At 50.7% G+C, this 121,896-nt stretch overlaps 2 protein-coding genes and 1 non-coding gene across 6 annotated transcripts; all 3 read right to left on the bottom strand.

The window, feature by feature from the left end:
* Window positions 1–20,886: 20,886 nt before the first annotated feature.
* Window positions 20,887–29,254, bottom strand: LOC110548469 (apolipoprotein L2). 4 transcript variants are annotated; one of them, XM_060389113.1, is made up of 6 exons: window positions 29,080–29,254; window positions 27,527–27,618; window positions 27,382–27,449; window positions 25,546–25,605; window positions 25,115–25,244; window positions 20,887–23,165 (listed from the first exon to the last, which is right to left on the bottom strand). In XM_060389113.1, exons 4-6 carry the CDS (start codon window positions 25,574–25,576, stop codon window positions 22,289–22,291), a joined length of 1,038 nt encoding a protein of 345 aa, XP_060245096.1. In that variant the 5' UTR covers window positions 25,577–25,605; window positions 27,382–27,449; window positions 27,527–27,618; window positions 29,080–29,254; the 3' UTR covers window positions 20,887–22,288. The 4 variants fall into 4 exon arrangements, with proteins under 4 accessions (XP_060245096.1, XP_060245097.1, XP_060245095.1 ...); XM_060389114.1 differs by having other exon boundaries at window positions 25,115–25,241; XM_060389112.1 differs by lacking the exons at window positions 27,382–27,449; window positions 27,527–27,618.
* A 3,121-nt stretch (window positions 29,255–32,375) lies between these two features.
* On the bottom strand, window positions 32,376–113,838 carry Myh9 (myosin heavy chain 9). Its single transcript, XM_060389111.1, has 41 exons — window positions 113,639–113,838; window positions 84,104–84,455; window positions 79,086–79,242; window positions 69,230–69,257; window positions 68,328–68,421; window positions 64,626–64,718; window positions 64,033–64,096; window positions 63,373–63,471; window positions 62,932–63,075; window positions 62,011–62,106; window positions 61,111–61,229; window positions 59,612–59,764; window positions 58,479–58,652; window positions 56,845–57,018; window positions 55,053–55,167; window positions 52,854–53,047; window positions 52,648–52,769; window positions 51,488–51,557; window positions 50,417–50,577; window positions 49,525–49,633; window positions 48,435–48,566; window positions 47,408–47,614; window positions 46,873–47,010; window positions 46,196–46,319; window positions 45,526–45,697; window positions 44,012–44,224; window positions 43,283–43,427; window positions 41,548–41,754; window positions 41,278–41,382; window positions 40,963–41,115; window positions 40,538–40,786; window positions 39,111–39,323; window positions 38,793–39,005; window positions 38,410–38,571; window positions 37,204–37,332; window positions 36,259–36,347; window positions 36,057–36,180; window positions 35,557–35,765; window positions 34,978–35,086; window positions 34,720–34,892; window positions 32,376–33,817 (listed from the first exon to the last, which is right to left on the bottom strand). Exons 2-41 carry the CDS (start codon window positions 84,434–84,436, stop codon window positions 33,700–33,702), a joined length of 5,883 nt encoding a protein of 1,960 aa, XP_060245094.1. The 5' UTR covers window positions 84,437–84,455; window positions 113,639–113,838; the 3' UTR covers window positions 32,376–33,699.
* Window positions 112,329–112,430, bottom strand: LOC132656182 (U6 spliceosomal RNA). The gene has a single exon (XR_009594105.1). It is a non-coding gene; the product is annotated as a U6 spliceosomal RNA (small nuclear RNA).
* Window positions 113,839–121,896: the final 8,058 nt, after the last annotated feature.

Here is a 121,896-nt window from a genome sequence, read left to right as displayed (position 1 = left end):
CATTTCACCTTTCACACAGGAGATGAAGCCCACCAGGGCTTTCTGAGGCATCTTCTGAGAACATCCTTAGATGATCATTTCCAGGGAACAGAGGGATGTCCAACATGAACCTGCCTCAGGGAGGACCTAAGTCTCCCATTCTGGTAATCGGATGAGATGTTCCTATGAAGCTGACTTCCAAACATTTGTGTTCACACCTATAGATCATGTTTTCCAGCCTCGGACAGCCATGAAGGAAAAATCATGACTTGGCAGTACACTTCAGAGACTTTCGATACCCATTCAAGCTCCCTCTGACGAGCGATCTCCGCTGCGGCAGTGTGGGGCAGTGGCCCGTCATAAACAGAAAGAAATGGTCACGCGTTTCTACTCTTTCTATTCCTCCCCTTCAAAGCTCGGGGAACATTGTGGCAGTGTGGAGAGGACAAAGAATGTAGGAGCCAGAAGAAGGGGTTGGGTGCTGTGTAGCAATCATTTCTGAACTGAAGCTTTCCCTTCTGGGTGGGGAAGAGAGGCTCCTAGGTCTCAAGAAAGTAGCAAATTGTACAGAGCTTAAGGAGCCCATAAAATTACAAGATTCACAAGGAACTCCCATCCCAGGTGTATTAAGGCCTTCATTGCTAGAGACCCTTCCAGTTGCCCCTCCCAAAACCTGATCAGGGATCTCCAGAGACACGGATTTTAAGAACTGTTAACCATGCTGGATGGCTGTTCCATGAGAGAGCTGCACTCCTATAAGCAATCCCTTAAAAATACTCTATAAGTAACCCAAATAAACTCACCTGGTTACTAAGCTCAGGCATGGTCATTTCTTTGGTCTGTCATCGTTACATTACCTTACCTGGTTTCATAGACATTTGTTCATCTCCCCCCAGGAAAACTTGCATACCAATTTGGAATTCTTAGAACATGGGTAGCCATGGTCAGGTAAAGCAATTCTTGGATCTTCATGCCAAGGGATGGATGACTGACAAACAATTCAGACAACCTCACCACCTCATTAGACAAGGCAAAGCTCTTCAGAAACATGTGGACAGTTGGCAACTGTGCCAGTCGCTCTAGGGGACCCAGCCAGGCCAACCTCCATAGGCCCACTGTCTTCCAGGCAGGTGGGATCTGGGAAATGATATTGGGCATGTATATGTATATGTACCCGCCAGAAGAGGAAGCTGGATCCTCAGGAATGGGGTTAAGGATGGTTGTAAACTGCCATGTGGGCCCTGGGTCTTGAACCCCGGTTCTTGACAAGAACAGCAATGGTGGATGACTGCTTTGTTAATCTGAGCCAGCTCTCCAGTTCTTTCTGGCTAATTTTTTTTTTTTTACAGGAAAATTTTGGATTTTGAAAAATATTAGACTTGCTCAGCTATGTTCATAGTGGCTTTCTAAATCATAGCCAGAAACTGATAACAACCTAGATGTCCCTCAGCTGCAGGATGGGTATAGGAAATGTGGTGTATTCACACAATGGAGTATTGTTCAGCTGTTTAAAACAATGATATCATGAAATTTGCAGGGAAATGCATGGAACAAGAAAAAAATCTCCTGAGAGGCAATCGAGGAAAGACGAACATAATATGCTCTCCCTCGTAAGTGGCTATCAGCTGTTAAGGACAGGATAATCACACTATAATGCGCAGTCCCAGAGAGGCTGGGAAACAAGGGGGGCTCAAGGGGAACACACAGTTCTCCCTGGGAAAGGGGGATAGAATAGATCTGTGGGGGGAGACTGTTGTGGGTGATTAATAATTATTAGAGATTTAACTTTTAGTTAATCAGTGGTTATTTCTAAACCAGCCATACACCCAAATCACCACACGGAGACTGAGATTTATGTAATCAACCTAGAGTACAATGCTGGGCAATAGTCACTCCATCCTAAGCCTCCAAGCCAGCATAGTTTCCTGCCAATCAGATTTCACCATTATACTTGCTTTTAGTGATATCTTAGGTCTGGTTCATCCCTCTTCATGGTTCCAAGTCCTGTCCTGCCAACCTCTGCTCCCCTCTCCTCCCCTTTGTTTCCTTCTCCTCCCCTCTGGACCAGGATGTCCCACCCTATTCTCTCCATTGCACAGCACTGGCTGGTAGTTTAATTGACAATTAGAGAGAACAAATGGTGGCATGTTTGCACAAACTTGGGACAGGTGATGCTTGGAATAATCACAATGCAATATCCAGATTGAAACCAGATAGTGGGGTGGAGAAATCAGCATTTGAATGAACAAGGGTAAACTGAATACATTCCACAAGAATATTGTACCAACAGAGGACTGAAGGGCAAGTGAGGATGGGAACTTGAGGACCAAGTGGGGGAAGGAGGGCCAGAGGGAGAGAGTACTGGGAGAGACGGAAATGGGTGGGGTCTTGGGCAGTGATGTAGATACCTAGAGCCATAGAAATGTCATGGAATCTATGAGGGTGACCCTAGCAAGGAATCCTAGTAGTGGAGGATACAGAGCCTGAAACTGGTCATCTTCTCTAACTAGGCAAGGCTCCCAGTGGTGGACAGAGACACCAATCCAGCCACAAAATCTTTGACCCACAACTTATCCTGCCAACAAGATGCTCTGGGGCAATGGCCTCCCAGAGCTCGTGGGTGTGGCCAACCAATGGTTGGTCTTACTTGAGACCTAAGTCACTGGAGGGAGCCCATGCACACAGCACTGCCTGGCTGGCCAGGAACTGAAAGCTGCGAGGCTCAGAGACCTAGGGTAGAACCAGACAGGACTGCCCACAAAAGTCAATGAACTAATTCCTAACGATTTTCTTCTACACTCATAGATCAGCACCTGGCCCAGTCATCAGCAGAGAAACTGCCTCCAGCAGCTGATGGAAGCAGATACAGAGACTCACACCCAAACATTAGGCAGAGCTTGAGGAACAACCCCACAGAAGAGGAAGAGGAAGGGTTGGAGGAAACAGGGGTCAAGGACATCAGGAGAACACAGCCCACAGGATCAGCTAAGCAGGGCTCAGGGGGACTGACTCGGCAATCATGGGGCCTACGTGGGTCTCTCCTAGGCCTTCTTTAGCACACTGTGCGGCTCAGCAGCATTCCTGGGGTGTGCTCCACCGCGCAGATCGGAACTCTTTCCATCTTGTTCTGACACTGAACCCTCAGGAAATAATTTCCCTTCTGACCTCTGGAATGACCACCGGCTCCTGCTCTGTGGGACTTTACTTCCCTACTGTTCTCAGGAAGGGGGTGTGTGTAGGATTTCGCCTTCTGGGTCCAGCTTATTTCATTTCCAATGTGGCCGGGATTGGTTGTGTTGTGTGTGGGGTCAGAATTTGCTGTCCATCTAATGCTGAGAGACATGCAGGCTGTTCCTTAATGTTATCCATCAAGTTGCTATGGATGTGGGAGAACAAGCCTCTGTCTGGGTCTCTGTTTTCATTTATTTTATGCATTACTCAGAAGTGCTGGATAACATGACCCTGGAGGATCAGTTAGGTGATCCTCCACACTGGATGTGGAACCAGGTGAGGTAGATTTCAGGACTATGCTATGCCATAACAGTGACACATGCCAGACCTCCTATATCTTCATGCTCAAAGGGTATAGCTGGGTAGACCAGATGTACCTTTAATGCATGATGCAGAACTGCCTGGCGATGCGATTCTCATGACCTGTCCCTGACCACCTGTCACTTCTCCCCTCTCCCACTCAGGAATCTACTGATCATGAAGCCGCATCTCTTTCTGGATGAGCTTTGCTGGCACCTTCTGCAATTATCAGCAGAGAGTCTTCGGTGTGATTTGCAGGTTTTCTGAGTCAACCACTCATCCTGTTTTAAACTGGAATCCCAAAGCTACCAGGTTCATACAGCAAATGTGCCTGATGCGCTTGACCATAATTCACGCAGCTAACGGAGAACAAAGTTATCTTTCAATACCTAAATATCACATTTGTGGGGTAGATTATCTCATCTTTACGTGCATCTCTATAGTTGGTTATAGGCCAAAGGCTGAGAAGTGATATTTACATTTGGCTCTAGGACATGGAACTTTCTTGAAACTGGCACTTGTTACATAGGGCCTGATTTTGTTCACTAATGAGCAGGACGGGTGGCCAGACTGTGATTCTCTCTGGGAGCCTTGGCTGTCCTTCCACTCCCAGGAAGTCACCCAAGCTCTCCGCACAGCACGCTTCCTCTCTGCCCTGTGCTTCATGGTCCTGGGAGGGTTGTCTCTCCTGGCCACATAGAGGATTTCAGAAGCCACCAAGTCACATGCTCATTTGGACAGCGCCAGCCCCTAGAGAAGAAGAGCTGAGGAGAGAGATGGGTGCAGTTCAGGGACCACATCTCTTCTCCAGTATGTGGACTGTGACAGGGTGACTTTGCTGCTGTCCCCTCCATAGGAGATGCTGCTTTGCACACAACTCCTCCTTCAGCCCCTTCAGCTAACTCTTCCCACGGCATCAGGGTCACCATTGGGCTAAAATTACCTCTAGCTCATCCCCAGCTCTTAAGTGACTGCCGTCCTGAGTGACATTTCTTGTGATGTCACTGGTCAAGCTGAGACATGCTAGAGCAGATCTTCGGGATGTCCAGGTGGGATGGGCTCTGTTCATGGACCTCAGGTTAGAGACCACTACTCCACCCACCCCCACGTGAGTCTGCAGCTGCATCCTGCTGCTCAGCCCTTCGTCTGTTCAAGAGTCTTTGAACATTCCAGTCTAGTCTGTATTCTGAGGAGGGTCCACATCACTGCTAGCCTGCAGCTCGTGTGGACCCTTTCTCATCCCTGTATCTCACTGTGAGGTTCTCTGACTGTCTAGGTAAAGTCATGTTAATAAAAGGGGACAGTCAGAGCAAGGGACGTTAACAGAAGAAACACTGTCAACAACCAACGTCAATCCAGAAAACATGACCACAGGTGTTTGTGGGAGAAGCCAAATAGCGTCTAGGAGGACTAAGATTTTTCTCTTTGTATTTAATGTCCTTGCCCCAGAGGTGAGGAGGCATCTTTATCTCTATAAATCATATCATAGACACTCAGGATCATAAAAGCAAAGCAACTGTCTGGGTTTATGGTGATGAACTTTCCTGTCTCCCGTCAGAACCTAGGTCAGATGAATCAGTTCTGCTCTCTGAGATACCTAGCTTAGGCTAAAAGTGTTTCAGTTAAAGTAGCTACTCCAGCCCCCGTGTACCTGGTTTCACCTTTTGTCTCAAGACAGTACTGGATGAGCACCTGTGTGTTGTTATCAGCAGAGAGGAAAGAAGGATTGAAGGTGGTAGGTTTCTGAAACCATGCTTGAAGCTGGCCCAGGAGTAGAGCTTGGCTCTGGGTCACATGGACATTAGACAGCCAGCATTCTTGTATTCCTCAGAGGAGGGCCTCAACAGTGTGGGGCCAGAGTATAAGATCCTGACCCAGAGCTAACTTGACTGTTGTTATTGTTGTTGTTTTATTGTTTGTTAGATTAATGGGAGCCACCACAGATCCTAGACAGGTGGGTCATCCTGTGGCACCATTGTTTGGACAGGTATGTCACAGGGAATATCCATGGCCTCAAATTTTGAGTTAAAACCGCTTTTGTAATCTCTTTTATTTTGTGGACTAATGGATGAAAAGGTTTTGAGACATTTAGAAGTTCTAGGTATGGAACTGAAGTAAGTCAGAGATGTATTTTAAGCCTCAATGCCTTTTGTTTTAAGTGTCAGTCCAGATTAGGGGCTCAGTGGCAACCCCCCAACCTCCCTTGTGCTGAGGTCTTGCTATATTCTGCAAACTGTGGTATCCAGAGGCAGCAATACCTAGCCACCCTACAGACTCTTGAACAAACTTGCCTCTTAGTCTGTGGAGTTGGGAGCTGAAGGATGGTTTCTGAATCAGGCTCCTTTTGCCTTCCCTTAGCTGGTAGCCAAGACAGGAAGCCCCTGGTGTACAAAACTAAGGTTTCTTGGCTGATATTTTACAGCCCAAGTTTTCTGACTCTTGCAGCAATCCCTCAGTGGCCCTCTCAAAATTTTAGAGGCTAGGAGGACATCATTTACATATTGTCAGAGTGTGGTCCCAGAAAGACTCTGACACAAGGGCAGGCAGGAGGTCAGCATTTAGTGTCTCAACCAGGATTGGATGATTTTTAAATCCTTTGGCAACCTGATCTAGGGAAGTTGCCTGCTGAAACCTCCCTCCGGGTCTGTCCATGTAAAAGCAAAGATGGATTTATTCACCTCTGCCCATGGAAAGCTGAGGAATGCATCTTTCAGGTCCAAAACAGTGTGTACCTGTTTCTCTGGAAGAGAATATGAGAAGCATGAGAATCAGAGGTCCCAGGTTTCTTTGCAGGCAAGAGAAGTATATTCCAGGGTGACTGGCAGGGCACCAGGATGCCTGCCTCTCTAGGCTGGGCAATGTGGACTGCAGTTTCCCTTTGAGTTTCCAGGGTCATTGGGTATTGCTTAATCTGGATGGGGGTGGCTGAACTGGTTAGCTGCACAACTATAGGAGCTTGGTGTTGGGCTAGTCCTGGCGAGTTGGTTTCTCCCTATACACCCGGGAATCTTTTTTGTCAATTTGAGTGTTTGTGAGATCTCTAGGGATCTCTGTGGGACTTCCAGAAATGTTGTGGGTTATTCACCAGACGAGACTACTTAGACACAGGTTTAAGGCAATAGAAAGTGTCCATTAGCCCACTAACAACTACACCTGGGTTCAGAATCCCAGTGTAGCCTCGTGCCTTTCTCAGGGGGAGTGAGCTGTTGAGCACAAAATCCGTCATGGGTTGACACACTTCAGTCAACAAGAACAGTTAGCCAGAAACGGAAATATAGAAGACAAGAAGCAAGGTTAGTACTTTTAGATACTTTCCCAGAACTATGGACTTTGAAGACTGGGTCTTTGTTTTTGTTTTGACTGGTGGTGCTGGCTATGTGCTGAGTTTTATGGACTGAAAGACACTTCCATCATGGAGTCAGATGGGATAAGGTCTGGAGGCCTGTGACACAGAGGATGTGAAAACTAGTGGTTCCAGGTTCAGAGCAGGAGCTCCTGGAAGGAGAACCCATAAAAGCAGATGTCCAGATGCTGTGCAGACCATCCTCAGCAGCACCATGGTCAGCATCAACAGGACCCAGGAGGTGGGGGTGGGGCTGAGGCTGGAGGTGAGGGAGGGAAGAACTGAACATAACCCAGGAGGCACAGGAAGTGACCTGTGGACGGTCCCCTAGTCCACAGAGGCTGGGCGTTTCCCTCTAGACCACACAGACCCCCATTTGAAATGTGCTCAGCTAAGAAGAACCTAGAAGGTCACTCCATGAGGATAGTGTTCAGGAAACAGCAAGTTTCCTGTGTGTTTTGGTTGTGAGTTCCTTGGAAGTGGGCTTTCTCTTTCCTTCTCTGGTTTGGGTATATAAAGCAGGATACTACACTGCGTCCACACAGCTGAGGATTTCCGGATCCATCCAAACTCAGCCTGTTGAAGATTCCTGGTAAGTTGGGGAATGTCTAAGCTCTCCCACTTGCACACTCTGGCAGTGGATTGTGGACCCATTTTGCTGGTAAGGTTGACAAGGTCGGGCATCTGACTCTGGTCCCAGGCTCAGCAGCAATAAAGCTGGCCTTGCAGCCAGGCTGGGGTTGGGCTGTTCCTCCCTTCCATCTGCCCTAAGCATAGGACAGGATGGGAGATTCCTTAGATGAGACCACAGAACCTATGGGGGCTCAGCCTGTGTGCCAGGATGCCTGAGACTGGACCAGGAGACCTCAGAGAGAGGTCTGCTGTCAGTGTCCCTCCACGGGGAAATGGAGGAAACAAGAGATGGAGGCAGTTCTTGGGGCCTGGACACCCAAAGCTGGCTCTAGGGTGCTGTGATGTAGGCAGAGTGGGGACAAGAGCTGCTTTTTGAGACACAAGGACCTAAGGGTTGTTTTGGTTTTTGTTGTTGTTGTTTGTTTTTTGTTTTGCCTAACCTGTCTCTGAACCCCTATTGTGGGTCAGGCCTTGTGAGGAAACTGAGGCTTCAGAAGAGTCTGACTTGACCAGGATTCGGGGACGGAGCCTGACAGGTGTGTGGCAGCCCCTACCCTCTGGGCTTCACCTGCCCTGGGCTCAGCTGTTAGGGGAGGTGTGGAAGGGCAGGGCCTTCTTGTGTATCCAAGTGGGGATTGGGACACACACCTGTAAGCCTGTGTTCTCTAGTAAGATATAGCTCCAGAAAGACAAGCGTCCCCCACCCCCAGCTGCGGCACTCTCTCCAGCTTTTCCAGTGCTCTCCAGTGTCATTGGACTCTGCTGGCTCTTCAGCTGCAGCCTGTCTGCAAAGTCAGTTCCTTCTTTGCTTTGGCATTAACGCTCAGCTGCTACCAGCTGCTTCTTGTGCCCTGCACATGGTCCCCTGGGGTGTTTACTCTGATTCTGCCCGCTGGACACCTGGGGTTAGCTGTGCTCCCACCTGGACACATCGACATCAGATGGTCTGAGAAGCGTTTGAGAAAGGAGCCGATAGGAAACCACTCTCTAACATGAGCTTTGCTAGAAGAGAAAGCCACGTGACCAGAGGGGCATAGTTGTGATTCAATGTGGGATAACAATGAGGGGAGAGAGGATCATCGGTGACAATGTGACAGAGCCTAAAAGAAAAGTTACACTCTAAATCCCAGAGAGGTTTTATAGCTAAATATACCTAAATTAAAATATTAAGATAATTGCCATGGGTAGCAAGGTAGAAGGACGTAACACTGGAGAGAGAAGAAATAGAGAACAAAATCTCTCTGTTTTATAACTTTTCCCCAGAGGGTGGGGCTCCTGGCCAGAGCTCAAAACCAGGTTCATAGCAGGCATCTGATTGGCTCTGAATGGCAGAGAAAAGGAAGAACATTTGTTCATGAGTTCCTCCCACATCCATGGCCAATAGACTCCACAGTGAGAGGAGGCACTGGGGAAGGAGTGGAGGGAGGGAGGGAGACAGAGTGGTTTGTGATTTAACAACTGGGTTTTGCTAATTGTCCTCCAAAACTCTAGACCCTTCTCTAACCATCAGCCCCAGCTCACAGCAGGCCAGCAATTGACAGCATCTGGCATCTAATTCTTTGGCCTGTTGTGTTCCCTGACCCTGTGTGCCTTTAAAGGAACTGGCTAGAGTAGGAAGGAAATGACCCCACGTAGCTTTCCTGAAGTCTCAAGTTGCTGCAAATATCCCTGCATGAAACTCTAAGGCTCCAGGGAGCTGGGCCCAAAGGGGGGGGGGAGTGGGAGGGTATAGTTCAGAATGCCTTGCTTATGGCCCACTAACCCTCAGACTGCGGCTGGAAACTGGTTTTGTTTTATGTTTTGTTTCCTCCAAAATTTTGCTTTTCCTTTCTCCTCAGAGAAGAATAGGAAGGCTAGAGCATGATGCATGCTTGCAATCCTAGTGTTTAGAGGGTAGAGGAAGGAGAATCAGGAGTTGAAGGTCAGGTTCAGCCACACATTGGGTTGTCTAAAGAAAATAAACATGTAAAGAAATGCATAGGTATAGGTTAGATGAGAGTCAAGGAAATAAATTGGAAACACTCAGAAATCAACAGCTCGTGAAACCAGGATGGTCTTCTGCATGTGCTGGGTCACAGGCCTGTTGTTTTTGACAATAGGCCACTAATGGAGACAGAAAAGTTTGCTGCATCAGAAGCCTGGATATACAAAACAACAATAATGAAGGAGCCACTGTCTGGCACAAGACACCCCAAGACCAAGTTCTAAGCACAAAGGAGGTTTATTTGCCCCAGAGGATAAGAGACAAAGACAGGAAATAGAGGAGGAGGGAGAAGAGGAAAGGAACAAGGGGGAGGGGGAAGGATATCTGTCCTTGATTGTGGGGACTAAGGACTGCCTCTAGATAGAGAGGAAACAGACATGTGATCCATAGGCAAATGGCAGTTTATAAAGGTAAAAGGGAAACCCTGTCTTAGGATGAGGTATTTGATTGGACTGGTTAATTATTAGCAGCCAAAGTGGGCTTTTGGGAATTCAATATTTTGATAGCTGGATCTCAGTAGTCAACCTCAAGGGGGAGAAAGCTCCCAAAGAAAGAAACAGACCTTGGTGGCTAGCTTTCAGAATATAATCTAATGGTTCTTAGGAAGGCAGAGGGCATGGGGGAGAAGGACAAGGCCTTGCCAGTGCCATGTTTGCCACGCTCAGACCAACTATAGTCCCCTAATTCACACCTTTTTGTTTTATTATTGGTTCCCTGGGTATTGGGTAAGTGGGCATCCTCCTCTCTGGCTGCTTCCTGTTGATATTGGGGCATTGGGAGACCCAAGGGAGCTGGATTGTTGGTCAAGGCCAGGAAAGAGCAGGCTGTTTCACTTGTATCATAGGGAAGTGTAGTTTAGGGGGGAAATTTTTATCTTGGATGAACGTGTGGAACTTTTAGGTTCACGGTCCTGGTAGTTGTGAAGGGGAGTTTTAAGACCAGGGAAAGGGGGAGAGATCCGAGGGAGAGACAGGGAGATCCGACCCTTAGACTATGTAGTTGGCAGGAAAACTGAGGCTGTTGGTTGGCGGGAGTACTTACCTGGAGTCCATTTGAGAGTTCTTGAGAGGATCCAGGAAATTTAGATTGGCTCTATAAGATTAATTCAACACCAACTATGATCTGAAAGCAGGGTCTGGTTGTGTTGGGAGAACATAAGTTGGGAGGCTTTTGCTACATTAGAATAGTCTTTTGGGGTGTTCAGATGGGTTTTGAAATTGAGATATTTTAGAAACATGGATGGTTGGGGAGACTCCTGGCAAATGGTGAGAGGGACAGCCCGTAACAGGCTTTTGGGGTTGATGTGGAGAGAGTTTGGTTTTAGTTCCCAAAGGAGGGCTTAAACGGTTAAGGGAATAAGCCATCAGTGAGGGGGAGGGCATTGAGAACTGGGGTATCAGTGGCAAGAGGGACTACAACTAAGAGAAGCTTTGAAGAGAGGCACAAAGAAAGCAGCAGGAGGCATTGAAGGAGTAAAGCTGAGAAGAGGGAGTTTGTTGGATGTCCTTGACCCAAGTGAGGGTTTGGCCATGAGACAGAGAGGAGAGCAGGTGCATGCAGCAGGCGCCAAGGAGAAGCTGTTGTGTGCAGAACCACCCGCTGCCCCCTGAAACCAAGCAATGCTGCTGGGGAGCCCCATCTCCTTCCTGGATTCACAGATAACACAGTGCTTGAAATTACAGCCGCAGGAAGTAAGGAGAGTTGGGTCTGTTTGTTTTAAATGTATGCATGGCCATTACATGTTTAATTCTGACTGACATTGAAAGGTTAATATGCTCTGTACGTCTTGGTTATAGATTAATGCTATTGGATATGTTTAAAGTTTGAATTCAAACTCTTGTTTAGAACATATATATGTGTGCATATGTGTTTGTAACATTTACAGATGTATTTAAATAGCAACCATGTGGCCTGCTATGTGATGTGACTCCGCCATCTTAAAGTTGCCACATGGCGTGGTGCAGGGAAAGACAAACTACAGACCCTCTCACTCATAATGAATTCTATCCTATCTCCTATTAGACTAAGAAAACAAGTCTCATTTAAATTGCTAATGATTTTAAAGATACTGAATTGTTTACAGTAATAAAATTTGGTTTTGACTACTAAAATTATGGCTACACTCCTAAAAAGGAGTGACTTCACTCCTAAAAAGGGTATGTTATTTCAATATTGCAAAAACAGATTTAAAAAAATGTTTAAGGCTATAACATTTTAAAGTTTATCAGGTATTTTCAAGCACAGTTTAAAACTGTTCTTATACTGTTCTATTATGTAGTTAATAGTTCTAAGTTCTAAAACTTATTTGATTACAATGTTAAAATTTGGTTACAAAATATGTTAATGCTCCATGGCACTGTACCATAAAAGGTAGTAACATCACCAACAACACCTAATGGATATCTTTTTAAAATTGGCTGCCACAGCCTATAACACATGTCTGAGCATCATGTTGATTCAGGGATAAAAAGGGTAGAGCCATAGCTTCACTGCCATCTCCATTAAGGGCAAACACATGGTTTCACTGTCATCTTAACTAATGGCAGTCACATGACTGGCAACCATCTTGGTTGTGGAATAGTCATGGTCCGCCATCTTTGTCGAGGGCTGCCAACTGTGTTCAGTGCCCTGTTTAGTGTTAAGTGCAACTTCTGTCCTTTAAGCTTCTGCTGTTCAGTCTTAATAATGCCATGTGGTAGTATCAGCAAGACTTGCCAGTCTGACTCTGAACTCTATCTATGATTGAAAGTTTTGCTTTGATGTTAGTTCAGAAATATATTTAAAGTTATGCTAATGACTACAGTTGGTTACCAGATTGAGCTTTACCTAGTCTCTTGTTTATGTTTTCAAGATTAAGTTTAACATGGGTAACTACTAAGTTTGCCTACGTAGATCTACTTGAAATAGATATGGTTCTAAAACACTTATTTACAGAATATGCCATAAATAGAGATTATAACATTCTGTTTTACAGAATGCAGTTTAGAGCAGGTAAGTAAAGAAGATTAACTCATATGCTGACCCTCAAGCTTGTGAGAGATCTGTGGAATATGGCATCTTAACATGTGTAAGTTTATTATGACAGACAGAGACCCAAATCCTGGCAGTAGCTCCCCAAAGTCTCTGAGAAGATTTGGGCACAACACAGAGGACTTCAAGTCTGGATTGTGGTATGCTGAAATGCCAACACCCACGCCAGTGTCGCCATAGTAGCATGTGCTACAGGGCGGGAGACACACTTTCTTCGGAAATTCGCTCCCTGGAAGGTCCCTGGCAGACTCATCCCACTTGGAAAAGAGATGTGTTCTGAGATTTCTACGCTTTTTCAGTTGTGGCTCTGGGGCTGGATTAATGAGTTTTTTGATCTTTCTCTGTGACTCCTGAAACAGCACAACTAATTTTATAAAGAAATTTATTATTAGTAGATTATTAAAGGCTTTAATAAAAATAAAATGTAAAAGGAATAAGTTTAAAAAAGGTAATGAATTAGATTTAGTATTAATAGGCATTAAGAATAGTGAAAAAATAATAGGCTCCTTCTTAAGAAATAATAGCATGAGAGGTGCAGCTGGCGGGAGTTTCCCCTCCCTTCAGTGCCTTGTTTCTAAGGAAGATTATAAATCTTGAGCAGGACATATGGGAGGATGGTTATGTGTAATTAGATTTTTATACAGAAAAAGATTTTGGCAGACATCTGACTTAGCTCCTGACTTTCCTCTTCACTGGTTAGCAATAATGAAACTGCATTTGAGGTTTCTTTTTCTTTGTTTGCTCTGATCAAAAAGTTTTTAGGCCAAGATTTCTTGTGGGCACTGTTTTATGTTTGACTGCATTTTGAGTTAAAATGTAAACTTGTATTCTTGGTAAAAGTCTGAATGTTCTGGGAAGTATGCCAAGTTTAAGGTGCCTTTTGTGAAATCATTATAAAAATACTAGCTTGATTTCAGTAAAGTGCAACAGAGCCAAAACCATCAAGGTGTCTCTGTCTGTCAATTCATCACCGAAACCGTGTCTTCCTGTCCGAAGCTTTGTTCTCCCGTGGACGCCGGGAGCCCTACTGGGCCGGTCTGTGGCACTGAAGACTGGGCAAGACTGCCCCAACTGTCCCACTGCTAAGGCCTGATCTGTGGACGAAACAGTGACACCTGGATAGCTATTGTTTCCCGTTGCTGAAAGTGAGGTGAGGCCAGTCTCTTGTGTTCTTTCTTCCACAGAAACAGTCTCTCATATTCTGTGCCTGACAGCTGGACTGCCTCTGCTCGTGATGGCATGAAACCACAGGGGCCAGGGACAATTGCCTAGGTGGTGGGCTGACTAGTCATCTCTGCCATTTTCATTGGCACATGGATTCATTAGGTTACAGTTTATCCTTCTCAGGTCTCTTCACATTGGTGGCTAAGCTAAGCTAATGGTAGCTTTGCAGCTAAAGAGCAGACGGTTAGATCCACTGTTATTTCATCAGTCAATTCACTGGCTAATTAAAACTCTTAGGTACTAGATCTCTTATTTAGAAAGGCAAACAGGTTTGCCTTGCTCACAGGCTTCATGTTAACTGCCTCTGCCTTATGATAAATAACTGGATAGGAAGATGTAACGTTTATATAAGGTGTAACGTTTATATAACGTTTATATGAGGATAATGAAATTTTAAGTTATGATAATCTAAAAATTGTTTGAGGGTCTAGGAAGATGCTTCAAGGTTGGTAAATAAAAGTTATGAAGAAAAGCCTCTAAGAAAGTGTTTGAGGGTCTAAGAAGGTTTTTTTAAGCTTGGTAAATGCAAGGAAGACTGGAGGGTCTAAGAAGGTGTTCTAAGATACATAAATGCAAGTTGTAAAGTATTCGTGGGTCTAAGAAAGTGTTTGAAGGTATGTGAATGCAAGTTGTAGTGATATAAGAAAGTAATTTAAGGCATGTTAAAAATGGAAATGTTTCAGATTTCTCCCCCACCCCCATGCTATTGTTGTACTTATGTTATAAGATTTCAAAAGCTCTAAGTTTTGACACTGATCAATAAAACTCTGATAAGCTGATGGAGCACTGACTGCTTGTCAAGATTTTAATTTACCTTTTGTAGACTTAAAAGTGCTTCTCATGATGCTAAAAACCTCTCTGTCTGATGTGTACTAGGTCTTAATGGCATGAGTCTACTGCTGTCTTACAGACACCAGTTAACTGTTTTTTTCTAAAATATGGATCTCAGTACAATGGTGATACTAATATATTTCCTTTTGTAAACTAAAATTCATGAGTTTATGAGTACACCTGCCTGTTCTTTGCCCTGACCCACGGGACCTAGTTATTCGTGGGGGCAAAGGGGGTCGTAGCCTGTAAAAGATGAGCGGGAGAAAGGAAGGACTCAAGCAAATGTGCACTTGTCAAGAGTTAAATTTTATTGAACCGAAGTAGGCTTTTAAGGCCAACCTTAGATAGAGGCGGGGCGAGGGAGGAGCGCAGTGCAGAATCCTTTTTACTCAGGGAGGGGCAGGTTGGAAAGTCCTACTTTAGAGCCGCTCAACTCAGGAAGGGGCAGGGTGGAAATTAAAGAATCTTCTTGGCCCGGAGCCTGGAACACTTTGCAGTTATTATAGGAAGTCAAGGCACAGTTAGCACATCTCTGTAACTGTCAAGCAACCAGGTGCAGCAGGTTGGGGGGAGTGAGAAAAGGTCGGAAGTTTCTCGGGGCTTGTCTCCAACAGTTCTTGAAATGCGATTTTTTACCCTTGGTCTTGGTATTCCTCACTTCCCCAATTACTAGACAAATTTTAATCTTGTCTCTAGACTATATCTGTCTCAGCTAGAAGAAGTTACAGAAAAAGAGAGCTTCGCCCATTATACTGCCTAACAGGCTGAAATGCTAAGTCAAAAGGGGCTCCCTGGCCTAAGGAATGGGTTCCTATAATGCCATAGATAACGTCATAGATAATTTGTGTGAAAATGCATCTCGACCGTCTAGCTTATGATCTTATGTTCTCAATACGAACAACTCAGCCCTGTCACCCAGGAGACAGACACTCAAATGGGCCTATGATTCGGCCCATGGTAAAACCAAAAGGGGGGACTGAGAATATGACACAAACTCCACTTTGTCTCCAATTTAGGATCAGGTCTAATTTTAAAAGAAAAACTAGGCCATAGGTCACCAATTCCACGAACAAGACTATAAAATTCCCCCACACAAGAAACAGCCTGAGGATAACCACAAGATTAGGAAGGTATCTTATCTCAGGGTGGGGCATCTGTGCTGGGCAGCCCACCAACCTTGTAGAAGAACATTCATGGCCCAGGAATATACCCAACATTCCTGAGGTCTATAGATAGCTCACTCAATGTTACTTATGTTAGTTAGCCAATCACTTTGTAACAAGCTTGCCCTTGCTGAATGTCACCCAATCGTATAACTGCTCAGCTGGAAATTTCCGGTCCTTGCTCAAACCCCAATAAAAACCCTGCCTTGCATTTGCTTGAGGCTCTCCTCTCTGATCCACTGCATTGGTGACCATGGAGAGATCAAGCTTAAGCCTGAATAAAGCTCTTTGCTCTTGCATATATGGTCTGGCTCCTGGTGGTCTGTGGGGACCGTAAGATCTGAGCATAATACAAGAGCTCCCTGCTGTGCGACGACGCACCTTCGCTTTAGCACTCGCTCATTGTTGTCTGTGTTTCACTCATCACACTCTGAAACCCAGATTGCGAGCTGGCTTCTGGGGTTAGCTGCCCTGCTGCTGTTTTTATACATCTCTTTTATTTATTCTTTGGCAATTTTATACATGTAGACTATTATATTGATTATTTCTGTCCTCAGCCCTCTCAACTCTCCCCAGACACCCCAACCACATACCCCTTCTACCTTTGTTTTTTGTTTTTTTTTTTTAACCCACTGAGTCCAATTAGTGCTCCCTGCTGGCACCTTGACTGATCTAGCTGGCTTAACACTATACAGGTAACCATAGCTGCAATGAGTTCATGAGAGCAACAGCCCTGTCATACATCCAGAAGAGAGCATTTCGAAGCTTGCCCACCCCCATCCCTCTTACATTTGTGGACCCAGTTCACCAAAAGTCAACTCAAACTGTGACTCTCAAGTTCATTTTTCTGACATCGATAGCGATTAATGACATGGGCACACACACAGGAGCAAGACCGAGCTGATTTTGCTAAGGAAAAGTTAACATGAGAGAAATTCCTGAGAATAGGAGGGGTCCCAAGAAGAAAAAGCAAAGAGCCGCTTGCCTGGTATGTGGTGGGACGGGGGGAGCTTTTCATGCAACTGATGGCAAGAACTGGACAGGATGGGAGGAACTGAGCTCATTTTTCTTGAGATTGGTTAATTTCCTTGGCATATCAAGGGCCAAGCCAATGGTGTCCCAAATCTTGGCATGCCCCCTTGGCCCAATTGGAGAGATAGATGATCACATGCTATTGCCATATTCTTGCCCAGGTTGGGAGATGGCCATGCACTGAATGAAGTCTATCTATCGTTAACTTCTGCATTATTAGCTGTGGACTTTGGCTTCTCTGCTGATTGCTGTCCCTGGCCAGAGATGCTAGTAGCAAGACCGTGGAGGTCTTGCTGACTTTGGAGGATGTCTTGCAGGCTGACAGTTAAAATACTCTCTACTGTGTGGTCCTGGTATTTTTCACCGAGGGCCAGTTCCCTTATTACCTGTGGAGTAGATAACTCCTGCTTTCCTTTGTAAAACCCAAAAAGGACATCATGCTAGACAGCCTCTTCTCATCACCCATCTCTTAGACTTGTATCATAAGGCAACCCTGGCACCCTTAAAGGAAGGGATGAAGGATCTGAAAACAACCCTGTCATATGCCACACATACAACCTGCTGACTCACCTTACCCGTTCACCATGGACCTGGAGCACCCGTCAGGTAACGGTGAATGAGCCCAAGGAGGCACACATGGTCTTGACTGTTGGGACACTGACCAAATGTACACAAATACCTAAGACTATCTAGACACATATGAAGCCACCTCTATTGAATGTTTCCAGGAAAGCACAAGCCACAAAGGGTACATGACTTCAGCTTACCTTATACTAACTTTCACACCCTCCCTTCCCCTGACTGTCATACTTCAGGTTCTTGAGTGTAACAGCTGACATTGGTGCCCTTGGGAGCTGCAGGTGTGCCAGTAGGCTCATGGTTGGGACAGGGGGCTGTCAATGTTCTGTTGCTGTGGAGAGACGCCTTGTCCATGGCAACTCTTATGTAAAAAAGAAAAGGGCATTTAATTAGGGTTTGCTTACAATTTCAGAGGCTAGTACATTATACATTATCACCATAGCAGGGAACTTGATGGGGACCAGGCAGACACGGTGCCAGAGAAGCAGCTGAGCAGTCTATGCAGTGAAGGTTCTCTAAAAATTCAGGTACATATGTAAATATGCTTGTGTTTTAATCCCAAATGTGGGATGTGGGACTGCCTTAGTTTGTCCACAGCTGATAACAGCCTCATGCAATCTGAAGAGGGGCGTGGTCTTTGGCAGCTGCAGATAGTTTAATTCTGAGGACTCTGAGAGGGTATAATGAGAGGAGAGGAAGAGAGAGAGAGAGAATGATGCTCCCAGAGAGAGACATATGCTTCAAGCATGTTGAGACTTGGAGGAGATGGACAGACAGAAGGCTTTGAGGACATGGATGGAGAAAGAAGAAGGTTGCTGGTTACATGGATATTGTGATGCTTGAGATTGGTATTGCCCCTCTCCAAAGAACCTAAGGACCCTACCCAGCTAGAAATAGTAAAGAGATCTATACTCTCTCTCTCTCTCTCTCTCTCTCTCACCTTCTTTCTTTCCTACCTAGGGTTGGAGGGTTGGTGGAAGGGAGGTGGAAGTATAAGATACAACCAATAAAAAAAAGAGTTTAAGAAGCAGCACCTACAGTTCTACCTCCAGATCTGCAGGTAGCAGGAAGAGAGCCACTGAGCCTGGCCTGGGCATTTGAAACCTCAAAACACACCTTCAGTGACATACTTTCTCCAACAAGGCCACACCTACTTCAATGACACACCTCCTAATCCTTCTGAACTAGTGCCACTCACTCCCTGGTGACTAAGCATTCAAATATATAAGACATTCTTATTCAAATCACCACAGAGGCAATTCCAGTAAGACCATCCAGCGGAGGCCACTGGGTTTTATGTCTCTAACAAAAATGCCTAAAACAAAATTAACAGCAGCTTGATTGACAGGCTCAATGTATCAGTGAGGCTCAAAAGGAAGTAACACCCATGGGGGACACCCATGACACAGGGACTCAACTCTCTGGCTTGACCAGTGCTCAGCAGTGATGTGTCTTGGGAAACAAAGGCACGAGCTCATTAATGCCCTTAGTCTGAAGCAATACTCCAGTTACCATTCCAAAGTTGATCCTGTTAATTAGCACAAATAAGGCAGTCTTGGGCTCTTGGTGGCTACCAATCAGCAATCTTGGCAAGAAGCCAAGTGACAAAATCGATTATTTTATGAGGAAAACAGCAATAAATGTGTTTGGATGGCATCTAAGGTGCCCCAAATCAGCAGGAAGCTTGAGAAAAGGCTTGGGAAAGAAGGATAAGCTAAAAAAAAAAAAAGGCACATGGTATCTAAGGCAGAACACAGACACCCCATCACCACCACCACCCCATAGAGAAGGTCAGGCACTGTCACTGAGGATGTGTTCCAACACCCTTGGGCATTTCCATACTTGCTCCAGATTTGGGAGCCCAAGTTGGAGGGGTTATTTACCACATTTACATGTGGCTTAGGATTCATGGATACCAGGACAGAGATGGCAAGGAGGCATCTCATTTGTTTTCACATAGGAAAAACGGGGCCAGCCTCTCTTAGTGACATCACGTGTCATTAAGAGGAGAGGAGAGCAGTGGTGGAACAGCTCTGTCGTGTGAAACAGACCCATCATACCCCGGGGCCCCAAGCATGAATGACCTTGCTTAGAACAGGCATCTGCAAATCTTCAGTTTGAAAAACATTGAGTGTAGTGGAAATGTTAGATTCTTTATAAACTCAGTTATGGTATATGAACAGGTTTTTATTTTAATCCCAAGTGTGGGGTATGCAGTTGTTTTTAGTTTGTCCACAGCTGAGAACAGCCTCATGTTGGCTTTGAGAGGGGCACGGTCTTTGCCAGTTGTAGTTAGTTTAACTCTGAGGACTCTGAGAGGATATAAATGCCAGTGCCCAGAGAGAGGAAGGTACTTCAAGGAAATGGACAGAGGAAGAAGGCGGCTGCTTATTCGTCCTTCTGTATTTGCTGTTTGCTGTTGCTAGACTGCTAGATACCCTGACATTCATTGGTATTTTCCCAAAGAACCTGACAACCCTTACCAGCCAGAAATAAGTCTAAAAAGGGCTATATCCCCTGTCCCTTCTAACCTTTCTAACCTATGATTGGGAGGTTGGAAGGGAGGTAGAGGCATAAGTAACCCCAAATAAAATATAGGATGCTACACTTGAGAGTTGAATGAGTGGGCACCGAGCGTCCTGAGAGGACCATGAAGGCTGGATTCAAATTCAAACACCTAGCTGCTGGTGTTCAGCCCTGCTCAGACACTCTGGAGTCTTGCCCCAACACAAGATGTAGCTAGCACTGGTGAGCTGGGGGACACCAGCTAGAGGTGATCCTGATAAGCAGAGAGCATCTCCCCATCTTCTCTATCTGGAAGGGTCCTCCGAATTGTGTCCTGGATATCAGCAAAGGGTCTGGCTGGAGTTTAGCCCTCCAATAGGAATAGGTCTAGAGGTTAGCAGAAACTTAGGGGAGATGATGGCACCAAAATGAGGCCAGAGTTAAAACAAAACAAAACAACCCCCCTGTCCCATGTGAATGCTCTCCTGAAAAGCTCTACTACCTAAGGAGCCCTTTTGTTGAGGTGGTGGATGAGACCGGGTCTCACTATGTAGCTCTGTCTGACTTGAAATCCACTCTGTTGGCCAGGCTGGCCTCCAACTCAGAGATCTGCCTGCCTCTGCCTCTCAAGTGCTGGGATTACAGGTGTGTGCTACATGCCCAGCCCTATGAAACTCTTTATACTCAGAGGAAGAACAAGCCTTTGTGGCCACCAGACCTCTGCCCATCCCAGTAACATCTTTGGTGTTTCCAAAGATGTTTTGGAACCACATGGCAGGGAGAGAGGCTGTGCTTATCCACATATCACAGCCCATGCCCCACCAAGGCTGCTGCTTAGTGACTCTCAACCCCAGAAGTGACCACATGGGACACTACTGAAATGGCTAGAAGGGTATTCAGCATGGGTAAGCTGGGAGATGCCAGCTTGAAGACAGAGTGCCACCTTGTGGGATAGGCCTTTGTGGTGATCTCTGCAGCCACACAACCAGTAGAGTAACAATCCACAAGAGGCAAGAAAGGTGATTTGTCTAATCACGACTAAGTAGCCAGAGTTGGTTCAATCTTTAGGAGTCTGACCCAGAAGCAGTTTATTTTAAGCATAGTTACACACAGCGCAAGTTGGTGAACACTTTCTTCGTGGTAATAACTCAGTAAAGCTTAAGACATGACTGCATCAGACTCTTTCTGTAACGTGACATCTTTCATAAAGATGGGTTCGATAGATGGACAAATTCATAGTAAGGGTCTGGGGGTGGTGGAGGATCTGGTAGGTCTTGGGCACAAAGAAAGCACAGGAAGTCACCAAACTGTTATGATTGCCTGCTTCCAACCTCATGGGCAGATAACAGGTTATGTTTCCCCCTTCCTTGTCGTTGAAGGAACAACCCTGATGCTTAACATTCCTGGTCCCCCCACCCCCACCCCCATGCTTATCTGTGAGCGCAAGGACCTCTGTATCTCCCAAAAGGCTGTGCTCCACACCTGAACGAGGCCATTGTCCCCTAGAAGGAGCTGTGGATGCAGCAGTTCAGAGGTTAGGATGAGGGTGAGTGCTCCCTAATCACAGTCCCTGAGCCATGTTCCAAGGTTTTGTTTTCCTTACCTGTGGTTTTGGGATCTCCAGGCTGGGAGGCCCCATTTCCCTAGAATAGCTGGTTAATATCCATTGAACTAAAGTCTATGGAAGAGAAAGATGAGCAGAGAGGTGGGCTTGTCCATCACTCCCCAGCCCAACCCGCACCCAGCTGTGGCTCTGAGAAGGGGTATCTCTTAACCACAGGCTGACTGCCCTCAACACACCACAAAGTTTCTTGAGTTTTCACTCCCCTCGGTGCCACTCCCCAGCCCTAAACCGACCACTGTTCCCAGCACTGTCTCCTGAGTGTCACTGGAATTTCACTGGTTCTCTAGGGTACCCTGGTCCCTTGACGACTGTTGTGCCCGCTCGGTTGTCACCACCACCCCTGTTTCCACCACCCCTGTCATCCTAGGAAGTCTCTGCGGCTCCTCTACATGCAGAACTCTCCCTCTGACTTTCCCCATCCCCCACACTCTCTAGTCCCCTCTGGCCCCTTGTTTAAGCCTCTCATTGTTTTCTCTTTGCTCTAGTAGCTACCTGCATTGATCCTACAGTGGTTGGCCACAGAAAGGCCAAGCCCTGGCTGGAAAGGTGGCTCAGCAGTTAAAAGCACTGTCTGTCCTGACGAGGCAGCTGACAACCTCCTGTAACTCCAGCTCCAGGAGATCTGATGCCCTCTTCTGGCCTCTGAAGGCACCTACACCCAGATGCTCAGATACACACATACACATATAAATAAAACCACAACAAAGTTTTTGGAAAGAAGAAATGCCTAAGTCCTGAACACCATGGACTTAACTCCCTTTCGCAAAATGCCTCTGTCTCTATCCAAACACCTCCCCGGACTTCTACACTACTCCAGGAGAGGAAGGGTGTTACTGAGCTGAGCCTGACTGCAAACTGTCGTGGATCTGGATGAGCACCTGCAACTTCTCCTCCAGCTCCTGAGCCTGCTGCCTCAGCTCCTCTGCAGACTTTGCTTTGGCCTTCTTGTGCAGATGCTTGGACTCGTTCACAAGGTTGATCACATCTGAAATGAGGGACACACCTGCGATGGCTATACCCTTGATCCAGGCTCTTCTGCTCATTGCCAGGGCGGTGCCCCGAAAGGCTTTCTTCACATGCTTGCTGCTTCGGGCAGAGATGCTCCCCATGGTCATGAGGGCCTTGGCACTGGCTGCTAAGGCAGGGTTGTCTTTGGTCAGCTTGATGGCATGGATGTTCTGCTTAATGCATTGCACGACTTGGTAGCAGTTCTCAGACAAGGAATAGATTTGGGATCCTGAGTGAGCCACGGCCTCTGCAACCATCTTCACTTTGGCCATGCTGGTTGACACTAGGTGGCTGGCTTCCGTTTTGGCTGATGACTCACTCACGGAGTCCACAATGCCAGTAGAGACACTAGTCACAGCTGCTGCTGCTCCCAGGCCCATCCCTGTTGCCAAGAGTACCAGGCTGACCCCAGCTGTCATGGGTACCAGGGTGAGGCCAAGGAGGGTCAGGACCCCAGATACAGCACTGGTGGAGCCGGCTACCACCTTGGAGATGGTACAGTCTTTGTGAATCTTGTCAACCTTGTCTGCAAGGGCACGGAGCTTCCTGATGTGGGCCTCCAGCTCCATTTTCACCTGAGGAAATGCATCCATAAACCTCTCCACGTCCCGCGGGTCATGTTGGAGCCTATCCTGGTCTTCCTCAGCCATGTTTTCTGTGAGCAAATTGAGGGCGTCTCGTAATTTACCTGCATCAGCTCTGTAATAGGTATCAAGTGATTAAGAGAGAGATAGTTTAACTAGGAATTTAGACCAATGGTAGAGTTCTTATGTAATATGTATGGGGCCCTCATTTCCATCCCCAGTGCTAGAAAACAAACAAAACAAAACAAAACAAAACAAAAAAAAACAAATAAGCAGTTTGTTATAGGCTCCATAGCTTGTGGCTGCCCAGATGTCAGCGTGCTTCCTTTGGCTCAGGAGGGGTTTCACAGACATACAGAATCTTTCTTTTGATGATGAACACGTGGCAATTATTAAGGGTCCTTTGTCAGTACAGGATAATGAGTAAGAAAATCAGAGGGGCTGAAGAACTGACTCCCTAAGTGAGTGTGCTTGGTGCACTTGAAGAGAACCGGAATCTGGAAAAGTCTCGTTTGTTGGTTTAAGATGCTCTTGCTCTTGCAGCTAGAAAGGTTGACTCAGCAGCTAAGAGCACTGTCTGCTCTTCCAGAGCTCACAGGTAAAATGCCCAGTGCCCACGTGGGAGCTTACAATTGCCTGTAACTCCAGTTCTAGGAGCTCCAGTACCTTCTTCTGGCTTCTGTGGGCACCATGTACACACATACACACGCAGGCATGACTCATACATATAAAATAAAAATAAATAAGTCCTTTAAAAAAAAGACTTTCTGTATGGGCAAGGATTAGCACAGTAGGTAAGGTGCTTGCCTAGCATGCATGAGGCCCTGGAGCCTAACACTGCATAAAAGCATAAAAACATAAAAGCATAAAAGCAATACTGGAATTACACACCCGTAATTCCAGTACTTTGCAAGAGGATCAGAAGTTCAAGGTCAGCTTTGGTTATGTCTGAGTTCAAGGCCAATGTGGAACACATCAGACCTTGTCAAACAAACTCTAGTGTCAGGCATTTTATAAAGATGCCTTCTTACCAAGGGCATCACCGTGGCCATCAGCACATTTGTTGGGGGTGGGGAGGGCGTAGGGAGGGGACGCTGCTGCTAACACAGGCAAGCAGGAATGGAGAGGAAATCACGCTTAATTCGTGGAATGTTGACTAGTGTGTCATGAAGTGCCTTCCTTTTGCCCTCGGCTGCTGAGATACTCTCAGGAGGCCTGCCAGGACTGTCTGCCTGTGGCGGGGGACGTTGGCTGGAGGCTCATTGGAGCTGAAAAGCCCCAAGTGAATATTCTGAATGTGGAAGGCACCGAAAAATGGAGTCTTCCAAGCCGTGTCTCAATGCCACAGTGGAAAGCCCCGCAGCGGACCTCAAGAGACAAGCCACACTGAAACACAAGAGCATTAAACAGAGCAACGAGGACCAGGGTTCGATTCTCAGCACCCACACGGCAACTCACGACTCTCTGTGACACCAGTTCCAGGGGATCTGGCATCCTCACAGTTGTACATGCAGGAAAAACATTGATAATAAAAATAAAGATAATGATAAAAATAAACAAATCCTAAAAAGAATTAAAAAGAGCATGAAAAATTAAGATGTGTGCGAGGTGTGAAAAAAAAATCACAGTGTATTTCATGTTGAGACTTGGATCTCATCCCCACAGTATATCACAGTTGAAAATATTTTAAAATCAGAAAAATCCAGGGTCCAAAACATTCTGTTCCCAGGCATGTCCTGGAGAGGGAACTCAGTCTTTGCCATGCGGCGTGTGGTAGGGGCTTTGGTGTCATTTCTGACCTCCCAGGGACCTGGAGTCTAAAGGTGTTGATCTCCAGGAGAGTGAGAAACCCCGGGTCCACCTGTGGACAGTGTGTGTCCGGCCTTTGGATGGCCCTCAGCTTCCCTGGGTGCCTCTGGGACATTCAAGAAGCACAATTCTGGGTGTGTGTGGAGAGCACTGGTGTGTGAACAAGGAGACACCGGACGGTGAATGAGGCGGCACCCTCCACAGGTAGGAGAAGAGAACCTAGAAACAGGACGGAAGTGCCTAACCACAGCTGACCTGGACAGCTTAGCCTCAGCCACGAAGGCCTCCCAGGCTCCGTCTTCAGTCAGCAGCAGCCTCAGGTCTGCCCTGCCCGATGTGTGCTGCAGATACTCCGTGATTTCCTCGATGAAGTTTCTGCTCGCTACTTGGAAAGGAGAATGGGGTCAGAGGACAGAATGGAAGAGCTTGAGTAACAAACACCAAGCCCAGAGTCAGCCCCCCGCCCCCCCAGGCTGTACTGGTCCCACGTGAGGAGGCAGGATCGGGAGGAGGTGAGTCCTGGCTGTAGTCCCTAGGACGGGGCCAGGAAGAGACCCCTGGAGAGCTGGTGTTGGGAGAATACCGTAGTCCCCCTTGGGGGGGTCCCCCTTTCTGTCCTCAATTTCTCCGCACTCAGTATGGAGGTCTAGGCCACAAGCAAGAAGCAGCCAGAGGCATGTAACTACCTGGGGTGTCCTCGTGGTCTGATGGGTCCATGGTGTCAAACGCAGGGTCTCTGGTCCAAGCTGCAGGGAGGAGGAAACAGAGTGTGCGGTGGGGGAAGTGGGAGAGGTGGGAAACAGCCTCAGGGAAGACAAACAGCTAAGGGCTGCAAGCCACAGCCCCTTCCACAGTGTCTGCCAAGGACCAGACAGTATCCAGAGTTTCTCTCCCCCCTGGCCTCCGCAGAAACCAGCTAGTCATTTGGCTCTAACTGTCCACCCCGAGTCCGCCTCTCCAGCCAAGACAAAGGCCTCCTGTCCCGTTAGGACCGACCCATGATGCACCTGTGGGAAATAATTGAATTTGTATACAGAAGTCAAAAGGAGGAGGGGTGTCCTGGCAGTTGTCTGAGGAAAGGAACACATGGGAGGAAATGATAGGAACAGGTGTTTACCGCCTGGGACTCACGGGGCTCCTTAGATGTACGCCTCATTAGGTGATCACACACACAGACCATGAGATGAGGAGCACAGTGGCCCCATCTTCATGTAGAAGAAGGCTAGCCACCATCGCCAGTTTTCGAAACGGTTAGAGCCAGCACATGAACCCAAACCCTTCTGAGGCATGTCTCAAAGCTCTGGTGACTGAGCGTGGGTCTCTTGAGCATTCAGCAGGATGCCCTCCATATGCAGTGTATTGCAAATGGCTTCCCATACACAGTGAGGCCTGTGTCCTTCAGGGTACAAATTCACCAGCGCCCAGGGCTCTCTCCCAAGGCCCTCGCACTCTTCGCTTCTGCAGGATCCGGCATCTAACTGGGGCCTAGAATCCTGCTGCATCCTGTCTCTTTTACTGCACATGCTCTGTGCTGCTCATCTGCCAACCACTGAAGCTCATGTCATAGCCAATGCTTTGTGTAAATAGTATGGTGCAAAGAACATTCTCCTTGCAGAGAACTTTGCCTGCATTTCAGCTTTTTTTCCCCCTCAAGATCTGTCTAGAGCTCTGGCAAAATGGATAAGGGTGCTTGTGGCTGAGGCTGATGGACCAGAGTTCAATCCCAGTCCCACACAGGGAAGAGAGGGAGCTGACTCCCACAAGTGGTCCTTTGGCTTACACACACACACACACACACACACACACACACACACACACTACATATATGCATATTTGAAAAATAAGTCTAGGCTGCTGTGGTGACACATGCCTTTAATCCCAGCACTCTAGAGGCAGAGGCAAGTGGCTCTCTGTAAGTTTAAGGCCAGCCTGGTCTACATAGCAAGTTCCAAGCCAGCCAAGGCTACACAGTAAGAACCTATTTCCAAAAACAAAACAAAACTAAAACTGAAAAGAAAAGTAATTTAAGAAAAATAAGAAGAAACTGACTTACTTCCTAGGCAGAAAGCTAAAAGTTAAAAGCCATTCCACCAAGGGCGGCATGGCTGAGCACTCAGTTAGAATCACTTTTTAGGGTATTTTCCAGGCACACAAAGGCCTGGCAGAAACAGTGAGCATCCTGCAGGTGTCCAACAGGGCACCGGGTGAGATGAGGTAGCACCCGCCCTTTCGGTGTGTCTGTCCCTTTTCTACCTTCTCCTTCAGACTTGATCCTGCTCTGCTCTGCATGCACACTTGGTACACTGAGGCTCGTTTGGTCCAGCACTCCATCCCAGGGTTAACTACCACAGGGCTAATTTAACTTGCCTAGTTCCCCCACCATCTCTTTGGAGCTGTCACAGGCTCCTACCAGCTGCCACGACAGAGAACCCCTATTCCTGCCAGAAGCAACAAAAAAAGGAGGCCCCAGAGCTCCTAGCGTTTCTCAGTAGGTTCTCAGAAGGTTCATTAATATTCTTCACCTTCATAACCAGATAAAGACTCCTCCCTTCTTGGTTATTCTTGTTTTTTCTGTGATGACTCAGTCCCCCTGAAACAGAGAAATTGATATGCAAGGAAAGGCCCCATTCTCCATTCTTTGGCCCCTCCGTAAAGCCTTGCACTAACCTCGTTGTATGCTCCAGCTGGGTGCTAATGTGGGCACGGTGGACCTCTTGACAGGGGCTGTGCCTCAGTTCATAGGAAGGACAGAGGCCACCCTGGGGGAAGTGGAGATGGAGTTGGCTCTGCCCTTCTCCTGACCAGATGTGCTGCTCTGATAGGAGCCCTCTTCTCCCTAGCTGGAGCCTGAGCAGAGTCTAGCAAAGCCCCGCCTGTCCAGCAACTTCAGCGCATCCTCCTTGGGCAGGGAAGGAAGGAGTGAAGACAACCTGCTCCTTTTAAGGAGTCCTTGATGACTTCTCAAGGTCAAGTTGAAACTCCTTTTAGTCAGCGCTCCAGTTCTCAAGCCTGCTGCAGCCCCTCCCTTCCTCCCAACCATATACCTTCAATGCCAGCCTGCCTCAATGACCATGGCATCGCCATGTCTTTGCCACGGCTGACCCTGTAGTGCCTGCTGTTCCTGCTCCCTCACCTTCCCGCAGTCCCCATGGCACCTGACTCCCAATGTCTCCAGCTCCCACTATAGAGACTCCAAACCTAGCCCACAGGTGGGCAGTGGCCACTGGGAGGTCAACAGCACAGGTGACCAAGCCATCCATTGAAAACACGGGTTCACAGTGGAGGCCAGCACTGGCCCATTCACGCAGAGACTGAAGCACTAGGTGTGACCTTAAAAAGCTACATTAGTGGCACAAACCTAGAATCCCGGCACTCCAGAGGCCAGGTGAAAAGTTTAAAGCCAGACTAGGCTACATGGGAAGTTCCAGGCCAGTCTGGGATTCCTAGGCAGATGCTATCTCAAACAAACAAACAAACAAAAACAAGAAAACAAACAAACAAGCTTTATGTTGGCCCGGAAAGCCTCTCTTCACATTCACAGTCTCTCTCCCCACCCATGGTCTACCCAGTGAGCTTAGATTACAGAGCTGGGATGGCTCTGTGGATAATGTTTGGCAGTGTGCCCCTCCAGTCCTACAACCTTGCCTCCTTGCCTATCCAGATACCCAGAACAGCTTCTGCCTCCGTCCGCCACGTAGTGATATCAGGACTCAGAGGAGATGCTGGCCTGTGGTCAGCTGACCAGTCAAGAACCCTTGGCAACTCACCCTACTACTGGGCCCTCAGTTTCCCCCACAGGACCTGAAACAGAGTAGATGCTCAAGAAGAGGACCGAATGTTAGCTCTCTGAGCCCTTTGTACCTCAGGAGTCAGACTCTGTCTCTGTCAGACAAACTGGGGCAGAGACAAGATTCAAACTGAGATAGACAAACATTCTGACATGTGACACCTGTCATTCCGAATTTCTGCCTATGGTTATTTGGGGGTCATTTTTTTTATCTATAATTTCCCTTCCATCAAGTCTTCCCTCTTTACTAGGATTGACATTAACTTAACAGCTAAATAAAACTACTTCAGGGTACAGAACCAGGTAAATGCATATATAAGCGGTGAGCCAGCAGTGATGGGGACCCTCTGATCAGAGTGTGGAAGAGAGAGAGCTGAACATGGTCCCTCAAACTGTCTTGGGTGAAGCAGCCTGGACCGGACTGCAGACTCACTTGGCAGGTTGGGGCACAGAGATCTTGAACCTCAGAAACTCCCGGACATCTGAAGATCTGCTTACACCACAGCTCAGTTTGACCGGTGGCACCCAAAAGCAAGTCTCCCAGGATGTCCGCAGCCAGCACAAGGACCGGCATCTCAGCCCAAACCTTTGGCAGGGACAGCCCTTGGGATCCTAACTGCAAAGGAAACAACCCTGAACCTGCAGAGCAAGTCAGGCAGAATACAGCGCCACCTAGTGGAGGGTGGAGGGATCAGCAGCCAAAGCACCTGGCTGCCCTGGTCACCCCCACCCCAGCACACACCGGGGAGGACCCTTGGCTCAGGCAAGCTGGATGCTACACAGGATGCCCCTGAGAATGCGGAGAGGGCGGGGCTCGTTCAACTGAGCACGTGACACTGGGTGTCACCCCAGACAAACCTGCCAAGGACTGCAAAACACAGAAAAGGGAACCACATCCCTCACCGACAGCCCTAGATGACAGCCTGGGAGGGCAGCCGTTGCTTCCAGCCTCTGCAGCCTGCCCACTGATCTCACTCAGAGGACGGTCTCGTCTTTGTTCAGATGGGACATCACGTCTCCGAAGGTGTTGGCTTCAAGGTTTATAGCTTGGGACAGGATCTAAGTCACAGTTACCAAGCTTTCGTGGTGCGACACAGGTAAAGCTGCCCTCGGTTTGATGCATGTGATGGTCAGTAGCATCAGACACATCGGCTGAGCGAACACAGCAGCCTTGGGATTCTGATTTCAAACAGGACGAGTGACTGACTCAAGAGGCTGGAGTTCTCAAGACTCTGCTGAGTGCTGAGGGCATGGCTGCTGAGCTCTAACGGGAGAGGATCCAGCTTCAAGTTTAGCAGTTTCCCAGATAGGAGGCGGGAGGGGCCTGGGAGCCACCTGCGAGGCAGCTCTGCAGCAGTAGTGCTTGGAGTGTCCCTACATTCCCCCATCGCCAAGGAGGGCTGGCTGATGTCACTGTCGTGTTACAGCATGGTCTTGAGAGTCCTAGCACCTGGCTGCTATAGGCAGAATGGAGGCTGCAGTGGGATGTAGCTGGTCTTGGCTACTTTTTGTGGGTTCTTTTTCCCACCTTTTATCGTCCCTAGTTTTATCCCGTCACTAGATAGGAAACGAGGATAGAGATCTCTGAATGTAATTCCTTGCCTTTCATTTCTTCTTTGAGCATGACTACTGAAAAGCTGCAACCAAGGCCCCTGAATGACCAACAACCTCCAACCCTACCTCTCAGAGACCTAGCATTTAGGTAGCCTCTGAAAAGTTCCCAGAACTCTACACAATCGCAGAAACTATCTGCAGCTGGCAGAAACATGCCTTTGCCAGGGCACAAGGCAAATCAGTCCACTGCTACAGACAGCACGGAGCAGTCCCATATCCCCATACCTGAGGCTAAAACAAAAACATTCTTATCTGCGTCAGAATTTTCACTCCCATGGGATGATGATAGAGCCTATAAACTAAGAACCTAGTATTCCTTGTGTGAACTTTAAAGTGAATGCCAACTGCCCTTTTAACAGGCACACAAAAGAGGCTGGCAAGATGGCTCAGTGAGAGAAGGCGCTGTTCCAACACACACACACACACACACACACAGATGGAGCAGTGGAGACAGACACACAGAGACAGAGAGTCTAATTTTTTTAAGTTTTCAGGACCTAGAAAGATGGCTCAGTGGCTTAAAGTACTTGTCTTGCAGAGGGCTGGCATGCAATTCCCAGCGCCCACACGGCGGCTGACAACCATGTGACTCCAGATCCAGGGGCAATCTGATGCCTTCTTCTGACCACCGTGGCACCAGACATGCAAGCGAAGCACAAGCATGCATGCAGATAAATCATTCATACATACACGTACAACATTTTTTCTTCGAGATAAGGTTTCTCTGTGTAGCCTTGGCTGTCCTGGACTTTGCAGACCAGGCTGACCTCAAACTCAGAGCAGTGCCTGCCTCTGCCTCTCTGAGTGCTGGGATTAAAGGATATTTTATCTTAAAAAAAAAATTCTTTTTTTGAAGCAGGCTGCGTGAAGACAAAACAGATACTGGAATGACGCTGCTACAAGCCACAGAATATGTGGACCAACCGGACTCTCCCTGGAGCCGACACCTCGGCTTTGAACTTGAGAGCAGCTCTGTGGAAGCTACCCGGCACGAGGTAATGCTACTGTAACCCCAGGAAAGGAAGAACCAACATGGGCTACTCTGGGAAGTACAACTTCCCACTTCGTCCAGACTGGACACCCCTGAAGGTCCCACCTGAACCCTCTGGAGGGCTAGCGGCACCCTCTGACGTGGTTAAGAACGTACACTCTCAGAGGGCAGGAGAGAGTGCTCGGGAGGAGCTGCCATGAACTCCAGGGAATCTGATGACCTCTTCTGACCTCCACGAAGACCAGCTACATACGTGGTAAGCAGATACACATGCAGGCAATAAAATGCATACAATAAAATTAAAAACAAAAACAACAACAAAAAAAGGTTATGTCAGATGTTGTGCGGCCAGGCTGGGGCTCCACACAGAGCTGCTGGCTCAGCCAGGCCAGCTCTCACCCGCCAAAAACTTCCTTCACAGAACTTGACAGGCGAAATCAACACTCCACTCACAGTGGAGGGTTGGAGAGCTGATCTTGTGAACAAGCATGAAGCCCAAGATTCCAAGCCCAATGCTGCAAATAAATACAAATAATAAGTAAAGGCAGGACACGAAGAGCTGCATTTAGTAATGAGCCGGTGACTTGTGAAAACAGCAGAGAGGAGCGTAAAAAGCCTCTTGTAAATCCAGCGGGATCCAGGCTGCTCTTGGGTGCGGCCATCAGAACTCGCTGGTCTGATGGAGTGTCTCCCAGGCCTTCCCGTTTCTCCGCGGCACTTCACTGTTGGTCTGACACATTCTGGGTTGTTCTCTTACAGCTTTCTTTCCTGTAGCATGGATACTGAGTGCTGGGCGCACAGCACTCCTCCCTGGAGACTTCTGCTCGCCACCCACTCCTCCCCCTTTCTGCCTCTAGAGCTGCAGCACCTCAGTCCATGATCTCAGTGACCCTGGCATGTGGAAGGAGAGGGGTGCCCTGAGCCGGCCCGGGCCCATGGCTGCCCAGCCTCTTAGCCCGCGTGGAGGGTGGCCGCCCCTGATGTCTAGGGCTGTGAGCCCCTGACGCTGCCAGGGATTTCTCAGAGCCCTCTCGGTCAAACTGCTAACTAAGCAGGCCCAGCTGCGGCTGGCCCAGCCCTTCTAGGCCCTCTTCTGCTGTGGACAGACACCCAGACACCAGAGAGAAGGACATAGTACTTTTTATTGTGACGCTCAGTGGGAACATCTGTAAACCAGCTTACTGTGGTGGTGACAGCTGCGACACATGCTAAGGCACTTTTATTATATAAAAAAAGGGGTGTGAGTCCCACTCACTCCTTTGTGGCAGCAACTGGAACCTGAATTCAGAGCTTTTTCTGGCATATGTAACTTCATGATTTGAATGTTTTGTTTTTCCTTTAAAAAAAAAAGAAAAAAAAGCCTTCTTGCCATAAGGGGGTCTAAATGCAAATACAGCATTTACAAAACAGTGAGGCGCACAGGGGAATTCAGTGACCAGTGTAGACCGCTGTAGGCTACTCTTTTCTAAACATGGTTCCATGGCAAAGGCAGCATAAACACCCAGAACTGTAGCACTAACTACAAGAAGGGGGGGAGGAAGAAACTTTTTTTTCTCTCTCTCTCTCTCAAAAGCATCCGTGTAGAAGGCAGCTCTAAAGCTGCGGAGTGGGCTGCGCAGCTCAGCCACCCTCGGCCCCAGTCCTAGGAGAGGCACAGGAGCACACAGTGGGCCCAGCCCTTTGCTATTCTGGCTGCCAAACCTGCAAGTCCCTTAACCATTAAATACATTTGGTCCCCTAGAGTGCTGGGAGAAGCCACCGGAGGGCTGTTGGCCTTTCCAGAGTGGCCCTGATGCCCTGTCTGGTTTGCTTCGGTGCCAGGGCAGTCTGCCCTCGGCAGGGGAGGGGCATTGCACTGAGACATTTTGCAGAAGGAGCACAGGCACCAGTGATACACAGAAGGGAGTGGGGGAGTTCCCAGAGCACCCCCTGCTCTGCACCCAGCACAGAGGCGCAAGCCCTAAACTGCTCCTTCTGGACCAGGAAGGGCCCAGGGAAGGGGGCCACAGGGCAGGCGTGAGGTCACCATGTGTGATTGCCAACAGCAGGGGAAGGAGTGGGGAGAGCTGGCGGCAAAGGCAGGGGAAGTAGACGGTACTTCTAGAGGGCCTGAGCTATCAAAATCTTTATCTGACGAAAAAAATAGATTCATAGAAAACTCTTGTGCCCGCTCCCATGGCCGTCCTCTTTGCCCACCAGCTGTGTTTTTTTTTCAGCAAGTGGGGTAAGACCTCGCCGGTCATCCGGCTTGAGCCAGCCTGAACTCTTTGGTATCAGATTCTTGAAGGGTATGGAGGACTGAAAGGGCTGCCGCAGAGGAAGCCAATGCCCTCAGTAAGGCGTGGGAGGAGGGGGTATGGTCAGAGCAGTTTCGAGGTGGGAATGTGGAGGGCTGGGGAGGGGAGGTGGAACCGTCTGTCCATCTGTCTTGAGCATCAGGAGAAGGTCCTATTCAGCTGCCTTGGCCTCAGCCCCATCTGCTTTACCGTCGACCTCCTCATCTGAGCAGTCGCCAGTGCCTTTCCGGACGATCCGGCGGCTCACGACAAATGGCAAGTCCCCACGCCTGTGGACAGAGGCAGAGGGTCAGTGAGGCCAGCTAAGGAGGGACGGGCAGCCCAGTATGCAGATTTTAGAGGGACTAAGGGGCAGGACGATCTCTGCCAGGGGAAGTGAGCCATCGGGGCAATGGCAAGCCTCCACCTCCCAGCTGTCTTTACTGCACACCACCAGCAGGGGGCGGGTGAGCGGAGGCAGGTGGAGCTGCCTTCTGCAGCAGGCCAGTGCTCAAGCCTCAAACAGGCAGAGTGCGTTCCGAGCAGCTCAGGGGCAGAACACATGCCCCCCAAGTTCCAAGCCAGAAACATAAAACAAAACAAAACAAGTGGACTCAGAAGCTCAAGGAACAACTGTTCACACAGAAGTTGGGGGCATCCTCCAATCACGTTAATAAACACAAATGGAATGCTCAGTGAAGTCTTACTGTCATGCTTCCCAAAGAGTCCCTCTGATTGGAGGATGAACAGCGACTCTGACTCTTTAAGATCTGCTGCCGTCGGCAAGGCTCTAACACTAACAGGACCTAGTTTCCCTTCATGCCGCATAGGGATGCCACCATTCCCTCTTGGACATCTCCCGGGGGTGCAGGCTCAGGCCAGAAAGCCTCTTGCAGCCATTTCAAAAACCCCAGCATGGAAACACCCCCACAGGGCTTGGAGCTGCAAGATGGGACTATTAAAATAGGCTGGAAATGAACTGCCAAGAATCTGCATGCAGTTCATTCAAGGGCCTGGCTAAGTCCCAGTGGGAAGGAGACCCTGAAAGGGCAGGCTAGGGTGGGCGCCCTCTGCATCTGTCCTTTGCCCCTCCGCCTTGCCCACTGGCTCTAGAGGGAAATGACTTTCTGCCATGTGCTCAGAACTAGCCTGACAAGAATAAGGTGAGTGAAGGGATGGGAGGCTGGCTCACCTCAATTTGTTCTTCAGGGAGCTGACCTCCCTGTTCATGACCTCCGCTGTCTCTGTGGCATCCTCCAGCTCACGCTGCAGCTTCCGGCGTGAGGCGTTGGCCCTCTGGGCCTCCTCTTCAGCCTCCTCCAGCTGCCGCTTAAGCTGCTTCAGGCGGGTGGACGCCTTGTCAGCCTGCAGAGACAGGTGGCCAGGGGCCCTGGTGAGAAGCTCTGAGAGCGCAGCCCACTCGGAACTGGGGCTCTGCCTGAGCACACACCTGGTCCTTGAACTGCTCCGCATTCCTCCGCTCGTCTTCCACCTGCAGCAGCACGTCCTTCAGCCTCTTCTCGGTCCGGCGCACCTGCTTGGAGGCTGCCTGGCGCTCCCTGGATAGGACAGAAATGGTGACTGAAATACTGACCTCCCACAGATAGCACAGCCGGCAAGATGGCAGCTGGAACCTCCGATCCCTGGGGCCACACGAAGGCCTGGAGGCTGGGGTGATCAGTCTTTTCGGGACACCCAGGAGCTGCCGTCTCGGGATGGGACCTGGGCTGACCCATGAGACCAGTGAGGAAGCCTGTCTATGGAGAAACCTACTGAGGCTTGGGACCCAGAATGATCCTACCACCTTCCCAGTCTTAGTTCTGCCGAGCCCACAGACAACTAGACAGGCTCTCTCACTAGAAACAGCCCTCACAGACCCCTGTCCTGGGTGTGAGCCACTGGTTTCCATTCAGATGCCACATACTTCTCAGCAAATGAAGGTGGCTTGTGGGGCCTGGAAGACAGAGCTGGCTCCTGACCCAGCCTGAGTGGACCGGAAGACCCCCCACTGTGCTGGTGGGCCACCTACTTGGTCTCGTTGTCCAGTTGTTCCTCCAGCTGTGCAATCTTGGCTTCCAAGGCAGCAATGGAGGCTTTGTATTTGGACTTGACAGCACTCTCCATTTCCTGAAGCTTGGCCCTGAGCTCCTTGTTCTGGCGTTCGAGCTGCTGCCGCGCGTTCTCGTTCTTCTGCGCGTGGCTGCGCTCCAGGTTCAGGTCGGTGTTTATTTGGTCGATCTGCGGGAAAGGAGCACGGTGACCTCCAGGGAGCTGGATCCCAGCGGCAGGGGCATGCAGGGGCCCAACAAACATCCCAGTTCTCTAGGGAGGGGCCTTGCCCGTGAATAGGACCCGGAAGATCCCTGAAACCCAGCCTTGAAGGTGCAGGCCTTCACAGGGTCAGAAGTAATCCGAGCGCAGTGGGCGCTCGTCCTGTGTCTGCCCGTCATGGTCTGCCTGCCCGTCATGGCCTGCCTGCACGCTGTCTGGGGCCCAGCGTGCGTGGCCGGCTGCCATCCTGGGGCTCACCTGCAGATTGGCCTTCTTCAGCCGGTCGTTGATCAGCTCCGTGTTGCCCTGTTCCTCCTCCAGCTCCTCCTCCAGCTGGGCAATGCGGGCCTCTAGTCGCCGCTTCTCCTCCAACGCTAGGGCCCTGGGGAGGACACGGGGAAGTGAGTGCTTGGACACGTGGAGAGGTCCTCCCACCCCGGGCCTTCTCCGTCTGGCTCACCCTTTGCCACTGCTGTTGGCGATCTCGTCGGCCAGCTCATCCCGCTCCTGTTGGGCCTGGCGCTTGGCACGCTCGGCAGCTGCCAGTTCCTGCCACAAGGACCCCAGAACATGATGCACTGTGACCAACACAGCCTTCAACGGCAGCAGCCCACACATATCCTCTCTGGTCCCTAAGCACATGCCTCTGTTCCTCCATGAAGCCCTTTCCCAGGGATTTCTCCAGCTCACAGGGTCAGCTCCACCCCGGGGCATATTTAGGCATGTTGGAGTCAAGCCAGGAGCCAGGGCTAGAAACAGGAAACACCCAGGCCTAACAGAGAGGACAGTGCGAACAGGTCTGCAGCGCTCGTCCCTCTGCAAATGGTCACATGCTGTGCTTTATGAAGCAGGCTTGAGTCCAGGAGAGGGTCCAGGATTCTGTGCCCCGCCCCCAAGGGCAGCAGAGGGGCTGTGGAAGCCTTGAGAATGCCATGCATGATGCTGATAATGGAGGGAGCCACCCCAGACCCAGCAGAAGAGCCGTGCCAGAGCAGAAGGTCCTACTGAGCCTTTCAGACGCCACCCCTCCCCACCACGTGCTCCACGTGTAACTGAAACAGTGGCCCAGGGAACACTCAGGCCCCACCTTGCCAGGCGCAATCTATAGAAACACATCATCAATCCAGCATCGATTTGTGAAGTAGACTGGGGACGGCAAGAGTCACACACATTCAAGTAAGAGGTGGGGTCTGTTGCCAAGTTCTTGAGGGCTGAATCTCATCCTCTTCCCCCATTACAGACGCACACATGCACAATCATACACGCCGCCATGTGCCGTGGTGTGCAGCTCAAGGGTGAAGCTCTAGAGGGACCCTTCCTGGAGTTTCTTTCTGCCCTTCCCCTCCCTGCTGACCCCTGCTGACAGGAAAAGGGCCCCGGCCTGCCACCTCTGCCCTGCGCCCACCTCCTGCAGCTGGATCATTTCGGCCTCCATGCTCTTGAGCTTCTTCTCATTCTCCTTGGCCTGCGCCAGGATCTCCTCTCGGGAGGCCCGTGTGTCATCCAGCTCCCGCATGCAGTCCTTCATCTGGGCCTGTGTGAAGGAGAGGCTGGCATCTCACTTGCTTCCCACGTGCTCAGGCCCTCTACCCCTTAGGGACCACGTCCCCAACAGGGACCTGCTCTAAGCCTAGCACCATCTTAGCCAGCCTCTTTGTAAATGGGCAGGAATGCAACTAGAGGCAAGTGGCTCTGCACCCGTGTCTTCCTGTCTGGACTTACAAAGTGTCTCTTGACAGCACACACCCCTGGATACAGAGTCAGCTCTGCTCTTCGTTTTATAACTTCCTGCTGACTTAAAGCTGATGCCAGCGGAACCACCCGATGGCAGCCATGACGCAGTCAGTGACCAGGTGTCCCTGACTGTACAGGTCAGTGACGTACAGTCAGGGACAAGACAGTAAGTCTGCTTCCTGCCAGGCTAGGCAACAAGGCAGAAAACTCGGTCCTCTCTGCCATCTTCCTGTGGTCTGTTCCCAATCTGAAGATCCTCTGTAACCCCTTTTCTTCCTCAGACAAATCTCTTACAAAGGCACTCACAGAGGCAGAGTGTGACTCCTGTTACATGCGGCTCTGGAAAATGCCATCAAAAAGCTCACGTTCTATGCCTCACAACCCTGCCCATGTGATACTTAATTTACTGCTGGTGGGCATGATGGGCCATTCAAGAGCTTTGGTTTCTCCAGGCAAGGTTTCTCTGTGTAACTATGGCTGTCCTGGAGCTCACTCTGTAGACTAGACTGGCTTCGAACTCACAGAGACCCACCTGCCTCTGGGATTACATGTGCCACCACCACCCAGCTGAAGAGCTATCCTTATTATTAGTCTTTAGTCACTGGTTAGTGAAAAGTCCCAAGTATGTGGCCCACACACTGAGCCATTTCTTAGAAGCATCAGCTTAGACAGTCCGTTGCTGAATGCTGCCAGTAGCTGGTTTCTTCTGGAAGCCTGAGTTTAAGTGGCCACTATCCCTGCCTTTTCTGTATGTCCATCTACCTTTTCCTTGGTTTAAGGCACTCAGCCCGCCCTTGTCAGACAGGCTCACAGTGGGGCAGGCCCACCCCGCCTCCCAGCCTCTACCAGCCTCTGTGGCCAGCCAGGTCTGCCTGACCTGGAGCTTCCGCAGCTGTTTGATGGCCTCCTCCCGGTTCTTATTGGCTGTGTCGATGTGTGCCTCCAGATCCTTCAGATCCATCTCTAGTTTCTTGCGTGCTGCCATGGCCATTGAGCGCTGTTTCCTCTCATCCTCCAGCTCTGCCTCCATCTCCCGGACCTGAGGAACACCGGCAGCTCAGGAGGCGGAGCTCATTCTTAAGAGCTCACTGCCAAGCGCTGAGCTCAGATGAGCCCAGGCCAGTTCAGGGGTATCCGTGGGGCCACCAGGGGCAAAGCACAAAGTAAGTCGCTGAGCCCTGACACAAAGAACTGAGAAGCGAGACAGTGGCAGGGTGGTCCAGGAGCCCCTCCCAGGCCCAGGTGTCTCTGCATACGTACCTGTCTGACCAGCTGCTTCTTCTTCTCCTCACTCTGTTCGTCCCGGCCCTGCAGATCCCGCTCAAACTGGGCCTTCATGGCCTGCAGGTTGACCTCCAGACGCAGCTTGGCGTCCTCGGTGGCCTGAAGCTCATCCTCCAGCTCCTCCAGCTGGGTCTTCATCTCCTCCACCTGCTGCTCCAAAGCCCTCTTGGACTTCTCCAGCTCATGGACCTAGCAGAGAGCCCGAGTCAACGACAGGCACACGTAGCAGGCAAGGGGCCCTGAACTCAGACACACCCTGGCTCTCCTGAGCCCTGCACCCTAGCCCAGACTCACACTCTTGCCCACGTCATCCTTGGAGCTCATGAGATCCTCCATCTCCGTGCGGAACTGCTTGTTGAGCCGTTCCAGCTCTGCCTTCTGCTCCATGGCCTCCTCCAGCGCCCGGGCCAATGACAGTGCCTTTGTCTCCTTCTCTCGGGCCTCAGCCTCAGCTCGGTCGCGCTCCTCTGCGTACTTGGCAGAGATGGTCTTCTCCTCGGCCAGGAGCTGGAGAAAGAGGTCTTACTGTGAGGTTGAGACTAAAGACCACTGGGGTCCCACAGCCAGGCCCACAATGAAACAGGCCCAAGGCTGCTGCCCAGGGACTAGCTGGCTCCCAGGGTGCCCTGGCAGAGGAAGGCAAGGACTTCTCTAGCACTGTACTTTGATCTTCACTGATTGGATTTTCAAAGATGGATCTTCAACTGTGTGTGTGCAGGTGCCAGTAGAAGCCAAGGGAGTGTGTTGGGTTCCAGAGCTACAGTTCAGGTGTTTGAGCTGCCTGGCTTAGGTGCTAGGAATCTCTTGAACTGGGGTCTTCTAGAAGAACAGTAACTGTTCTTATCAGGTGACCATCTAGCTCGGCAACCAGTCTGCTTAATTCTATCATGTGTGTTCCACGGTTCCCCATCCCCAGATCACCACCCACCCTGAACCTGGCAAAGCCTTGATGCTCAAAAAGAGCAGGTTGACCAGATTCTTGAAAAGATGCGGGCCTAGCTGCGTAAGAGCTAAAATCCCATGCGTGGGCCTCCTCCAAAGATGGCTGCATCGCCTGCGCTTGTACTGTGTGAACCTGCCCTCACCATCCCCTCGCCTTCCAGCCTTCCTAGTCCCTTAGCCCCATTCTTCACCTACTCCAGGGATTGGGCCCTTTTATGAAAAAGGCCAGAAAGGCTGTACTGAAAGGTCGTACATTACTGAGAGGTTGTAGGCCATACAGACTCTTGTAGCAGCCATCCGGTTCTGCCACTGTATCATAGAGAGCCAGGGCAGCATGTAAATGAGTATGGCTAAGTATAGTGAAACTTATATATATACTTAAAAAAATGGGGACAGTGAGATGGCTCAGCAGGTAAATGTCAAGCCTGTTGACAGAAGATGGACCTGTGCAAATTGTCCTCTGGCCTCTATACATGCACTGTGGTACATGCATGCACACACACACCCCAAATAACTACATGTAAAATAAATACAAATTTCAAAACTTGGCGGGCAATGGATTTGTCTCTCTTGCGTTGACCCTGTTATTCCATCTGGCCCTAGTGTCTTCATCTCCATCATGGAAGAAGGACTGCCAAGTCTAAAACCTGCTCCTGAATCCTCTTCTGGTTACTTCCTCCACAGGCCCCTCACCGAGCTGCAGACTGGGAGCCTGGGCGTGCCCACCCCACCCTGCTGCCTAGGGGAGAGGACGTGAGGAAGTGGAGGGGAGGCCACACCTGGTCAAACTTCTTCTGCTTCTTTTCCAGGTTGGAGACGCTCTGCCGCTGGTGGTCTAGGTCCACCAGCAGGTCATCCAGCTCCTGCTGCAGCCGCGTCTTGGTCTTCTCCAGCTTATCGTAGGCAGCCACCTTCTCCTCATGCCGCTGACTCAGGCCTTCCAGGTCCTTCTGGAGCCTCCGCTTTGCCTCCTCTGCGGTCTCTAGGCACCCTACGCCATCCTCCATCTTCTTCTTCATGTCGGTCACCTGGGCAGGACAGGGAGGTTAAGCAAACACACACACACACTGGCCCCCAGTCTGGACACATCTTTCTCCAGGACAACGAGGGAGACAAACCTGCTGCACCCTGAAGGGGGAACCAGGGGTCCAAGCCAGTTTTGGACCCGTCTTACTCACTTCCCAGGAGGGAGAGGGCATCGCACCTGGGCATGGAGGGTGGCGATCTGCTTCTCCAGGTTGCGCTTGGCCTCCTCTTCCTCCTCCAGCTGCTCTCTGAAGGAGTTCTTCTCATCTTCCATCTGCTTGAGCTTCGTGCTCAGGCTCAGCTTCTGCCGGTTCTCCTCCTGCAGCAGCTCCTACTCAGAGGACAGAGGGGCTGCTCAGGAGGTGCAGTGCCACAGCCTCGAGCACCCCACAACCCCGACACAGGGCAAGGAAAGGATCCGTGGCTGCAACCAAGAAGCACAGGTGTGGCAGCTAAGGCTCCTGTGACTCTAGGCTCCTGACACTGTCCTCACCTGTGTGTCCTGAAGCTGGGACTCCAGCGCAGAGAAGTCCTTCGTAAGCTTGCTGGACTTGCTGTCGGACTGGTTAAGGAGATTGGTCACACTGTCCAGTTCAACCTGGGCAGGGAAGAAAGAGAGAGGCAGTGAGTGCCCAGAATTGTTCTGGCGGAGCTGGACTACTCTTTGAGTTGAACCATGAAGGCCTGGCTGACGAGCTCTCATGGGGAAACACGCTTATCGGGCGGCAGGTGAGAAGGGCCCACGGTCCAGCAGGAGCCTCACCTGCAGCTTGGTGACCCTATCGGCCATCTCGGTGCGCACACGCTCTCCCTCGCTGAACTTGACCTGCAGCTCCTGCAGCTGGGCCTCCACCTTCTTGCGCTTGTGCTCTGAGTCGCCCTTGCCCTGCAGCAAGGCCTTCACCTCATTGGCCAGCTCTCCTCGCTCGTTCTCCAGGGTCTGTTTTGCCTTCTCAAGAGTAGCTTTTACCTGGAAAAGGAGGGCAATGAACATCCAGTGTCCAATATGTGGCTAGACTGTCCTTTTTTTTTGGCTTTTTGAGACAGGGTTTCCCTGTGTAACCTTAACTGTCCTGGACTCACTTTGATGTAGATCCCGCACACACAGCAATTGCCCTGCGTGTGCCACTCACGACAGAAGCCCTTCCCCCGCCACCTTCCGGACTCACTTTGTAGACCAGGCTAGCCTCAAACTCACAGAGATCTGCCTCCCTGAGTGCTGGGATTACAGGCATGCACCATTGCGGCTGGCCATGCCTGTACTTTCTAAAGTCACTGAAGAGGCAAGGACTCAAGCAAGGTCCAAAGATTGCTGCCACTCCCAAGAGTCCTGGAGAAGGAAAGCCTCGGCTGCATCTATTCTCAAATCCCTAAGGGTGTGTGGAAGAATACTGCCAAGCTTTCCCTCTCTGAATAGACGGAATAGTCTAGTATATGAAGTTTCGTGAGTTATCTGTAGGTATCTTACAAAACTCATAATACAAGGAAAACTGTTTCTAGACTTGAAATCTGATGTTCAAAGCAATAATGTCATATCCTTTTAAGAAGTATGAAGGTGTCAGGTGAGGGGGCCCATGCCTTCCATCCTAGCACCCCGGAGGCAGAAGCAGGTGGATCTCCGTGAGCTCAAGGCCAATCTGGTCTACATAGTGAGTTCTAGGCCAGCCAAGATGACACAGTGAGACCCTATCGCAAAAAACCAACCAACCAACCAACCAACCAACCAACCAACCAACCAAAGAACAAAACAAAACTATGAAAATGCAACTTAAAAAGCGGATGCAACAGCCCTAGTCCACAGAGTACTGAGTGGGCTTCCCGAGGTCAAGGGTAACAGGGCCCTGAGCGAGCACAAAGCAATGCTGTAAAAACACTATGTAATATGTAACACCATGCATGGTGTGAGTGGAGGTGGAATGAGGTGTTTCTAAGCATCCTAGATGGCCACCTGGACAAAAACTCTTGACTGCTCTAGCTGCCACAGATCGTGACATGAGCTAGAAGCCAAAGAGGCAAAATTTGTCTGGAAGGAGCAGCCAGCTATCAATCACCTGGACAGACAACACCAGGCTTTCCCAGTAAGACGCCAGCTGAACATTAGCCGGGAGTGTGTAAGAAAGGATCTCACAGTCAGAAGAGACCACTAAGGCCCCCTTTGGTTCAGGTCAAGCTCATGTCCGTTCCTTGAGTTTTCTGGTCAGGTAGGGCTTTACAGATAAACATGCTTCATTGATGAAGCATCAGCCATCCAGACCCTTTATAAAGTGATTAATTCAACCTCAGGTAATCACAAGACAGACCAGCCACCATTTACTGACAGAGAAACTGCGGCATCAAGGAACTCATTTGCCCAGCTCATTCTGACAAAGCTGGGCCAGGCCTCGGGTGCGGGGCAGCCTGACACTGCACCCTCCACTCTCCTCTGCAGTGGTTTAGATGCAGCAAGACCCATCTGGTCCCTCCGCAGGCACGGGCCACCTTCCCCAGACTTCCCGTACCCGCTTAGTCTGCTCCAACTGCTCAGCCAGCTCCTCCACAGCCTGCGAGTGCTTCTGCCTCATCTCCTGGATCTGGGCCTCGTGGGTCTTGGCCTCGTCCTCGAGAGTCTTCTTTAGAATGCTCACTTCCTGTTCACGTTTCGACCTAGACAGAAAACAAGCTCAGAGTGAAGGCCAAGCATCTCTCGGGGTGATGCTGTCCCGTGGCTCATCTCTGACGGCAGAAGCCTGAAAGGGGCAGAGCCACTTCACATAGCTTCTCTCTCCCCTAGTTTTTAAAGACAAGTTCTCACATTGTGATGCTGGCCTTAAACTCGCTGTGTAGCCAAGAGTGACCTGAATTCCTGACGCTTCTGCCTCCATCTCTCAAGTGCTGGATTACAGGTGTGAGCCACCACGGACAGACTCCCAAAGTCTCCCTATCACTGTCCTCTTTCCTTCATCTTCCTCCCTCCAGCCCAACCTAGCGTGCACACTGCAGAGACTTGTGCCTCTGCAGCCCTGGGGTCCACCCTGTCTCACCAGGCTCTTCAGCAAGGCTTCTACCCAGTGGAGGAACCCTGAACATGCATGCTCCCTGATTCATGCACAGTCAAACCAGTGTGTGTGTGCGTGCGTGTGTGTGTGCGTGTGTGTGTGTGTCTGTGTGTGTGTGCGCGCGCGCGCGCGCGTGCACGCAGAGGACTGCACCTTGGCCAGCCCTCCCCATCGACATGCCAGGTAGCACACCTCAGTTCCTGCTGGGCAGCTGTGGAGTCCAGAGTGTCCTCCAGCTCTGTCTTCAGTGCCTCCAGCTCTTCTCCAAGATCCCGTTTCTGCTTCTCAGCTTTGTTCCTGGAGGCTCGCTCAGACTCCAGGTCTTCCTGGAGCTCGGAGATCTGAGCTTCCAGTTCTCGAATCTTCTTCAGGGCCATGTTCTTCTGGGAAGCTTCTTCCTCCACTCTGCCAAAGAGGTCAGTGGCATCAGTATGAGGCCGCTCTCACCGGCAAGGAACAGAAATGCGCAGAAGAGCCTTAGGAAGGTGGAGCCGAAAGCAGCACCTGGCAGTCACAGGCATGGACTGAGGATCAACCTCAGCAGAGCAGAGACACCCTGAGTGTTTGGAGCAATACCATGTGGAGCTGGAGAGATGGCTCGGAGGTTAAAAAGAGCACTGGCTGCTCCTCCAGGGACCTGAGTTCAGTTCCCAGCACCCACATGGTAGCTCACAACTGCCTGTAACTCTAGTTCCAGAGGATCTGATGCCTTCTTCTGAACCCCACAAAGACACACGGAGACACACACACATAATTTAAAAATAAATATTAAAGAGACATACCAATTGAGAACTAGACAATAGAATTATTTCATTTCTTAAATTAAGATGGCCTTAAATATATAAAAATCCAAACATTTACTGAAAAGATACAAAGAAATAAAACATAGGTCATGATGACTATATCTAAGTAAAAATGTGGATGTGCTATGAATTTACATGATTAAGAAGAGCTCTTAAGGGGCTGCAGAGATGGCTCAGTGGTTAAGAGCACTGACTGCTCTTCCAGAGGACCCAGGTTCAATTCCCAGCACCCACATGGTAGCTCATAACTGTCTGTAACTCCTGTCCCAGGGGATCCGACACCCTTACACAGACATACGTGCAGTCAAAACACCAATGTACATAAAATAAAAAAATAAATGTTAAAAAAAAAAGAGCTTGTGGCAGATGGAAGGAGAGAGGGAGGGGCTGTACATGCAGGACAGGGCATGAGGAATCTCAACCTTCCGTTCAGTCCTTAAAGGAAATGTACACAGGGCATTGTGGCTCAGTAGGCTTGCAACCAAACCTGATGGCTGAGTTCAATCCCTGGGGCCCACAGAATGGAAGAAGAGAACTGACTCGGGCAAAATGTCCTCCGACCTCCACATGTGTATCACGGCACATAATCCTTGTGCCCCCCCAATAAATAAATATAAAAAAGTATTAAAGAAAGAAATTGTTTTTAGTATATGCCTATAGCCACAAAACGAACTAGAAAGGAAAGAGCAGGGGGCAGGAGACCCGAGAGGGGAAGTGGCCAAGGAAAGGGAGAGGAAATGGGTGGAAGAAGGGAAGGGGAGGGAGGAGAGAAAGGGTTGTGGATGGCTCTTTGGGGGATTAAACCCCTGAACCACACTGTTTGTGGATCAGACGGGTCTTGCCTCATTCTCACTGCAGTACCAGGAGGGGTTGGGGAGCCACTGCACAGTAGCTGGGCCTCACCTGGCCAAGGCAGCCTGTAACTCCTCCTCTTTCTTGGCCAGCTGCATCTTGAGCTCTGCGATCTGCGCCTGCAGCTCGGCGATCTGGTCGCTGAGGTCGGTGGAGTCTCCCTCCAGCTTGCGGCGGGTCTTCTCCAGCTCCTGCCGCTGCTTCTCCTCCCTACGGAGGCGCTCTGCCAGGGAGGGCAGGAGGTGACACAGAGCCCTCAGTGGCCACGGGCTCTCTGGCTGCTCTTAATTACTTAAATGACACCAAACACTGCGCACTTGGAGGACACACGGACGGTTTAGAGGTGCTCGTGCACTCGGTCCCACCCAGCTCTGAGCTGAAGCTACCAAGGCCTCTGTGTGCCCAGGGCGACGCGGCACCTGGAGTTTGCTGCTTCTTCCCATCACAGCCGCCAAAGGTTCAACAACCTCTGAAACCGCGGTGCCTGACACATGCGGTATCAAAGCTTCATGCTTATCACTCCTCACACAGGCAACCGTCCGCCCATACAGTGATGAGTCTGCAGCACAGACTCCCAGGAGAGCCAGATACTTATGTCCCTAAAGCCCGATGGCCCTGTCTTGAGGCAACGGCCTAGCACTGCGCTGGGCCCAGCTTGCCCGTGAGCTGTGCACGACTCCGCACTCTGGCGGACAGGACACTCGTGCCCGGCATGCCTCACCTTCCAGGTCGGTGATCATCGCCTCATGCTTGTTCTTGAGCTTGGCCAGGCTCTTGGACTTCTCCTCCTCTTCCATGAGGTTGGTAGTGAATTCAGCTATTCTGTCTTCCAGCAGCTTCTTCTCCTGAAGGTGGAGGAAGAGTATCAAGTGTTCAGCGTTGGCTAAGCACACACTTCAGCTCCTCCAAAGGACTCGACCAGAAATGTATGAGCCAAGGTTAAAGCAGGGCCTTAAACACTGAGCCAAGTTCATAAGGATTTACTGAATCAAAGAGGTGGCTGACAGGTCACTTACTGACCTGAGACATCTGGGTAAATTCACATCCTTTGAGACTAAAAATGTAGGCACCCAAGACCTCCCTGGGGTCAGGTAACAAGGACTGCTGGGTGTCAACTAGTTTAGGGAATGGACAAGTGGTCCTGCCCCTAACCCGGAAGAGGCTGCCATCTGGTGTGTCCTCAGTCCCAAAGGCTGGTGAAGCGCTCCACCAGGGCAAGCCTCTCCCCCAGCCCCCTCATTCAGGAGAAAACCCCTGTGTACAGGGTGCTGGTGTACCCTGGGAGAGGCAGCCTACTGCCGAGCAGAGGCATGGCACTGCGGGTGAACGGGCAGGCAAGCATGTCTTGGCCTGGCTTTGCCCTGCCTTCCCCAGGACTGCCTGAACACCAGGCCCCACCTTGGCTAGTTTGCAGTTCTGGTCCTCCATGATGATCTGGTCCTCCTCCAGTTTCTTCAGCTTGGCCTCCGTGGTCACCTTCTCCAGCTGCAGCTTCTGCCGGGCGCTCTCCTCCTCCTCCAGCTGCTCTTCAAGTTCCTGAAGGAAGAGGCGACGTGAGAAGGGCATAGGACACACACACTTGGCTGGCCCCTACCCGGGGAACCTGTATGTGAAGTGGGGCACATAAATGACGTAGCATTACGTTGTTACCAGGGCTGCTTTAGCTGGCGTGCCGCAAAGAGGGCCACGCTGAGGCACAGCTATTTCAAAGAGAGAAGCTCAATGGCCTCAATGTCTAACTGGGTAGAGCTCGTGGGGATGGAGACCTGACGTTGTGAGGGATCCTCGCAAACAGCAAGCCTCCACCAAGATGCCCAAGCGGACAAAGTGTCAACTCAATCTGTGTGCCTGTCTGTGCCACAGGTTGCTCATAGCTGCCAACCCCTTAAACAGCCCTGTGTGCCCCACCCTGTCCGGCAGGAGCAGGTGGTACCTGGATGTTCTGCTGCATCTTCTTCTTCTCGGCCTGCAGGTGCTGGCAGCGCTCCTCCTCCTCCTCTACCCTGGCCTCCAGGTCATGGCAGATCTCCTCCAGCTCCTGCTTCTTCACTGTTAGGCGGGCCCGAAGCTCCTCAGCCTCAGCGCACAGCTCTGTTTCCGCCTGCAGCTGCTCCTGAAGCTGCAGCTTCTCTGCCATCAACTGCAAAGGACACGAGCAAAGGCTAAGTTCCCTGTGGCCTCCTTGTAGTTCAGATGGGAAATGTCCCCAAGGCAGGCACTACAGGCTCGGTTGCCAGTTGATGGCATTGTTAGCTGTTGGAAACTTTAGAAGCAGAGACCTAGTTGAAGCAAGAAGGCCACTGGGCCATGCCCTGGGAGGGGATACAGAGGCCCCGGCCCCTTCCTTCCTCTGCATCTGCCACACAAAAGAATGAGTGGCTCTGCTCCACCACACTCTCTCTGTGACAGTGTTCTGCTTCAGTCAGGGTCCAGAAACAACAGAGCCACTGACCACAGGCAGAATCTCTTCATTCCCTTTTTCAAGTTATTTATCTTAGGTACATTGTCACCGCAACAGAAAGCTGATATATACTCTTCAAGCAGCTCTATGGTGGGTGCTTATGGCTCAGGCTCCCAGCCCCCTAGGACATGGATGAGAACTGCTTCCACCCAGAAGCGCTCAGGCTCCCATACGGCCCCTAACATCCTCTACCTTCCCCCAAGAGCTTCACACTCCCATAAAATGGGCAGAAGGGTTATATGGCAGGTTGGGGGCTAAAACCTCAATCTCCACCCCACTGAGCACCCTCCCTTTAAAACACATGTCTATGTGCCAGGGTGGTGTACAAAGATGCTGATTACTGCTCTCCCACCGGACCGTTTTTTTCCTAAGCTGAAACCAGCCTGCCGGCCCACCGGACCGTTTTTTTCCTAAGCTGAAACCAGCCTGCCGGCTGCTGGCCAATAGGGAGCAGCACTGAGAGCAGCTGGGCTTGATGGCTGTAGCCTCTGGCAGCTACCTGTGACTGCATAGTCTCCATCTCTGTCAGCCTGTTCTCCGCAGCCAGATGCTTTTCTCGAACCTTCACCAGTTCCTCCTCCTTGGCTAACAGCTCATCCTCATGGCGCTTTGAGTTCAGCACCGGCTTGACCTGGGAGAAAAGACAGAGGCAGAGTGAAGCCTGGCTGCCCTAAGTTCCCTCAACAGACCTGCTATTGGGGGGAGGGGGGTGCAATCAGGTACAACCTTCCTAGAGGTCAGTCTGGTACAACACGCCACAGACCTCTGACCCGCTCGCTCAATTACGCTGCAGGACAATCATCTCTACTATGTGCATAAAAGATGTTCACGACAGCACTGCTTATAGTGCCAGATTTAGGAATGAGACACAGATCCAACTATCCTCTAGGGAATGGCTCCCAAGAGCTGACGCTGACAGGAATTTTAAACAGAAAGACGGTGTACACAAGTCAAAGCTTAGCTATGTAAGAATGCATACAGTTTACATAGCTGAGATTTACGGCAAGTGAGAATAAATGCTGAAACATCAGAGCACTGGCTCAGAGTGAAGGGCCTATGAGTGAAGTTTTATGTTCTTCCTAACGCTTTTTGGAATTTAACATATGCAATACATTACAAACTAAAGCAGCCAGAACAAGTTGCAAAGGAACTTTTTTTTTTTTTTTGAGTCAGGGTCTCTATGCAGTCCCTAGCTGTTCTAACTATGTAGACACACAGATCCACCCGCCTCTGTCTCCTGAGGGCTGAGGTTAAGGCACATGCCACCACACCCAACTTGCAAAGGCAGTTTTAGAGACTGGGGGTGCAGAACTTCCGAGGAGCTAGCTGCCATGGGGCACCTCAAGAGGCTAATGTCTCCCACATGGGGCCAGGTAGGACAGGCCCTTACCTAGAGGTGCTGCTCTCTAAGGTGGCCTAGCCCAGGCATTGCCATCCGCAGCAAACAACTGGTATTGCTGGCACATACTCTGGACAGGACAGGAACGGGTTAGGTTCATACGACTAGGCCCTGGCCTGGAGCTGCAGAAAGCTCGTGACGTGGGCAGCCTACGTGATCGGAAGAGGCCGAGTGCCTGCGGAGAACCCACCTTGGTGAAGAGCCTCCACCACTGCCAGTTGCGCAGCCTGAGGTAGGCGGCACAGTTCCTCTGTAGGACCTTCATGGCGGTCAGCTGCTGCTGCCTCTTGGCGAAGGCCCTGAAGGTGAAGAGCACGGTCAGCAACAGCATTGGAGAAAGTGCGCGCGCACACACACACACACACACACACACACACACACACACACACCAACAACTGGCTCATGAGTCACTGAACACACAAGGAAGGACAAGGGCTCAGCACATCCAGCCACTGCCCTCCAATGAGGCACTCACAGGAATAAAGGACGACAAAAAAGCAGACCCCGCTCAGCGCAAGATCTAACTGTGACCTTGGTCATGACTGCCATCTGGGCCCAGGGACGTGGGCCTGGGCTATCCATCCCTGATGCCTCCCTGCCTGAGCCGCTGGTGGTGCACAGGGTCAAAGCATGGGTGATGTGCTTCGAACATGGGTAGTAGGGTGTGTGTTGTGTGGGAAAGCTCCATTTCTCCCAGCACTACAAACCATGCTCGTCTTCAGAGCTTATATTGGGACATGAAGCATGACCAGAGAGTCAAGGACCAGGATGCTTTGCCTGCCGCCCTGCAGCAGGGGAATATAAACCTGCTGATTTTACATTCTGACCTAGGATGCCTCCGTGCAGCCTAAGACTCCATGAGGTCAGGCCCGGAGAGGCCTGGGAGTTATCCCTACATAGTAAAACATGAGGATTACAGTAGGGAGACACTTGGGACAGATCAACGCTCAGTTGACTGGCTCCCATTTATCCCTCTAGACTCCTTCACAACAGCCATCTCTATGTAGCAACAGGAGAAATCCAGGAAGCAGGGAGCCAGCAGGAGCCTAAGGCCTATCCCCAGGCTGGTCTCTGCCACTTACTTCCTGGCCAGGTAGCCTCTGCAGCACGCCTGGAAGCCAATGATGACATCGGTGATCTTCAAGTCCCTCTCCTCCTCCAGGTGGGCTAGCACGCCTGCCCGGAAGAACACTTTGCTCTGGCCGATGCGGTACAGGTTGCTGTCAAGCTCCAAGGCTTTGATCTAGAGGGAGGAAAGCAGACTGTGTCACTCTGTACACTAGGAGGAATGGCCAGGGCCTGCCTCTGCCCAGTGGTCCCAAGGGCCCTCAAAGAGCGGCTATACCTCCTCTAGGAGCCTTCTGCCTCGAGACCAGAGAACATGGGACTCGAGGACAGTGAGTAGGAATAATGGGAGCACGATAACAGACCAGACTGTCAAAGACTCCTGAGACCACGCCTATCTCCTGCCTCTGCACCCTGAAGTCACAGTCCACAAATGCTTGACCAGGACACGCTTCACTGTGAAGCAACTGAAATTCACTGGCACCAAGATTAAAGAAGGGGCCCTGTTTGTGAGAAGTATTAAGGTTTCTGTTTCCTTCTTCTAACTCCTCATCCAGGAGCCCTGCCTCCGTGACTCTTTGAAGCCAACAAGCAGTGGCTACTCACAATGGCCAGACTAGGAATAAGACGCATAAGAAGCGCAGGAAAAGGCCCAGGCGGAGACTGAGTCCCAAGTGTGGCTATGGAGCACTGGGACCACTGGTCACTAAATTACAACCCAGAGTGGGCACTGCACATCAAACCAGGGCAGAAGGGTGTCAGGCGGGGAAGTCCAGATGTTGGGTTAACCGCAGGACCACTCACAGTCCCGGCTGCCTCAGTGGACACACTGAGCACAAATGCCAAAAGAAAAGAGGCCGAGAAAACAACAGAATGTTCCCCAAATAGAACAGACCAACTCTAGTCAGACTCCTCTCCTATGGCCTAGCCTCTCGGGGGACCAAGGATGATCAGAACCTGAGCACACATGCAGAGACCACACAGCACAGGTGTCCACAGGTCAAAATGACCGTCGGACTCTAGTCATGTGAGCAGCTGTCACCCAACATCCAAAGGTGGCCACTCCAGGGAACTGCAGTGGGACTCACCATGAGCACACACGCCTGCTTCCCATCCATGAAGCCCTTCGGGATGGAGTTGGGTGTGAGGATCTCATACCTGAGGAAGGAAAGAGAAGCTGGTCTTCCATCCATGCTTCCCTTCTGCATGGACTAGAGCTCCATCAAAACCTAAGTACGCCCTTCTGGTATAGCAGAGACGTGGTGCTGCTCAGTGAGTCTCCCGAAGACCCACCCACCCCGGCCACACCCTGCTCTTTCTTTGGCTTAATGGCTGAAAAGCAGGTGAACGTGGAAAGATGCTGGACTCCAGGAATAAGCTAGGGGCTGTGCTTTTGCTCCCTGTTATCTGCAGTCCTCATCTGGGAACCAGGGACAGCCAGGCTCACAGATTCCCTGGACACCAGAGATTGGCCTAAGGAATAAATGGCTGCATCAGGGCAACCATCAGCACCCAACAGTCACTAGGAAAGAAAGCACAGACAGTGGGGAGATGCAGCAGTCCCCACCCCACCCCTCCGTTCCATAAAGTCCCTTCAGTGGCCAAGCGTATGGCGCTCCCTTTGCCACAACACCTGCCAACCATCAGTCCTGGAAATGAAACCCAGCACACCAACATTCCTTCCGGGACACTCTCCTCGTGTCAGCCGTTGTGCTGGGTTGGACTCCTGAGATGTCTCCAGGACTCTCAGACATTTGAATGTAAGGTCCCCAGCTGGTGGCCCTGTTCGGGAAGCTTAGCATGGCCTTGTGAGAAGAAGTGTGTCACTGGGGATGGGTTTTGAGAGCTTGGTGTCATTTGGAGTTTGCTCTGCTTTCCATCTATAGTTCGAGATGGGAGCTCCCAGCTTCCAACACCAGTAGGGGCCGGCCTGCCTGCGGCCACACTTCCCTGCCCTGATAGCCATGGACTCTTTCTATGAAACTATAAAGGCACAAGTAAGCCTCTCCTGCCTTAAAGTTGCCCTCGTGGTATCTTATCACAGTAACAGAAAAGTCAGCAATGGCGCTGGAATTAAGAACCAGCTCCCCACAGGGCACAGAGGAAGGGTGCATAGAGAGCGGGCAGGACCCTAGTGTTCATAGAGGGTACCACAGCCCAAGCTGAAGGTTCCTTCAGGAAGCAGTCCACCACATGAGGCTCATCCCGCACGTGGCCTGGGCCAAGCAACGGGCTGAGGCCAGCTCACCTCTGACGGAACTCCTGGAAGACCACTCTGTTGGGAAAGCCCTGGCGGCAGATACGGATGCCCTCAAGGACACCGTTGCAGCGCAGCTGGTCCAGTACCAAGTGTGGGTCCAGTTTGCCAGCCTGGGGAGGAAAGCGCGTTAGATGGTCTCACTGCTGTAACCCGGGAACAGCTGTGTCCTGCCCCGCCGGGCCACGTGTCCGCACCTTCTTCTCGTGGTTGGGAATGATGCAGCGGACGAAGTTGGGGTTGGTGTTCCTCAGGGTGGCCATGAGCTTGGCCAGCTGCTCCTTGTACAGCTGTCCCACGGTACGGAACATGCCCTTCCGTGTCTTGAACGCGCCAGGGAGTGCCGTCTCAGACATCCCGGCCACCTGGTCCAAGCCAATGATTCGATCCACTGTGAAGACCAGAACGCTTGTGAGTGCCAGTGCCACATCAAGGGCTCAGGGGGCACAAGAGAGACAGATGCCACGACGAGGAGGAGGAGGGTCTGTATGGAGCTACAGGAACCTTCTGCTTGGGGCTCAGAAGTGCAAAGGTCTCTGTATAGGACAGACCTGACCTGGGCAGGAGGCACAGGAGAGCAAAGGACCGAGGCATATCTCTAGGGCATCGCCAGGGATGACCTTATGCTCATGTCCCCTACCCTCGCCAACTCTGGAAGCCCCTCCTCTCAGGAAGAATCAATGAAGTTGGTAATGTGTTTGGAACAGAGAGAATTCCCTGAGGCTGACTCTGGGAAGGTGTTAAGCCTGGCTTAGCACAGGTAGGTTCCTGTGGTCCTAGTATCTCGAGTTCATGGCTGCCTTTGCTTCAAAGCACCAGACCAGGAGCCAAGCACTGGGATGTCCAGATATGCTTGGCCATCATAGGCAGGATCAGGGGATTTATTACATATGGTTCTCCCCCAGCAGACATGTCTAAAGCAGGTACCAGGACAGCCCACGGCAGCACTGGAAACCAAAAATCCAGGGCTGGCCCCATGTGGTCCCAAGGGTCTCCCTGGAACATTTACACAGTATCATATGGTACTTGGGAGCTGCCCACGGGTCTTCGTCCTCCAGACCAACCCCAAAAGACATGGCTCTTATCTGTATGGCTCACACCCAGGAGCACTGAAGTGAACTGCTTTCTCCAAGGGAACAGCAAAAACAAATGAAACCAAAGCCAAGAAAGAGCCACTGAGATCAGTTTTGAGCAAGCGCTAGAGTTCTGAAGGCTTCTGTCACTAGATGGAGGTTATGTGCTCTCTGGCAAAGCCTGGTTCGGACGCCTGTGTCACCAGAGTGCTCGTATTTACATAAGGACAGTCTAAAAAAGGAAAAGAAGAAGGGGCTTAAAATGGAAGCCACAGTGGAGCTGCAAGCCATTTGACCTTGGTACCTGCCATGGGGCTTATTTTACTGGCCACCAAAGCCTGGAGGTGAGTGGCTGGAGGAAACACTTGGTCCTAGAGAGGAAGGGGATGTGGCTCCATGGCGACTGTCCCTGTATGTACCCTGCTGCTGACCTACATGGCTAGTGCTCTCTGGATACCTGTTGAAGGATCATACAGCTGCCCTTCAGCTAAACACACAGCAGCACACACTGCACCTGACCCTCATGCAAGACACGCAGCTGTCCAAGCAGAAGACACAGCTGTCCAAGCAGAAGACACAGCCTCTAGCGGGAGCTCTCAGGAGGATGCCAGCGCTTTCATGGTTTCCCTACATGTGAAACTCATCCCAACACAGTCCCTCAGAAGCCTGGCTTCTTGTCAAAGGCCTGTGCCAGGCATCCTGAGGGCAGGAGCCCAGGGCAGCACAGGGAACACAGCCAGGCAGGAGTAGCCATGGGATAAGGAAAGCAAGACAGAAACGAGCAGAAACGTGCACAGCCCTCGGTATGCGACACAAGAGACCACACTCTGGGCAGCCAGTCACCTGATTCTAGGTGGAGAATGGGAAAGCGGCGATAGAAATAGGCTCTCTGAGTGTTCTGCATCTCTGCAACAGAGAGGTTAAAGCAAGACCCAGGCAGAGGAGAGGAAAAAAAATGAGAAAGAGAAAAAGAACAGCTTCAAAGCAACCAGTCTACCAAGAAAGAGAGGCAGAAATGCTCGGATGCTTGGGGACTGCAGACCTGTATGGCAAAGGCTGGGACCACCTGGGGGTTGGCCACCTGTGGAAGGTTCCTGGCCAGAGAGCCAGCCCAAAGGGGCCTTTGCCCTGGAGGAGACAGCTATGGTGCTGCTCAGGGCAAACTGTCCCTTTCAATTTAGACAGACCTTCCTTGTGAGAGTCACAAAGGACGAAAAGCACCAGGCTCGTGTCAGGCTCTGTGTAGGGTGGCTGGGTTCTCTGCAGACTGGGAGGATGATGGCCTACCACGTGTGAGGCAGGGGTGGAGGGCAAAGGGCGTACCATCCTTCCAGAGCTCAGAGACGAACTTGTCTGAGGACTGGTGAAGCAGTGTGGCGATGTTGTCATTCAGAGGGTCCATGTTCTTCATCAGCCACTCATCAGCTTTATAATCCACCTGGGGAAGGCAGAGATCCGATCATGAGGAGCTCTAGGGACACACTCTCCTACCGGATATCAGGGACACAGAGATCCCTTGTGTGAACACCCTCTGACCTGGTACTGCCACCCCCAAGAAGCAAGCTGACAAGTGACAGAGGCAACAAGATGTTCTCTGAGGTTGCAAATGGAAGCCAACCGTTAGGAACACTACAAGCCAACAAGGGACAGCTGAGAAAATGATGTCACAGCTAGCCTCAGAACACCGTCTTCTTTAAGGTAATAAGAACGTGAGCACAAATCCTTTTTATGTCTGCATCACAACATACTCCATGTTGACATTTTTTTTTGTAGTCATAAGGCAAGCTATTTCTGCTTTTTCTTGTCTCCTCCGAACACCCACGTTTTCTATAAATGCATACATTATTTTAACCTTTTTTCCAAATACGTGCTTGATAACACAAGTCCTACTTTCATTGAAGAAGGTTCCAGAACAATACAGGCAGAGCAGCTGGCCTCTTGGCCTCCCTGTCTCTAGCCTGCATGGCAGGGGCTACCACTGAGGAACAGGAAGGAGTGTCCTTTGTCCTAAGATCTGTGCACACGGGCTGTAAGATGGCAATCCAGAGTGGGTGCTGAGCAGCTGCCCTGGACACAGATATGGAGCAGCTAATTTCATCATTCAGACCCTGGGTGGCAGGCAGAGTGTCCCTCTTCCCATGTGATACATCACAGGGCCAGAGACGTGTCCTGTGAGCTTCTGTGCTGGTTGCTGGACACTGCTGGGAGGTGGGAGGGAACGAAGGGCCAAGAAGCCTTCTGTGGGCAGTTGTGTAAATAGTGCTTTGGGTTTTACTGTATTTTTCTGGGGAGTTTTAAGAGAGTTGCTTCAACAGTCTTAGGAAGCACACAGCAGCCTTCACAGGAGAGGGCAGGCCAGGAGAGCACGGAAAGGTTCGAGGTCACCATTGAAGAGGTGCCAACTCAGTCCAGACCGCGTGTTTCAGCTGGTACTGAGGACTGCGGAGAGCAGAGGCTGCTGAGCAAAGCGAGGCTTCACTCGTAGCACAGACTAGGCTAGGCTGAGGTCCCAGCGACACACAGACTGGGATGAATCCCAGCCAAAGGCCAAGGGCAGCTCTATCACAGACCCACGACAATGCAGCCCACGACAATGGCAGGGGCAACTCCTTTCCCCCTGGAACAGCACACAAACGGCAATGTCTGGGGACAGTGTGGGAGGGTGCTACCGCCGCAATTCTTGCGGGAGAAGCCAGAGGTGCTGCTCAGCACTGCAGCGAGCACAGACCAGTCTCCATAATAAAGACAACTGGGCTGCCGGAGGCACGGAAACCCTAACCTGGAGCACTGACCCGTGTGAGCTCCCTTCAGGAGATGGAAACTCAAGAGAGATTTAAGCCCCTTACCAAAAGCTACTCAGTTCGTAATCATCAGGCTCGCATTTCAGCTCCAGATTACAGCCACAGCCCCTCCACGGCTAAAACACATTACACCGCAACCCTGACACCCCAAACATATTCTACAAGCTTCCAAAGCCACAGCTAGGCCTGTGTGAAGGGGCTTTGAATGGCTTACTGCTGTTACCAGTGCATTCCCGAAAGCTGCTTGGGCCACACCTCCACCCAGGCTGCCCTGCTTCTACGCTCTGGCGGAGAGTGGCCAGCTCCTGTCTCACCTTGCCAGCATAGTGGATGATGCAGAAATCGGCTTTGTCCTTCAGCTGCTTGGGCTTCTGGAACTTGGGGTGGGTGCCCTGCTCCTGCACCACCTTCTCCACAAAGCTCTTGTCGGTGGCTTTAGGAAACCAGCACTCCTCGTCCAGCAGGGCCAGGATGCCTGGGGGACCCGCCTGGAGGAAGGGCAGCACGGGCACAGGGTGAGCAGGATATGGAGCTATGCCCACCCACGGGAGAATCTAGGGATGCTGTGGGAATCCTCAGGCTTCTCACACAGAGGAAGGAGCATTCTCCAGAGGGGGACAACAGTGTCATTAGAAAAAGGACTTGAGTTAAGAATTCTGTTTCACGACGCTTCTGGAGTCTGGGCTACAGATGAGAGATGATTGCAGTGTGGCGGGTCTGCAGCCGTGGCCATCGCTAGCAAAGCTGCAGTAAGAATGACAAAATGGGGGCTGGAGAGATAGCTCAGGGGTTAAGAGGACTGGCTGTTCTACCAAAGGCCCTGAGTTCAATTCCCAGCAACCACATGGTGGTTCACAACCATCTATGGTGAGATCTGATGCCCTCTTCTGGCGTGCAGGTATACATGTAATAAGTAAAACGCTGTATATATAATAAATAAGTAAAAATCTCTAAAAAAAAAAAAAAAAAAAAAAAAAAGAATGACAAAATGTACAGCTCCACCGCCACCCCACCCCCCAAGTATCAGATCTGGAGTGCGCAGTGGCTGCCAAAGTGACTGTCCCTGGACTAAGGGCCCCTCTGCCTAAGCCTTGGCCCCCACGCAGTGTCTACACCACTGCTTAAAGGAGGAGCCAAAAGGCCTGAGACAGTTCCTAGAAGAGGGGCCCAGAGACCCAATAGCCTTCTGGACACTGAACTTCTAAGAGGTGACAGTTACTCAAGACATCTCAGCAAATGTATGACACTTCAGAGTCAGGTGGGTTCCTGACAACTACGAATTCAATTAAGGAGAAAACAAAAACAAAAGCTCAAAAGGACAGCATTACCGAAGAACATGTGTCCTGTTCCACATCCCACTGCCACTAACAGTGTTTCCAAAGCGATCAGACTCTCTCCTGGGCCTCGTGATTAAGCTAACTTTCTCTGTGACTCCATGTCCAGGACACTACAACCAGAGCGTCCACTACAGTCAGGAGGTGACCCAGAGATGGAAACGTTGGGCTTCGTTATAATGCGCAGACCCAGAAAACCCAACCAGGTGCCCTAAACTCCGCCCGGCAAGAGCTAGAAACATGACCTGCCTTAAGGAGGAGGAAGGCCCCTTTTCGCTTCAGCTATCTCAACAGTCATAAATGCTGTGGGACTGTGTTGGGCCCAAGCAGACAAAAGCTAGGTTTTCTGTGTATGGCTGCACAGTTCTGGGCTGTAGCAGGTGGGGGTGGGAAGAGCTTAGTCCACAGAAGCATGCTGCTTTTTAAAGACAAACAGGTCAGTGTCTGCCGAGTCTGAGGAAAAAGGGAATGCTCGGCCCCTGTCCTATCCCCCTTCAATCGGCGATGTTGACGAGGGAGGCACTTCGGCGACAACACTGACGGGAGGAGGAACTAGGTTCCACACAGCCGGACACTGCGGAGGGGCGCAAGGATCAAACCAACGTGGTTCTTACGGGCTTCTCGATGAGATCGATGCAGGGCTGCAGGTCCAGGCCGAAGTCGATGAAGTTCCACTCGATGCCCTCCCGCTGGTACTCCTCTTGCTCCAGGATGAACATGGTGTGGTTGAAGAGCTGCTGCAGCTTCTCGTTGGTGTAGTTGATGCACAGCTGCTCGAAGGAGTTCAGCTGCAGGGAGAAAGAGGCATCACAGAGGTCCCTCCTGCCAAGGGCCCAGGACCACAGCGCAGGAGAGCGCTGGGAAGGGATGCTGTGGACAGTCCCCGGCACTGCCTGTAAGCAGTGTCCAGGATCTGCCATACATGTGCCCTACTCCACGGCAGGAAGCCTTTGTCTGTCTTCTGAGGAAGGCGGCACCCTCTAGCAGGCTGACAGAGCCTTGCTCTGCATGATGGTATGAGATGCACAGAGACTTAGCGAGAAAAGGTGTTTTGCTGACTACCTTAATCGAAACACCAGGAGATGGAAATACATCTGTGCTCCTCATGAACAAGGATTAGCTGTAGGCTTCCTCTCCAAAACTGACACACAGATGAATATGAATGACCGCAGCAGATCTCTGTGACTCGACTGTGGATTGGCTACATCAATCTACTGCTGATACCATTGTGGCTGTGGACTAGACTCAAGCCACAAGTGAAGAAGATATAACACCTCAGTGAGAAGTCAGTGAAGACTGAAGACCGTGTTTCCCAAATCTAAGTTCTCGGCTTCCCCGAGTTCTACAGTGGACGGCAGATACAAGATCTCACTAGTTCTTCCTACTAGATCTCAAAACCTTCATGGACATAAACAATGTGTGGCCTCAAAGTATAAACCTTGCCTGGGAAAACAGGTGACCAGGCAGCATCTGCCCATGAAGTCTCTGAGTGCCTAACCTGAAAGACCCACCCTCTAAAGCTGCTGGCTGGCAACAAGCATACTCCTGTTTGGCTTAAAACATACACCCACAGTGTTCCAAGGCAAAGAAGATGGCAATATGAGCAGCTACAGGACCAACCATGACAGAAAAAAAACAAAACAAACAAACAAACAAAAAAAAAAAAAAACAACCCACTTATGGACCCAAGAAGATGGCAACGGAGAAGACGAGGGGTCAGCCATGGGGGGTGAAGGCCAGAGCTTACATCAAAGATCTCGAAGCCGGCGATGTCCAGGATCCCAATGAACGAGGCGCCCTGCCTTTTGGTCTTGTCCAGAGCTTTGTTGATGCGAAGCACTAGCCAGCGGAACATCCGCTCATAGGTAGCCTTGGCCAAGGCCTCAATGGCAAAGTCAGCCTAGGGACAACATCCAGAGACATGGAGGTCAGAGCCCAGTAACTTCACTGTGAGGCTTTCCCCAGAGAGAGCCTAAGTACAGAAGATGGGGAAAACCTCATACAGATTCTCACTGCTGAGCAATGCCAATGGCTGGAACGCCTCTGTGTCCCACAGCACAGCAGACCCAGATATCTGCGAAGAACGTTGGGTTTGTTTGCTTGTTTAAGGGGGTTTCTCTGTGTAGCATTGACTGGACTGGACTGGCTTTGAAGACCAGACTGACCTCGAACTCAGGAGATCTGCCTGCCTCTGCCTCCCCAAGTGCTGGGATTACAGGTGTACGCCACCTCACCCGGTTTGCAAAAAACCTTTATTAACCAGTTGCATAAAATATTTACAAAAGCAGTAAAATCCCAAATAACACAGGTGGGAAGGAGGGTAAAGATTAACCAAGACTGGCCATCTGCTTAAGTTGCCTCAGGACAGGCACAAAGGGGTCATTCCATTGTTCTCTTGTTTTGCATGTTTCAAAACCTCCATAATAAAAAGCCAGAATTGAAACCAAGTAAGAAGGAAATAAATCTGCAGGAAATAATAATCCTCATGGGTAAGACAATAAACACTGTTGCTGAATTTTCTGAAGTGTTTGCGTAGCATTTTCTAATTGCGGGGGGGGGGGAACACAAGGTTTCTCCTTAATTATTATGGACACAGACAGTTGGCAGCAATTACACACAGTGGCTTTTGAAACAGCCTTCTTGTCTTTCCCACAATGGCCCTATGCAGAAGCAGCCACAGGCGCCCAGGTATCCAGGGGGCTCCTTTAGGAAGAGCCTTGACCAATGCCATCTTCTAAGAGTTGACTCAATCAAACCCCACGACCGGAGCCATGGGAGGAGGAGGAGGAGGTCTGGCCTTTGAGGCCATCAGGCCCAGGAATGACAAGCACATTTGCTTGGCACAGACAGGAAATCCCCTGCTTGTCTCTCAGCACATGTGGCAAGGCAGCAGGTGGTAGAGAAACAGCCACTTGGCCTGAGCCTCAAAGATGATGGGGTCACTGCTGGCACCGGGAACCACAGAAACAGTAGAGCCTCATTTTAAGCAGAGACAGGATGTGGCGTCATCTTGATCACCAAGGGGCCTGAAGGTGGCACTTTCCAAAGGTGCCCTGGGGCGTGTCCCTCAGCCTCTGATGTCCCCAGGAGAGTCACCCTGATCTCTGAAATGCTAAGGTCTGAACAACAAGCCTCGTGAACAATCTTCACACGGCTGGCAGCCCGGAACAGGCCTTGCACAACACAGCTGCGAGAACATCTCCCCACAGAATGTCCAAGTCGTGTGACAGAGGAGAAACAACACACCTGCTCTTTGGTCTGTGCCTTCTGCACATAGTCTCTCCCCACCTTGATGCGTGGGGTAAGGATGCCTCTGGTGAAATCAGTCACGTTGATCCCCAGGAGATGGGACACCTTCTGAGCAGCTGATAAGATTGAAAAAACAAGGAAAGGAGTGAGAAATGGTTCAACTGAGCCCATGGGTAGCCTGTAGCCTGCAAGCAAAGAAAGGTACAAAGGCAGATGCACAGTCACTGACTGAATCTCGCCACAGCACAGGCCATGGACATGGCGACTATACTTTTGGCCCAAACTAGTGTTGATGTAGATGTCTACCCAAAACTAGACCTTCAAGGGGGCAGGCCCCCCCAAAGCACAGCAGTAAGGATCCAGTACTAGCCACACAACACGCGCTGAAATGCTTTTAGCAGGCTGTAGGAGAAGACAAGGCTGTCAGACTCAGTAACTTGAACAGGAAACAGCAGTGGCTGACAAGGTGAGTTACATGGTGTCACATCCTGACCAGCGCAGGGACGAGGCTCGGGTTACTCTGTCCCGCAAGCAGCAATGGCTTTTAGCACCAGGACAGGCGGTTTGACTTCAGAAACAGATGAGCAAAGCTCAGGCCAGGAGAGAAGGTCCCCTAGCTCACTGACGCTTGCTGTGCATTTTACATCTGTATAAATGACGCAGCTGGAGGAAGGCACAATAACGCACAGCTGTAATCCCAGCCACGAGACTAGGGGACAGCGGGATACCACAAGCTCATAGCCAGCCTGAGCAACATGATGAAATCCAACTCAAGAAAACCCCCAAAGTCAGGGGGCTACCCACCCAAAGACACAAAGTTTAAGGGGAGGAGGGCTTGGAATTTCTGCCAACGCTCTCCTAAGCATACCCACACTTCAGGGGAGAGCCTGGTGCTACCTGTATTGTCTGGCATGGACGCCTGATCAGTGTTCCGCTCCTTCTTGAAGACAATGTTGCCAAGCTGAAGAACTCCTGAGATGACCCGCAGCAAGCCTTTGTTTGGGAGAGACAGGTCAGGGTGGACACAAGTTAGAGAAAGCTGGAACCAAGGGTAAGCCATCCGCAGGGATCCTTGCCTAGGCGTGGGTACTGCACTTGGTGGGGTGCCGGAATACCAGCACTCCATCTCTCAGTGGGGAGTTTACTGCCTTGGGGGCTCACTCTACTCAGGATGGCCCGTCTCTCCCAGACCTCAGCTTGATAGCACTGTTCAGACATGAAGACTGAGAACATGTTTGACCTTTTTTTTTTTCTTTCTTTCTTTTCTTTTTTTTTTTTTTTTTGGGGGGGGGTTGTTTGTTAGTTTTTTGTTTTTTGAGATAGGGTTTCTCTGTGTAATAGCCATGGCTGTCCTGAAACTCATTTTGTAGATAGATCAAACTCATTGAGATCCACCTGCCTCTGCTTCCCAAGTGCTGGGATTAAAGATGTGCGCCACCACCAACCAGCCCATGGTTCAACCTTTCTAAACCTCCAGTAAGGACATGGTTCTGGCCCAAGGCCCATTGCCTGCTTACATAGATACTGTTTTATTGGAACACAGTTACACCCATCTGTTTAAATATCACTGAAGAGAGATGCCTCTTCCACACATCATGGGGCCAGAGCTGTTTCCTTTGCTTGCCTGTGTAAATGCCTGTGGGGTCACCGGGAGCAAACCCTCAAGCCTATTCCTTAAAGACTTCCTTCCACTACACAGGGATCCCCGGCACCAAAGCCAACAGGAAGTTCTTCTCCAGGGGCCCCTCATCTGCCTCAGTGCCCCAGGGGCAGGCCAGCCCATCTCACCACCTCTACCACAGGAGGCCCTGGCCTTACCCATCTGCTCATCCTCTGGGATGCCCATAATCCTCATGGCCTCCATTGTCTCCTGGAACATGTCCTTGTCCTGCTGCCCGGGGATGGTGACGTGCCCATTGGACAGGAAGCGGTATTTGTTGTATGGCTCCAATAGGAGGTCGGCTGTGAGGAGGAAAAGAGGCATGGGTCAGTGAGGCATGAGAAGCACAGGCTCCAGGCAATGCTGTGACCTCAAGACTCGGGGATGTGATCGGCCGGGACCACTCTCTGCCAACTCAGCACGCGCAGCTAGCACTTACACAGTGCAGAGCATCAAAGCTCCGAGACCAAAGGTCTGCCGGTGAGGCGCCTGAAGACAGAAGCCCTCCCCGTTTCTCTTCCCCAAACCAAGTCATAGTTCCACACCCCAGTGGCACGCAGCCCACCTCAGTGGCACACAGCCCATCCCAGCTGACTCACTCTTCAGGTGCTCCCCGGCTCCAGACAGCAGGTAGTAGAAGATGTGGAAGGTCCGCTCCTCCTTGGCCTGGCGGATGGCACGAGATTTCTCCAAAAGATCTTCGAGCATGTTAAAGAGCAACACACCCTGGCGGAAAGGCAACCCTCTGCCTTACTCCCTTCTCCATCAAAAAGAACTGAATATCATCCGGAAGGAAGGAAGGAAGGAAGGCAGGCAGGCAGGCAGGCAGGCAGGCGTAAAACAGCAAAGCAGGAAAAAGCCAACTACCTTGCCTCCAGCCTTCAGACAGGCTGCTGGATGAATAGTGGGTACACATACTGGGGGAGCCATGTCTGCCTAAAGGGACCCTGCTGACGAGTGACATCAGCCTGGAGCAGTCCCCAAAGGCCGTAGGATGGTGCAAGGGAGACACAAAAGAGCAGGCACCATGTGGCTATCACTCTAACCCCGTTACTGATTTTCAGTAGTTCTCTCCTAATCCAAGAGGAACCTATCCTCCGTGCTTCACGTTACAGTTCTGGTCAGCGCCTTCTTAATATTGTCCCAGTGCAACACAAGCCCCAGCAGGGAAGGTGCTGAAACTGGGAAGCAGCCTGTCTTCCATGAGGGCTGCTACTCCCCCAATGCCCCATTTCTTATTCAGTCAGCCATAAGGATACAAGTCTCAATGTTGGCACCGACGATGTAGCCATTGACATCAAAGTTGATACGAATGAATTTACCCTGAGGAGACAAATACAGAGGGGACAAATCTCAGAGAGAGGGAACAAGGGGCCCCACCTGGGCCTGCTCCTATACCCAGAAGGCTGAAGAAGGCCGGAAGCTCTGTGTTTAAAAGCTGAGCCAGAAGACTTAGAGGCACTATGCTAATCAATGTGGCCAGCCTGGGGTGGGTTCCTTGCAGGAGGGAAGGCAGAGGGGACAGGCCTGTTGTGGGCAGTGCTCCTTCCCGTGTGACTTGACCCCAGGAACCAACTGGTCATTGGTATGGTAGGGCACCCTGGGTACCAATAAACAACACCCTACTTCCTCACTGGCTTTTCCCATCTTCTGTAAGAGAGGTTGTAGCCAACAGACTAAGAGGGGGAGGGGCAGGGCCATGCTGACAGGAACTTGTACACCAGCTGGAGGAGGAAGCTACAAACTGAAATCCTTGTTTAGGGTGAAAGCACCAGGTGAGAAGTTATGGTGCCAAAACATTGGCACAGCCCCTGTTCTCACACGAACCACAGCACCACTAGCCAGTACTCACGAATCGTGAGGAGTTGTCATTCTTCACTGTCTTGGCGTTTCCAAAGGCCTCCAGGATAGGGTTGGCCTGCAGCAGCTGCCGCTCCAGCTCCCCCTGTGGAAGAACCCAGAGTCTCATGAAGGCCAGGGAGCAGTGTGGGCTGCTAAGCCCAACCTTCCAGGAACAGAGAGGCCTGCAGGGCCCGTGGTAGCTGCCACTCTAGCCTCCTCCTTCCTGCTGGGCCTCTGCAAACAGGTGGTTCAGAAATTGACCTGAGGGGAAATCAGGAAGCTACCAGCTCTGGGAACTGAGCCTAGAAGAGTGTTGAGGGTGAGGAGATTAAGACACAGCCTCTCTCCGGGACAGCCTCACCCTGTGTCCACTGGCCTTCTGCCCCCTCCTTGGAAAGGCACCAGGTCCACAAAAGACAAGTTATCCCATCCAGAGCAGAGTACTGTCCCTATGGGCACCTACCTCCAAACCTTCCCTGACATTTATACATGGGATCGGTGAGGGCCACTTTGAAGCTCCAGATATTTATCAATAATTTTCACAAATCCTATCAGTGTTTGTTGGACACTAGAAGAAACCCTTGTGCATCTCATCCCTGGACCTCTGGTGCTTTGGTAGACAGAGAGCTGCCCTGTTTCACAGGAGAGGGAGCCGAGGTTGGGGAAGGAGGGACAACCTGCTCAAGATCATCCAGTCAGGAGTCAGCAATGCTGGTGGTCAAACTCAAGACTTCTCCCTAATCATTTGTCAGTCACTTTGATATCCCCTACCCCTGCCACTGTCCTACACAGGGGAATCTGTGCTGCCGGGCCAAACCAACTCTGCAAGTGGCAATCAACAACAGCCAAGACCGGCTGAGGACACAGGGCCCTGTTCCTTGGAACCGTCCGACCTCTAGAGGGGAAAGGCTTCACCCCACCAAGCAGGGTTAATGCTGATCATCAGTGCTGGGGAGTGGCCAGGGCTTTATGGAAACAGCGGCCCCTGAGAGGGATGAAGGGCAACCTGGCAGCGGTGGCAGCAGCTCTCCCAGGAGTCTGCCGTACAGCAGCCTGCCTCCCATGACGCCCGCAGCTGACACCGAATGTCTGCAGGGCACCAGGGAAGTTCTGGAGTCCACTGGAGCCCACAAGTGAACCAGGCTAATCCTCCTCCTGCTGCCTCAGCCAGGGGTCCTCCTTCCTTCTGTGGAGGCTTCCACAGCCCAACCAGGTAAGTGGAAGAGTCACTCTGCCTTGCTCCTGAGAAGAGGGTCAGCAAGGCCAGCCGTGCCCTGAGAGAAGGCTCCACATGTGCACTAGGTGCCAACAGTCACCAAACACCAGGCTCCTCCCATAAGCCTCGGGCCAGCCTGGAGTCAGCCCACAGGCAACCCACATCGCCAGACTTGGCCAGGAACTGCTCCCTGCCCAGTGACACTCCTAGCGAAGCAGAGGCCAGGCTGCCAGGATGGCTGGGCCACTCCTATTCCCTCAGACAGAGCCTCTGCCTGCCTTCCTGCCTTAGAAGCAGAACTCAGGCATCTATCTGGACCCACACGCAGCTGCTGTGGAAAGTGGGGTCACTGAGCCAAGTGGGAGCAGTTTCAGAGCCCGTTCCTGCTGCCAGTGGCCAGGGTTTGTCTTCCGGACATTCAACTGGGTGCACAGAAGATTTTTGTGAATGAAATCTGTACAATATGAAATGTGCTGGTGCCTGAGCCTAAGTCTGGAATTACTAGTCCAGTTTTTTGAAAAGCTTTTCCTGGGTGGTATTTTCAGACAGGAGGCTCCAACTAGTACATTTAAAAAACAAAAAAACAAGACAGGGCTGCTGCTCAAACTACAGAAGTCCACCCTGTCTTAAGTAAGTTGAGCTCTGAAAACCCACAGACTTAACCAAGGCCACATGTCCTGTATGGTGGACTTGGTTTGGGGAAAGGGGAGTGTTAAATCAGTCACTGCAGGTAAGAGCTCACTCCCAGAGATGCTGGGACAGGCCTCTCATTGCAAAACTAGCCTGCCGAGTGTGGAGAATCACAGTACAGCTTCAGGCATGGTAAACAACTACTCTGGTCAATGGCCTCAGCTGTGACTGAACACCAGGGACTGAGGCGGCCAGTCACTCTAGCCAGAGGAGGAGCCGGGCGCAAGTGCCCACCACATACTGTGTCTTGACAGCTTTCCTCCCACTATCGCCCTGAGACCCCAGTTATTTGTAGGCCTGAGGCCTGCCCTCCATCTAAAGTTGGAACCTAACGTGGCAGATGGGGTCCTTTTACTGCTCTCCAAAAGGGGTCCTGTCTCCTGTCCTCCAGGGCAGAGACTCCAGTGTCACCTCCTAAAAATCGGGCACATACCAAGCATTCAATAAATAGCTGGGAAATAGATTTTACTCCAAGTTCAGAGACAGAAAACCACAGCCAGAGACCTCCTAACCTTGCAGCTCTGTTTTTAAAATAGGTCTCCAATAAAGAATGGAAAACGGGGGTTGGAAAAAGAAAAAGAAACTTTATTAGTTTCTAAATATAATTCCTGACGCCCCATGGAAAAAGTTTCCGAAAGTCTCGAGAAGCTTGGCATGTGGAGAGTTGTTTCTGGTCTGGTTCCAGAAGACGGTACACGGATGTCGTGCAGCTACACCCATTATGCATGCAGAGACACACCCCAACTTACTAGTGAACACAGTGCATAGAACACCAGCCTGGTGAAGCCAGTGAGGACACGAGAGCACCCCAATGGCCTCGGGGTGACATCACTGGCACCCCGGATGACTCAGGGGAGCCTAAGCGGGGTGGGGGGCTCCTCCACCATGCTCAACACTAACCAATCCTTTCCCCAGGAAGCTCCGATCAGGGACCTCCCAGCATCTCTCCCAGCTTGTGCCGGGAGACAAGGAGCCGACCATCTGTGACTAGTGTACACCACCAGGCATGGGGGACTCTGGGAAGGCAGGTGCGCATCCCACCATGCCGAGACCAGGACTGGTCCCACCTGGAATTCAGGCATGTCTGAGAGAAGCCATGTGACGAGGCTGGCCCAGTCAGGAAATGCCGTGTGCTTCACACCCAGCCCTCCTCCCAAGACAATCAGTGAGCCGAGCCTCTAAGAAAAGTTCTAGCTGCAGAAAGTGACAATGTGTGGAGTGAAAAGCTGCTCAGAAGAATGTAGAGAATCCAAGGGCACACGATGGCAGAACACGCATTCCCGGTGCAGAACGTGCAGTAAAACGTGCATCTCACCTAGCCAGGGCACTGCTGGGTTCCACCAAAATCCACCAAGGGAGGAGGGAAAAAAGGAGGTAAGATGACTTTCCAACTGTCCTTTCTCAGGGAGGGGGACTGTCCACCCAGAGGCATTTATTCACTCAAGGATACGGAGATTCAAAGGCAGGTCAACCCAAGTCCTTCTGGCCTCCATCAGCTTGAGAACCACGTCTCAGGCTGTCTGTTCCCAGCCTCGGAGGTAGAGTACATGCAGCAATTAGCTACATGCCAAGCATTCCACTTAGTAAACCTTGGGATGGCCCCAGTCTTCAAAGCAAGTTGGAAAGCTTGGAGGCTGAGAATGGACCGGACCTGCTACTACCCAACCTCTCCCAAGACCACTAAGCTGCTACCTAGGAAAGGAGGGTGGGCCTCTGCTTCATTCCCAAGAGCATCATCATTTAAAGCTGGGCCTCCACTTCCTTCACCACCCTCTGCCAAGGCCCAGCAGGGCACCAGGCACTCACCTGGTCCTTCTTGCTCTTGTGTGAGGAGGCCACATGTGCCAGGTACTGGATGACTTTCTTGGTGTTCTCCGTCTTGCCTGCTCCAGACTCACCCCTGCCAATAGAGTTGAGGGAGCCCTCAGTAAAATGTGGTTGTGTCCTCACCCCACTGGTAGACAGTGCTGCTGTCTATCACTCTGCCCTTCTGTGGGGTACCCGTGAGGGAGCCAACACAAAGAAAAAGCAACAGCAAACCAAATGTGAAGCTCTGGAATCTTCTCTCAGTCTGTTTCCCATGGCCCACCAGAGGCCAGACAAAAGTCGATTCATAACCACTGCCTAACCTGGTCACTTGGCAGCCTTGAGGGCCAAATGTTTTAGACATCAGGGGGAGGCAGCTGTCGACCTGGGAGCCAAAGGCACTTATGTGTGTTCCCTTGAAATATCCCTGGGAGGCAGTTTCTGTTCCATGAACTCCCCCACCTCCTTATTAAGATGGAAAGAAGCCAGTATCAGTCTAAATCTGATAAGGAAGGCCACCATTCAGAGCCGGGAGGCACGCTGGCAGTTCTGAAAAAGCCAGTTGGTGGATCGTGTTAGAGCCTATGGTGGTCCTTTGCTGTCACCCACACAACCGCACTTGAGTACCACTCCCCTGAGGAGGCAAGGGCCTTTCAAAAAGGCCTTAGCTGTGACAGAAAAGCTCACTGGGACCACTCGGCAGAAGTTAACTAGTCTTGGGTTCTGTCTCAGGGGAAGGGGAGGGAGACGAACTGGGAATGAACCTACCAATCTGCTCTCAACAAAATAAAAATATTCTCTCCCCAAGAATAAGGGATGAGTTCAATCCCTAGCACCACAAATAAAAACATCAGAGCAGTGAACAAGCCCAACCTCCCCACACACACTCAGAAAACACTTACGTGCACAGAATGGACTGGTCTTCCCGGTCTGCAACAAAGAGGACATCAGGTTACCTTGGATGGGAAGAAGAAACCTCTCTCTTCCCACCTCCATGAAGAGTTGCCAAAATAAGGAACGAAGACTGAACTGCTTCTCTGAAGGGACCTTTCCAGGCCTCCAACCTGGGCTGGCTATGGACAGCCCTCCGAGGAGGGGCATCTGCAGTGGAAAGTCCTGGGAAGCTGACCGCCCCTAGCTCTGGCTGCACACCCATGCTGCCCACGCCATCCCATGAATTTTAGAAAAAATGTGATTGGCAGGCACTCCTAATACTGCCCATATTTAAACAAGGAATACTGTTTGAGGGGCCAGAAATCAGAGCAGGCACCATGACAAGACCTGGCGTGCAATGGGACGGTCCCAGCGTGGAACACCGCCTCACAGAGTTTAAGGCCAGAGACAATGAATGGACTTCACTAAGCCCAAGCACTACTCCAAGTCGTGAGGCATCACCTGTGTAAAGGACACAAGCAAACATGGCCGCATGGTGCTTGGCTCATACAAGGTACACAAGGATGACAGGATAAAGGGAGCTGGGGTGGATGAAAGCTTCTGGCATGTGTCTGGGACGGCCTGCTCTCGCCACCAGGAACTTCCAACTGCTCCCCTAGCTTCCCTCTTCAGCAAGGAGGGATGAGAATGCTCCTCCTTTGCATGTGGGGACAGTGGAAGCGAGCGCCCTGCACTCTGAAAGCTACGCTAGACAGCCACACTCCAGGACAGTCTGCCGAGCTCAAACCTTACAGCGTCAAAGAGTTGAACCCAGCATTGGGCTATTTGGTAACATCAGAAACGCGGAGAGGTACACTGGCTTCCCCCATCGTGAAACAGACCTAGCGCTGACCCCGTGAGTACAGTAAACTCCTGCGGGGCCACTGTCATCTCTGTGATGGAGCAGCGGTGGCACGGGAGCCAATCAGGGGGCACTGGTGGCGGCTGGCCATTCACGGAGGGCACTCCTGGCTCTCACTCTGGCCGAGGGCCCCACGCGACAAGGCGCTGAGAGAATGACCCATGGCTTTCTGGGTGCCTGGCCTCAGGACATGGAATCAGCCCTCTAACGACAGACTGACCAGGCAGATCACCTGCCCTCCTGTAGGTGAGCTTTCCAGCTGGCCCGATCTCAGCGGCACATAGGGCCGAGCACACGCTGCCGTCCCCATTCTGTCACCTGGCTGACAGGAGGGAAGCAGGAAAAGGAAGCCTCACACCCCGCCCAGGCAGCAGCTGCCTCTGCCCTTGGCTGCAGCCTTCATTCTAATCTCCCAAGAAACAGCCACCAAGCCAGGAACTTGGAGACTGAGGCACAAGTGCTGTGGACTGAAGGCCAGGGTGAACTATGTAACTGAAAAACCAGAAGACAAACCAAAAGATAGCACCTCAGAATGGGAGTAAGGGAGAGCCCCGTCATAGCCTTGCACACCAACATCACCCCACCTCCCTGAGAACCGCTCAGGGAGACGTCAAGAAGGCGGCCTGCAACCTTCCTCCCTCTTGCCCTGTTTTCAAAGACATTCGGTCATTCTTCAAGGCTGCCAGGCAAGGACTGAGGCAGAGAGGAGCAGAGCCTCTGCAGGATATCAGGCAAAAGGAAAAAGCAGAAGGTGGCTGGGGACAGGCTGGAGGAGAACTGCTTCCACCCCTTCTTCCCCAACAGCGGCGTAGCCATGAGGCCGGAGCTGGCATTCCTGTCATCCGGGGCCCTGCCCTCCCCCAGCGGCTCCCTGTGGTCGGCCCCAGCTGTGGCTGCGGGCGGGCATGTTTAGTCACCACTCCAGAGCAGGCAAGAATGTACCTGCGTGTGCTGGCGAGGCATGAGCAGAATAGGCCTGGTGCTACCATAAAAGGAAGCATTCTCCGTTCCTTCCAGAAGGAACTGTTTCCCAGGGCTGTCCAGGCCCAGTCCCCGGATGACTGGAATTCCTGAACTGTGTGAGGAGGAGTCAGAGACTTCACCGCTGAACAGGAAGCTGGGTGGCCAACACACATACACACACATGCACAGAAGCAGACACATGCAGCAGCTGTGCTCGGTCCCGTATGTACGCGGAAGCATGCTTGCATACACACAGGTGCATACACGCACAAGCACGTATGCAGAAAAACAGTGCTCGGAGCGGCACGTGATACAGGTACTCGTGTGTAAAAAGATCCACAGCACGTGTGTGTACATATGTACACAGACATACACAGAGGCCTGAACATACTCCAAAAGCTTACAGCCAGCCGCACCATGACACGTCTGCCTACCTACTATCCTTGGCTCTGCCCCCTTCACCTGTTCTACTTCCACGGACATCAATGGGGACCAAACTCAAGTTCAGAGGAATCCCAACCTGCTTTGTCAGACTCTGGTGAGCCGCTGCGTTCACAAAGACGACCTGCCAAGAGGCCCCTCCTCCCCTCGGGTAAGGCCCCCGGTTCTTAGCATGGCAGAGCCACCTGCGCAGAGTAACTCACACTCTTAAATCCGATCCTTAAAACACTTTCTGGATGTTTCAGGTTACGACCCAACCTCCCGGCTAGCCAAAGGAAGCCCTCACCAGTCAGGTAGGGCAGGTGTGACTGCCTGTTTTGTCTAACTTTTTCCACAGCAGTTTGTCTGAGGTTTGCTCTTGACCTCAGAGCATCATCCCTTACAGAAAATGGCATAAAGTCCCAGCAAGTGGAGGGCCTGAACCAGTTCACCCTGCTGTCTGCCATCATCCTGTGTGCTCGGACAGGGACCCTCTCTGGCACTCATGCCAACAGCCTTGCCTCACCCTGTCATTTCGGTAGCTGAGAGGACACTTGCAGGCTGGCTGAAGCCATTTGTTTTGGCTCAAGTCCTTATTTGATCCTATGGGAACTAACAGTTTATCTGAAATGCCTTTTTTTTCCCAAGCCCTGGGACTTGGGGCACTAACAGGCAACATAACCTTATTCTGACACACAGGCTCTGAACTACCCAGGACCCCATCAACAGCCCAGGGCCCCATCTCAGAGGATGTGGGCTGAGGCAGCACTGTGAGCCGTGCTTCTAGAACTCTCAGCAGCCACAGCCTTTCCTCAGGCAGAATCCTGACAGCCCTGAGCAGTGGGCAGTGGCTGGCAGAGAGGAGTCTCACTACCACTGCTCCATACTCCCAGAGCAGTTAGAAAGGAAGCCATTGGTTGTGCCACCGCAGCCCTCGGCCCTACCTTTGACCCCGGGGAATGAGCAGGGTCTGCTCTGAAGACCTGCAGAGATAAATGCCTGAGGCCTACTCAGGATGCTGTCCTTAACCACCCCCACCCTGGAGCATCTCCAGGCTCCCAACGGAGCATTCCAGAACCACAAGAAAGGCTCTCATGAGTTAAGCACTCAGCAGTCAAGCTCTTCCCGCCCCTGACTTGACTTTAAACCCAGAAGCCCCAAGGCTGAGTGAGGCCACAGAATGAGGTCACAGAGTTGATGTGGCCACCCTGAGTGGACAGGTTTCTAGCCAACTCAGAAGAATGCGTGAGGCCTGGCTGCAGGTGTTTCATCCCAGGCATTTAGGTTCCTACACATATGGGGAAGGGGGTGGGGGAGAGAGAGACACACACACACTCTATGGCTCACTTCCTCTGTGAAAGGAGCTATGGCTGACTCTTGTCCATAAAAGGCTATGAGGCTTGAGAATGCTAGCACAGGGGTGACATCAGCTAGACAGGAAGTAGAGGAGGAAGGGCGCAGGCCTCTACTAGAACTGACTCATGGCCAGGCTCAGAGAGTGTACCTCCCAGGAGGAACTGTCATAAGGCCATAGCTGAGTGAGTGCCTGCTTGAGGGACCCCATCTCCAGGCCCACAGGTCTGTCTGCTGTATAATTTTCTCCAGAGCACATTTCAGGGGGCTGCTTGTCATGGTCCTGTGTCAGGTACACGGGTTGCCTGCTTTAATAATGCCATCTGTTTGGCCTACGTTGACCATATCTGCTTCTCAGCTTTGCTCGTTCCTAAAAGTCTCCTTGGGGAAAAGAAACTACAAAGTGGAAAGGGAGGCCTTGCTGGGTCCCAGACAGAGGGTAAGGAGCCTCAGGCCATGGCTCTGCAGAGCTGTGCTCTTGGGGAAGGAACAAAAGGAGAATAGGACAGAAGCAAAACGGGACACACAGGAGCCATATGGACACTCCCAGGCAAGACTCAGGGACCGCTGACACCCAAAAGACAACTCCACTGCCCCCAGATAAGCTCAGGAGCATCAGTGACAGTATAGCATGGGGGTAGGGGTGCTCTCAAAGATGCCAGGGCCTCTAGCAACCTTGCCATTCTAGTAAGAGGTATGCTGGAGGGTGCCAAGCAGAGCGTGCCACAGGAACACAGCAGCACACCTCTCCTTTCAGCCTGCACCTTGGCACTACTGTATTTCTGGACCAGCTGAAGGTGGACAGACAAGACTACGAACAGACTATGACCCCACCCCCACCCCCAAGCTGTACTGTCTGAATGCTAAAAACATCTTAGGTCCTTGGGAGTCAACCCTGAGCCAGAACCCCGGGTCAAGACTGTGGGAACTTTATATGTAAAGGACCTGTATATCACACATTCCTCTTTGGGGAGCAGAGCCTAGATGTGAGGACAATAAAATTGGTGGGCTTATAAGACAGTAGCTCACTTCAGGAGCAGACCTGCCATCCAGGGAACAGCATGGAGAAGTAGGTGGGTGCTTGTGTGTCTCAGGGCCTCTACTGGCCCATCAGCAATAGGGAAGAAAGAGACACCCTAGAGCAAATGACACTCTGCTGGAAGACCACAGAGGCCACTCTCCGGAGATAGGGTGAAGTCAGTTCTGCGCCTGTGGCTCTGAGGCTGAGAAGCCCCTGGAAGGAATACCTGCTCATTTACCTGCAGTACATAGGCTGCAGGGTAGTGTCAGGACTGGGCACTGGGAAGGTCCCATGGGCGCTGTGTACTCAGTCTCCTATTGCCCCTTCCTCAGGTACCTGCCACACAGGCTTGCACTGCCCTACAGCCACTCCTGGAACTCCTCAGCCTGCCCATGTTGTGTCAAGCTTGAGAGGCAGAGAAATCAAAGGCTCCCTCAGCCAGGCTAATTAGCAAAGGAAAGAGCAAGAGTCCTACTCTATCCCATCCAAACCCCATATTCTTCCCGAGAAACCGCTTCTCCCTACAACAGGCTGAGAGGCCCAGCAGGCCCTTGGCTGTAGCTAAGTGGTTTAGAAACCCCATGCCTATCATGGCAGCCCCCAATGTTCCCGGGCACATCACTTCTATGTGGGAACCCTCACTGTCACCTAGTGTGTCTGGGCACAATCAGCAATCCTCTGGGCGGGACCTCTGCTCTGCATGTGTAGATGCTCTGCAGTGCACAGCACACAGGAAGCAAGAGGCTGGTCCTGGGCAAGGACCATGTCACACAGACATGGGGCATGGCCCTCTTCAGGGAAGCCACTCTGCCTCCTGAGGCACACGATCAGGCACAGGGCTGGCTCCGTACCTCCCCAGCAGACAGTGGGGCCTTTGTGAGAAGGCTGGCAGGGCTCAGGCCTCCTGGCCGGCACAATCCTGCTTAAGTGGAGTCATCACATCTGTGGCTTCCCACCGCTCCGGCTCCTAGGCTGCCACTCAAAAGCTAAAATACTCTCCTGGCCTCTGGTGAGCTGGGGGCTTTTCCTCAAGAAGACCTGGAACCAACTGAGCAGACACTCAGTGGTGCTGGGAGCGCTCTCTCTCTCTCTCTCTCCCACACACACACATCTAACTGCTAGACTGAAAAGAATTCCTTCAAAGACTAGCCAGAAAAGAGAGCATCGGTACTCATGCCCTCCTTGTTCAGGGAATCAAGAGATTCCCAGTGCCGATGCATGACACATCAGCAGTTAACACACCTGGGCCCATCCCTTCACCTGTGGGCAGGCGGACCACGCTTGGATATGAAGGTAGCACACAAACCTCAATGCCATTGTTTACCCAGCAAGGTCAGTCAACCACCAAGAGGAATGTGGTCATTCACCGGGCACTGGAGCGACTATTGAGTGACCGACCACTTCCGGGGCAGCTTCTGAAGAGAAGCAAAGAGATGGAAAGGAGGGTGGCACAGTACAAAGGGCAGGCCTGCAATGAAAGCGAACCCTGCTGCCTCCCCCGCGAACCTGTGAGCTCATTAAAATGCCAGCATCCCAGAGAGTGAACCTGGCCTAACTCTGCGCTGGGAAGCACAGCTGCTTTCCTACCTGTATTGGTAGATAACTGAGCTCCAGCCAAACTCTCTCACTGATACCAACAAAGGCCCCAGGCCAAAAGCACCCTTCCTCCAGCCCACAGGGGTGCTGCTGCCTGATTTCCACATGCAGCCCCTGTGCCTGACCCAGGATACACCTACGCCCTTCATGCTGTGTGCAGGAACGCAAGTTCATGCTCTCACCTGGCTCCTAAGGCTGAAATGTCTCTTGATAGCCAAGACGGCAGAAACACAACAAACGGGAGAACCGGAGGTAGAGCGGTAAGTCGGCCGTGCCAGCCCAACTTTAATTAAACCCGAGGCTGGAGATTGGAACAACAGACGAAACTGTGCAGGCACGTCTGGGCTGCAGCACAACCACTTATTAACACCGAGCGGCCAGGTTTCCCGTGGGCTCTACCTCCACGGTGCCTTCGCTGCCATACCAGCCTCAGCAGCCACAACTTCCTTCAGTTCCCAGGCACCTGACACCTGCTGCCACTGAACTGGCCTGCAGCAGCAGCAGCAGCAGGAGCAGGAGCAGCTTGCCTTGTTATGCAACTATGGCCCCACATCTGTCTTTAGGATGTGACAGGAAAGTGAGAAGCCCTTCTGGTATGCCAGCATTTCCTATCACCTGTTCGTGTGGCCTGAGCTGGGCACCATACCCTTCAGTGCCCTATCCTGTGCCCATAGCAGACAATACTGGTCTAGCCCAGCACTCTTTGAGATTGTGTCTCAAACCCTTGACAGTACAGGGTCCAGACAGCCACTGACTGACCATCTGTAAAGCTCAGTGTAGAATTTTCAACTGGGGACAATTTTGTCTATCAGGGAACATCTAACAGAAGTGGCTGAGGGCTTTCACGTCTGTGGATGACGCCCCCGGAATTGCTATTTTTGGTCAAACCAATACAGTCTGAACCCTAAAAAAAAAAAGTGGTTGAGGATATTTTTTTCTGTTCACAGCTAGAAAGAACGAAAAGAGGCCAGGATACTACGATGCATCATACAGTATCTCAAACGCCTTAATCTGACAAGTAGGTAAAGTAGCTTATAATCTATCATCCAAAGCAGGATGAAACTAAAGTGCCACAGGCAGTGACCAAGACTGTAAGGCAAACCCCAGCACCAAAGGGTTCAAAGACAAGGAAGGGGCCTGGAATGGGACAAAAAGCTTGTCTCATAAAAAGTCCCCAAACAAAGCCACCAACTACCCTATTTGGTAGAATAAATGCTAGTATGTCATAAGCCACAACCAACTCAGGAAGGAAATTTTTGTCTAGTTCTTGGGGGAGGGTGGAGAGGAGGCCAGAAAAGGAACCATCTGGCCATACCTTTTAAGAAGCAAAAAACAAAGCAAACTTGCCCCCTCCCCCACTGGGTGGATAGCAAGCCCTAAGGCTTCACCTCAAAACAGAGAGGAACAGGCTCCAACAGCCTGAAGACTAAGGTTCCACCTACAATCCCTGGTTTAGGGCAAGGATCCAGGGTCCCTTTAGGATACACTCTCTCCTAGTGACACACAGTGACACAGGTAGGCTGTGTAACTAACTTCCTTCACACCCCAAGAACACTATCGCTAAAGGCTTTGTGGGCCCACTGGGTACAGAGAACTTTTCAACAGCCTAGAATGTGCTTAGTATGGCCACATGGGGGCTAAAGATTTTCAGCAAGCCCAAAGAAAAACAGAAAGCAACGTGGGAGCCTCTCAAGCTGAGGGTTAGAAAACATGAGGTCCCAGCAACTGTACAGACCATTCCCAAGAAAGCCCAGGGCTTTTAGAGCCCCACACTGCCCTCGCGGTCCAGGACAGCTCCTTCCCTGCTGAGGCTGCTCTGCTATGGACAAGGCATGCTTTTTATCTCTTAACCCCACCTGTTTGACTTTCAGGAATCCTTCCCCAAACTTCCGTCTTGTGAATAATTGAAAACGGGAACTCTCTTGGGAAAGAGCCCTACAGGTTATCTGATGAGAGGCCAAGAGTCCAGGTCCAATGACTGGCTGCGGGGGCCACTCCATCGCTCTCCCATGACAGACAAGAGGAGGCTGGCTTAAGTCCTGCAGAGAATGAGAGCGTGCCCTACTCGGAAAGACCCCGAATGCACTTCTCGCAGCACGCCGGGGAAAGCCGAGGGAAAGTGACTCATAACCTCTACAGAGACTCAGGCTCCTCTGGAACATCACAAAATGTTCTCCCACCACACTGCTCTCATTAGCACTTTCAGACAGACATCCTACTTTAAAACCAAAGGGCTGGCTTCCATATGGAATTCTGAGAGACGTGAATATAAGCCAAATGCTAGGCCAAACTTGCACATCCTGCCTAATTAATAACCTGACCAAGAAATACCTTCTGCATAGCACTGTGGGAAGAGCGAAGGGTGCACACTGCCATTCTGAACCACTAAACCAGGGCTAAGCTAACACCAGGGGCGTGACCACTACTGAATGATGGACTACAGTGCTTGAAAAACAAATGCAAAAGAAACTATCAAAACAGGTCAGAGTGCTGCTGGGAGTTGGGTCTGAATTAGAATTACATATGCCAGGGTTTAGCTACGTTCCAAGAGGCTCTGCTAGAATGAAGGTTAAGAGGTCAACAGTATGAAGCGTTGCAAAGCCAGACCTAAGGCTACAGCTGTGGGAGTGGGATGAAAACAGGATCAGAAACATTGAGAAAAAGAACGAGCATGGGGAAGCACAAGACAGGGAAATTCTAAGTTTAAGACCATACTAGGCTACATAGTGAGGCACTGTTTTTGAACCCAAAAACCCAAAAAAACGAAGGTAAGCGTTGGTTGACTTGGGAAAGGGCTGCTGACAGGAAAGTGTGTGAGAGGCCTAGGTTCTAGGCTCCAAGGTTAGCAACTTGTGGAGGATGGACTGACTGGTAGTGATCAGGGACATAGCCAGGCACTGATGGCAGAAACCACTGCAGTTGTTGAATGAAAGGCCAGGGCTAAGGACGAGCATAAGAGGAGCACCCATAGGCAGAAACAAGAGAGTCATGGAGACAGCCAAGTAGACAGGGGAGGAGGGAGCCTAAGAGAGCAGAGACAAGTGAAGGAAAGGCAGGGAGTGGGAGACTGCCCCACACCAGGGAAAAGGAAGAAGCAGAAGGGAGAAGGAGAACACAGAAGGACAAAGGTAACAGGGGACCTGTCAGTCAGTCTAGACAGGAAGTGGTCAAGGGGTGTGGCCAGAAGAAGGAATTAGTGAACAGACACCCTCCCAAAACACTTCACTGTGACGGGACAGAGAATACAGGCAAGTGGAGGGGTGCAGTCACCGGGGCAGACTTCACGTCTGTGCCCTAAAAAAGAAAAGCACTCCAGCGTTATCACCAACTGTGTGCCAGCAATGCTATGCACGGAAGGGAGAGAATGAGGAACTGGGAGAAGAACCTAGAACAGATCCAAAAACTGATGTGGGTGACCCTTAGAAAGATGAAAAAGTGGGAAAACAATCTTCTAATCTTTAGAGTTTCTAGAGCATTCTATCAATACAAAATATGTCCTTTATATAGCCATTAGCCCTGGCTCTCAGATGATGATGCAATCACCAGGCACTGGGTAAGGATGGGACCCCTGGAGAGGCCAGGCAAGCACGCCACTGCCCCAAGCACTCACCCTGCATCATGCTCCTGTAGGCAGTGTCTGTGATGGCGTAGATGTGGGGCGGCATCTCGTGCCTCTTCTTGCCCTTGTACATCTCCACGATCTCCTCTGAGTAGATAGGCAGGTTCTTATAAGGATTGATGACCACACAGAACAGGCCTGAGTAGGTCTAAAGAAAGCGGCAGAGAGGATATGTGTTAGCGAGTCTGATTCTCGGCAGCACTCTACCGCTGTGTGCCTGCGTGTCCACTGTTTTCAAGGCCAGAAAGCAGCCGAGGGTGACAGCATTCTCTGGTGTGCCTGCTCCCGCTGAAGCTGCGTGGTGTGCTAGCACTCTCTCAGCACAGGTGGCTGCCAGCTTTGAATGCTAACAAGCGCGCATCAGACAAGGTCCACACACCAAAGCACACAGACATCCAGTCACAAAACTCAGATTCCAGCCAGTCCAGGAGCACATACTTTTAATCCCTCTTTAATCAGGAGGCAGAGGCAGGCAGATCTCTGCATTTAGGCCAGCTTGATTCTACAGAGAGACTTCCAGGACAGCCAGGGCTACATGGAGAAACACTGTCTTGAGAAACAAAAAAACTCAGATCCTAGGACAATAAGAGATGTGTCTGTCATTGTAAAAGAGATGCGCAAAGATGAAGAATTCAACTGTATCCCAGAAAACTGCAAAGAAACACAGCTTATTCTGCATTCACACGCACACCACACACTTCACCCTCTAACACTGGAAAAGCTCACCATCCTACTACATCAAGTAGATTGCAGTTGCTAAAAGCTAGTCCATGCCGTGCATTCCTGTGCAAATCTTTAGAAAACATAAAGGCCACTTTTGGGTCCTCTAAAAGCCTTCTCCAGGGGCAGACACTCAAAACTGTCAACACTTAAATGCAAGACACTGACAACACACCCAATGTTCCAGGTCTGCTTTGACCTTTACAAGAAGCCCCTGGAGTCAGATACCCAAGGTTCAACTCCCAGGCCAGGGGGTGGGGGTCCTTAACCTTCTCCTTCCACTTTGCTATCTGTGGAAAGACCGAAGGCTAAGGTCGTCACCTCACTGCATGGTAAGGAGTACGAATACATGTATGGAGAGCTACAGGGCTCTTTCCTCCACAATGCCTTGTGACCAATTCTAATAAATTTCCCTGCTCCTTCCAGACACAAATGGCAGACTCCTAGCCAACACATAAGAACTGTCCTTGCCGAGGGCATCCAAGGATACTCAGTTTGGAGGACGTGTCTTCAAGCAGTGATAGTAACCCCAGCACTACGTTCTTAGAAAAATAGACCCCAAGCTGGAGGGAAGGCTGGAGAGCAAGGCTCAGCATCAAAACTAGGCACCGCACCAAAACTAGCCCTGCCTCTGCTAAGGGACAGTCAAAGGTCACAAGACATGAAGCCTCACTGGGAACAAACTCAGGCCTCAAGAAGATGAAGGCCAACCTTCTTGGTCTGGAGGGCCAATTCTCTATAAACATCCTTTGCTTTCCTCATTCTATACGTCCTGCATCTTCACTGTACAATTCTATCCCCTGATCCAGGGGTAGCTAATCTGGGGAGCTGATCGTGATATGCATCCAGCCCTGTCCATCTGTGCTCTCTCTAGTAAACTGCAAGACTAAACCCAGAGGTTTGCACAGAAACCAGGCATGAAGACAGGTCTCTTCCCCCCTGCACTGCCCAAAAGCTTTCTCCTTGGAACTGCCAACAAAAGCTTGCTGAGGACAACGCTCAGAGGAGCCCACCATCCAGACACTTGTCAGCTGCTTTCCCAAGTGCACTGGTCTGCTCTCCACTCCTAACCAGGTGCTCTGGTCTGCTCTCCACTCCTAACCAGGTGCTCTGGTCTGCTCTCCACTCCTAACCAGGTGCTCTGGTCTGCACTAGGACAGCAGATAACTTGGGACACTCACAAGAGGGTCTAGCTGCAGGTAAAACTGCAAAGACTTCCTTCTTCCCAAGGAGTTATGAGACTGGGATAGAAGGCTTCGCCATGTATTCTCCTTCCAACTACTCTATTCTCAAGGGACCAGGAAGATCAAAGCAAAGTCCAACGTGACAAGGGCTTGGGTGCTGCAAAAAGAAGGGAGCAAGGTATCTCCTGTGTGGATGTCAGATGGTATCGATCAGGTGGGGATAGGCTAGAAGGCCAGACGAGAATGAGGTCATCACAGGTTCTCCAAACACTTGGACTTTGTTCTCGGCCTTGGAGAAAGCCCATACTCTAGGAACTCTGGCCCAATAAAAGCCAAGGACACATGGTCCCACATATAGGGTGTGCCACAGAGCCAGATGTTTGAAACAGCTGGCAGAAACAGAACAAGACAGAGGGTCAAGTAGGACCCTTCCTTTGGACAGCTGGAGGGGCAGATGACATTGCAGAGGGCTCTAAAGAATTCTCTGGAGTAATTCCTCCAAGCCAGGAACACTAGCCAGCTGAGACCTGAGAAGGGGGCACACAGCTCAGGTGGGAGGAAGGAACACACTAAACACTCATGGAGGCAAACCCCGAGCAAGTGGCTCTGCTCCCACGCAGCCACACCAGGGAGCTGTTCCATTCACAGGCCACAGAGGCTCTTTGTGCCCAAGCGCCCCCTGTCCCAAGCCTCACCTCCCCCCAGAGGAAAAGACAGAGCAGCTGTGGTACAGAATTGGCTGTGCCGCCCACAAAGCCGGGCAAGTGCCGCTCAAAAGTTCCTGGAGTAACAGTGTGGAACCTTGATGTACACATATGGGATGTGAGGGAGGCTGCAGCCCTGCCTCGCCAGCCACCAAAGGCTTTTGATCACCCACGGTTCTGTCTCTGCAGGGATTTCCCTGATCAGCCCCTACGGATGCTACTTGGGGGATGATCTGTGGCAGGAGCAAACCCAGAGCTAGTGCCCACCACCGGAGCCCTGGGCACACCACAGGGCTTCTGTATACCACATCCACCTACAGAAGCTCTGAGTGTCACTCACAAGGGTATGGTGATTAGCACCAAATGCTCTGACAGCCAACATTACCGCCGTGTGTGAAGGAAAGGCCATCTGCAGCTAGCCAGAGGCGAGGGCAGGTGACCAGCCTGTTTCCCAACAGAAGCTCATTTTGATGGAGAAAGCAGGAAGAGGCCAAGTAGAAGAACTTCACTTAAACAGCTGCAGCCAGAGTCCAGGCCTGGTGGAGGTCAGGAGCTACCTGGATGCTTTACGGAGAAAGTGAGGCTACACGGTGCCATGTGAGCCAGAGGGGCAGACTGGCACAGTGGCGTGACTGTACCATCAGCCACAAAGCTGCTGAGAGCGCCCCGCTCCCAGGCAAGGAGACTGTGGCTTCCCTGTTATCTAGGCAGACACAAGGCTTCCTTCCTTCCTTCCTTCCTTCACTTTTCTGCAAGTCCCAGTTTGAACTTCATGTTTGATGCTTCTGAGGGGCAGGAGTTTTGAATTTGTTTAATGCACATTCTCATCAAAAACGCCAGGTTTTGGGACTAGAGATATGATTTGGTAGATAAGAGCGCTGCTCTTGCTATGATCTGGCCCACTTGGGAGACTTCCGTATAATCCCAAGTGGCCATACCCCAACTGGGGGCTTTGGGGAGTGGGGTGGCAGCATTCAGTGGAGTAGGAAGCACCCTGTGGAAATGTGACGTTGCCCTGACCTCTCATAGAAAAATCAATGGCTGGGCCCTCGGGAGCTCTCAGACCCCTCAGCACACAAGCCTTTTAATGACAGGGCTGTATCGCATTCCCTTGGGCTCTGAACTGTGTTACTCGGCCTTGAAAGCAAGACCATGGTGGCTGCAGCAGCGTAGTCAAACAAAGGGCTGTTTTAGGAAGAACAGCCACCACATTATATTTCTTCCTAAACAGCCAAACTAAAAAGAGGAAATCTGGCCTTCAGGCCTCTTTGGCCTTGGCAGAAGCAAGGTGACAATGGGAATGCTGTTTGGAGAGTGTCACTGAAGATGGACGATTGTACCTCTGCTGTGGTTCTAACGTCCACCTCCTTCAGAGCCCACCTGTGCCAAAGGCAAGGAGAATATAACTTGAGTGCCAAGGCTGAGAGACAAAACGCCCCAGGACCGGCAAATGGGGCAAATGGGGACTGGCAAATGGGGCGCCTAAAAGTTGTTTAGGGCAGATTCAGATATGGACTTCCTGACAAAGAAACACGTAAGCTCAGGAGGGTGGTGGATGCAGCATCTGGCCCATCCTGAGGATTCCAACTGATCACTCATAAAGTAACATTCTGTTTTCAAAGACTAGTTAAGGAAGGAAAAAAAAAAGAAGAAGATAGCTCTGAGGTTGGCACTAGAAAGAACCTTGAGACCACAGGGCTGGTAAAGCTCAAAGCTCATAAACCCACAACAAGGGCTGGGAAAAGGCTCTTCTCTCAACATCACCCATGTGGTGATAAAGCTGTCCATCTGAAAGCAAAATAAGTCCCCCACCTCCCCCTAAAAGAAAAAAAACACTCCATGTCTTTGGTGTACTTGGGGCCTCTGCACACACTGCTCTCACGACTCCAATGCCTCCTTTTTTGTAGGACCTGGCATGGAACCAGCAGTAACGTGTTGGCGTGTCACATCCCACTCTTGGCAGCTCAACTCTGTCCCACATGTAGACCTTAGGAAGGAGGCTTTACCAACAGGATTCTACAAGGAAAAAAATGGCAGAGATACCAAAAGGGGACAGAATCAAACTGGTGGCTGTAGGGGTTGACCGGGTGGTAAGGGAAGAATAGGGAGCCAGGAGAGAGCAGTACTCCATTAGTTACTGTGTTGGCCTGAACCCACAAGTCTCCACACAAATCTGAGGTCAGAGGCCAGCAGGTGGGGGGCGTGTTCTTCCTACATGTGGCCCAAAACAGGGTGAGCAGGGAACAGAAAGGGTGATAACGAACATTCCACCAGGATGCCCAGGTACAACAGCTGTGAGCATGTCCCCTGGCACTCCTTAAAGCTTTCCCCTCGCCCAGGGAGCCGGAGCCCCGGCACCTGGGGTAGAGACACCCCCACCCCCATTCTCGGGGCCACTCACATAGATGAGCCCTGAGTAGTAACGCTCCTTGAGGTTGTGCAGCACCGAGGCTTCGTTGAGGCATGTGAGCTCCGCCATGTCCTCCACCTTGGAGAACTTGGGGGGATTCATCTTCTGGATGTCATCCTTGTTCACCTTCACCTTCTTCCCATTCTCCACCAGCTCCACGATGGCCTCCTCTCCCACCTCCTCCTTGAGGCTGGCTGGTTCAAAGCCATTCTTGTCGGAGGGCACCCAGACCAGCTTCTTGGCAGCCCAGTCAGCCTGGGCCAGCGGGTTGTTGATGAAGTTTTTATCCACGTAGAGGTACTTGTCTGCGGCCTGCTGCGCCATGGTGACTTATGGCCAGGACCTAAGAGAGGAACAGTGACAGAACGTGAGCCACACAAGACTTCTTCCTGAAAAACGCTCTTGCAGGGAAATTCGACAGAAGCGGACTGAGCGATTGCCAGGATTTTCCTACTCTACACAGCTGAAAGGAAACAAGATTTGGTTAGAAGTGGATAAGTAAGTGCACCACTCTATGGTGAGGACATAAGCAATTCTATTAACAAAACGACCGTGGGAAGGGAGGAGTGGAAGAGTCTCAACAAAGACGGACTCAGCCACAGTCCACCGTTGAGGCGGCGGAGCAACCACACCACTGAACACTTCCAAACACCCAGGTATCTAATTAGCTAAACTGGCAATGCACTAGAAATGCACAACGGCAGAAGTAAAAACAGAAGCCAGGCTCTGGAATACACCATGAAGAGAAAGGGAACAGGCGTGACTGATGGGGTCAGGAGGACACCAGCACTCCCGTATCTTGTTCTTTTCCAGGCTCATTTGCAGAATAGAGTTAAGAAGTTAATACTCACTCACTACAAAATCACAAATGGCATAGGCACACCTGATGACCCCCATCTGTAAGCACGGTTCTCTGGGAAGCCAGGGGCTTGTGCAGAGGGCCTCAGGACCCCAGGTCCTGGTATATGGCCTCCCCGTGTTTAGCAAGGGAGTGACTGACATCCAGGGGCGCAGGCTGGATACCTGGGGGGCTGTTGCTCTTGGTGAACCAAAACCAGGATCTGAAACCCCGGTGTAAAGCACTCAGCCTAAAGTCACCAGAGGAAGTGACCAGAAGCTGCTCCAGGGCTCCCAAAGGATACAAGTAAGTGCTGTTCTGTAAGATCAAATTCAGCCATCCTACTCTGGAAAGCCACAAAGTTCCCAGTTTTGAACCCAGGGTTGCTCAGCTTCCAAGTTTCCTGATTCCAACAGGGACTTGGATGCCAAAGAGACTGGAGGCTTTGGCTGCCCCAGCTTCTTCTCTGGCTTGTTAAATGGTTTCCAGACCTAGACTCAGGGGTTCCCTGCTCACTCCACCAGGGGCCGTTTTCCTGGAAACCTGGTGTTCCCAAACTCCCTCCCAAAAGGAAGCAAGTTTGGGGAACCCTGCAGCCTCCACAGCTCCCTCAGCTGGTGGCTCTCCTTATCTGACCCTGCATCAGGAAACTGCAGTCCTTGCACCCCCTGCACAAGGGGCCATCTACCTTGCAAGGACTTCTGGAGAGAGTCTAGGGTCCAGTGTCAGCAGAAACAGGTAGCTGAGCAGTGCCTTCAGCTTTCACCTTTTCTGTGGGGTGAACCCCAGCATCCCAGCACTTGGTCTAGGCACTGCCCGTTAGAGCAGGCCACTGGACAAATCTTCCATCTGCCACAGCAATGCCCAGTGGTTCCCTATCTCCCAAAAGACACCTGACCATAGACTAACAGCCTCCCCACCACCCTGCTCCACTCACAGAAACCAGCTTTTCATCAGCTGCTGGTTCTCAACTTCTTCACAACTCAACTCGTAAAGAACAAGACATCTGTTACTGCGCTTCTCTAAAATCCTAAGTATGTGCCTCGGTGACGGTTTCACTGAGCGCTAGTAATCATCTCAGCCCTTGGGAGGCTAAGGCAGGAGGCTCGTGAGGTAGAGGCCAGCCTGGGTTACACAGCGGTGAAGATGCCTGAGGGTATGTACCACCGCCCTGCACAAGATCCCTACGCTAGGAGGTGGGGCAGTTGTCAAGTGCCTACCACCATTACCAAGCTAACCGCCTAACGGCCGTTAGTCTCCCTGGAAAGTGGCTTTTATTACCTTCAATTTATGGGAGAGAACAGGCTCAGAGAGGGTGAGTCACTGCGCAGGATCTGCAGCTCAGACAGGCAGTGGTCTCAGACCTACCTGCCTCCTAGAATGGGGCTGTCACTGTCACAGCTCGGTGTGACCTGGGGGAAGGGGGCGGAGTGCATACTCATATTCTTGAAGAATTTTTAATAAAAAGATCATCAGTTTTCTGGGAACTTGAGAGATGGCCTAGCAGTTAAGCACACTTGTTGTTCTTGCAGAGGATCAAGGTTTGGTTCCCAGGATGCACATGGTTCACAACCCTCTAGGTGACTAGATCTGGGGGTCCAATCCCCTCTTCTGACCTCTGGGGGTTACCAGGCACACACACTGCACAGACATATATTCGGGCAAAACATCAATGCGGATAAAATATCACAAAGCCCATTTTCTCTCTTTTTACTGGTCCTCTCTAATTTTGACTCATGAAAACAATGGTCTGTCATAGGCAGAGAAAAAAGATCCACTTTTTTTTTCTTTTTTGGCACCTCCTTTACGAACTGTGACCTCTCCCCTCCGGGTTTTGTGCTTATCCCAAAGCTTCGTTTACAAGTGATGGATGCAACTCTCCTAGGTCACAGGAGCTGAGGGCTGACTCAAACCTGTGGATCATTCAATGACCACATAGTTTTCTAAAGCTGGTTTGGTTTGGTTTGAAGTGACGTACCTGAGGAGAGCTAGTATGGATTTGGTTTGGTGTGGGGTTTTAGTGTTTTTTTTTTTGTTTGTTTTGTTTTGTTTTGTTTGTTTGTTTTCCTTTTCTTTTCTTTTTGTTATTTGGAATGGAATTGAACCAGTGCTTCCTGCAAGCACCCTACCACCGGGCTAGCCCCAAAACAGTTTTCAATACCATTTCTGAGAGACTTGGTTTCCCATATTACCTACAGACCTCCTTGCAGTGAGGGAGGCCTCCATCCAGCCTTGCCATTCCTGCAGTGGAGGTGTGGGGCTGGGTCCGTTTTGCCTGGGATGTGTGGTCTAACCATCTCCTAAGAGGGCTGCTTCCCTTAGGGAAGGAGTACATGTATCCTGGAATGTGACTGTGCCAACAGTGCCTGCCCCGGCACTCCCAGGGACGCTCCTGGGCCTGGGCTGGGTACCTCCTCAGAGGGCCTGGCAGGCAGCACTGGAGGAGTTAAGGGACACAGCAGCTCTGGCCCACTGGAGACTGGGTCGGGTTGGGCCGCCCTTCCCCAGCAGCTTCCTGCGGGTGCCCATCCAACTCCAGAAACCCAAGCTGTTGCCTTTTTAGGCCATAATCGAGCAGGACACACCAGAAGCTAAATCAGGACTCTCAGGAAATGATGAAACTGAAAGCAAAGAGGTTGACCAAAAACTTCTTCTTTTAACCCAGAATGCAATTCCCTAGCTATCATCTTCCCAAGCATCTACAAGGTTGTCTCCCCCGGCCCCCTCCTGCTTCTCTTTTTACTTATTTGTGTGTTTATTCAGAAAGCAAATTGCTGGCCCAGTAAAGATGGGAATTATGCTGGTAGAGACACTGTGAGCTTTTTCCATTCCTAGACAACCAAGACTGGTCTAACATCCTCCAAGGCCAAATTCCAGGCTGGCAACCCTCAAGTTGTCACACTCATCAAGCCTCTCGGCACTCCAGGATTGTTAATGAGTGCTCGATTTCCACTCCATCCTGGCGTCTTTTCATAAGGGTTATTTCATCACAACTATTTTACGGACGAGGGAGACGAGGCTCCAACAGGCCTCAAAATCCAGGTTAATTTAACCTGTGTGGCCTCCAAGCACTGTGTCATTTTCACTTGAGCAAGTGTCCCCTGAGTCACGGAACGAAAACAAACGGAGAAGGCCCTGGTGAAGCAGACATGAGGGTGTTCCTCAAAGCTGTGGGCCTGGCTCCCTGCCCTCGCTTGCACCACGATTCTGACTGAAAATGGAAAGGGCCAGAGCTAAAGTAAGAGGACAAGTGTAGCTGGTTAGGCTCAGCAGTCGAAAATGGCCTAGAAGGCTGAGATTCCAGTCCTGACCTGGCAGCTTCCACTCAGGTTCTGTGTTATGGTTTGACATCAGTGTCCCCCAAAAAGGTTCAGATCCCCAAGGCAGGAATGCTCAGAGGTGGGACTATTGGATCGCAAGGACTCCTCGGTGGATTTATAATTTGATGTCTTTAGTGGGAGATGGTAGTCATTTTCAAAGGTGGAGCCCAGCGACTGCAATTCACTGAGGGGAGTGGCCTCCAAGATCATTTCAGGCCATTGCTTGCCATATCTGTGCCTTCTCACTGCCATGAGGGGAGTGGCTTTCCTCCACACCTACCATGATGCTGCTCTGCCTCACCGCAGGCCCAGAGAGGCAGGGCCAACAGAAGACAGCCAAGAACCCCTGCACCTGCACCCCAAATCCATCTTTCCTTCTTTAAAGTATTTCTACCAGGTCACCACCACAAGGACACTACAGAGCTGGGGGGCACACACTGGAAGCCACAGTCCAGCTTGATCTCCCTATCTTCTGAATCCCACCATTAATGACAACAGTTCTATAAAAGTAACTGTTATAACAACTTCAAAGCCATGAGCTTCATTTACTTCAACAAATACATACTTGAGAATCTACACATAAAAAGTCACCGCAAAGGTACAACAGGGGTTTTACAATGAAGAGAGACACATCGCACGCTCAGGTCCCTGAGGTGCCGATGTGGACGAAGGAGGGCAGACAGAGCAGACAGAAAGCGGCTTTCTTCGATTGTGGTCACTAGGTCCCCAAAATCCAAATGCAGCAGGTGCCCACGAGACAGATTTGACGACTGAGGACGGAACTGCTTGCCATGTTGGCCCTGACGACACAGACACCACTTCATGCTGCTTTCCCTATGCACGGGTTGGTTAGCTCTGCAGAAGCTCCTTAAAGCATGCACACCATGGAGCACTCACTGTGGAGCACTCACCGTGGAGGGAAAGTGCCACATCAGCAACCAGCTCCAACGCTCCAACGCAGACTCAGCGAAGGAAGCCGAAGAAGAGACAAGGGCTCAGTGGGGGCTCAAGGGCAAGCTATGAAGCCCTTCGCCCTGGGTACAATGCTGACTGCTGATGCGAAAGGGGAAGGGGTGGCTCAGGCTGAGGTGGAGCGGCCAAAGCTTGCACACAGCAGTGATTCATAAACAAAAACGGTATGCTTGGTTATGGTGGTATTTTTCTACCTTGGCGGTTTTCTAGAGCCAAACCATGCTTGCAGGCGTGACCTGTGCATTGTTAAAATGCTTAGGAGCACCCCTGGCCTCTGCCAACTAGATGCCAAGGACATCCTGTCCCCAGTGTAACAACCAAAAAAGCCCCCAGACATCAGCAAAGATGGGGGAGTTGAAAGGCAAGCTGAGTTCTGTGCCAAGAGTCTGGCTGGCACAGAACCCAATGGCAGAACACACTTGCTTAGCATGTGGGAGGACCTATATTCAATCCCCAGGACAAAAAGAAAAAACAACTTTTCCACAGAGCTAGGCATAGTGAATCTTTAATCCCAACACCTGGAAGGCAGGGGTAGGCAGATCTTTATGAATTCAAAGCCGAGCTGGTCTACATAGCAAGTTCTAAGCCAGCCAGGAATACCTACTGAGACCCTTCTCCAAAAAAACAAAGCAGACAAAGAGACAAAAACTTCACAGGTCTCTGCACGGACCTCATCTAGCAGGGTCCATACCTGACGGCCTGTGGCTATGATCCTGGAGTGCTAAGGAATATACCAGGGTTACACAGCAAGACCCTGTATCCAAAGAGAGTAAACTTCTGAGACTAATAGGATTCTAGGATCCAAACACGTGAATATGGATGGCAGTCACCAAGAAAGGACTGTTCTTTATAGCAGGCTGCACTTCAAGGAAGTCGCTTGGTTGTCTGCACTTTAATCCCTTGGGACCAGGGGATGAGCTTGTCTGGTGTATCAAGTCTCGGGTTCAATCCCCATAACTAAATAAATATTCTAAATATCCTAATTTTAAAGCAACACAAAAGAGGCGGCGTGCCTCCCTAGAGGGCACGAAGCTCCCTCAGAACTTCCAGCACAGCAGCTCAGACAGTGATTCACAAGCAAAGTTCACCAGCATCAAACAGTCCGGGTAACACGGGGGAGGGAGGAAGGAGGGCAGGAGTTGTTCCATATCGGTGCCAACTCATCCCATCTGGAGAATTCCACAGCAAATGCGACTCACTGGGCAATCCTGTGGGCCAATCAGGATTAGTCCGGGGAGCTGATGGCTTCCTCCCTGAGGTACCCAGATCCCAGCTGAGTACTTCCCTTCCCACTCAGGCTTCTCTTCCACACTCTGATTCATCTCAGCACCTTCCAATGAGCTACCGAGCCCTCTGCCTGAGCTCTCCACCTCCCATGCCCTTTTCTGGGTCTCTGTCCACCTGGCTACCCAGGTCAGTCACTGTGAACCCCTCCAGTGGATGAGCAAGCCCTTTTTACCCACACTTATCCCTAAACTCCTTTCCAGCTTCGGACTCCCCAGCTCACATTGCTCCTTACACGTTCTCCCGTTTTATTAGCAGAGTAGGTTCAAACAGAACGGATAACTCCATACCCTCCTCGGGAATAAGCCTCAGCTTGTGAGGGGGCTGCCCTGACCCTCCCCTCTCCACCGTCCTTCCCAGCTCTTCATGCCAACTCCATGTGCATGGCCCAATCTGATCAGGACCTCAAGAGGCTGAGTCCTCTGCAGCAGCAAGCCGGCAGATCTCAGTTCCCTGATATAGCAAGGTGTCCCTCCCCTCTGTGGGGTCATGTCCACCACAGTGACCAACTGGCCAAAGTGTAATTATTTACAGTTTCATCTGAGGACCCGTATTGGGTCTCAGTCATCTCAATGCCAGTGTTTAGCATAGTGCTGGCCCAGGGCAGGCACTCAGCTAAAGTTTTGTGAATGAATAAATGAATGAATGAATAAAATTGGCCAGGAAATCACCCAAGCTTTGCAAGGTGGTCAGAGTACAGAAAAGAGGAGCAAGACATACTGAAACAAGGAGCAAGGACTAGTTCATTTTTAGGAAAACTAAGTCATTCGTGGACTGACTGTCAAATACTCAAAACAGAAAGGGAAATCATAATTGAGACTACAATATGCAAAGAAAAAATGAAGTGGAGGTAATTTAGTGACCCCCCCAAAAAAATAGCTTTTCATAAAGTACACTATCTGTTTTCTAGAACCTTCTGGTACCCCAACATACCAAGACAAAGTTGAATGTACCAGACCAATATGCCAGAAAGGATGTTGACAAGCACAGCCTGTGCCACCTTTGGGTGCCACAAGGGAGCTGTGAAGAGCTGTGCTTTTCACCTTTCAAGCAGCTTGGAACTTTGTAACAGTGGGGGCATCTGTTTAAATCCCACATAAATGCTTAGAGCGCACCAAACACATAGAATGGGTATGGTAGGAGGGCCAAAAAGACTAAGACTTGAATTCCATAATTTTCTGTCCTCTGCTCACAACTCAGGAAAGCTATTAATACCTCAGACTTCGATTTAGAGTGGGGGGGGGGCGGGCTATTAAAGGAGCTGCAACTCACACTCCCACACAGACTCTTCACATTCTTCTACTTTGTCCTGCTCCCTGAATGACTCTCCCTCCTCCCTGCGAAAGGGCCCTGTGCCTCCCAGGTTCTGCTCCCCTCAGAGGAAGTGTGCACTGCCACATCCTCCTGCAGAGCCCTGATACAGGCAGAAGGAAGCCTGCCTAAGTCCATCGGATTAGACTTGGCACTCAGGAAGGTCCTGTGGGGGAAAAGACTGCTCCAAGCTCATCTGGGAAATGCTGACAGGATATGCGCTCCGGCTGTGCGCAAGCACTTGTACCAGCAGAGCTGGACCTGAGCCTGGCCTGGCACTGACCACCTGTTTGTTACCTAAGCCCAGGTCTCAGCTTTCACACTTGCAAGATGTCTACAGGGGCTGCTGTTCAGCACAAAGCTGACAAGGGGCCTGGCATAAACACCCAGGACGATGGCTATTTGCAGGGAGGGCCCACCAAGGGGCCACTCTGCCTCAGAGGCAGCCCCTCAGTAGCCGCTGGGGCAGCACTGGTGTCAGGTTGAGGGATGAAGGAAGAAGCTGAGCACCGGGTGGGCCCCCCACAGGAATGTTGTTTGCTTACAAAAGCAGCTAGGATCTGTTTGTATTAGCAGTTTTCCAACCCAGGCCCAAGCTGATGCTCAACAGATAAGGAGAACAGACAGGGTAAGACCCAGAGGAATTCAGTCCAAAGCCTGCCTGACTGCCTTCTTCTAAGCTGAGACACGTGGCCTATGGAGTCCTATGCCCAGCAAAGGACACCAGAACATGTCTTTAAGGCATGAGAATTTCATAGATTCTATCCTATGCATTAAAAGTGGGGTTAATTCACAAGGGGCTGTAGGCATCACCAGCTCCAGCTTAAACAGGATCTTATCAGCCATTTAGGAATGTGGACTTATTCTAGGGACAGGAGGGAGGAGGAGATGACATCATCAGCTCTGTATTTTAGAGTTCACCCTACAAACTTCAAGGAGGGGGTGGTGGGCAGCTGGAAAGTCCTAGACCTGGCAAGGAGGGTACTTCCAGTGCGGCCAGAGTAGGGGACTCAAGAAATCACGTTCCCAGTTTAGGCAGGGTGGAAGACTCAGGGAATCTGGCTCCCAGTTTAGGCAGGGTAGGGGAGTTAAGGGGGATCCAGTTCCAGAGAAGGCACAGCAGGGGATTAAAACTAGGAGAACAAGATTAAAGCTGCCAGATTTTATCTTCTGACCCCCTCCCCAACTCCCTGGAGTCCTACAGTTATAGCCTCCCGGATAAGAAGTGGCCAACCCGGGGACTCCACGTAGATGTTTGCAGAGTGTCAGGAACAGCCCCGTGGAGCACGTGTCACAGGAACTACAGGATAATCTTACTGAGTGTCCTCCATTATGATAGTTAGCTGTCTCGGGCTCAGGGCCTCAGCATGCCAACCATGTCTAAATGAATGAATGAATGGATAAGTCAGTCAGGACAGAAAGCAGTATGAACCACTCCCAGCAGCACAGTGGTCCACCCTGAGGACAAACTGCCCACCCACGCCTCTGGTGCCCAACCCATCACCCAGTGCCTTCTATAGAAGCCTTCCTCTTTGCTCTATGTTAGACACCAGTGTCGGCTCCCCAGACTGTCTTTCCTCACATCATACCCTCAGACCAGCTGTATCCCCCCCCCCAACCCCCATTCCTGCTGACTGGGAGCCTTCCAAGACCCAGGTATGGTCCTCACCCAGCAGCCCCTTCCTAACACTGTATATCAACTATCCTGTCCTATTCTCCGGGGCCCAGCTTAGGCCTGCCCCAGAACCCCTGTTACTCTGTTTATTTTCAGGGGTGCAGAACTGTTTCTTCTGCCCTTCTTTACAGACAGGGTCCACAGGTCACTGCTGTGGAAGAGACCAAAACTTTTCAAAACACTTGAGTGTGTCTTCTGGGATCTTAGCAGCCCTCAGTGACCATTCCAAAGGTAACTAACTTCCTACCTAGGGCCTTGGGTCTAAAGCCTCCAGGACAAAGGGAGGGAGATAAGGAAAGGACAGAGAAGGGAAAGGGGGAGAAGGGGCAGGGAAAGGGAGGGAGAGGGAAGGGGGGGACTTCAACAACAGGTTAGGCAGCCAGGCAGCAGGCAGAGCTGGGGCTGCAAGATAAGTCATTTACATTGGCCTCTGGCTTGAATTTTAATTGGTTCAATATTTGCACAGTGAGATCACACAGGAGTCTCACCTGCATGTAATGAGCTTTCACTCAGCCGTCCAGGAGCTACAGGGAAGCAAGTTATTCCAGGAAGAGATTCCCTCCAAGCAGAGCTGGGCAACTGGTCCCCTCCCCCTATCCTCAGGTCGGATAGGTTGACAGAGCACTTCCGGGGTTACTTTCTCCCGTGGGGCTGTTCCCACATGTACACTGGTGGTGCCCTCTCACAGACAGCTTCTCCCAGTTGGCTGGCAGCTGCCCACACATGCCCCGGGGCAACTCAGAGCCCTTCAGACAGTGAGGTTCCTTCCTTCTTCCCCTTGGTTCTGCTGAGAGAGAGCTTTTCTCCCCTCAAGCATGTGAGCATGGTTTGCTGAAAACCAATGAAGAAAAATAACCATACTCGAAATTTTTAATTATATGCCACTGTCTCTGGGAAAGTGCAGAATGCCAGTCTCCAAGCCCACATCACGACTGCTGAGCAGCACAACCCAGGGCCAAAACAAGGCGCCCCTGGGCCTCGTGGTAGCTCAGGCTCAGGCCTTCAATACCCGCCGCCCTTCAGAAGGCAGAGGCAGGCAGATCTGTGAAGCTGGTCTCCATGGCAAGTTCCACACCAAGGTCCTGTCTATAAACAAGTAAATAATAAACCAGATGGGTTTTGAAGGCCACTCAACCTCAAACCCACCAGGAATTCAGCATCATATTCTCTCTTACTGACAGTTAAATAAATTTTTTCTTGTTTTATCTTTTAATTTTATCTATGGGTAGTGCTGAAAATTCTAACCCAGAGCCAACACACAAGGCAAATCAGCACTGAGCCAAACTCCAGCCCCTAAAAAATAATTTCTTTAAGCTGAATTATACAGCCACTTCCCCAAACAGCCTCATTCTTCTATCCCTGAAGGGCTAGGGACTCTGGTCACTACTAGGCCCTAGATGCCCAACACAGGAGGGTAGGTGTTGAATAATGCCTGGCCTGAACTGTCCACAAGTGGGGAGGATTCCTTTCCTAAAGGAATCAAAACTCCAGAGATCAAGTCCAGTAAAATATCTATCTCCCATTCCCACTCACTCTTGCTCCATGTGTGTAAGTATGCCAGAGACAGAGAGACAGAGGAGACAGTATAGACGACAGAGGTCAGTGTCCAGTATTTTCCTCTACACTCCACCTTATTTTTTGGTAGACTCTCACTAAACCCGGAGTTGGCATTTGTCTAGACTGGCTGGCCAGCAAGCCCTGAGTTCTGCCTTGCAGACTCACATAGCCACACCATGTGCCACTCCTCACTGTCCAGATACCAGCGTGACTACATGTGTAAGCAAAGGCCAGAGTGCACATAGACCTCTGGGGCCACAGAGGATCACTGTGGCCATAGCCCCCCATTTTACTGCCAGCGGTGTGACATACACTAATCTTTGTTTCTAAGACTGATCCAGTGACTACTTGGAGTGAACTCTGACCGTGGCACCATCCCTGAAAGGGAGGGACATAGTATGCCAAAGGAGAAATCAGACTCAGCAAGCTGATAATTCAGGAGACTCAGGGGCCTCTGGGCAATCACCGCCCTGCAGAGGTGACTGGAGGAGAAGAAGAGAGGTGAGGAGGACATGGCAGGTCTGGCAGACAGCACCAACTCCAAACTACTGTTGAGGATACAGGGTCACATGGCAGTGTTTGGTGGCACCCCAGACAAGCAAACCCTCCCCCTACAGTGTGGCTCCTCCTCTGTCGTGGCTGAACTCACAATGAGTCAGTCGTAGACGCTGTACACTTCAGGGGCTTCAAGTCACACCCTGCCTAACCAACTCAACATGCTTTAATCCCCTCCAAGAAGGCAGTTCTTTCCCAGAATTTTGTCAAAAGCTCTAGTCAGAATTTGGCCTTCCCCGGGGCTTGCTAAGCCTGGCCTGGGGGAGCAGATCGGCTCAGACCTGTGGGAAGAAACCCCACAAGGTCAGGGCTGTAAGAGGCCCCCAGAGCATCTCATCCAAAGAGCTCTAGTTCTTCCTCTTTATCTCAAACCACAGGTGGATAGACACACAGGCAGACACACACCTGCGTGCGTGCGCACACACACACACACACACACACACTTTTGAATTTTTTTTGACAAACACCAACCAGCTTCATGAAATGATGGCCAGTAGTGATATTTTTCACTGGAATGAACTTTACTTCATTTCTAGAAACACCAGTAACACCCATTAAAAAGCCACTTCAAAAAACAAAACAAAACAAAACAGCCACTTCAAGATCTATCCTAAGAGATGGGTAGAAAAAAAAAAAAAAAGACTCTCTAGTCATAACGGCACACGCCTGTAATCCCAGCACTCGGGGAGGCAGAGGCAGGCAGATCTCTGTGAGTTGGAGGCCAGCCTGGTCTACAAAGGGAGTACCGGTCAGCCACGGCTTCACAGAGAAGCCCTGTCTCTAGGTTAAGAAAATCTACCCTAAGCCTAAACTGACAGTCTGAAAACACCCACCCAACCCAAATGTCACTGGGTAAGCATACTAGCCAAGCCACCTGCCGGACCAAGCCCCTCCTTCAGTTAGACCAAGCAGAACTCCTAGTCCAGAGCCAAAGGAGGCTCCAACCTCTGGCAGATCAGAAGACAGCAACAGCAACCAAAGCCTGCTGCTTACCAGACACATGTATTTCACCGTATTCCCATGGCCTGATCCTGACAACCTTGACCGAGCCAAGGCAAAAATCAATGACCTCTCACCTTTAAACAAGGGGCTCAGGAAGCTCAGAGGCACCGGACTGCCTTCTGAAGCATTCCTTAAGAATCAGGCTAGGCTGGAGAGATGGCGCAGAGGTTACGAGCACTGGCTGCTCTTCCAAAGGTTCTGAGTTCAATACCCAGAAACCACATGGTGACTCATAACCATCTAGAATGAGATCTGTATACATAGTAAATAAATAAATCTTTAAAAAGAAAAGAAAAGAATGAGGAAGGCAGCAGATGGCATGTAGTATATATACCTGCAGCCGTAGATCTTGGGAAGAAATAGGACTAAGTTCGAGGCCATACCAAAACCTTTTCTTTTTCTTTTCTTTTATTTTGAGACAGGGTTTCTCTGTGTAGCCTTGGCTGTCTTAAACTAGCTTTGTAGACCAGGCTGGGCTCAAACTCACTGAGATCTGCCTGCCTCTGCCTCCTGAGTGCTGGGATTTAAAAAGTGTGTACCACCATGCCGGGCCCAACACAAGCAAGGGCTGGAGAAAGGGCTCGGGGGTTAAGAATGCTTGCTTATTCTTCCAGAGGCCCAGAGGCCAGTTCCAAGCACCCATACAGGGCAATCACCTGTAACCCCAGCGCCTGGGAATCTGACACCCTCTTCTGAGGTGGTCAGGCTGCATTCCAGAGCCTCTTGCCTCTCAGGAGAATGATCAAAGTAAGAACCATAGAGTAAGATCAAACCTTATTTGCCTCACACATGAGGGGGGAGGGGAAACCCAGTTCCTAGGGTGGGTAACATAGTACTCTTATCTAACGGCAGGCCAATCCCAGCTGCCCTTGAGTAGGGGGTCCCGCTGGCAGGAATGACCTCACCATGTCCTTCACCAGAACTGCCCCTTTGCCTGAAACACAGCTAGGCTCCTCAAGGTGAGCAAAGCTGGCCAAGCTTATACATAAAAAGCAGGGACCCAGTATTAGGAACATTCAGGCCTGGCCATCCTGTTCTGGGGATGTTCTGAGCCCTGTACCCACAGCCCCCATACACGTGTACCCATATATACATAAAGACCTAGATGCATGCTGATGAGATGGCTCAGGGGCAAAGTGCCTGTCACTAACTAAGCCTGGCTAGCACCTTGAGTTTAATCATCAAAACCCACACAGTATAAGGAGAGAGCCAACTCCCATAGCTTTCTCTCACCTCCAAGCATATTGCACGCTAACATACATACACACTGAAAATAAAAAGACCTAGACACAGACAGAGCTATGTACACACAGAGACCTGTACAAACAGATACATACACACAGACACATACCCAAAGACCACAGACCTTTACATACACTCATACTCAGGCACATTCATGTATAGAGAGACATGTACTCACAAAGACCTGGATACGCAAAGACATGTACAAACATGTATATGCACAGATCTGGTCAGAGACATACAGACCTTGATACACAGAGATACAGGTTCGCAGGCATGTGTACCAGATCTGTGCTCACAGACATGCACGTACAAACATGCCCACAGAGATGCCAGCACCGAGGTGCTCCCAGAAGATGCCGGGATGAATGAAGAAGGTGAAGTTCCTGGATACAAGCACTGGATAGTCTCTGCTGTCTGTGTGGGGGAGTGCGAACGAGCTATTTAATCACTGAGAATCTCCCTTACAACCCACCTCAAAAAGCACACAGGGCCGCGAACTTCATCCTGCCTGCTTCTAGAGCAACTGTCCTTACACCCAGCAGCCCCGCCCGGCAGGTAACTTCTATGGCTATCCTGTTTTGTGAAAGACACAACTGGTGCATGGCTTGCTATTGGTGTCTGTAGGCTGCAGTCTCATTCCGGGCTTCAGGGTCCTGCATCTAACCCTGCCTCCTTGGATGCACTAAGGCAGCAGACGCAGATCGGGAGGAAGAAAGCACGTGGGTGACCCTGGTCTCCTTGTCCCACAGCTAAAGCAGCAGCCTTGGTTCTCGGGTCTCATACTGACATTTCCTGCACCACAGTCTCCTCCTGGCAATCCCTGTGAACTTATTCCTCTAAGGAAAGACTGCTAGAAGAGGGTCATCTCCCTACTGCAGTTCCTCCCAGCTGTCTCAAAGGGGCCACACACAATAAACAGGAATTTAATAAGCCTGGAATTGTCATGACTCTAAACAAACCACAACCAATCCGGAATGTCCCCGTCAGTGTAGGCCTAACAAAGCAGCCTGTAAAACCCAGAAGAGCCTTTGAGTCCCACCCCGGAGTCCAGATGGCCTAGGCACCCAGATGGCCCCAGCACCCAGACCTCTCTACTCAGGTCCACAACAGAGGACCACATTCTTCACATTCTTGTCTGCGCGCCAGAAGAAAGGGGGTGGGTGGAACTCGGGGAGGGGGAGGACGCTCTGCTATTTCAACCTAAAGATAATTAAAGCCCAGGACTGGTTTTCCAAGGGGAGAGGGAGGCCCACCTCACAGCAGCCTCAGGCGCTTTCACACAGTGCTCCCCAAGTGCACGATGCTACAGAGTGTATGACAGAGCATCCCGGGTATCCTCACGTGCCAGACACACGACTAAGAAGCAGCAGGAGGGCCTCTCTGTGACACCCAAGTTGGAAGTTCCAGCCAGAGGAACCTGGAACTCACCACCTGAGCCCAGGGTTCGGAGGAGAAGACAGAGGTGGCTTGAGCAGCACAGCGCTGCCGGGGCAGGGGAATGCACACGGTCCACACAGTGTGGGATGAGGCATTCCTCCTGAGCACTCGGCTCCACATCCACATCCTCCTCCTCAGCCTGACAGGGACAGGAAATGGTGCAGGCAGCAGGCAGTGGGCAGAAGGCAGACAGAACAGCATGCTGGGGGGGGGGGGGTGCGCAGGAGGAGGCATGCTGGGAAGAGGGGCAAAAAGGCTGCGTTCCCTGAAAAAAGCAGGCTAAAACTATCTCCTCCTTCCTAACCACACACATCTGCCCTGGCCTGCCCACGCTCACCTGAGGCCAGATCTTATACTCAGTACCAAGAACTCGGTAAGCAGTCGGAACCCAAGAGCCATTGGCCTACAGAACCCCTGTCACCACTGCCCATACCATGGTGACACAAGAAGGCGGAAGAGGCCATGGGAACTCTTAGCTCTCTTGTTGTCGGGTTCTTGGAGTCTGAACATGCCCCTATAAAACGAGAACACTAATCCTGACAGCCTTCCTCATAGGAGACCTCAGCCACGATGACCTGGATATGACTTCACGTTTCATACAGTCATAATGAAAACATACAAAGGTAACACTCAAAATAAATGTCAGTGTGTGTGTGGTGCTATGTGTGTGCTCCTGTGCGTGCAGAGGTCAGCACTGGGTGTCCTCCTCCACTGCTCTCCACCTGACTTGTTTTATTTGCATGTTTGCCTGCACGCACGACTGTGTACTCCACAGAATACAGAAGAGGGCACTGGACCTCCCTGGAACAGGAGTTACAGACAGTTGTTAGCTGCCTTGTGGGTGCTGGAAATGAAACCCGAGTCCTCAGGAAGAGCAGTCAGTGCTCTTAACACTGAACCATCTCTCTAGTTCTCCATATTATTTTTTTTAACAGAAATTTGTCACTGAAACTACAGTTCCCCGAGTAGGCCCCAGGAACCTTCCTGTCTCTGCCTCCTCTGGCTGGAATTACAGACAGGCACCAATATATCTGACCTTTTTTTTTTTTTTAATGTAATTGATCAAGATCCAAACCCAGTTCTTCATGCAAGTACTTTACCAATTGAGCCATCTCTCCAGCACTTAAAATATATATATATATATTTTTTTTTGTAAAGGAAAAAAATTTAAGAGATAAGTTGCCACTGTGCTGGGCAAACTATATGTAAATAAAAATGCAAAAGAAACAAGGCTTCACTGAGCAACAAAATGCCCTTAGGTATTCTTTTCTTCAATCCATAGATTAGGAGATAGAAACTGTGACACAGTGGTCCAATAGCTTACCCAAGGTCAAAGAGGTTGCAAGCGGAGAAAAGGGATTGATTGGGTCAGAAGCCAGAGCCCTGGCCTATTTATGTGAGCACTCAGAGGCCAAAGAAATACAAACACCCACCCAAGGTCACCGGAGCCAAGAGAGGTGCTGAAATTAAATGTGTGTTTGACTAGTCAGGTAAAAACATGTTCTCCAGTTTTCCCAGTCCTCCACGGGCAAGGGACTTCATAAGGGGCCTGAGGGCGAGGCAAGACCAGACTAAGGCCAGCCCTTCCCGGAGAGGTAGGAGTGGTGCTCAGTCTGGCTAAGTCCTCAGCAAGGAAACTTTAATAGTGGCCACTTGGCACTGGCCAACCCCAGGGATTTAAAGTTGTGGTTCTGAGCCACCTTTCTACACTTTGCTCATCTGGAGAGAGCACTGGGTGAAAGGCTGAACCACCTGGTGCTGAAAGGACCAGCCTGACCAGATCAGAAGTGGAAAGGGGACAAGGAGGGCAGGATTGGGATGGGGGCTAGGGCACCTGCTGCTTGGGGTTCGTCCCTACAGGGGCCTACAGAACCCCAAGAAAGGGTCAGGTTTGAGAGGTGCAAGGGGTAGTTGTTTTGTTTGAGACGGTTCCGTACGTCATCTAGTCTAGCCTTCCATGACCTTCTCTCTTTTTTTTTTTAAACAGGTTTTTATTCTAGATGGTTGTGAGCCACCATGTGGTTGCTGGGAATTGAACTCAGGACCCTGGGAAGAGCAGTCAGTGCTCTTAGCCTCTGAGCCATCTCTGCAGCCCCCCCATGACCTTCTCTTATACCCAGCTAAGACATACTAACCCAGTGGTTCCCAGCCTTCCTAATGCTGCCACCCTGTAATGTGCATAGTTCTTCACCTTGTGGTGAGATTATTCTTGCTACTTCATAACTGTATTTTGGTAGTGTTATGCATCGAATACAAGCATCTGATATATAAGGGTGACCTGTTTACATGTGAAAAAAAAATGAAAATCAAAGCAAACTATGAAGGAGTAGAGGTTGAGGTAGAGAAGACCTTTAATCCCAGCACTAGCGAGGCAGAGGCAGAAGCAGGTATCTCTGGTTCAAGGCCACATCTATATGAGGATTTCCAGGACAGCCAGCCAGGCTACATAGCAAGACCCTGTCTCACAAAAAAAAAAAAAAAAAAAAAAGGCAGCAGCTCCTGGAGATGCTCACCCTCCCAGACCTGAAAAGGGTCAAAATGTCTGGGCTATACTGGGCTCCTCCAAGTTCATGCTGAAGAGACACCTTAGAACCATGATGGACATGGCACCTTAACAAAGGTTGTCAAGATACAGTTGTTGGCGTTGGCTCAATCCAATGACTGATGTCCCCTAAGAGATTGGAACACAGATATGCAGAAGAAGACCATGTCAGGACACAAGAAGACAGCCATCTGCAAGCCAGTGGCCCCACTGTGACCTTGACCTCCAGCCAACCAGAACTGAGAGAATAACTGCCTGTTGCCTACCAGCAAGTCTGTGGCACTTCACTGCAGCTTTTCCAGTCCCCTCTCGTGTGTCTTCTCCACTGTGCAGACTGAAGACAATGAACCGGGTCCTGCGTCCGCTGTCTGCTGCCTCCGCCCCTACCATGCACACTGCAGAAGCATCCAAGGATTTACTCAATGGTGCAGCCCCTGAACCCAGAACAGCCTCTGAAGCTCATCCAGCCTTCGATACGCAGCAGGATAAAACACTGGGATCCAGACTCAGCTGCGGCCCCATCACCCCGCTCCACGTACCACTTCCTCCTCTCACTTTCTAATCCTTACATTCCCTTCTCCCAGCTCCAATATGACAGTTAGTAAATAACATAAAATAGTATAAACTCAAAGATAATCTTTGGCCTGCAATTATCAAACAGCAGTGAAAACAGGAAACGATAAAGATTCTAAAAGGGGGAGGGGGGACTGGGAAAACAGTGTAAACAGGAAGTGAATAAAGATACAAAGGGGGGACTGGACAAGTGGGTCAGCCATCAAGATCACCTCCTGCTCTTGCAGAGGCTCCAGAGTCAGTTTCCAGCACCCACATGGTACTCCACAACCATCCATAACTCCAGGGATCAAATGCCCTCTCTGGACTGGGTGGGCACGAGGCATGCATACAGTACACATACTTACCGTGGCAGGCAATACATACAAGCTAATCTTTTTGAAAAGTGCCACAAAAGGGTCTCTCCTTAACTAGGCGCATTATAATTTACTAGCTGCTTTACCTTCAGTATTCTTTTATTAGTACCAACTTCAGCCCGTGTGTGAAGAGGAAGTTAGAATAAGCCTTGAATTGTGTTGCTTTGAGGGGTAAGAAGGCATTGAGAACCATGAGAACAAACGTCAAACCCAAGACGCCAGATGCAAATACAAACTGCAGAGAGGACGTAAGAAGGTAGGCAAAGCTTGCAATGTCTGAGTACTGTCAGCATTACTGGGGCCACCCCAGCACCCTTCATTTCCCCAGTGGGGCAGGTGGCAACAAGTTTCTGGCAAAAAAAAAAAAAAAAAAAAAAAGTTACCTCTCCTGCTCTCTAAGAAGACCAGACATTTCAGAAAGCCTTGAATTGGAATGGGAACTGAAAGGAGGAGGCAGAGAGCAAAGCGCAATGTCTGCCCTCCCTGATGAAGGCAAGCTACCTTCCCGATGCCTAGCTGCCGTGCAAATACTTCCCCCCACAACAGATAAAGATCAGTTCAAAAGCTGCAACAAGGGTTCTGAAACTTCTTTTTTACAACAAAGCCAAACTGTTGCAACTTATTGCTACAATTCTTACTCCACCTCCACAGAGTCCTGGACCACCTGACAGCTACCTAGATCTTTCCAAACCTCCCCAAACTCATCAAGAGGGGCCCTGCCCCCTCTTCCTTCCTCGCCCTCCCGTTCTCCCTACCCTCAGCAGTCTCTTTGCTACTCAGGGTGACCACCCTGGGAACAAGGTCCTTGTTCTGGTCCCTCACCTCTTCCAGATGGATTTTCTGACCCAGGTCTTTGGAATACACCTGAGACAGCAGAGCTGGGAGACAGCAGGTGGAAAGCCTTCCTCCACAGTGCCTGGAAAGATCTTCCAGCTGTTGGCTCCAGTTCTGGAGCTTCCTGACAGCTCATGAATGACAAAGTGGTTTTAGCAGCTTTCTATGAACTGGACTGGGCACCCAGTGGCCCCATCTCCTCTGCAAACCCCCAGGTCACAAGCCACAGTACCAGAAGGCAGTGACCATTTATGTTCCTAGGACCAGATCTGAGCCCAGGGAGCAGCCCAGTGATCTCAGACACCTGCATCTTGATGTGCAACCATCTCTGGACAAGACCTACAATAGATGCTCAACAGATACTCACCGAGTGAATACATTTTAAAAGTCAATAAAACTCATGGAACTTTCTGACAATGTAAACAATAGTTCTTCCCCTCAGTGGACCATAGCATGGTCACTAAACACCCATGTGGAGAATGTGGCAACATAAAAAAAACTTCAGATTACAGCACTCCTAAGAAGTCAAGGTACACAGTATCACTCCTCTGCATGGTGCATGTGTGCATGTGTGTGTACGCATGTATGCGGGGAGCCCAGAAACTCCAATGCTGGGGTACTTCTTGCCAGCATTGTCATATTTGTGCTGTAAACAACAGACTCCTAGTTTTTCTTTTTAACTTTACTAAGATTTACACTGTTTCCAATAGCAATGGTGTTTCTCAATACTCTGAAAAATCTCACCTCCAGTCCTCCAATTGGCAATGACATGATGCCTGACCACCAACCAGAGGACATGGGCAGCCTGCCCAGCACCCAGCCAGAAGTTAATGACCTGGGAATGGTACACAGCACTCTACTTCCTAGGAAATGGTATAAGGACACACACAGGCCCCCGCCTTCACAGGTTACCTTTGGCTCTAAAAGGGTGAGGGCCTATAGAACGGTTCGGAACCTTTCACCAGTCCTGTCAGTCACAGGGCCTTCCCCAACCTTAATCACTCCTAAACAAACCCAAATGTCTGAGTAAGCTCCCAACCGTGCTCCCTGGACAGGCCATGCCCTGTCCTCTACTTCTGCCATCAGCTCAAGTGCCACCTCCTCCAGGCAGCCTTCTTAGACTCCTCAAAGTCTGCTCCCCTCTATAAGCTGGAGACCATCAGTTCCTACAAACAGAAACCCAGAAATCACGCTGCCTATACCTGTGCTCCCAACACCTGGCCCTGGGGTCCATCTTTATACATGGGAAATCCGTGTTATCCAGTGTGGTTACTGAGTCACTAAGGGTTGGGCAGGTGGACAGACAAAGGAAGGAATGCAATAGTGCATGGTACACAGGCATCAGCAGTGGGCTTCTAGCCATGGTCCCCAGTGGACACCAACAAAGTCATCCTGGGCTGTGACTTCCTGCTGGCAGCCATGGCCCTCTCACCTGCCCTCCCCACGCCCCCTGAACGCCACACTCATGAGAAAAGTGGCTGAAATAAACACCATGGCACAGGAGGCCTCAGTGAGCAACCAACAGCAATGGGATGGCAATGCTCTTCAATGAGCTCCCAGCTGGAGAAGGAGAAAGCAATAGGGACCGCCAGTCCACCCTCTTTGCGAGAGAGGCCATGGACACCCACAGCGAAGAGTGTCTGCAAGGTCACAGGGGCCAAAGCAGCCCCCATCCCACCCCCCAGTTTGAATCACTGTAAGGCAACCTCATGAGCAAAATGAACGTGTTTCTACTTCCTGGGGGCAAGAGAAGACTTCATCAGCACATAGACTGTTATACACAGGTGCTCAATAAAAACTAATCGCGGTCACTAGCAGAGCTGGGACTCAACTCAAAACATCCCGAGTCTCCTCCTCCTCCTGGGGCCGCTAGTTTTCTGTCAACTTGACACAAGCTGGAGTCATTTTAGGAAGAAGGAAGCTCACCTAACAGAACACCCACCAACCCAGACTGGCCTGTAGGCAAGTGTGGGGGGGCATTCCCTTGATGTGGGAGGAGCCAGCTCCCTGGGAGTAGTGCCACCCTGGGCAGGTGGGCCCGGGCTCTATGAGAAAGCAAGCTGAGAGAACCATGAGGAGCAAGACAGTAGTGGGCAGCATTCCTCCGAAGCTGACTGGGTGCCAGGCCCTATGCTAAGGCAGGGATCACAAAGGAATGGGACCAGCCTTTCCTTCCCAGGCCTCACAGTAGAGCGAGCACTAAGATTCCTAACTCCCCCTCCCCATTCTGGCCTGGTTAGGTTAAGTCATCCAGTGTTCTGCTGCCCTGCTCCTCATGTTTATCACACAGGAAGCTGCCTTCTCCAGCCCAGTGACTTCACGTAAAACACAGGAAACATTCTACATAGAGGTGCCTCTGCTGCTTTGTAAACCCTTTTCTCTTCATGCTTAACCAGCTCGGATCAGAGTAACAAGGCGGGCCGTACACTGTATGAGCGGGAGGATACACAGGGGCTGGCCTCAGAAGCCTCCCTGGCAGGCAATCCTGCCCACCGCTTCCTTCCTGCATCACTTCGCCACCACACCTTGTTACTGAGGAGCCGCTCTGTGGGGTACGTTTAAACTCCTTAAAACTGAACACGCAGTTCCTACCCTCTGAGGAAAAATGATGTCAACAGAAACATGTAGAGGGGGAGAAGATGGGGCAAAGATGAAGAGCGCACCATGTCAAAGCTGGCCTCGCCACGCTGCAGGTGAACTGGGGTAAGCGGCAAGCAGGAAGGTCGGCCCCAAGCCAAAACGCCTTGGTTAGAAATTAAAAAAAAAAAAAAAATCCTGAGACTTGGAGCCAATGTTACTAGAAATTCAGATTGGCTGGAGGACTGAGTGCCAGTGTGGCTTTCTGGATAGCCCACCCTTCTGCTTGGCAGGACCCCATAAGAGATACTAATTTCTTTCTTTTCTTTTCTTTTCTTTCTTTTTTTTTTTTTTTCTTTTCTATTCTTTTGGCTTTGGGAAGTTTCTCAGCCCCACCCAACTGGAAGAAGTTCAGACAAACTCAACACCTCCCCCATTCTTTAGCTTACTGACTCTCAAAGGAGAAGATGTTTTAGGGGAGGGAAGAAGGGTTTTGAGGGAAGGCTAAAGGAGCTGACTGTGCTTGGCTAACCAGCCCACGAAAGCCAAGGATGGTGCCATTCGAAGGCACTTTCTCCTGACTGAGTCACTCATCAACATGGGAAAAAAGGAAAACAAAAAACAAAAAAAACAAAAAACACTTCTTTTAAAACTCCACCCAAGACCCCTTCAGTTCAGATATTCCATAATTCTAAGCAAATTCAACAGAAAGGGAGTTTTTGGCTTGGTTTGGTTTCTTTATTGAAAGACAGGGTCTGTCCATATATGTAGACCAGGCTGGCCTGGAACTCACAGAGACCTGCCTGCCTCTGCCTCCTGAGTACTGGGATTAAATGTCTGGGCCACCATATCCAGCACTGATAGTGATGTTTTGTTTTGTTTTGTTTTAAATCAGGACATTGTTTATGATTAGACTCAATATTCAGAAATTGGAGGATAGCTCTGGAAGACGCTCAATGGCAAAGTCGTTGCCTAGCAGCTAAGCCTTGGGAGTGACTGATTCCCAGCAATGCAGAAGGGAGAAACTTAAAAATAAAAAGAAGAAAATCTAAGGGTCAAATTTCTAAACTGTAAATGTCCTCTTGGTCAGTGACACCCTCATAAAAGCAAGGAATTTGCTTATGTCTATTTCAACACATAAACATTATGGAGACAGGCATCTGGCCCACGGGGACCACAGAGGCCTCTCTGGGAGGCCCGTTTTCTCCTCTGCAAATCACCATAAGGAGCTCGAGATCAGAGAGGCCACAAGGAAGTAACTCAGGGGATGGAAAAGATCGGCCACCTGTACCTCTAGGCAGCAGATCCGCTGCAGCCCAACCTGTCCAGCAGGAAACCTCACCCTTCACCAGGGCCTTCCTTCCAGAGCGCACTGCGAGCTCCTGAGCCACAATCAGCTAGAAAGAAGACAGCTGGAGACCTCGGCCCCGGCCAGGCAGGAGCCTCCTTCTCCAGCCACCTGCCCAGTGCTGAATCACCTCCGGCTCAGGAAACTGGTCAGAGTGGAACCTGACTAACTCTAGCACAAGCCTACCTTGGGTCCTTTTTAAAGAGACTCACATCAGATTCCCCTTTAGCCGCCCGCCCATGCGGTGGCAGGCCTACTTTAGAGGCTGGCTCACTGTACTGAGCACTTGGCTGACTCATGCCAATCTTACTTTCCACACGGTCTGGCAGGGGACAGGTCCTGCCCGGAACCTGGGACGGCTCTTTCTTCCCCAGGCTTCACTGGAGAAAGGGCCCCAGTGTGCAAGGATCGGAGCTGAAGCAGGACCCACTGCATCCAAGGCTGACATCGGCCCTTCCTAGAGACCAAGGTCCCCCCCCAAGTCACTCTCCTGTGATCACAGTGCCTCAGAAACCTGAGCTCTTCCACCACTAAAGCAAAAACAAAAACAAAAACAAAAACAAAACAAACCCAAAAAACCAGACCAGATGTCTGAACAATTGCTGGGCAGAGCAGAAAGGGGTGTGCATTTGAATGCTATGACCCTCAGCACAAAAGGCAGAGGCAGGCAGATGTCTTCTGAATTCTAGGCCAGCCTAGTCTTGACAGTGAGCTCCTGGCCAGCCAAGGCTGCATAGTGAGACCTTGTCTCAGGAACAAAACCCCATGCAAATTTATTTTTCTCATAGCAAAAAATAAAATAAAATGGGGGTGGAGAGATGGCTCAGTGGTTAAGAGCACTGTCTGCTCTTCCAAAGGTCATGAGTTCAATTCCCAGCAACCACATGGTGGCTCACAACCATCTATAATGTGAACTGATTCCCTCTTCTGGCAGGTGTAAATGCAGATAGAACACTCATATACATAAAATAAATAAATCTTTAAAAAAAATAAAAATAAAATAAAGTAAAATAAAATAAAATAAAATAAAATAAAATAAAGGGGGGGCAGAAAGATAGCTCAGTGGATAAGAGTACTGTCTGCTCCTCCAGAGGTCCGGAGTTCAGTTCCCAGCAACTACACGGTGGCTCACAACCATCAATAAGGAGATCTGGTGCCCTCTTCTGGCATTTGGGCATACATGCAGATAGAGCACTCATACATAAAATAAATAAATCTTGAAAAAAAGAAAAAATAATCACCCCCCACATTTCCCAGGCTGGGGTGGATGATGGGATCATGATCAGAACAGTCCATCTGTCACTCTAGTGAGACTGAGGCAAACAGCACCCAAAGTGTTCTAAGCCAGAAGAGGAACGCCATCCAATTTTTAAGCCCTTTCCGCCTAAGCCACGTGTGAGCGCACAGTCCTGCAATGCCAGCGTGCAAGCGGTCAGGGGTGAACCTGACCCCAGACAGCGAGATCCTGTCTCCACAAACGGGAACACTGAACACAGTATCTAGCTGTGCTTTCGTCCCCCTCAGAGAACAGACCCTGTGAGCACACAGAGATCATCAGCCTGTCTTTTCAGGGCTGCAAGGATTTCCGCTGTACAGCTGGGCCATGATTACAGTGACCTTTCTAATGGACAGCTTGTTTCCTGCCTTCTTCCCTGACAATGCCACATCGACTATCCTTAGACACTTCCTTCGGCACAGTCAAGTTTATCTGTGGGCTAAATTCCTAGAGCGCAGTTAGACTAAACTAGACCGTGGAAGGGACTACGATTCAACAGACGCTGTCAAACAACCTTTGGGGAAAAGAGGTGTGCCTGGAGCTGGAGAAATGGCCCAGTGGTTAAGAGTGTGTACTGATTTGGCAGAGGACTGGAGGAGTTTGGCTCTCAGCTTCCACATCCTGTAGCTCACAACTGCCTGTAACGCCGGCTAAAGGGGAAAATCACACACTCACACACCCACACACGCGCTCACAATTTTTTAAATCTCTACCTAAAAAAGGTGTGCAAACATACACCACATCTGTAAAGCACTCAAGTGGGCAAGCAGAGGTATTTGGAAGGAAGGCAACTATAGTTTCAGGCACTTAAACCGCTACCATCTCATAGGGAACTTGGTCCTCCCTGACACAGTCAAACCTACCTCCTACCAGCACCACAGCTGGAAGCCAGGTCTTCAGATACACAAGTCCAGTGTTGTTCTTTCCACAGCACCCTTGCCTATCGCCTAGAACTTGGAAAACCATGTTTCACACACACTCACACACACACACAACCCACAGCCAACATGAGCAACTTCTGCCTAGGCAACTCGGCAGCAAGTCATCAGACCCACATTCATTAAGTACACCCAAAAGCATCAGCAGAGGAGCCTTAAGGCCACTGTGTCCTCACCATTGGGGGGCCCCAGGAAACCACAAGCACCACATGATGGGTGCACCCCTTTTTAGAGGTGGGAAAAAAATGCTGAGTTGGGAACCAAGGAAACGGCCTACCCTCCACCCTCACATAACCACCTAGGGAAGCTGGTAAAATCCATGATTAAAAAAAATTAAAAATGTACACAGCCACTATACACCAGGCCCTTCGCATTGATTACGCCCTCTAGCTCTGGCATCCAGCTCTGCAGAGCAGGTCTGGTTGATTCCCATGTTGCAGATGAGAAAACTGAGGCTCATGGAGTTAGATGACCCGTGTAATGTCTCAAAGCTAGTGGGGTGGGTTAAGATTTGAACTCTGCCTATCACAGCTCTTCCCAACTTTAGAAATGGGGTTCTGGGGCCAACTAGCCACCAAGTCTGAGTTGTATCCCAAGGACCCGCATGGTGGAAGTGAAAGACCAACTCCCCTAAGTTAGTCTCTGTCGCTCTTACACTTACACACACACAAACACACACACACACACTTTTATTTATTTAAAAAAAAAAAAAAAAAGCAAGCATGGAACAAACAAACCAAAAAAAAAAACACAACCACGTCAACCACGTAAGTTTGTGAGCCAGCTGCCTAGGCAGCCAGGGCTCTGCTGTCACCAGAGGACCTGAGCCCAGGGCTCAGAGCATCAAGGGTTAAAGCTGAGAGGCAGTGATTCTCTGGGGCAGCACAAAAGGAAAATGTACTTCCTGCCCTTGAGGCGGGAGATGCTGTTTTATGCTCAGTAAATTAGGACGTTTGTTTAATTAAGAGAACACACAGATTTTGTTATTCTAAATATTTTTGGAACATGATGCTTTGGAGGAAACTGTCAAAGCGAGGATTTTTTCCCCCTTGCTTTAGCTTTCTCCCCCTCCAAGAAAAGGAAAACAACAGCTAACCCCTCCTCTCCTTTTGAAATAAAGATGTCAAGCTGGTAGGGGCTGTCGTAAGTGCTTTATTGAAGGATTAGTGAGAAAAGGAAGTGAGAACTCAGGCAATACCCTACCAGGCTAGGGACAATGCTGCTTGGTTTTTTATTTTTTATTTTTTTTAACTGTGCTTCTCTTCCTTTAAAGACCTAAGAGATGCCTGTTTTGTTTTTTTTCTAGAGCAAGACCAGGCAAAAGACAGGCTGTGATTAACATGCACCCTTCATTCCACAAGAGAGAAGTTGCCTCTCCACAAACCCTTGGGTTAAAAAGTTCAAAAAGTGAAGAGGAAAATAAAAACTAAGAAACCAGGATCCTGTCCCTTCTTTCCTCTCCTACCTCAAGCCCTTCAGACTGGCAGCTCCACTCAGGGCTGGACAATGCCTCCCAACACAACTCACTCATGCTGGTTTAAGGGGAACCTGGGTTTGCCCACCTGCCCCACCAGGACCTCTGTGTAGGAGCAAAGCTAGCGTCACCCACACGGCACACGGGCTCTCAAACTGCATGAGCAATCCCTCGATGATTTTAATGACTCCCCGCTTTCCTTCACCACGTGCTTGCCTCAGTTTGCCAAGCCTGAAATGTCCTCCTTCCTCGTGGTGGCTTCCCCTGCCCTGCCCTGGACAGCAGTGGCTCCCTTAGCTTAGGAATTCCTTGAGTCCTTTGTCCGTGGCTTGTTGAGGAAGGACACAGCACAAGCTGTCTTTGTATCTCAGTCTACCGCTGTCGGTTTTTAAAGCCCTCGGATTTCCCCAGGACACAGGTCTCTTCAAGAGGCCAGCCAGCACTCACAGGGTAGTCCCATGCCTCACAGTACCTTTCTGGGGTTCCTGTTATCTCCAGACTAGAATCACCTACTGATTTGTCTCAGTTCTCCCCTAAATTGCCCGTGGGCCCAGGGGCCAGGTCTTACTCAACTCACACCCACCCCACCCCACCCCCACCCCCTCCACCTGGCAAAGTCCCTGGCAGGAGAAGCCAGTTAAATATTTGCTCAATTACGCATCTATAAGCCCTTCCCCCCACCACCCATAGCAACCTTGTATATAAATTGACTGATTTGGGGTGATTGTCTAAACTGGCCTTCCAGCAGCCTGCCTCCTAAACAGAAAAGCACGTAGGGCTCCAGGTGAGGTTACTGGCCTGGACTCTAAAACAGCGGAGTCAGAAATGGCTACAATGTTGCAGTGAACAAATTGCCTTTTTTTTATTTATTTATTTATTGCTGTTTCAAAAAAGCTTTATTTTTACTTGGTCCAAGGCTTGGGAGGGGTTCCGGGGCGGTTACAAAGCTGCCTAAGTGGCTTGAGAGGTTCAGGTGTATGTAGGTCCTGAGGCTGGCTGGCACACAGCGGATGCCTTGGAAAGGCAGGGAGACCTCTTCTGTCGTGCCGCTCTTAAAGATACTTGCCCAGAAATGGCTGGGACACGCCAGTCTGCGTCGGCTAAAAATATGGGACGCTTAACGAATTTGCGTGTCATCCTTGCGCAGGGGCCATGCTAATCTGTATCGTCCCAATTTTAGTATAGGTGCAGCCGAAGGGAGCACGCAACAGTTACTTTGAAATCTTGCTAAATCCAGAAAACCGAGAAGCCTCTGGACCTCTCCAACCCCCGCCCCCTCCACCAGCCGTGGTCTCTAAGACTTGGGTCTTCCCAGGAACCTTTTTCCTAACACCGCTGGGTGGGGCCTCAGGCACTCGCCCGGGCCCACCTGCCCTCAATTTCAGTACGGTCCGCAATCAAGTCCTTAGGCGGTTCAGACTCTTGTTGCCTGGGAGAGATGGGGACCGACCCATTTAGGAGTGGGGTGCAGTTCCTGCCCGGGACGCGGCTCCCATACAGGATAGGCTAAGGACCCTAGCACCGGGGAGTGAGGGATTCTTCAAAACTCCGCCTCTAACCCAAACATAAAAGATGCAGCAGCCCGGCCTGGTCCTAAAGTCGGGCCAGCTCCCAGGGACCGGCCCGGGCGTGGCAAGCCAGGGTGCAGTGGAATCAGGTGCACGCCCGGGCGGCCCGACGGCTGCGGGCAGACCCAGGCCTTCTGACCTCCTCCGGCAACAGAAATCCAAGGTTGAGTGAGGACAGACTGGGGTCTTTCCGGCGCCCTGGGATCCGCCGCAGCTGGGTCCCCTTTTCCCACGCACCCAGCACACCTCTCCCCGCCCCCTCCCGGCCCGAGGGCTGCCGGACAAATGAGGAAGTCCGCGGCGGAGGGCGGAAACCGAGCCGGGCGCAACCTCTGCGGCGGGACCGACCGACCGATCCTGACTCAGGAGGACCCCCTGACAGCTGCCGAGAGGTCCCCGCCTGCCCGTTACTTCCCTTTGCCAAACTTCCAGAGGAGCCACCGGCCCGAGCCCGCAACCTCGTGCCGGCGGGCTCGGCCGAGGGCTCCGGGACTGCGGCGTCCCCGAAAGGGTTAAAAAGTTTGCCCGAGCCGGCCGTCGGGGAGGCGGGAGCGCACAGGCGACAGGAGCAGGCCGAGCTCCCAGCGCCCCGACCGGGAAGGCGTCCGGGCGGGCCGGAGACTGGATCCCCCAGCGCCCTAACTCCGGGGCCCTTGGTGCCCAGAGCCCCTCCGGAGAGGATGAAGAGCCCGGTCCAAGGCGTTCGCGCCCGACCGCGCCGAAGACGGCCACGCGGAGGCTGAGAACCACAGGGCCGCCGGCCCCGAACGCCCAGAGTCTTGCCGCGCCCGCGCGCGCGCGCTCGGCAGCCCCGGGGCGGGACACACCGGCAAGGCTCGCTCACCTGAACCTGGGTCTGCCCGGGGAACAGGCGCTGGTTCTTCCGAGAGGACTTTCTCGAGCGCTCGGGCGGCGCGACAGGGTGGGGCGAACGCAAGAGCGGAGCTGCAGCGGGTCAGGTTCTTGAGCTTCCCGTGCCCTGCCCAGGAACCGCGGTGATCTGCGCGCCTCACCGCACCCAGCTCTGGTGCTCGCCGCTCCCCTCTCCGCCCCGCCCTTCCAGAGGAGGGCGGGTCTGCCGCCCGCCGCCGGCTCGGGGGGCGGAGCCTCCGGGAGCGCCCGCCCCTCTCCCCACGCCGCCCAATCCAGCGGCAGTCTGACCTAAACGGACAGATTTGGGCCTATAAGAAAACAAGGATTCTTTCTTTTCATCCGTCCCCCCCCACCTCCGCCCGCCCCACCTTCCCCCGCGCTTCCGAGGCGGGAGCCACGCCTTGTGGGGCGGGGCCAACGGACAACCGGGTTGCAGGATCAGGAGTGACAGGGACTTCACCCAATCAGAAACGGGCGGCTCCGGCGCGCTGGGCTCCGGGTCCCGGCTTCTGGTGCGCAGTCTGGGCCGCGCCGAGGCCGGAGGGAACGCGCTGGGAAGGTCTGCGGCGCTGACACTCCGCCCCGCGGAGCCGTGTTTTCCCTTCGTCCTGTCCTACCAGGAGAACAGATATTAAGTACCATATATGGGAAAAGTGGTATTTTACATAATTATGATGGCTGTGGGGGCGGGCATGGCTTCAACCCTGCATTCCGTGTGGGCGTCCTGAGTTCGATTTTGGAGCCTGCTCGCGGCTGTCCTCCAGCCTCTGAACCTTTGCTCTGCCTGGAGTGCGGTCTATGAGCCGCGCTTTACCTCAGAGTGATTAACGCGCGGACATCTCAGATATTTGTCACTAAATTATTTTTAAGGGTGGATTGCATTTGCTTTATTTTAGTTACTAACCAGGAGAGGATTTTTTTTCCATCAAAAAAAAAAAAAGTACTTCTCTTTAATGCATCCGTAATCTCTCTACACGTTATTTTCCGTTTCAGAGTTTTGTCCATTGATCTGTGTGGTCGATCCTGCAGGACGTCAATGGGGATAGCTTTCAAATCACTTCATGTGGGCAAATTTCTCGTCATTGCTCATAACTGTTGGAATGTTCTAGCTAACACAGCTAAAAAAAAAAAAAAAAACGATCCGTGCGAATGAACTTCAGGGAAAACTGACATTCTAAAGCCAAAAGATAGCTAAAAGAAAGAAAGGGAAGAAAAGATTTTGCAGACCAGGTGACAAATGATTGCTACCAAAGATAAGGACTGCTTCCCGGTTGATAGCCCAAATCCAAATGCTCCAAAAGGAAAATGGCTGAAACATCCAGGGGCTGTGGGTGATATACCAGAACTCAAGAGGCTGAGGTAGAAGGATGAATTCAAGACAGCCTGAACTACTATGCAGACAAGCAGTTCAAAGGTATCAAAAGTCAATAATAACTTTTAAAACTGACTATCCAGAGACTGGAGATGTAACTCAGCAATAAAGCATTTATCCAGCATGTGCAAGGCCTGAGTTCAATGAGCAGCAACCACACACAATTTACTAAAGAAAGGACAGATGTTTTGTTTTGTTTGTGTAGTCTTGCTGTCCTGGAACTCACTCTGCAGACTAGGCTGACCTCAGACACACAGGGATCCCCCTGCCTCTGCCTCCCTGAGTGCCTGGATCAAAGATGTGGGCCGCCACGCCCGGCTGAAAGGACAGACTTTAAAAGTGGGTCAAAAGAGAAGTGCATCATTAATTATCACAGAAAATGCACAAGAACATGGGAGGAAGCCCAGCATGGTGACACACACAGCAATACATACCTAGCAAGACCTAGTCTCCAAAACTTACCGCTCCTGAAAGATAAAGTATGGTGCTATAGCAACGCGCGCGCGCACACACACACACACACACACACACACACACACTGATTGACTAGCTAAAACTAAAACGCCCAGCATTATTAGCGATGGGGAGAGAGCGGAACTCGTCAGATGGTTGTTGGAGAGTGTGCTTCTACAGCCACTTTGGGAAGGTATGTAAGCCAGGCATGTGATACACACCTGTCCTTTCAGCTCCGGAGAGGCAGGAGCAGGAGGCTCGGGATAAAAGTTACCTTTGGCTACATCAGCTTTGTGGCCAGTCTGGGCTACGTGAATCCCTGCCTCCAAAAAGAGAGAGAGAAAGAGAGAAAAAGAGAAAGAAAAGGAAAGAAAGAAAGAAAGAAAGAAAAGAAAGCCGTCCTTGGCTTTATTTACTAACACTTAACCTCAAGAGTCAGCAGTAGTCCCAGTCTTGAGCACATATCCAACAAGACTGACTACTCGGCTCCATCAAAGGATGTGCAGAAATGTTCACAGAAGCTTAAGAACACCCAAAAGGGAACAGCGAGATGGCTTAGCAGATAAAGGTGCCTGCTGCCAATCAAACCTACATTCTGTCTCTGGGACCCACCTGGCAAAGGAGAGAATCTATCTACTCCCACTCGTTTCCCTCTGATGTACACAAAAAAAAAATTTATTTTTCAATTAAAAAAAAAAAAAAAAAAGCCAGGGTTGGTGGCATATGCCTTTAATGCTAGCCCTCAACACTTTCGAGGTAGAGGTAAGGTTGATCTCGTGAGTTCCAGGATAGTGAGGGTTATGTATTTAAACCCTACCCTCCTACCCCCTAAAATTCAATCAACGGAAAAATGGAACCAGGTGAGGTAGCGCATGTCCGTAATTCCAACACTCGTAGCATTCAGAAGCTTGTAGCAAACAGTGAGTTTGGAGGCCAGCCTGGGCTACATAGTGAGACCCTGACTTCAAATAGTAATAGTAATAATAAAAGTGAGTAAGTTGGTCTACACTTGATTACTATGCAGACTTGAGAAGAGAGAGAGAAAATGAATGCCCTAGTCCCCACCCCCTAAAGATGTGAACTTGCTGTCTTTCTTGTCCTCCTGCAGACTGGCCCCTAGCCTGGTGACGTAGGTGGGTGGACCCTCCGCAGGAACGCAGGTTCAACTGCTTAGGTTCCTCCTAATTGTTTTCAACCGAAGCTACCCATGCCCCCATCAGAGCATATATATATATATATATATATATTTTTTTTTTTTTTTAACTGTGTGGCAGGCCCTATATTAAGTGCCTTATTTAAGAGTTATCTTATTTCATCCTCACAGTGATATCCCCACTTTGCAGGTTAGAAAAATGCAACTCAGCCTCGCTAAATGACTCTCCAGGTCCACCCACCCACCTGCCGAGCGACAGGACTGGCCTACAGACCAGTCCCGGGCAACCAGCGGCGCAGGCGCTTGGCGCTGCCCTGCCCACGGTGACCAGCACACGCTCCCTTCATCAAGGCCCGCGACTCCTTTCCTGGGCTTCCATCCCACTCTGCCACCTCCAGCTGTACCAGCCTCAGAGGCAGCTGCCAAGTCCATGGTCCACCCACGCCTCCCCCCTCCTGTTTAGCAATCTTCTCTTTCTTTCTTTTATCCCCCTCAAACTTTTAAAAATTGTAACAAACAGCCAGGCAGTTTAGGTGGCCCACGCCTTTAATCCCAGCACTCAGGAGGTCAAAGCAGGTGGATTGCTCAGTTTGAGGCCAGCCTGGTCTACAGGGAGAGTTCCAGGACAGCCAGGGCTACACAAAAACCTTGTCTCGAAAAAACCAACCAAACAAAAACAAAACAAAATAACTTGTAATAAACATTCTGAAGGAATCTAGGTCAACCTGCCACAGAGATCCTTGCACCTCAGCATTTACTCTGGAGCCAGCCTGATGCCCACCGCCAGGTAAAAAGCAGAAGCAAATGTGCTTTATATACACACTTTTCGCCTTAAAGAATTGCACAAGATGGCGCCTTCACAGGGAGACGGGTGGAACTGGAGATCGTCATGTGAAGAGAAATAAGCCAGGCTGAGAAGGACATTACCACACATTGTTTCTCATTCTCAGAATCTACGTTTAAAATGTGTGTATTTACTGGGTATGTGCCCGTAATCTAATCCCTGCACCTGGGAGGGGGAGGCAGAAGGATTAGGAATTTGAAGCCTAATTTTCTAATTTCAAGCATGAAAACAGGAAGGGGGCTATATTGGGCAAGAAAGAGGTCTAAAGGATGGGGACAGGAAAAAAGGAAACGTAATGTGGGAGAAAGGCAGATATTGCATGTTTTCTCTTTTTTATCAGTGTGTGTGTGTGCGTGTGTGTAAGGTAAGGACAATTTGTAGAAGTCAATTCTTGCTATCTACCGTGTGGATGTCCTGGGGATCAAATTTGGGTCTTCAGGCTTGGCAACAGGCACTTTTACTCACTGATCCATATCTTTTTCTTTATATGTGGAATCTAGATTTAATAATAATAAAAATATATGTAGGTGGTAGACAGGAGAAGGTGATAGAGGAGTGAAGGAGCAAAGTGAAATTATATGTGTGTGTGATCACAAAGTCCATTCTTTTGTATGCTGACTAGAAAATCAATTAAAAAATATAAATTATAAAAAATAAAAATTGTGTTATCCGGGTGTGGTGGTGCACACCATTAATCTGAGCAATCGGGGGGCAGATGAACGGTGAACTCCCTGAGTTCAAGGCCAGCCTGGTCTACATAGCAATCTCCAGGGCAGTCAACACTACATGGACTCTGTCTCAAAAACAGAAAATGACAAATAAATAAATAAATATGTTAAAATATGCACAATAAATTTACCGTTTTAAAGTTTTACCTCATTTTTATTTTATTCGTGTTAATGTTTAGTCTGCTTCTACGTATGTAAACCTTGTGTGTGCCCAGTATCCCGGGACACCTGAAGAAGGCATCAGACTCCCTGGAACTGGGGTTACAGGTGGTTGTGAGCTGCCACATGGATGCTGGAAATCGAACACAGGTCCTCTGGAAAAGAGCAGCCAGTGTTTTCAATTACTGAGCCAGCCCCACAGTCTGGACCATCTGCAAGTGTGCAGTTCAGTGGCGCTAAGTGTGTTTATCACGCCACATCGCTCTCATAGACTCAGCCCAGCAAAACTAAAACTTCGTGCTCATGGCACACACAGTCACCACCCATTCTCTCCTTCCCCAGCTTCTGCAGCCACCGTGTTATATTCTGTCTCTGACTTAAGGAGCTGGCCACCAGGCCCGACCCCGTGCACATTTTTAATCAGGTCTTCTGAATAGGAGTTATTGATTTGCAGAGTTCTATGTGTGTTTGTCCCTCAGTGAGTCCCCACACAGCACCAGATCTGAAACCCAGCAATGAGCACATAAATAAAAGTGAGCCAAGGCCAAGAACTGAGAAGAGCCTTGATCCACGAAATCTGAATTGGATTGCTGGGGCCAGGTCCTGATGAAGTCTGAAAAGCAAGCCAGCATTGGTGACTGAAACGTATAATCCCAGTACTTAGGAGGCAGAGGCAGGAGGATTGCCGCAGGTTTGAGGCTAACCTGGGCTACATATTAAATTCCAGGCCGGTCAGGGCTACTGAGAAGACCTTGTCTCAAAACAGTACAAAGGAAAAGCCATGAGTCATCCAGGCCTCTGTGGGCTTGCTGAGGAGAGCCTACTGTGTGGAATATTAGGATCTCTGTAGAGATGGGATAGATCACTTGCCTAGCATGCACAAGCGTGTGCTCCTAACTCTAGGGCAGGCATGGTAGTACATGCCATGATGTCAGCACTCCTAAGGCAAGAGGATCACAAGTTTGAGGCCAGCCTGGGATACATAGTAAGAACCTACCTGGAACAAACCTTCAAAAGTATCAAATTTCTAAAGGAAGTTCATTAAAACAGTGAGTCCAAATTCTTTCACCCCCTTTGTCATTCATTCAGCAATCACAGAGCACCAGCCACAAGGACTACACTTGCCTCTCCTGCCCAGAGAAGGACGCTCACAAGTATTCAGTCAACAAGTATGGTCCCACTTCTCTAGAACAATGGCTCCTCTACCTGCTTGGCCGCACAGCCTAGAGCCTAGCTTGGCCTCCGAGTTCCTGCCCTTCCCCCGGAGCCTCTGCATGTGGCTCTCCCTCCAGAGACCTCTGTGCATCCTCCCACCTAGCGTGGTGCCCTCCTCTTCTCCCCCACAGCACCCTGGTCTACCTGCTCCCATAGCTCTCTTTGGCCTTCCAGCTTGCCTGCCTCCGGGTGAGTTTCCTAAGAACGTATCAGGGCATGTGTGTGCGCCTCCTTGGGACCAGATGTGGAACTCAGAAAGACCTGCAGTGTCTGTAGAGTGAATGAACAAACAAACAAGCCAATAAAAATCGCAAGCGTGCATACGAACCCACTACACTGAAGCCACGATGGAGAGTACAATTCTTCATTTGTCTGGGCCCACACACGAGTGCTGGGAACCCAGTTCACAAACATGCTGCTGGCTCTTCTGAGTAGATTTATTGGGCTATAACTCCCCATAGATTTCACTCACTTAAAGAGTTCAGTGCTGTGGATATTATTTTGCTTAAAACTGTGCAATCCTTATCATCGTCTACTGCCAGAATACTTTCATTCCCACATCCCTGCATCCCGCAAGAAACCTCATACTCATCAGCAGTCACTCCCCATTTCCCCAACCTTCTCCACCCCCAGCCCATGTCAGGAAGTAGACAACCATTAATCAACTTTCTGGATGGATTGGCCTCTTCAGAACATTCCACAGAAATGGCATCACAGCGTGTGGGCTTTTGTGTCTGGCTGCTTCTATTTAGCTAAGTGGTTCAGAAACGTGATTGCATCAGAGCATCTGTCTGTAGTTCGGTCTTTCCTATCGAAGAGCGGTGTCTCCTGTCTCCTTCTACAGAGAGACCATAGTTGATTGACCCACTCCTAAGATCCAGTCATAAGCAGACTGCAGGAAGGTGTGCGGCGAGGAGGCTTTGCAGTAGTGTTTTCACGCTACTTCATCTTGGTGGTTAGCGTTCGAGGGGGGGTTATCTTCTCTTCAGAGATGAGTAAACTGAGGCCTGCATGACTCATTGATCCCAGGCAATCAGAGGGCAGGGGCAGAATGCTACGCCCTTTCCAGGTGTCGATTTCTGTTTTTCCCTCTTGAACCCACTGGGCTATGTTCAACATGACCTTGGATTCCCAAAGGCTTGGGTGTGTGTTTGGGAAAAATGGAGTCAAGCCTACATTCCATCTGGTTTGATTGGCTGATTGATTGATTGACTGATGATTGATTGTGTATGTGTGTCCTGGTCAGAGGACAACTTGCAGGAGTAAGGTCTCTTCTTCCTTTCATCACATGAGTCCCAAGGGATGGAACTCAGGTCCTTAGGCCTGGGGGCAAGTATTCTTATCCTCTGTGCCATCTTGCTGGCTCCTGATCTTCTGGTTTATAAGTCAAGGGCTGCTCCATTTCCACCCTCAGTGGAGACAGGCATGGGTGAAAGTAACAGAACCAAGAGGAGACTCCTCCCACTCTAGGAGGCCTTGGCCCTTCTGTCCACCCAGCAGAAAAGGGGCCCCTGCCACCTGCCGCAGAGGCAGCCAGCCCTTTCCTCACCACTTCCTTCTGCTTGAGCCATCTTGCCACACCCTTCCTCTCTACCTGCAAGGAGCACTAAGCGTGATTCTGGTACAGTGGTTGTGACACCAGGGCATGGCTGACCTCTTCCTGTCTGGTCCTCCAAACCTGGCAGGCAGCTGTGTGCCTCCGGTGAGCTGCCATTGCATTAGCTCAATCTGGAGCAGTCAGATGAATGCATTGTACTATTTTAATGACAGTGCAAGGCACTGGCTGAGTGTTTTCTATAAGAGCCATATGATCCTGATAGCCCCATCAGATGTGTCTAATCTCCTTTTTATAGCAGAAAAACTGGACACTCAGGTGAAGTTTACAACCCAAGCCCTGGGGGTGGGGAGCAGTGATGAGGTTAGGAGGGAGATATAGAATCTCTTGTATGTTCAACCTCTCCTTCCAGGGTCTCCCCTTCAAGGGCAGTGAGTGCCCACTCCCACCCCCAGAAGCAAGTGTCAAATTTAGAATCAGAGGCTGAGGGCTGGGTGTGGTGACCCATGAATTTAATCTCGGCACTTAGGAAGGCAGAAGCAGGCAGATCTGCCTGATCTGCCTACGTTCAAGCTCTGTCTGGTCTACATAGTATGTTCAAGGACAGCCAAGGCTACATAGGGAGACCCTGTCTCCATAAAAGCTTAGAAAGGAAGGAAAGAAGGAAAGAAGGAAGGAATTACTTGGGAAGCAAGCCTTTGAGAAGGGGTAGCTTTGTTAAATGGACAAGGGAACTCACATTGACACCCA

This window comes from Meriones unguiculatus, chromosome 8, assembly GCF_030254825.1.
Source record: "Meriones unguiculatus strain TT.TT164.6M chromosome 8, Bangor_MerUng_6.1, whole genome shotgun sequence".
Lineage (NCBI taxonomy): Eukaryota > Metazoa > Chordata > Mammalia > Rodentia > Muridae > Meriones > Meriones unguiculatus.
The sequence above is the reverse complement of the archived record's forward strand: the minus strand, read 5'-3'. Positions and strand labels throughout refer to the sequence as shown.

Coding starts and splice junctions, on each gene's coding strand:
- Myh9 (XM_060389111.1), bottom strand. CDS start 84,436: ATGGCGCAGCAGGCCGCAGACAAGTACCTCTACGTGGATAAAAACTTC. Junction 57,019..58,478: donor TCGATCTCATCGAGAAGCCC/GTAAGAACCACG, acceptor CCCTTCCTCCAG/GCGGGTCCCCCAGGCATCCT. Junction 50,578..51,487: donor AGCAGGCGTGTGTGCTCATG/GTGAGTCCCACT, acceptor TCCTCCCTCTAG/ATCAAAGCCTTGGAGCTTGA.
- LOC110548469 (XM_060389113.1), bottom strand. CDS start 25,576: ATGGACCCATCAGACCACGAGGACACCCCAG. Junction 25,245..25,545: donor AGACCACGAGGACACCCCAG/GTAGTTACATGC, acceptor CTCCTTTCCAAG/TAGCGAGCAGAAACTTCATC. Junction 23,166..25,114: donor GCTGAGGCTAAGCTGTCCAG/GTCAGCTGTGGT, acceptor TACCTATTACAG/AGCTGATGCAGGTAAATTAC.